This window comes from Salmo salar, chromosome 15 (genome assembly GCF_965601325.2).
Source record: "Salmo salar chromosome 15, fSalSal1, whole genome shotgun sequence".
In the NCBI taxonomy this organism is placed as follows: domain Eukaryota; kingdom Metazoa; phylum Chordata; class Actinopteri; order Salmoniformes; family Salmonidae; genus Salmo; species Salmo salar.
This window is the reverse complement of record NC_138305.1, coordinates 51,989,650-52,132,891: the sequence shown is the minus strand read 5'-3', so window position 1 is coordinate 52,132,891 and position 143,242 is coordinate 51,989,650. Positions and strand designations below refer to the sequence as shown.

At 43.4% G+C, this 143,242-nt stretch overlaps 3 protein-coding genes across 7 annotated transcripts; 2 read left to right on the top strand and 1 right to left on the bottom strand.

Moving 5' to 3' along the window:
* Positions 1 to 36,700: 36,700 nt before the first annotated feature.
* LOC106571676 (transcription initiation factor IIA subunit 1) lies at positions 36,701 to 48,298 on the top strand. 4 transcript variants are annotated; one of them, XM_014145012.3, is made up of 12 exons: positions 36,701 to 36,929; positions 38,714 to 38,815; positions 39,095 to 39,254; positions 39,813 to 39,851; positions 40,036 to 40,100; positions 40,787 to 40,862; positions 41,065 to 41,103; positions 41,355 to 41,488; positions 43,021 to 43,122; positions 43,386 to 43,646; positions 45,395 to 45,484; positions 45,723 to 48,298. In XM_014145012.3, the coding sequence occupies exons 1-12, from the start codon at positions 36,900 to 36,902 to the stop codon at positions 45,828 to 45,830; spliced, it is 1,206 nt and encodes a 401-aa protein (XP_014000487.1). In that variant the 5' UTR covers positions 36,701 to 36,899; the 3' UTR covers positions 45,831 to 48,298. The 4 variants fall into 4 exon arrangements, with proteins under 4 accessions (XP_014000487.1, XP_014000486.1, XP_014000489.1 ...); XM_014145011.3 differs by having other exon boundaries at positions 41,355 to 41,506; XM_014145014.3 differs by lacking the exon at positions 41,065 to 41,103.
* A 2,711-nt stretch (positions 48,299 to 51,009) lies between these two features.
* Positions 51,010 to 85,243, bottom strand: LOC100136382 (thyrotropin receptor). Its single transcript, XM_014145015.3, has 12 exons — positions 84,831 to 85,243; positions 75,010 to 75,081; positions 70,600 to 70,674; positions 68,329 to 68,403; positions 67,866 to 67,940; positions 63,225 to 63,302; positions 62,662 to 62,730; positions 60,987 to 61,064; positions 58,643 to 58,831; positions 53,643 to 53,985; positions 52,938 to 53,519; positions 51,010 to 52,746 (listed from the first exon to the last, which is right to left on the bottom strand). The coding sequence occupies exons 1-12, from the start codon at positions 85,022 to 85,024 to the stop codon at positions 52,117 to 52,119; spliced, it is 2,460 nt and encodes an 819-aa protein (XP_014000490.1). The 5' UTR covers positions 85,025 to 85,243; the 3' UTR covers positions 51,010 to 52,116.
* Positions 85,244 to 86,120: 877 nt separating this feature from the next.
* cep128 (centrosomal protein 128) lies at positions 86,121 to 132,514 on the top strand. Of its 2 annotated transcripts, none has more exons than XM_014145016.3 (25): positions 86,121 to 86,238; positions 86,634 to 86,811; positions 86,963 to 87,049; positions 87,225 to 87,351; positions 87,592 to 87,725; positions 87,977 to 88,068; positions 88,138 to 88,210; positions 88,463 to 88,582; positions 89,460 to 89,546; positions 90,263 to 90,337; positions 90,464 to 90,593; positions 101,031 to 101,173; positions 101,568 to 101,855; positions 102,675 to 102,989; positions 104,743 to 105,069; positions 106,673 to 106,837; positions 111,609 to 111,785; positions 118,594 to 118,653; positions 118,849 to 119,041; positions 123,253 to 123,302; positions 124,056 to 124,079; positions 128,519 to 128,596; positions 129,876 to 129,989; positions 130,943 to 131,051; positions 131,338 to 132,514. In XM_014145016.3, exons 2-25 carry the CDS (start codon positions 86,653 to 86,655, stop codon positions 131,466 to 131,468), a joined length of 3,258 nt encoding a protein of 1,085 aa, XP_014000491.3. In that variant the 5' UTR covers positions 86,121 to 86,238; positions 86,634 to 86,652; the 3' UTR covers positions 131,469 to 132,514. The 2 variants fall into 2 exon arrangements, with proteins under 2 accessions (XP_014000491.3, XP_014000492.3); XM_014145017.3 differs by having other exon boundaries at positions 86,122 to 86,238; positions 86,667 to 86,811.
* The last annotated feature ends 10,728 nt before the right edge of the window (positions 132,515 to 143,242 follow it).

Below are 143,242 nucleotides of genomic sequence, written 5' to 3'. Positions count from 1 at the left end.
AGCTTCTTTTCCTCAGGCAAAATGGGCCAAAAAAGAGATTTAACTGACTCTGAAAAGTCAAACATTTTAAAAAGTATTTCGGAGGAATGCAGCACTCTTGAAATTGCTAAGATATTAGGGCGTGATCACAGAACCATCAAACGTTTTGTTGCAAATAGTCAACAGGGTCGCAAGAATCGTGTTGAGAAAAAAAAGATGCAAATTAACTGCCAAAGTGTTGAGAAGAATGAAACGTGAAGCTACCAGGAACCCATTATCCTCCAGTGCTGTCATATTCCAGAACTGCAACCTACCTGGAGTGCCCAGAAGTACAAGGTGTTCAGTGCTCAGAGACATTGCCAAGGTCAGGAAGGCTGAAACCCGACCACCACTGAACAAGACACATAAGTTGAAACGTCAAGACTGGGCCAAGAAATATCTGAAGACAGATTTTTCAAAGGTTTTATGGACTGATGAGATGAGAGTGACTCTTGACGGACCAGATGGATGGGCCCGTGGCTGGATCAGTAACGGACATGGAGCTCCACTTCGACTCAGACGCCAGCAAGGTGGAGGTGGGGTACTGGTATGGGGTGGTATTATTAAAGATGAGCTAGTTGGACCTTTTCGGGTTGAAGATGGACTCAAACTCAACTCCCAAACCTATTGCCAGTTTTTAGAAGACACTTTCTTCAAGCAGCGGTACAGGAAAAAGTCTGCATCTTTCAAGAAGACCATGATTTTTATGCAGGACAATGCTCCATCGCATGCATCGAAGTACTCCACTGCGTGGCTAGCCAGTAAAGGCCTTAAAGATGAACGAATAATGACATGGCCCCCTTCCTCACCTGACCTAAACCCTATTGAGAACTTGTGGTCCCTTCTTAAACGGACGATTTATGGTGAAGGAAAACAGTACACTTCTCTGACCAGTGTCTGGGAGGCTGTGGTTGCTGCTGCACAAAACGTTGATGGTCAACAGATCAAGAAACTGACAGACTCCATGGATAGAAGGCTTATGACTGTTATTGAAAAGAAGGGTGGCTATATTGGTCACAGATTTGTTTTTGAAATGTCAGAAATGTTTATTTATACATTTTGAGTTGTTTGTTTATTATTCTCACTTTAACAGATGAAAATAAACAGGTGAGATGGGGAACTTTTTTGTTTTTCATTTAGTTGCATAATAATTCTGCACACTAATAGTTGCCCAATAATTGTGCACACATAGATATTCTCCAAAGAAAGCCAAAACCTCACTTTTACTTCCTTAAATATTCAGGTTTGAGGTTTATTAACATTTTGGATTGACTGAGAGCGCTGTAGTTGTTCAATAATAAAATGAATCCTCAAACATACAACTTGCCTAATAATTGTGCACACAATGTAGATCCTTTTTTACTAAGAGTGTAGGGCTGGGCACAGCAGGTGAATAAAAACAGATCCTGTGTTTTCAATGACTCTTCGATGTATTTGGAACAAAGAGTTCTCTGATATAACCTTGTCTGCCATTATACTATGATGCATTTTTGAACCATGGCAACACTCGGATCCCTGGTATGTGGTTGGTTGAAGAGGTCTACAGTATTAGGGTCAGTAACAGCAGGACCATTTCATATCTCCCCCCCCCCCTCCCCCTTCTCTCTCTGCTCTCTGTCTTCTTTTCCTAGTGGGTCCCAGACTACAGACTACAGTTTATGTAACAGAGGAAACAGATGTGGGGAGCATACAACTCCTCTCTTTCTCTCTGTCTTCCATTCAGTCTGTCTGTCTTTCATTCTCTCTCTCTCCCTCTCTCTCTCTCTCTCTCTGTGACGTTGACAGACTGAGTTGGCCTGGACTAGAGGTCTGCTGTGGGACCGATTTTCTTCATCCCGCTCCTGCTGCGTTTCATACCGCGCCCCCTCCTGCTGACTTCTTGTCTGACTCCAACCCACTCCCGCAAGAAATGGCCCCGAATCCGACTGCAGTCCCGCAATGTTATTTTAGGTGTATGTGACCCAGCTCGCTTTGCAGCCCAGGTCCCAGTAATTTTGAGACCACACATATAGGCGTAATTGATCTTGCACGCCTCAAGGTAGGCCACTGAACGTAAATCAGCAAGAATTAGGCTATTAGAGTTTGTGAATATTGCTAACAAACAGGTGCTTTAACACAAGAACACATACAAGAGAGAAAGACGACCGTTCGAAATAATCTGCGGGACAAAAAAATATTTTAATTCCAAAGTTGTCTGTCTGACCGCCCGCTCCTGACCGCAGCATGAAAAATGCTCTCAGCCTGGCCACAGGTCCCGTGGGAGGCCCTCGGGAATGTAGCTCTCTAGCCTACACCACTCTGTATACTCTTTACAATCAGTGTATTTCTGTCTTTTCACATATTTGTGCTCTCTGTTAATAGTGTCTATTAAGACATATGTTTCAAGGTTTAAGTTTTGTTCTAAACTGGGTGGTTTAAGCCCTGAATGCTGATTTGGCTGACAGCCATGATATATCAGACCGTAAACCATGGGTATGACAAAACATTTGTTGTTACTGCTCTAATTACATTGGTAACCAGTTTATAATAGCAATAAGGCACCTCTGGGGTTTGTTGTATATGACCAATATACCACGGCTAAGGGCTGTATCCAGGAACTCCAGGCAAGTGTTTAAATTGTGCAGTATTAGCAATAGTAAATAAGAGTGTGGTAGCAGCAGTTGTGATGTGTGTGTGTGTGTGTGTGTGTGTGTGTGTGTGTGTGTGTGTGTGTGTGTGTGTGTGTGTGTGTGTGTGTGTGTGTGTGTGTGTTTGTGTGCAGAGAGTCAGTGCAGATGGTCAGTCCAGTTCAAGTGTTCAGCAGTCTGATGGCTTGTAGATCGAAAATGTCTCTGAGTCTCTTGGGATCAGACGTCCTGCTCCGATACCATCTGCTCATCGGTGAGGGAGTAAACAGCTCGTGGCTGGAGTGTGTGGGGTCCTTGACGATGCTGTTGGCCTTCCTCTGGCACCGTTTCTAGTAGATATCCTAGATGGGTGGGAGCACGGACCCAGTGATGTACTGAGCCTTCTTCAACACCCGCTGGAGGGCCTTGTGCTTGTGGACGGCGTAATTGCCGTATCAGGCCGTGATGCGACTAGTCAGGATACTCTCGATGGTGCAGAAGTAGTATTTGGAGAGGTGCCGTGCCGTGTTTCCTAAGCCGCCTTAGGAAGTAGAGACGGTGTTGCACCATTTTGACAAGAGTGGTGGTGGTGTTGGTCCATGTCAAGTCATCGGTGATATCTGTGTAACCAGCTCAGATATTTTTTTGTTTCTTTCCCTAAGGGTTAAAGCTAGCATTGGGTTTCTATTTATCTGATCCTAGATCTGTTGTTAAGGGCAACTTCTACCTCCTGGAGCCATGTGACTTCAGGGTTTCCGGCAGCCTTCCCAGAACACTTTATAAACACAGATGGGCAGTGGCGTGGAACCAGGTTGGGTTGGGTCGTAGTGAAGGCACAGAACACATGCAGCTGGTTATTCTAGGAACATGGCTCTTTCCAAGACACCAAGAGAGGGAAAGAAAAACAGTGGTGACCAGCCAACCCAAATTGAAATAGCTTAGGCACTGTTGTTTTAGTTGAGCGACGTCAGAGAGAGATAAACACTCAATGTAAACTAGTGGGACTAGTCTCTGCTGGTAAACACAGCTATATATCCAGATATATCTCTCACTCATCCCAATTGCGATGGCTGGCACGAAGGGCATCACCAAAGAATCTCCACTTCTTTCTGTACTTGGCCATCTTCTCCACTGTGAACCATGTGGAGAATACTGAATAAATCCTGAATAAATCCTGAATAAATCCTGAATAAATGTGTCACCTAAATTCTAGCCATTCCCTGTTAACTCCAGGGTTATTTTCATACCTCAGTGCCTCTGGAGTACATGTAGCCATGCTAAGAACATACACTACATGGTCAAAAGGATGTGGACAGCCCTTCAAATTAGTGGATTTGGTTATTTCAGCCAGTTATTTCATTGCTGACAGGTGTATAAAATCGAGCACATGGCCATGCAATCTCCATAGAGAAACATTGGCAGTAGAATGGCCTTACTGAAGAGCTCGGTGACTTTCAACGTGGCACTGTCATCGGATGCCACCTTTCCAACAAGTCAGTTCGTCAAATTTATGCCCTGCTAGAGCTTCCCCGGGCCACTGTAAGTGCTGTTATTGTGAAGTGGAAACGTTTAGGAGCAACAACGGCTCAGCCGTGAAGTGGTAGGCCACACAAGCTCACAGAACGGAACCGCCGAGTGCTGAAGCACGTACAAATTGCCTGTCCTCGGTTGCAACACTCAATACCGAGTTCCAAACTGCCTCTGGAAGCAACGTCAGCACAAGAACTGTTCATCGGGAGCTTCATGAAATGGGTTTCCATGGCCAAGCAGCCGCACACAAGCTTAAGATCACCATGCAAAATTCCAAGCGTCAGCTGGAGTGGTGTAAAGCTTTCCGCCATTGGACTCTGGAGCAGTGGAAATGCGTTCTCTGAAGTGATGAATCACGCTTCACTATCTGGCAGTCTGATGGACGAATCTGGGTTTGGCGGATGCCAGGAGAACACTACCTGCCCCAATGCATAGTGCTAACTGTAAAGTTTGGTGGAGGAGGAATAATGGTCTGGGGCTGTTGTTCATGGTTCGGGCTAGGCCCCTTAGTTCCAGTGACAGGAAGTCTTAATGCTACAGCATACAATAACATTCTAGACGATTCTGTGCCACCAACTTTGTGGCAAAAGTTTGGGGAAGGCCCTTTCCTGTTTCAGCATGACAATGCCCCCGTGCACAAAGTGAGGTCCATACAAGAAATTGATTGTTGAGATCAGTGTGGAAGAACTTGACTGGCCTGCACAGAGCCCTGACCTCAACCCCGTTGAATACCTTTGGGATGAATTGGAATACCGACTGCGAGCCAGGCCTAATCGCCCAACATCAGTGCCCGACCTCACTAATGCTCTTGTGGCTGAATGGAAGCAAGTCCCCACAGCAATGTTACAACATCTAGTGGAAAACCTTCCCAGAAGAGTGGAGGCTGTTATAGCAGCAAAGGGAGGACCAACTCCATATTAATGCCCATGATTTTGGAATGAGATGTTTGACGAGCAGGTGTCCACATACTTTTGGCTATTTAGTGTAGCTGACACCAGTAACCAGGCCCTCCAGCCTCACTTGTCCTGGGTCTAAAGCCCTAATCCCCTGCTACAGTGGCTGACACACACCTGCAGGAGAAACAGGCCTGGTGTTGCATCCCAAGTTGCATCCTATTCCCTATATAGTGCACTACTTTTCGCCAGGGCCCATAGGTCTAGTGCACTATGTAGGGTATAGGGAATAGAGTGCCATTTGAGATGCTGATCTGGTGTTGTCTGGGTGAATGAGGATAAACCAGCTCCATTGAAGAAACCTCCAGTGGGGTTTAAAGAATGGCACCAATGCATTGGGAGAGGAGTTGGAGGGGATGAAGGGAGGAGAGGGAGAGGAGAGACAAGGGTGCAGCTGCCAAACACATTTTTTGGGGGGAGTTACTGCATACTGTAGGTTGGACCTCATTAGCATCAAAAAATAAATAACTCCCATTAACAAGACTTGGGGTCACTTTCTTTGCCAACAACACTCCACCACCACTACACCTCTCAGGTTAGACGTTACTCTGGGACCCATGGCAGGATGTGCTGTGGGATCAGTTTACCCTCCCCAAATACTAACCATAGCCATGAGTTTTTAAAAACAAGAAACTGATCCCAGATCAAATGTCTAGTGGTAACTTTGATCCTAATCTGCCAACACTGACATAGTTCAGCACCTCCTCTCCACCCCCTGCTGTTGCCTGTTGCCTAGGCGAGTTCTGCTCTCTGATTGGCCCATCGACCCGGGGGCTGTGGAGCTGTCTGCTGATTGGTGGTTGGGGGTGGTGATGTCAGCGGCTCAGCAGACAGCTCTACTGTGGGGAGCATCGATTTAACAGGCTGCCAGGCAGCGTGCTCACACACAAACACACACACATATACACACACACATGCAGTGGACTGGCGGGAGAGTGCGAGGGGGAAATTTGGGCCGGCAGGGTCACCTCTGCGGGGGTGAGATGTGAGTGATGCCATGGTGTGTGTGTGTGTGTGTGTGTGTGTGTGTGTGTGTGTGTGTGTGAGTATTCGTGTGTGCATGGTTGCGTGTACTATCATACTCTCCAGGGAAGGCATCTCTAGCTGTACTAGACCCACACCAGGGAGCTAGGCATGCTGGGTAATATCAGACACCACAGGGGAAGTGGCTGGACTGGGTACACACACATGCCTGTAAACATATGAGGCCTAAATATTACAGCCTAGCGCTTGTAATAAAGTCTCTCTACTCTGTCCTTCAACCAATGGACTGACACAAGCCAACACATACTGACTTGTTTACTTGTCATGTAAATATATATAGATACACAGCCTTCTTACATGACATATTTTAAAATACGGTGACAGCGGCAGTGTCAATTGTAGCTACAGCAGAAATGACCTGTATTAAGAAAGCCTTTGTACCTACCTCCTGTGAGTCCCTGTATCATGTAAAAACAGAAAAAGCCTCTGTGATGTGATTGATTATATTAGCTCAGTTGGTAGAGGATGGCGTTGACAACGGGTTCAATTCCCAGGACTACCCATATGGAAAAGGTACGCATGGATGACTAAGTCACTTTGAACTTTTGAACACACACACACACACACACGCGCGCACACACACACACACACACTCTTCGCGCTCTCGTCACTCCATTGTCTTTTACAGTTTATTTGGCAGGCATGATCAGAGTAGTGAAGTATGAAGTTGCATGGCGGGTGTGTGTGCGTGCCCGCCCGCGCGTGTGTGTATGTCTCTCCAACGGCACTGATGGGAAGTAGACGTCTTCATTAGGCGGGGGAAGTTCTAAAATAGAACAGCACAGCCCCTCTGGAATGGAAAACTCTCCTTCTGTCTTAACCAAGTGCTCTGTGGTGATGTTTCAGTTTGGAAAATGGAAATATCACTGCAATGTCTCACACACACACACACACACACACACACACACACACACACACACACACACACACACACACACACACATACACACACACACATACTATCACGGCAGAGAATATATGAAGACTAATATGCCTTTAAGACATATCTTCTGATAGAATGTAAATTTGTGTGATATGTATGAGTCCTGGGGTGATGTTGGAGAGGTACTGTATTTCCAGTTTTCCTAATGGATTCAGTCATGTTCTGTTTCAACGTGCTTCATCTGGTTGGGATCTGGTCTGCAGCACAACTCTGTACCAAAGTGAAGGAGAAGAGGGGAGAGAGAGAGGGAAAGAGAGAGAGAGAGGCAGAGGGAGGGAGGGAGAGAGAGGCAGAGGGAGGGAGAGAGAGAGAGAGAGGCAGAGGGGGGAGAGAGAGAGAGAGGGGGAGAAAGTAAGGAGAGAGGGAGAGAGCGACAGAGAGACTTTGCGAATAGAACTAGGGGCATTAAGTTGCTGACATATGGAGAGGGTTGTGGTGCTGGATGTTGACTGAGCTTGTGCGTTGGACCTGTTTGTTCTGCTCTGTGTCTCCGTGTTTGTTTGTGGTCTGGTGTGTCTGTGATGTAGGCTGGTTTTCCAGGGACAGTGGATACTGAGAGAGACAGCTGTCATGTAGCCATGGTTCAAATGGTCAATGTTCCTGTTTTCATGTTGTTAGTTAAATAATACTAACCATCCTCTTTCCTCTCTGCCTCTCTCTCTCTCTCTCTCCCTCTCGCTCGCTCTCTCCTTCCCTCTCCTTCCCTCTCTCAGAGTATAGGTAAAGGCTCGTTGTGGTCCATAGATCCAGAGTACCGAAACAACCTGATCCAGGCCTTGAAGAAAACGCCGTACCACCCCTACTCCCCAGGACTGGTTACCCCCTCCACCTCTCCCCCCACCTCTCCTCAGGCGTATCACAGGTAGCTACACACCTCTCACTTTCTCCCCCCCCCCCCCACACACACACACTCATCCCTTGTGTCCCTTATTCTCTCCCTCTCTTTTTGACCCCTTGCCACCCCAATTTGTCATTGACATTTCCCCTCCCAGTTTCCCTCGTTCCTTCCCTCCCTACCTCCTCACATCCCCCTCTTCTTATCTGCTTCTATAATTCCCTGTCCTCCCTTTTACAACTCTGTCCCTCTCCCTTACCTTCCTTTCCTCCTCTCTTCTCTCCATTCTCCCACCTCTCATTCCTCTCGTTTTCTCTCCTCTCTGGTCATCACAGCGGGTAGCTATGTCAGAGAAAACCACTATAAAGCTTTTGCAGTTTTTTCTCTCTTCTCTCTGGCCCTCCATCGGTCAGCCAGTCGGTGGGCAGGTTGGCTCGCAGAACCACTGGACTGTGTAAGACCGAATAATTGGCTCAGTGTAAAACGTAAAACTGTCATTTCTAACAATGAGGGATGGGGAGGTGGAACAAATTGGAGGCCAGTTTCCGGATGCTGGTAGAAAAGGGGAAAGATGTCAGTTTCTCCAATACGTTATACAGCATGAGAAAGAGGAATAAGGGGAATACATTTTCTATTGACAGAGACTTCACGCCCGGGGTCCCTAGCGGCACTTTGACTCAGTAGCCCACATGCGCGCGCACACGCACACAGAAGAACCCATGTGTGGAAACGGACAGGGCTATTGGAGAGGAGGCATGTTTGTCTGTGTCCTTCAGTGAGGGGCATTGTGATGGTATCAAAGTCAGGTCAGTGATTATGGTACAGAGAGCGTGCAGAGGGCTTTGTGGGTCCAGGATTATCTCAGTGGTGTATACAATGGGAGGGAGGGAGGTAGACAGATTCACATGTGTTTTCTTTGTCTACCTCCATTGTTGTGTCTCAGAGAGTTCCACCTTCCACTAATGACTTACTCTGCTCCTGAATGATTGTGCGTGGCATGCAGAACATTTAGAGGTTCCATGAGAGGGAGGATGGAAAGGAGGAGGAAGAGAGACAGAGTAGAGCATGCTGGGTATCAGGTCAGCTCCCTGGCGCATTCCTTCACACCCTATCGGCATCTGGATGGGGGAGGAGGGAAGAGAGGGGGGGAAGAGGCGAGTCTCGAGGGACTGGAGAGGGAGAGAGCGGGAGGAGGGCTGAACGACCGTCTGCCACGAGTTAGCCCCTCGCGAGACGATTAATGCACGGTTGCCTAGGCGACGGGAACGCCTCCATGGCAACACATGCGCTGAGACAGGTGCAGCCACACCACAAATCTATTTGTTGCCTGGCGGAAGAAGAAAAAAATTAGAAAGAGGGAGAGGGATAGAGGAGAAGAGAGGGAGAAAGAGGGAGAGAGAGAGGGATAGAGGAGCAGAGCGGGAGAAAGAGGGAGAGAGAGAGGGATAGAGGAGCAGAGAGAGAGAAAGAGGGAGAGAGGAGAAGAGAGGGAGAGAGGAGAAGAGGAAGAAAGAGGGAGTGTGAAGAAGAGAGGGAGAGTGTAAAATAGAGGGAGAGAGGGGAAGACAGAGACAGAGAGAAAGAGAGAGAGAGAGAGAGAGAGAGAGAGAGAGAGAGAGAGTGTGTAAAATAGAGGGGGAGACAGAGAGAGAGAGTGTAAAATAGAGAGAGAGAGTGTAAAATCGAGGGAGAGAGGGGGAGACAGATAGAGAGAGAGAGAGAATTGGGGAGAAAGAACAAAAGAGACAGGCAGTTAGCGCAAAAAAATATGTTATCGCCGTGGCAACGCTTAACTCTCCATGGCAACAGCAGGTGGCTCAGGGCTGTATTTTTTTGTTTGTGTTGTTTTTGTTACCTGCTTTAGTCCATCTCTGGTTAAAACATCAGAGGAGAGAGAAGAGAGAGAGAACGGGAGGAGAGGTTCTAGACCTCCAAATCCGCTCTTTCTTCCTGTCTTTAAGATGGGCTCAGGAACAATAGAAGAGCTAATATTACACCGTGACTTTACTCTCTCAGTGAGTGGTGTAATGAGAACAGCTCATCGCCCTCAGTAAAGTGGAGTATAGTGTCTCTCTGGGGCTAATAGAAAATAGTGTCTCTTTGCTCCTGAAGGGGTTTAGTTTGTTCAGTCTCTAATCTACTTTGTCTCTCTGTAGTCCTGGAGGAGTTTTTCAGTCTCACTGTGTCTCTTAATGGTCCTAAAAGGGTTTGTTCAGCCAGTCTAAGCCTGTAAAGTAGCTGCCCACAGCACCAGTGAGTCTTGGACAGTCCCAGCTGAAACCTTCCGTGATTTACAAAGTCAAGTCTGTGAGAGCTCACCAGACCACGCTCACTAATCTAGATCTGAAGACCACTGAACACTGTCTGCAAACCTTACGGCTCCTCTACAGACTTGAGAGACTTAGTCCTGTAAGGACCCTGGATAATACGGTACACAGAAAGAACAGAATTGAAGTCTTAGACTTGTGTGTGTACAAAATACTCCTCCTCGCCTTCCGTGTGTGTGTGTCTGTGTGTGTGTCTGTGTGTGTGTCTGTGTGTGTGTGTGTGTGTGTGTTAGTGTGTGTGTGTGTGTGTGTGTGTGTGTGTGTGTGTGTGTGTGTGTGTGTGTGTGTGTGTGTGCGTGTGCGTGTGCGTGTGTGTGTGTGTGTGTGTGAAGATGAACATGACCATTAGCTACTAGATACTCCGTTAGCAGAGTAATGACGGCAGGAGAGTGTGCTCGTGTGTGTGTGCACGTGTATCCGCACGCCTGCGTGTGTTTTTGTAAGTGTTATGTGCGGCTGTTTGTCGTGAGTGTGCTTTCTGTGTGTGTGTGTGTGTGTGTGTGTGTGTGTGTGGGGGGGGGGGGGGGAAGTCATGAGGAATCACCCCTGTGGACCACATCAGTGGGGCGGTAATTCTCTGTGGTAATCACAGGGGATAGAATAATGGCAATGCTGAGGCTCCCAGGAATATAATCACTGTCATCAGGATCACAGGCTTATGAGCTCAAATTCTTGCTTTCATTTCAGTTTGACTGCGTCTAAAATGGCACCCTATCCCCTCTCTAGGGCACTACTTTTGACCAGGGCCCTGGTAATAGGGCGCCACATGGGACGCACATTTTCTGTCGGTCTGGCGCAGCCTGGAGCAGAAACTTACATGATCAAATGATTGACCATCTTTCTCTCTCACTCTCTCTCTCTCTCTCTCTCTCTCTCTCTCACTTTCTTCTTTCTTTCTTTCTTTCTTTCTTTCTTTCTTCTCTTTCTTCTCTTTCTTTCTCTTTCTTCTTTCTTTCTTCTGTCTGTCTGTCTGTCTGTCTGTCTGTCTGTCTGTCTGTCTGTCTGTCTGTCTGTCTGTCCTGTCTGTCTGTCTGTCTGTCTGTCTGTCTGTCTGGGAAACATATGTTTACATTGCCAAAGCAAGTGAACTAGATAATAAACAAAAAAGTGAAATGAACAATAAAAATGTGCAGTAAACATTACACTCACAAAAGTTCCAAAAGAATAAGGACATGACAAATGTCATATTATGTGCAAGTAGTTGAAGTACAAAAGGGAAAATAAATAAACATAAATATAGGTTGTATTTACGATGGTGTTTGTTCTTCACTGGTTGTCCTTTTCTTGTTGCAACAGGTCACAAATTTTGCTGCTGTGATGGCACACTGTGGTATTTCACCCAATCGATATGGGTGTTTATCAAAATAGGGTTTTTTTCGAATTCTTTATGTATCTGTGTAATCTGAGGGAAATATGTGTCTCTAATATGGTCATGCACTTGGCAGGAGGATAGGAAGTGCAGCTCAGTTTCCACCTCATTTTGTGGGCAGTGTGCACATAGCCTGTCTTCTCTTGAGAGCCAGGTCTGCCTACGGCGGCCTTTCTCAATAGCAAGGCTATGCTCACTGAGTCTGTACATAGTCAAGGCTTTCCTTAAGTTTGGGTCAGTCACAGTGGTCAGGTATTCTGCCACTGTGTACACTCTGTTTAGGGCCAAATAGCATTCTAGTTTGCTCTGTTTTTTTGTATTTTTTTTTTCAATATGTCAAGTAATTATCTTTTTGTTTTCTCATGATTTGGTTGGGTCTAATTGTGTTGCTGTCCTGGGGCTCTGTGGGGTATTGTTTGTGTTTGTGAACAGAGCCCCAGGACTAGCTTGCTTAGGGGACTCTTCTCCAGGTTCATCTCTCTGTAGGTGATGGCTTTCTTAGGGAAGGTTTGGGAATCGCTTCCTTTTAGGTGGTTGTGGAATTTAACGGCTCTTTTCTGAATTTTGATAATCAGCAGGTATCAGTCTAATTCTGTTCTGCATGCATTATTTGGTCTTTTACGTTGTACACAGAGGATATTTTTGCAGAATTCTGCATGCAGTCTCAATTTGGTGTTTGTCCCATTTTGTGAATTCTTGGTAGGTGAGCGGACCCCAGACCTCACAACTATAAAGGGCAATGGGTTCTATAACTAATTCAAGTATTTTTAACTGATATGTCGAATTTTATGTTCCTTTTGATGGTATAAAAGGCCCTTCTTGCCTTGTCTCTCAGCTCATTCACAGCTTTGTGGAAGTTACCTGTGGCGCTGATGTTTAGGCCGAGGTATGTATAGTTTTTTGTGTGCGCTAGGGCACCAGTGTCTAGATGGAATTTGTATTTGTGGTCCTGGCACCTGGACCTTTTTTGGAACACCATTATTTTTGTCTTACTCAGATTTACTGTCAGGGCCCAGGTCTGACAGAATCTGTGCAGAAGATCTAGGTGCTGCTGTAGGCCCTCCTTGGTTGGGGACAGAAGCACCAGATCATCAGCAGACAGTAGACATTTGACTTCAGATTCTAGCAGGGTGAGACCGGGTGCTGCAGACTGTTTTAGTGCCCTCGCCAATTTGTTTATATATATATATGTTGAAGAGGGTGGGGCTTAAGCTGTGTCCCTGTCTCACCCCACGGCCCTGTGGAAAGAAATATGTGTTTTTTTGCCAATTTTAACTGCACACTTGTTGTTTGTGTACATGGATTTTATAATCTCTCTCTCTCTCACTCTCTCTATCCCTTCTCCCTCTCTCTCCTCTCTCTCTCTTCAGTCCTCCACTATGGCCAGGGAGTCCCTTCTTAAGAAAGAACGGAGGAGTTATCTTACAAGGTAGGCTACCTTTCTGCATCGCTGTGTCTTGTTTGTGTGTCTGTCTTAATCTCTCACTCTCTTTCTCCCTCTCTCTCTCTGCTCGGATGCCAACTCCTGAGTTCTGAATTATCTTTTAGAAGGCACCTTGAGAATACCAAGTGCTGCATCCTGACACTTGGTAACATTTCAGAGGATGCTTCTGTTTGACAGGGCGTGTTTGAAAGTTAAAAAAAAAACTCTGCTCTGATCTGAAGCTCGGGAAGGCATCATGTGATTTTTTTTCCACCTCCACTAGCTTTCCATAACCCTCTCTCACCCTCCCTCTCTCTCTCGTCACTTTTCCTCTCTCATCACTTTCACTCTCTCCCCTCACTTTCTCTCCCTCTCTCCTCTGACATCCTCCATCCCTGTCTCCCTCGCTCTCGCTCTCCCTCTTCCTCTCCCCATCTCTTTTCTCCCTGGTGGGCTGGCTGGCAGTTTAAATGGACATTCAATCCCAATCAGAGTGCACTCTGGGAGTGCGGTGGGCCAGCGGTGCTCTAAATGGGGGAAATGGATACATTAGGCGTCTGGGCCGTGTCCTCCATCCTCTCCATCGCCACTCCTTGGCTCTGATAATGGAGTAATGGTCAAGGAGCCGGCGTGGAAAGCATCTGAGGGGCCCGGCCTCCCTACAGACCTGCCTGTGACTGATGGGTCCGGTGGGAAGGAGAGAAGGAGAGAGGGAGGGGTAGAGAGGGGAGAGGGAGAGAAAAGGGGAGAGGGAGAACATTGATCATTACTCCATTGTCAAAAAGGTGGGATAGGTGGGTAGATAGTGGACAGAGAGAGTGAGGGAGAGAGGGAGGGAGAGAGGAATGGAGAGATAGAGGAAGGGAGGGAGGGAGGGAGAGAGAGGGGGAGAGAGCGAAGGGAATGGAGAGAGAGGGATGGAGAAACAGGGAGGGAGAGAGAGAGGAATGGAGGGAGAAAGAGGGAGGTGGGATGGAGAAAGAAAGAGAGAGGTAGTATACAGTAGGCTGGTGGAGAGTGGACAGATAGCCACTATTAATTCAATTCATTTCAAGAAGATTTATCGGCATGGAAAGTGTAAGAACGTACATTACTCTACTAGCTCACTATCCCAGTCCCACAGCCCACAGCCTTGGTCTACTCTAAGCTGTGCTGAGTTGAAACCCAGCGGAAACTGTCTACATGCCGATGCTGTATCTTCCACATGCTAGCCCTGGTTTCCACGACGCTAGCCCTGGTTTCCACGATGATAGCCCTGGTTTCCATGATGCTAGCCCTGGTTTCCATGATGCTAGCCTTGGTTTCCCCATGCTAGCCCTGGTTTCCCCATGCTAGCCCTGGTTTCCCCATGCTAGCCCTGGTTTCCATGATGCTAGCCCTGGTTTCCATGATGCTAGCCCTGGTTTCCCCATGCTAGCCCTGGTTTCCCCATGCTATCCCTGGTTTCCCCATGCTAGCCCTGGTTTCCCCATGCTAGCCCTGGTTTCCCCATGCTAGCCCTGGTTTCCCCATGCTAGCCCTGGTTTCCCCATGCTAGCCCTGGTTTCCCCATGCTAGCCCTGGTTTCCCCATGCTAGCCCTGAAACGGTTGCTTTCTCAAGGTCTGCTGGGAATGACCTTTAACCCTGAGCTCTGGACACTGCGTCTGAACCCTCCGGTTACAAGCTTGATGTAGTCATAGCGTGCTAGGAATATGGGGCCAAATACTCAACTTTTGACTACTTTAATACACATCTAGGTGAATATGTACCAATACGTTTGGTCCCCTAAAATGGGGGGACTACAGTATGTAGAAAAAGTGCTGCAATATCTAAACGGTTCACCCGATATGGATGATACACTCAAAAAGCTGACATTCTGCACTTTAACAACAACATAATGGACACTGTCCCGATACTTTAAGAGCTCACTGTATATATTCTCTCTCTCTCTCTCTCTCTCTGTACCGCCAGGGTGTAAAGACAACGTGAGCAGTGTTTTCTCCCAGCTTCTCAGCAGCATATGTCTCAGGCTTTATACCTGCAGAGACGGCATGCCTCCGAAGTTGGAAGACATGAGTCACCGCTATACATAGCATGGCTGCATGGGAGACTAAGCGGGGGAGAGAGAGAGAATGGGCAAGCAAGAGAGTGAGACAGGGACAGGGAAAGAAAGGGAAAGGAGAGAGAGAGGGAGCAAGAGAGAGAGAGAGAGAGCGAGAGAGAGAGAGAGAGAGAGAGAGAGAGAGAGAGAGAGAGAGAGAGAGAGACAACCAATGCTAATGGAATGGAGGAAAGGGGGACAGAAAGCAAGTAAGCAAGCAAATGAAAAGACCTACAGAAAGAGAGAAACATTTTGTATAAATGGATAGGAAAGATAGTGAAGCAGAGAGAGAGTCAGTGGACAAATCGAACAGAGAGTTGCCTGTGGATCCAGGCAGGGCCAGGGTTAGATTAGGCAGAGCTGGGCTAGGGCCAGGCCAGGGTTAGATTAGGCAGAGCTGGGCTAGGGCCAGGCCAGGGTTAGATTAGGCATAGCAGGGCCAGGCCAGGGTAGTGTGCAGTGTGTCTATGGGGTAAATGGGGTCATCTCTTAGCTGTGTGCTCTGCCTCTGAGGCTGTGTTGAACACAGAGAGGTATTTCCTGCCTCCTCCGCTGAAGCATGATCTACCGCTCTGTGGCATGTGGAATGGGAGCCGTCTCCACGGCAACGGAAAGCCCTCCCTGCCGCCGGAGCGAGAGAGAGACCCAAAAGGGGGAGGGAGAAAGCAGAGGGGGATGTTGACCCAGAAAGACCAAGCAGTAGCACACACATTGACACACACCAAGATATTCGTGTGCACACTTTCACTCACACACACGCACACACACACGCACACGCGCACACACGCGCACACACACGCACACAGCGAGTGATCAAGATTACAATGGAGATAGTGTGCAGGCAGGCAGGGACTTACTTATAAGGTTAACAGGAGCAGCCCTAAAGATATCAGGGTCAGCCCCACAACCAGAGTCAATAGGATTTACATGGATAATGGATACGGGCTAACAGTTAGGGGCTAATAGACAAAACCCTATAGGTACAGTACAACAGAGACACTCTTTTACGGTACATAATGTATGCATATTGCACATAGGCCTACTTATTCATAAAATGGCAGGTGACAGCTACTGTGATGATAGGGCCAAATGTGTGAGTTCACATGCTTTAAAAAAAAAAAGAAGTCTGTCGCAGACAAAAGCAAATGGTAGTCATCATTTCTGAAAAGCACACTGACCCCAGAGATCCAGAGAGAGATGTGGATGACAGCTGTTTTACTGAGCTGAACTGGGGCGTCTGTCGTGAGCCGAGCTGAGCAGCCAGCCTCGAATGACTGGAGCCCTGGCTCACACACTTCCTCTTTCCCTCTATCGTTCCCTCTGTATCTTTCTCTCCACCCCTCTTTATTTAAATACCTATCTCTGTCTCTCTCTCTCTGTTTTCTCTTTCTCTTCCTATTTTCCTCTCTCCCACTCCCCTCTCTCTCTCCCTTTCGCTCTCTCTCTTCCTCTCTCCCTCCATCGATCCTCTCACTAAAGAAAGCCAGTGCTGTGTAAGTTAGGCAGAACAGAACACAGTGTACTAGCCATGCTTCCCACGTGGTCGCGGTATACTGTACATAGAAACACACACACACAATATCCCCCATCCCCCGCCCTCTTGACAAGGTCAAGGTGTTGGATTAAATACGTTTAGTTTTTTACAACCAAATCTCTATTTTTTATGTAAATGGCATGTTGTAGACGGGTCCAGACACCTTTTTTTTTGTGATTCCAGTTTTTGAGAAACTTACCCCAAACGGCAAACTTCCTGAATAAACAAGAACAAAGGCTCCAAAAACACCCAAATACATCCTCTTAGAAACAACACAGTTCTCAGCACAGTGATGCAGGTCTGTTAGTGATGCATGTTTGAACACATAAAATTGTGTCATTCCGAACTTCATTATATTTATATTTCATTTTGATGCGACTCAAGCGATACCTCGTCGTCCATTCTGCAGGTAACCGCCATACAAAAAGAAACACTTGAGTATATGAGGGATACAAAGTGTATTGAAAGCATGGCTGCTTCCAAACAGGAAGTTCCAGACACTTGTAGAATCTATGCCAAGGTGCATTGAATCTGTTCTGGGTCGTGGTGGCCCAACGCCCAGTTAAGACACTATGTTGGTGTTTTGGTAGTTACCTGTAGCAGCAGGCTATACATCTAACAGAACAGCTGGGTAGGGGAAATGGCTCGAGTTGCGCAAAACGGTATGTAACATTGTGGATAACGTTCCGAATGACACAATTTCAAGTGTACAACATTTAAAAAGAAACGCATCACTATACTGAGAGCTTTGCTATTTCTAAAAGGACATATTTGGGTGTTTTTGGAGCCTTTGCTCATGTTTTTGCAGGGCCCCCATACTACACAATGAGGATGAGGAAGGGATTTGCTGTTTGGGGTAAGTTTCTCAGAAACGAGTGAAATCACAATAAAGGTGTCTGGAGCCATTTCCATCAAAAGTAGAGATTGGTTGTAAAAAATAAAACTTCTCCTTTAAGGTCACTACAATGCCTTATGATGCAGATATTATTTATTATTTTATTTCCCTGACGTCTCCTTGAGATCTTAACAATGAAACTGCTTTTTGTTGTACATGTGTTCTGTGTATATATATATATATATATATATTTTTTTTTTTTTTTGGCGTGGATTTGTTAGTATGTATCTCTATGTAAGTCCTTATGTCTGCTCCTCTCTCTGTAGTTCCTCAAGGCGTGATCCAAAATGGGGCCCGCATCAGGAGCCAGGGTCTATTTCCTGTCATCCGACCCCTACCCATATGCTCCGTGGGAAGCAGGACCACTGCGATAAGGTCAGTGAAACTGTCAATGATCATTCGGCTGGTTATGACGTAGAATTTTACCTGGATAATACACACACCTCGACACCAAACTGTATTTTTCCACCATTTACATAATCGCATGTTAATTTGTTTATTGTACTCAAAACTGGAACCTTCACACAAAGGTGTAATACAGTACCTCATGCTCCTATTGAGTTCAGACGCAGGATGGATCCTAAATGGCACCCTATTCTCTACATAGTGCACTACTACCCTATGGGCCCTGGTCAAAAGTAGGGCACTATGTAGGGAGGGAATAGGGTGCCATTTGGGAGTCATAGCCCAACCAGGTGTGTTTATACAGCCTTCACAATGGTTTATCCCTGTGAAGAGCCTCGTGATTCAGAGAAGATTTAGGAACAGGCCTGGACCTGCTCATCCATCATGGTAGCATGAGAGTATGACGGGACACACACACACACACACACACACACACACACACACACACACACACACACACACACACACACACACACACACCACACACACGCCATGTCATGAATTAAACATCCCCACAGGCAAGGCAGCAGCTCACATAAGGTATGCACTGAATATTTGATCATATAAAAGAGGGTATGTCCTTCCCATGAGATAGTAATATGCCAACAGACTGTCCTGCTAAAAGAAAACAACGTTTGATCCGAGGGAGGGTGTGGCGTGGGCTGACAGTGGGACTATTTTGGATTTATAGGATGGCGTGGTGCTCTGATCCGCTTTTATGGTATATCAAATGTACTATTGTGACGACACAGTAACTATACAAATATGTGTTTGAAAAATGTCAACCCAAATGTGACTACTTATCAAAGGTATGAGTTTACAAATGCGGTAGCCGTGTGTCTGATGATACTATGGTGCAGCCAAAAGCCTGGCGCACAGCGCTAGACATGCACTACAGTCTGTAGAAACAGTAGACAAGTGTGATGTATGTCAACAGTGACTGTAGCCTGTCCCCTTTGTGAACTGTATGGGCGCTGGTCAAAAGTAGTGCACTGTATAGGGAACAGGGTGCCATTTGGGACGCATCCTAAATGTAGTCTGTTCACATTAAGAGTAACTGTAGCCTTCTGATCTCCTGTGTGTCTCTCCAGGTCAGCTTTGGGGGACTACCTGACCCAAGGCAACATCGGCCACCCCTGTGACTCTCCCTCCCCCCCTCCCAGCGACGACCTCCAGGAGGACCACAACTACAGCACCGCCAAATCCCCCAGCATGCCGTGCTCTTCGCAGGGGCCCTCCACGTTAGACGACGACGATGACATCATCGCGGTGGAGGTCGGCGTTCACCGAGAGGTCAAATCGGAACCTCAAGAAGTCCCGCTGGACTCTGCCTCTGTCTCCTTCCTCTCCCAGCATGCCCGGCGACGGGGCCTGCCCTGGACGAAAAACCGCCTGCGGGCTCTGGGCGACACGCTGCCGCTGAAAAAGCGGCGTTCAGCAGCGGCAGCGGTGGAGAAGCCACCGTCGGAGAGCGATGACGAGGAGATGAAGGAGGCGGCGGGGTCGTTGCTTCACCTGGCGGGCGTCAGGGCGTGTCTCAACAACATCACTAACCGCGCCGCCAAGGCTGCTCAGAAGGAGAAGGAGCAGAAAGAGGCCCTAAGGAACTAACTAAGGCCTACACATCTGGTCTACACACCGACCGCCAAGACCTAGAAACTAATAGCTAAGACACACTGCAAAGACCAACGTCGAAAAGCAGCGGGTGGCCGCAGAGTGTTGCAGGGTGTGTTAGCCAACACTTGCTGGGTGGCGAAGAACAGTGGAGATTCAACATGTAGAATTGTCGGGAATGAACAGAAAACGACAGCAGATATTCTGGTCAGAGGCGATAGGATGGCCACCCGCTGCTTTTAACAGTTGGTTGTCCCGGTGTATTTTGTCTCTAATGCCTGATTCCCACTATAGGGCCGACCCTAACTGTGCTGGCTCGGATATATTCTTTTCAGATTTTGCTTTCCAGCATGGTTCCAGCAGCAATTATGGTGGATGCGTAACCAGGCCAGCCCAGTACAGCTCGGTTTGGCATCAGTAGTGTGAAAAGGGTATATGGCCAGGCCTGAGCGCAGAGAGACCTACAGTAGGACTACACACCAGGTCTACACACCGACCAACCAACCAACCACCAACAGGCCAAGAGATAACGTTATTAAGCATTAGTCTCAAGAGACACTACTCCATCTCTCTCTCTTTAACCTTTAACCTCTATCTCTCCTCCGGGGGCATTAGGAGAATCCTACTTATTTATGGCAATATCAAAAATCAGTTTTTACTATACGTTTCCTATATGTTTCAACACTAACTCTGATGGGTAATTGATTCTCACGTGTCTCTGTTGATGTTTTTATGTTGTGTAAAGGGGATGCAAGCCATAGAAAAACACATTTTTGTCACTAATTAGGGAAATACACGTTAAAAATAGAATCATTGAGGAGAATAGCTGAGCGTTTTGTGTCATCTGTAACTTGTCAGAAGTGTATCTGTGAATTTGTAGCAATCTTCCAGTAATGTAAGCCAGGAAGTTGAGCCAATGATACTAACAGATTGAAAACTGTTAAAAGTTGCTGCTCACACACACGTCATCCAACGCCCATGAGCACAAAATGTAAGACTGTGCCAAAGACGAGCGACCAGGTTGCTTCAATGTAGCCAATCTGACAGCTTACAAAGACAAACATAAAAGGCATAGCAACATCAGAAGATCTGAGGAGAAGAGATAGGAGAACACCGTAAATGTCTCAATAATTGTAAAATCCATTCTTAAAGAGTCATGCACTTATTTCTATTTATTACGGTGATTTCTATCACCAATAGTAAAAGCATCATTGAGAATGGGCATGATTCCTTTAAGATCACTCCTTAGTATTTAAGCATAGTTAGAACTATACTGTTAATATACTGTTCCATTTTTGGTGCCATGGTGATGACTTAGTGCTGGGTCAGAGGCAATATACTGTATCTCATCTATCTTGTTCTTGATTCTCAGCTGCATTTGAAATGTCCTCCTATTCCCTTTTTAGTACACTACTTTTGACCAAAATCTCATGGATCTGGCCAAAAGTAGTGTACTATGGGTTCATGGGCTCTTGACAAAAGGAGAGCACTATATTGGGAATAGGGTGCCATTTCAGACATACAGTAGCCTAGACGTCCCTGAAACTCTTCCAGTATTCCTCTTCCACAAACGTGAACGCCGGTTTAAATATAACCCATGCTACGACACCTGCCTATCATTTTTACAGACTCAGAAAACTATATACATAAACTGTGGATTCATTGTTGTTTCTTGCAATTCTGTTTGTATTGCTTCCCCTTCTTCCTCTACCCTCATAAAAGTATAAGCAATTTGTCCAGTCTGGACAACTCTGTAAAAAGGTTAGAAAATATTTTATTTTTCCTTTCTTAATTGAAGCAATTTGACCTGCAGGACTTTCTCAGTTATATTGCATGGGTGCTTGTAAATAAGATGCAAAAGTAAATCTTTTTTTATTCAAAGATCATGTAAGATAAACAATGTATTTAGCATGAAGCATGACTTATTTTCATATAAACTTAGATCCTAGAAGAGAAAACAAAGGTTTTGCCGCCAATTCTTATACACTCAATTTTATTTAATTTAATTTTGATTTAAAAAATGTTTATTGATATTGTATTTCTTCAGATGAGCGGGCTTTTAATGATATATCTTCTTCAGGGAGACATTTTATGGGGAAATCACTCTGCAATTATGAGGCCCTGCTACTCTGGGCTTTAAGTATAACAGACCTGGGTTCAAAAACTATTTGAAATTATTTCAAATAATTTAATATGTGCTTAATTGAGCTTGCCTGTTGCAATGCAACCAATAGTAAAGTCCCAAAAGTGCAAACCCCGCCCACCTGGCACCCCAGCCAGGCTAAAGCGAACTGTAAAATTATTTGAAAGGTTTCAAATAGTATTTGAACCCAGTCTGTTAGCTCTAAGGCTAGATGGATCAACTGAAAAGCCTCTAGTATGGCCTTCAGTCTTCTTCTGCCTCTTAAACAATAAATGTGTCAGTGTTCTAGTGTTATTCAGAATATATCAATAGTGTGTGAGTGTGTGTGTCCAACAACCATACACCCTTTAACATTGTGCCTGCCCTCCAGACTTAATTGTATTCCGATGTCTTTAACTGACATGTTTTCATATTGAACAGAACATATTTCTTTATTTCTGAAAGTGTTTTCTCTCGTTTTGTTCTGTAAATGTGTTACCATTGGGTCCTAGTTTTCTCCTCCCTGGCAGACACTTCCCTGTAAATGGACGGAGTATATGTACCTGTTTGACATGGAATTTAGAATTTGTCAGAATGTTCCACCGTTCAACTGGCTCCAACTGGTACAGCCAAACCTTTTGTTGAAAGTTACCATACCATGAACTGACTGAGGATTTATGTATATAGAGTGGAGTTACTGTACATGATGAACACGTTTCTGTACAAACAGCAGAGGTAATTATGGGTTAGAAAGAGGTTATGTGCAGACAGTAGGGAAAGGCAGAGTCAGAGAGAGACAGACTTTGTTTTGGGTTTATGGGAAAGACTGAGAGTGACTGACAGCTAGACTGGGAGTTAGACAAGCAAATGACAGCAGAGTTCCATTGTCATAGTATTCTATCAACTTTGATACGGAACACTGACTATTCTATTCAATTCAATGTGTTTCTTCTATCAATGTTGACATGAAATAGACTCACTCCCTGTATACCTCACTGCCATCTCCACTTCCTCTCTTGACACTAGAAAAGTGTTATTGTGTTACAGGTCAAGCCCTCTGTGTTATTTGCAGTAGGAAGTCAGTGAACTGGTGACTAATAGTAGAGTCTGCCGTGGCAAGTCAAGGAGAATGTGTTGCTTAAGTAACCACCATCTCCTCCAGTGACTCACATGGTGACTGTGTCCCAAATGGCACTACTTTTGACCAGAGCTAATAGGGCTCTGTTCAAAAGTTGTGCACTATATAGGGAATAGGATGCCATTTCGGACACTTCCAGTGACATACAGGGAAGGAAGGTGAAGTTATGAACATATAAGGGTCTGCTTGACAAATAGAACGATACTGGGAAATAGGACTGAGTAATTTAATGCATAGGGAAGAAAAATAAGAAACTCTATCACTGCCTGAAAAGCCCTCGAATGAGAAACAAATGTGCTTATTTTATTTGAACTAAAACCTGCCAAACTAAACCATGCTCAAAGTGTGCATCCCAAATGGCAACACATTCCCTATATAGTGCACTTTTCTTTCAAAAGTAGTGCATTATAAAGAGAATATGGTGCAATTCGGGAGTCACCCAAAGCCAGCCTGCCAGCCAGTCCGCCATTTTGTTTTCTATTAATTTTTTTTTCTTTTTTTGTGTTTGTTTACTCTGACAAGACGTTACAATACTGCCACGTTAATGACTATTTGAGAAGGGTCAGAAAGCCATAGAATAGAGATGTCAAACGCAAATGATTATGTTGCTCTATGAGAAGAATCGATGTAATGCAGAGTGCACCCAGCTTGGTTGGTTTTCCAATGAATGTTTGATTATTTCCTTGTTGTGCAATCACATTGCCAAAGAACGATTTCAAACAATTTCATCGATTTCATTCATGTAAATATCACGTTGTCCAATACCGTGGCAAAAAAAAAGTATAAATGTTGTTTTTTCTTTTCAATTTTTCTGAAACCTTCAATAATGTTTATGTGGTGTATTGTCTTCCAGTTGCAATGATTAAAGTTGACCTGAACTCAACTCCTTGAAAGAGACCATGAAATAATTACATTCAATTGAATTGAATTGGGTAAAAACATTACCACATTGTATTCCCAGAGGACAGCGCTTAAAAAGTATTAATTAAAGCACTTGGTCCTCGATAGTAAAAACAAGTAAAACATCTAATGGTTAAAAGACAAGACAAAGAATACAAAACAACAACATTACATTCATATTAGTGAAGAAAACGGTCACTATCCATTGCACCTCATCCCTAATCTTAAAAATAAAACCGAACCAACAGTAGCAATAAGCATGTAATATCCATGTTATTCACATCATCCCAAATCATCCCACACAGAGCAACTAAAAACGAAACATATTCTCTGTTTCAGAAAAGCAAGCAAATGCTTGAAAGCTCGGTTGAACCCTTCGCATAAGTAAATTGATCATTAGGTTATTGAGACCAGTGCCTGTGATTGGCTCTTTAGACTGGCCTCTGTTATTGACCTCAAATGTTCACATTAACAAGGCTCAGAACATAACAAGACCCTTTTCAACCTGTTATATAACTATTCATTCACTTCCTGTAATCATTAAAGTCCAATACTTTTGATTAAGTGTCAGCGGTGTGCCATCAGTGTTTTACTCCCAGTCAGGGATATAGTTCCTTCTTGTCACTCAGTCAATCTGATGGTTGCCATGATGGAGCCATGTGGCAGAGAAAGGAAGGCCATTCATAATTAAAGCCAAAGACTACAGGCTTAATCACCAGCCACTGCCTCCCCGTGCAGCACAGCGCAGCACAGCACAGCGCGCCACATATCCCTCCACCATGCGCTACAACTGCATGGAGCCAGTCTCTGTTGCTATGCAACTGCAGCAAAGAAAGTGCAAGTATATTCTGTACATCTTTAAGGGGCATCTTTCCACTGACCCAGTTGCCTGAGGCTCAAACAAATGTCTTAACACGCCATTATGTCAGTCTGCTATGTTTTAGTTCTCTTGGAAGTTGTCCTTCACCACTTTTACAAGGGCCGTTTTTGAAATGCCAGTTCATCTTCAAGACTTTGTCTGTGTAACGTGACATGTATGAGCAGTAAAAAATCCAAGAAATATCCACAAATATGAGGGCTCTTTACCCACTGAAACGGATGAAATAAATGACTACATGGTATTCAGGGGCCAGGCGTGTAGGAGAGGAGAATATGTGTGCTGTGTGAGGTGGGGTGAGTCAGACACAGAAGGTTCAATTCAAATCAAACTGTATTGTCACATCCGCTGATTACAACAGGTGTAGACTTTACATTGAAATGCTTACTTATGAGCCTTTTCCCAACAACGCAGAGTTAAAAAGTAAGAAAATGTCCAAATAAAAATAGAAAATAGTAACAGAATAAATACCAATAACGAGGCTATATAGAAGGAGTAGCGGTAAGGAGTCAGTGTGCAGGGGTACAAGGTAGTTGAGGTAATTACAGTGTGTACATGTAGGTAGGGTTAAAAGTGACTAGGCAATCAGGATAGATAATAAACAGAATAGCAGTAGCGTATGTGGAGTGTGAAAGTCAAATCAAATCAAATTGTATTTGTCACATGCACTGAATACAACAGATGTAGACCTTACAGTGAAATGCTTACTTACAAGCCCTTAACCAACAATGCGGTTTTCAGATAAATGCAAATAGTAGCTATTCAGGAGTCTTATGGCTTGGGGGTAGAAGCTGTTTTAGAAGCCTTTTGGACCTAGACTTGGTGCTCCGGTACCACTTGCCGTGCGGTAGCAGAGAGAACAGTCTATGGCTTGGAAAGGAAAGTGTGTGTATGTTTGTGTGTTTGTGGCGTCAATACGCATGTGTGGTTTGTGGGCCTATGTAATGTGTGTGTGTGTGTGTGTGTGTGTGTGTGTGTGTGTGTGTGTGTGTGTGTGTGTGTGTGTGTGTGTGTGTGTGTGTGTGTGTGTGTGTGTGTGTGTGTGTTGTGTGTGTGTGTGTGTGTGTGTGTTGGAGTGTCAGTGTAAGTAGTTGTGAGTGTGTGGGTATAGTCCAATGAGTGTGCATAGAGGCAGTGTAAGTGAGTAAGTGCAACAAAGGATCAATACTAATAGTCCGGGTGGCCATTTGAATAACTGTTCAGCAGTCTTATGGTTTGGGGTAGAAGCTGTTCAGGTGCCTTTTGGTCCCAGACGTGGCGCACCGGTAATGCTTGCCGTGCGTTTCCAGAGTGAACAGTCTATGGCTTGGGTGGCTGAGGTCTTTGACAATTTTCCGGCCTTCTGACACCGCCTGGTATAGAGGTCCTGGATGGTAGGGAGCTCGGCCCAAGCAATGTACTGGGCTGTCCGCACCACCCTCTGAAGGACAGGCTCGTGGTAATGGCTGGAACAGAATTGGTGGAATGGTATAAAATATGATGCCATTCCAATTGCTCCGTTCCAGCCATTATTATGAGCCGTCCTCTCTCAGCAGCCTCCTGTGGAGTCAGGGTGCAGTGTAAGTAATATAACTGCATTATGCTGCAAAAACTGCAACCAGAATAACACGTTGTTTTTACTGCGTCCAAAATACCACAGTTGACTGCAGTTACTGCACTTTTACTGCCGTTTTAAAACTGCTATCTTTTATTGTAAGAGTTCTGCTCTTCATGGTCCAGATCATCCAGATTTACTAAATGTCAATTGAGACAGGTTTCCATGGAGACTGTAGAAAGTAGAGTTAAGGCTCTTTGTTAGCCTGCATTTATTCCATGGCGTTATGCTTTTGGGGAATTTTCCCCCTAGAAGAGCAGGGTTATTGTTATATGCCAGGGGTGGGAAAACTACGCCCCGCAGGCCGGATCCGGCCTGCAAACCCCTTCAATCCGGCCCGTGGGAGGTTTGAGCCAGCCTGCGGCAGTTTTTGGGGGGAAATTATTACTTTGGGTTAATAAAACACTCCAGGTCACTCTTGAACGTCTACATAAAAAGTATGTAGAAATGATGAAGGACCTATATATTTTCAAATAACTTCCCGTTTTCTGGCCTGCAAATACATTTTGACGAATTAAATCTAATCTGTGCCGCCCTCCATTGAATTTCAAAATCCCAATGTGGCCCTTTACACAAAACATTTGTCCACCCCTGTTATAGGCTGTACAAAACAACGGATAAATCTTTCCTGAAGTGGACATAAATTTGCCATTTTGACATAAATTGCACATATTTTATGATAAAGTATCTTCCTTCTCATATTGCTTAAATTGATTGGGATGTGGGTCATTATAGGGATTGGAAACTGATCCTCTGTGTTTTGTTGTGGTGTGTGATCACTCTCTAGTGGTGTAATGGAGTTACTACATCCAGTGACCCCTGAATCTGTCACTCGACTCCACTTGGGCAGAGACGAAGAGCTGAAGCGATAAGGCTGACGATACTACACTGTAGTCAGATACCGATATCGATCAATGTGATATAATCATTTTCCAAAGCATCTGGTCTATTTCTTAACATGAATAAATGCGAACTCATGGCTGTCAAAGATTGTGTGACACCCTCGTATTCAGTGGCGACCCGTCATTCAGGGCAGGTGGGGCTCGTTTAGCTAAAAGAAAATGTGTTTCCCGTTTTGCATGTTATTTTGGCATTAATACGTGTCACATATCAGTTTGCAAACAATGTAAAAAAATAAATAAAAGATCATTGAGTTAATAAAGCCGGAAACAAACATGGTCTCTTTTTTGCTTTCTTGAGTAAGGCAGCTCCAAAATGCCACTGTTTCAGCCTAGCTCATTGCTTTCTGTGGTGGTGGGGTAGCCAGCGGAAAATACAGAGCGTAGGGGTTGGTAATGTTCTCTAGTTGCGCCGTGATTGGCTCAGTGTTCTGTCACTCATGGGGTCACTGCAAAATCTACGGCGAGAGCTCGAAGATTCAAACCCCTTGAGTGCTGCTATGGATTTACATTAGAAGTGCCCATCCAAGAAGGCGCAAGGTCATTGCCCACAGATAAAATTATGTCAAATCACGTTATATCTACCGTAGCTTTGATTGGACTGTCATATCATACTTTCAAAATCTTAGCTAGCAATATAGACAAGGAGTCATCATCATGAATCAAGTCGACAATCTACTGGCAAATACTTTTTAATCCTTGTCATATGAAGATAAATTATATATAAAACGTATCAGTGCTCATCGGCCATTGGACATAAACATTACACAAGTTGGAAATCACAAATTCAACAATGAGTGGTTTGGAAGGAATCAGTGGCAAACTGCAAGCATTGCAAAATAATCACTAGCCTGCTATTCAGTGGAGTGGGTTCGTGGTCCAAGTCTGGGTTTAAGGGCCTTTTTTCCAAGCTTAAAAGGATAAACATTCAACACCATGGACCAGAAAAGGTTGAATACATTGGCCATGCTGTCAATCCAACATGACTTCTGCTGCGTTCAAAACAACTGGAAACTTGTAACTGGGAAATCTCAGACTTCAGTGAGTTCAAGACTACTGGGAACTCTGAAGAAAAACAAGCTCCGACTGAGAAAATGTGTTTTGAATGGTCATCCAACTCGGAATTCCAAGTTGAGAAATCGGGCCTCTTCCTGAAGATCAATGACGTCATGATTCCCAGTTGTCTTGAAAGCACCATACATCCAAAGAATACCAGACTTTGATGACAAAGTTTGATGACAAAATTTACACACAAGAAGGACCGCTGTGCCACCTTCCTGTTCAAGTGAGCAAAGCACAACAAGGTGAGTCCAAAAATGTCTTGTATGCTGCTGTATAAATTATGCAATATGCCAGGAAGATATGTATACTGTAGCTAAAAAAGTTATACTATGTGTTTTTTTGTGTATAGCCCATGTGCCTCACCCTAATAATTTGGTCCCTTTCACCCTAATAACTTAGTGCACATGCAGCCTATAGCCTGTTTTAGAGAAATGTAGTCATCGAATATTGAGCTTTCATTGTCTACTTATATGCCCCCTTTATTTAACCTATGGCTTTGACTTGGTGTACAGGGAGAATACTGTAAGGACGGCCCATGTTCTGAATTCTGTCGATGTACATTTCAAAAGTGCTGAACAAATAGTTATATTGACTACGTCCATCCTAGCTCGCTCATTAATGTCTTAATTGAAATCACGGATTTCGCCCGTCGTCCCGATGCCATAGTTTGTACTTCTCAATTGTCAGTAGAAACCACATTTGTTTAAGCAAGTCAGCCATATCAGCTATGTTTTTTTAAAAGGCATTCAATTAGGCAGAATGAACTGTTTAGCTGCCAGACAAGGCTCCGCTGATAGCCAGGTGCAGCAGTGGAAAGGATTCACTCCATGGTGCTGAAAATAAAGCTCTGCTGTTGGGACAGCTTTATGTAGGCCTTAACAGTTTGTGGGCACCGTTTGTCACCATTATAGTGCAATTAATGTATTGTTTGGTGTTGTGTAGCGGCTTTGCTGGCATACATCTAAAAAATGTTCTTGTAGTTTTTGCTACTAAGATTTACATGCTAAGATCGCCACTGCTCGTACTATGGTATTCCAGTGAAATACCAAACTTTATTTTTTTATTTTAGAACATATTTAGGCATAACCATTACAAAGGATCAGAAGTCTAGTAGCTTCCTAAATTTTAACCCTGTTATTAAAAAAACCAGAATAAGCTAAATCAATGTCTACAGTGGGACATTGTAAGGAATAGTCATAATAAGCTCTAGACTAACATATGCTGCTTTATCTTTATATCTTGACTGTAAAATAAGAGATAGACCAGATGCTTTTCAACATTCTGTGGAGAAACCGTGCCCATTACATTAGGAAAACTGTAGTAATGAGTATGGTGGGCTTAATTTTCAGGACTTTTTTATAATAATGAATACAAAATATACATTTTCAATAATACTTTTAAGATCAATTGGATAAAACAATGCCTAAGAAGACCCACTTCTATGTGGAACTTATTCCTCATCATGTCTTATCTACTTTTGGTGGCCTTCATGTTGGTTTGCAATTATAATATTGACAAGGTTCCAGTGAGGTTTTCAGCAGGTTTTCTTGTCATTGTCCTTAATTTATAAGTATAATTTCTCCCCACACAGATATTATGTTATTAGAATTGGGACATATTGTGTAAAAATACATCTTTGTTTTTAGAATATTGGTTCCAAAATAATATCCTATTGGTGATCCAACTTGTAAATGCAGAGGGTCTTTTACTTCATTATGAGGAATTCTTATCACTTTACAAGATCCCTGTAACACATAATGATTGTGCAATTGTTTTTAATACCATTCCCTCAGGTGTTGATTTATTATTCAGGGACTTGTCAAGCAAAACCTGACCCTGACTTACCTTGTGTATTGGGAATAAAGTTTGGATGTTGCCTCACACATACCTACTTATTTAAAAACATTAAGGAAGTTTATTTTTTCATTATTCATTATCCTGCCAACCACAATATGAAGAAGTTTAAAAAAGATTATCTCAAATTGTACCTTTTGTAAGGACCACCCAGAAACAGTGTTACATCTTTTTAAGCATTGTATTCATGTAAACAATCTGTTCCAAGACATCATTAGATTTATAATTGATCATATTTATGAAGATTTTAACCTACTATGGAGAGATGTGGTGGTTGGATTCTTTACCTAAGATAGAAATGATTTTAAACAATTGTATGTTTTTACAGTAATTTCATTATTCTTCTGGCCAAATTTCATATTCACAAATGCAATTTTACAAACAAAACACCCATTTTTCTTACCTTACAAAAGGACATTTTACGATATTTGAAGACGTAACAATATTTTAAGACAATTAAATACTCTACTAACAAAAACGCTGTTAGAATAATAAATGTGTGTATATCCTTTAAGTGCTTTGTGTTATTATATAATTTTTTTGTGTGTGTTTCCTTTTTTTTTTAAATGCTCAGAAAACTTTAGGGGACAAATAAAACCAGCCGCGGGCCAAATTCAGCCACCAGTTGGGGAACCCTTCCCTAGCCCAACTGTCTTATACATACGTGTGTTCTCGTGTACCTTTTGTATTGATTTATTGTTGTTAATTTAAAAAAAAAAATAATAATAATATATATATATATATATATATAGTACATTTGGAAAGTATTCAGACCCCTTGACTTTTTCCACAGTTTGTTATGTCATAGTATTGCCCCAGCTAACACACCTGACTCCAATAATCACCTAATCATGATCTTAGTTTAGAATGCAATTTGATTAATCAGCTGTGTTTGCTAGGGATGTAGAAAAAGTGTGACACCAATCAGGCCCCTGAGGACTGGAGTTGCCCACCCCTGCGTTACAGCCTTATTCTAAAATGGATTAAATAAAATAATTCCCTCATAAATCTACACACAATACCCCATTATTACAAAGCAAAAAACAGAAATACCTTAATTATGTAAGTATTCAGACCCGTTGCTACGAGACTCGAAATTGAGCTTAGGTGCACCCTGTTTCCATTGATCATCCTAGAGATGTTTCTACAACTTGACTGGAGTCCACAAGTGGTAAAATAATGTTTTATTTTATTTAACTAGGCAAGTCAGTTAAGAACCAATTCATATTTACAATGACAACCTACACCGGCCAAACTCGGACGACGCTGTGCGCCGTCCTATGGGACTCCCAATCACGGCCAGTTGTGATACAGCCTGGATTCGAACCAGGGTGTTTGTAGTGACGCCTCTAGCACTGAGACGCAGTGCCTTAGACCAATGCGCCACTCGGGAGCCCGAGTGTCTCCCATGATTTGGAAAGGCACACACCTGTCTATATAAGGTACCACAGAGCAAAAACCAAGCCATCAGGTCAAAGGAATTGTCCGTAGAGCTCTGAGACAGGATTGTGTCGAGGCACAGATCTGGGGAAGGATACCAAAACATTTCTGCAGCATTAAAGTTTTACAAGAATACAGTGGCCTCCATCATTCTTAAATGAAGAAGTTTGGAACCACCAAGACTCTTCCTAGAGCTGGCCGTCCGGCCAAACTGAACAATCGGGGGAGAAGGGCCTTGGTCAGGGAGGTGACCAAGAACCCGATGGTCACACTGACAGAGCTCCAGAGTTCCTCTGTGGAGATGGGAGAACCTTCCAGAAGGACAACCATTTATGCAGCACTCCACCAATCAGGCCTTTATGGTAGTGGCCAGATGGAAGCCACTCCTCAGTAAAAGGCACAGCCTGCTTGGAGTTTACCAAAAGGCACCTAAAGTCCTCTGATCATGAGAAACAAGATTTTCTGGTCTGGTGAAACAAAGAATGAACTATTTGGCCTGAATGCCAAGCGTCACGTCTGGAAGAAACCTGGCACCATCCCTACGGTGAAGCATGGTGGTGGCAGCATCATGCTGTAGGGATGTTTTTCAGCGGCAGAGACTGGGAGACTAGTCAGGATCAAAGATTAACAGAGCAAAGTACAGAGAGATCCTTAATGAAAACCTGCTCCAGAGCGCTCAGGACCTCAGACTGGGGTGAAGGTTCACCTTCCAACAGGACAATGACCCTAAGCACACAGCCAAGACAACGTAGGAGTGGCTTCGGGACAAGTCTCTGAATGTCCTTGAGTGGCCCAGCCAGAGCCCGGACTTAAACCCGATCGAACATGTCTGGGGAGACCTGAAAACAGCTGTGCAGCGATGCTCCCCATCCAACCTGACAGAGCTTGAGAGAATCTGCAGAGAAGAATGGGAGAAACTCCCCCAATAGAGGTGTCCCAAGCTTGTAGCGTAATACCCAAGAAGACTTGAGGCTGTAATCGCTGCCAAATATGCTTCAACAAAGTACTGAGTAAAGGTCTGAATACTTATGTAAATGTGATATTTCCATTTCACAAACATTTTTTAAATCTGTTTTTGCTTTGTCATTATGGGATACTGTGTGTATATTGATATGGAAAAAACAATTTAATCCATTTTAGAATCAAATTGTAACGTAACAAAATGTGGAAAAAGTCAAGGGGTCTGAATACTTTCTGAATGCACTGAAAAAAATGTTCTTAAAAATACAGAAGAGGCAATAGGGATAACTAGGCACAAAATCTGTCTCCTCCATCATGTGGCGTTTTTTTGGTATTTTTTTACTGACCAAGCAAGTAGTTTTGTATAGAGGTCAATGTCATAAAAATGTATGGATTATTTGCTGCGTGTGGCTTATTTGATCGAATAGAAGTTTCGTAATGCTTATTTTCTTACAAGTGTACTGATATAAGTAGGACATGTGACATCCCGGCAACTTGGCGAAAAAATACTTTATATCGGAGTTGTGAATGTTGTTCACACGCACATCTACCCTCTCATTGGCTATGGTCCCACCTGATCTTGCCTCCTCCCGACTGCCTTCCATTTAAGAATACATTTATTTTCATTGTTAGAGTGGCCATTTGAGTATCTGGTCAATATCATGGATAATCTGTGATTTGGACCAATGGATGAGATACAGCACTGCAGGCAGATGCAACAAAGGCGGTTGCGGTGGATTGAGACGCAGCCCATGCAAAAAACATATCTCTAGCTTAAATTGAGAGATTTTGATAGGGATTTTTTAATTATGTAGATGTTATTGTGGGTGTAGTGAAATGCTTGTGTTTCTAGCTCCAACAGTGCAGTAATATCTAACAAGTAATAACTAACAATTTCACAACAATACATACAAATCTAAAGTAAAGAAATGGAAATAAGAATATATAAATATTTGGACGAGCAATGTCAGGGAGGCATAAACTAAGATACAGTAGAATAGGATAGAATACAGTATATACAGTTGAAGTCAGAAGTTTACATACACCTTAGCCAAATACATTTAAACTCAGTTTTTCACAATTCCTGACATTTATTCCTAGTTAAAATTCCCTGTCTTAGGTCAGTTAGGATAACCACTTGATTTTAAGAATGTGAAATGTCAGAATAATAGTAGAGAGAATGATTAATTTCAGCTTTTATTTCTTTCATCACATTCCCAGTGGGTCAGAGGTTTACATACACTCAATTAGTATTTGGTAGCATTGCCTTTAAATTGTTTAACTTGGGTCAAATGTTTTGGGTAGCCTTCCACAAGCTTCCCACAATAAGTTGGGTGAATTTCGGCCCATTCCTCCTGACTGACAGAGCTGGTGTAACTGAGTCAGGTATGTAGGCCTCCTTGCTCAAACGCGCTTTTTCAGTTCTGCCCTACAAATTTTCTATGGGATTGAGGTCAGGGCTTTGTGATGGCCACTCCAATACCTTGACTTTGTTGTCCTTAAGCCATTTTGCCACAACTTTGGAAGTATGCTTGGGGTCATTGTCCATTCTGAAGACCCATTTGCGACCAAGCTTTAACTTCCTGACTGATGTCTTGAGATGTTACTTCAAAATATCCACAATTTTCCTCCCTCATGATGCCATCTATTTTGCCAAGTGCACCAGTCCCTCTGCAGCAAAGCACCCCCACAACATGATGCTGCCACCACCATGCTTCACGGTTGGGATGGTGTTCTTCGGCTTGCAAGCAGCCCCCTTTTTCCTCCAAACATAACGATGGTCATTATGGCCAAACAGTTCTATTTTTGTTTCATCAGACTAGAGGACATTTCTCCAAAAAGTACGATCTTTGTCCCCATGTGCAGTTGCAAACCGTAGTCTGGCTTTTTTATTGCGATTTTGGAGCAGTGGCTTCTTCCTTGCTGAGCGACCTTTCAGCTCATGTCGATATAGGACTCGTTTTACTCTGGATATAGATACTTTTGTATCTGTTCCCTCCAGCATCTTCACAAGGTCCTTTGTTGTTGTTCTGGGATTGTTGCTCCCAATGATGAACCAGACTTGTGGAGGTCTACAATTTTTTTTCTGAGGTCTTGGCAGATTTCTTTTGATTTTCCCATGATGTCAAGCAAAGAGGCACTGAGCTTGAAGGTAGGCCTTGAAATACATCAACAGGTACACCTCCAATTGACTCAAATTATGTCAATTAGCCTATCAGAAGCTTCTAAAGCCATGACATCATTTTCTGGAATTTTCCAAGCTGTTTAAAGGCACAGTCAATTTAGTGTATGCAAACTTCTGATCCACTGGAATTGTGATACAGTGACTTATAAATTGAAATAATCTGTCTGTAAACAATTGTTGGAAAAATTACTGCAGAAAGTAGATGTTCTAACCGACTTGCAAAAACTATAGTTTGTTAACAAGAAATTTGTGGAGTGGTTGAAAATTGAGTTTTAATGACCCCAACCTAAATGTATGCAAACTTCCGACTTCAACTGTATCTAATCAATATATGTGTTTTTCTATTTTCCATTTATTTTTTATAAATGTTCGAATTTTTCTTCCACTTTGACTTTACAGAGTATTTTGTGTAGATCGTTGACAAAAAATGACAATTAAATCCCACTTTGTAACACAACAAAATGTGGAAAAAGTCAAGGGGTGTGAATACTTTCTTTAGGCACTGCAGGCCTATCTTGGTCCATTCTTAGCCTGTAATTTGTGTGGTATTAAAAAAGATTCTGCTTTGTAAAATTAAGTATGAAATGCATGAAATGTTTATAAAAAGCATTTTTCTTCAGACCTGCAAATACGATGATAGATTCATGCTTTTACTATAAAGGAGATCTTTCCACCGATACTCTTCTCTACGTGGTCTGTGAACCGATAACCTTCTGGCCCGCAGCCCTGTACACGATCAAAATTATTGCATTGCCATAATGCTTACAAGACGAAGAACACTTTCTAAAACATCATATCTAAGGCTCCGGTCTGTCCAAGAAGTGAGGGTAACGGTAAGGATGTTCTCTGCTATCCACTTTAAAATATATTTTGCTGAAGAGAGGGCCATCCCATTTTATCTCAGAGGTCAGATTTTTTCCATTTAACCCTTAATATCATTAACGTTCACTTCCTTATTATAACCAAAGATTGTGGATATACTGACAAGCTACATGTATCTTCGCCAGTGGAGGCTGCTGAGGGTAGGATGGCTCATAATAATGGCTGGAATGGTGGAATGGCATCAATCACGTGTTTGATGTTGTTGACACCATTCCAATTATTCTGCTCCAGCCATTACCACGAGCCCGTCCTCCCCAATTAAGATGCCACCAACCTCCTGTGCTCTTTGAGCTAACAATGGGAGTCGTTGTCCTCAACGCTGCACTGCGGGCTGTCGAGTTTATCTGTTCGTTGGATTGGTGGATACATCTCATTGTTGTAGTCCTTTTTTGAATATTCGATGAGGGTTGTTGACGTCAACCGCCTGTATTCAATGGAGGGAGACGCTATGCTACTAGCCTTAAGCAAAATTTGCATAGTCATCTCGAGACAACTCCGATATAAAGTATTTTTTCTTAACGTTGCACATGTCCTACTTTTATCAGTACACTCGTAACAACTTTATAAGCATTACGAATCTTCTATTCGATCAAATAAACATCACGTAGCATATAATCCATTCATTTTTTGTTGATCAAATTCGACACTCTCATTGACCTAGATACTAACACCCCAAACTTGCTTGTTGGGCGAAACAACGAAAAATATTTAGAAAAAGGAAGATTATCCAATCTATAAACATGATAGTTTCCACTGGCGGCACCATCCAATCTGCATTACAGACTACTGGTTCACTCTATGAGAAAAAACTATTTTCGCATAGCTCGTACATTTCTGTGCCTGCCTTGGAAATATGGCATTAGACAGTTTACCTTGTTTTGCAACGTCTGGTATATATATAAAAAAAAACAGATTGCATGAATGCATTGTGATGTTTATGTTTATTTACCAAACAAAACGTAGTAATACAAAAAAAACTAAAAAAACAGTAGTCAGCATCAAAGCTAATCAGAAACGATTGAAGCAAAGCTATTTGCTTTTTGTGAATACTTTCATTCACTCAATTCCCAATACACTACGTAAAAATACATTTCGAGGTACTGTTAAAACTGAATGTTTTTCTTCTGTACGATATTCCCGCGGACTCTCGCGGTAATGACCGGGTTGACCTGCCTTATGTCTCGCGCACTCGCAGCTCCAGCTCAGTATATAAAGGAGGACAACGGCGGGCGAAGAACGGCTGGGAAGGCACAGACCGGATTTGTAAATAAGACCGTTCAAATCTGTGTTTTATTTACAAAAGTTATGCCGGCTAATTTTAAGTATCGTACCCAGTTGTTTTAGATCGTTTTTCCTTTTTTTGCTCTCATTCCTCGCTTCATTTTCGTGTGGTTTTACACTACGCGTAATGGCGAGCTCGGCTAACTCGAATCCAGTGGTAAGGATCATTCTCAGAGGGTAGTTAGTGAGACAGAACTAGTTATGATGGCAAACTAACTGCCAAAAAATAATTTTGAGTGCAAAAACATTAAAATAAGTTACCTAGGGAGTATTTTTGGCGAACAATTTAGGTTTTCTCATGAATAAAAATGATAGCCATAAGTACAACAGCCATTTTAACCTCTTCGAAACCATAGCTAAATCATTTTCAGAATGCAGCTGGGGAATGACGTTTTTAACTTATCTTGGGCAAATGTTCTCAGATGCAGTGTTAACCTTTAGCCAAGTCTTTTAGTTTTAAGCTAAATAATTAAATATCAAGTTAGAAATGTGTTTTGAGCCTCGTCTAATTTGCAAGCTATGCCACCTAACTACAGTAACGTTAGCTAGTCAACATGCATCAACTATATTGATGCATTTTCAATGTGGACTGGAGAGCTACCTAAAAAATAATATAACGTAGTTAGCTATCAATAACGTTAGTTACTAGTTAGTACGGTACCTATCTACAGTATCTTCGAGTTTAGGAATTGTTCCTGGAGCCTAATGAAAACTAGCAGTTTGCCTTGATGTACAGTTGGAAGCACCTTCTCATCCAATGCATTTGTTTAATTCCTATTGTCGGAATTAAAACTGATTCAGGTGCTATGTATTGCTTGATAATTTCAAACAAGGTCGTACAGTGCCTCTGTCCACCATTACACGAACAAGGCTGCTCGCTAGCCGCCCCAAAACACGTAGCCCTCTATTCTCCACTATTTATTTGTCCGTCTCTAAAATCACATTTTAACCAGCTAAAGTCACACTATCTTCTAGCAACAACCCCATTTACGTCCAACATTGGAATATTAGTGACTGCGAGCGTGAGGCAATGTGTGCCTGACCCCGGCTCCGTAAAATGGCTTCCATGTCTCCTCTCTTGACGGTTGTGACCTTCCTCCTTTCCGCAGCTCGGTTTTATACAGCCATATTGGCTCTCTAATATAGACTGCCCGGGATGGGAAGGCGCTACTCAACCCTACGTCACCGTCTCTACATATAAACACCCGACTGAGCTTGAAATAGTGAGCAGACAGGCCAAGAGGCGGGGAGAGCGACGGTGACACCGGGGAAAATGACCTTTTGTCGGTGTTCACGCGACCGTTTGAGTTTGACGGTGTATGATTGAATGTTAAGCTATGTTGTGCACGGCCTATTGAGTTTACTTCTCGCCAGCTGATCGGTTTGTTTAGGTTGTTTACAGTTTGAGAAAATCCTAAAGGATTGATTGGTTGAGAAACGATTGCTGCGTTAACTTGTTTACGGTTTGAAAGCTCCCATATGCACTGCACATTTGTGGTCTAGTCTAGGGTTTCCAAACTATGTTCAATCGTATATTAATGACTTGATAACTTGATGATGAATTGTCCCAACTTGTCCAAGAATTTGTAACATTTTGGGGAATGCAATGAAAGTCTGCACACTTTCACTTTACAAATCATAATTTGGAATTGATTTTACATAGTTAAATTGTAAGAATGGCACTTTTTTTTTGCAATTCTATAGTTTCTAAATTCTGTTTAATTTTATGATTCTTATGGTATGCAGTTTATGAATGCCTGGCACTGATGTTCAAAGGCAGTCATGCCCCAAAATGACATTTTTCAAAACATGACATTTTGCATTATTTGTTGGCTGACATTCTTTACCAAGTTGCATTTGAGTACATTTCATTTATCACCATGTGGAATAACTATACTCTATATTAGAGCACTTCTAACAGTACTCTGAATGTTCTGTCAGCCTAAACTGTACAGGTCTGTGATTGAAGATGTTATCAACGAAGTCCGGGAGCTCTTCCTGGATGAGGGGGTGGACGAGCAGGTTCTCATGGAGCTCAAAACGGTACGGAACTCATCACTTCCTTTTTAGTCGCATTCCATTGTAGAATATTCTTCCTCTTTAGCAGATCTGTAGTAGATCCTGCTATTATGCAATATGAGACCTCTAAGCCTCAATCCCAAATGAATGGACCATCTAATTCTACCTTCCGTTTGTGGTCAGAGGATAAGCAAGTCTGAAGATCCCTCTGGAAAACATGAAGTTATATTAGTCTATAAGCTGATGGTCAACTTCTTACTTACCCCTCCATTTTTAAAGTTATCTTCCTCTCATCTTCCCTAGCTGTGGGAGAACAAGTTGATGCAGAGTAAGGCAGTGGAGGGCTTCCATACCGAGGAGCAGGCGGCCCTCCAGGCAGCAGCCCATCAGCAGGCCCAACAGGCCCAGCAGGCCACCCAGCAAGCCCAGGCACAGCAGGTCCTCCTGCCCCCGCAGCAGCAAGGTGAGTCCTCGGCCCTGACACATCACCCCTGCTGTCCTTGGTATGTTATGGGCTGGTTTCCCAAGACACAGATTAAGCCCAGTCCTAGAGTTAAAAAGCATGTTCAATGGAGATTCTCAATTGATAAGGCTTTTTAATCCAGGATTAGGTTGAATCTGTGTAGAGGAAATTAACCTGGCCTATAAGCCATTGCCCCATTTTACAGCCATGCCCAGCCTCTAACACCTCTAACCACCTTCTTTCTCACCACCTCCAGTGTATGAGCATATTTGGGGCATTGAAAAGTGCTATGTAAAACCCATGTAGATGGTTCTCTGACACAGCCCTTTAAAGCCAACCACCCACCTCAGACCTGCCCTGCCTGCCAGCCCTAACCACCATGTCTGGTCTTTTCACACTCGCAGTGTATGATATAAATTGCTATGAGTCCAGACACAACAGGTTCTCGTCTAAAGTGCCCAATTCAAAGTCCATTTCAAAGAACTACTTGAAATGACTATCTGCAAAGTATATGAAAACCACAAATGCATTGAAAAGAGAATCCATTCTCATTCACAGTGACGAGCTGGCAATCCACCCGGCCTACTGTCACAAGCGGTAATATAATCCCTTGATTATGATTATAATACAGTATTTATTGTTTACATACACACACACACACACACACACAGTTTGTTCCAAAGTGGCATTGGCAAGATGTTTCAAATTTTTTAGAAGTTTAATTACTGCGTGTGTAATCAATACTTTAATGAATACATGCATCTCCCCTGTCTCTCCACAGCACCCCAGCAGCAAGTCATTGTGCAGGATCCTAAGATTCTGCAGCACATGAGTGCAACGGGGATGGTGAGTGGAGTAGGGCGGTTGTCTGTAGATGGACTACACGTTTAGGACCGGTGACATAAGAGCTGGCGCTGAGCGTGACACTGACCAGGCCAGCTGGAGGACAGATGGAACAGAGGGATGAGGGGAGGAGAAGCGAGGCCACTCAGGAAATCGTTTAGTGAGAGCTACGGATTTCAGACTGGATTACTGAGCAGATAAACCGAGAAGAGTCTCACAACTCGTCTTCCCCCCCCCCCCCCCGGGGTATTTTCTGAGCTGAAGTTAGATCAGTCTTAGACTCTGGGATACTCTAGCTCTGTTTTTCAGATTGGATAGAAAGGTGTCTCCCTAGTTTTCTGACCTGTTTTTCGGACGGCCTGTTTTTTTCCCTCTCTAACCTTCCCCCATCAATTTGTTTTGTCTTCTGAACTCACGTGTCAGATTTAGATGCTGTAGTCTTTGTGCGATGCACAGATTTTACCGGTCTGCACAGAATATAGGATTATTATAGCAAAGTGATAGGTTACATTTTAAATGCTTCTCCAGGCGTTTTGAAGATCTGTTTATCTGTGCAGAGTCTTATCTTGAACAAGCACACACTCTAGCGCACCCTCTCTTTATTTTGTAAATATTTTCTGTGAATGATTAGGAGTAGCTCTTTGTCCTTGCCTGGATAGTAATGTGCGTTTTCTCTGTTTGTCCTGTAGAGTGCAGCAGCCACCGCAGCAACCCTGGCCTTACCCACAGGTGTCAGTCCCTACCATCAGCTTATCACCAGCCAAGGTAGAACATTAGCATCACACTAGCTCTAGTATTAATCATGTATTATAATACTGCATAGTGATTCATTGATTATTTGACAACTAAAAGTATATACACAGCCGTATTGTTGCAGAAAGATTACCTCACCAAATACCAATCTGTTTTTTTTTTTTTTTTTTTCTGCCCTGGATTTCTTATGTCCTTCCCGGGTGACGCACATCAGGCAATTTGTCCCAGAATTGTTATATTAAGACAGCGGATGGTGTGTACAACCTAGGAATAAGAAGCCTTTCTTTCTGACTTGTTAATATACTTGTTTCTCAACATTCAAACTGTTCTTGGTCTGGTCATGGTTTCGATAATATGGATCTTTGATTGAGTCTCACGAGGTTGAGTCTGGGTCTCGAGGGCTTTGGTCTTCATCGCTCGTTCCTCTCCTCTGTTCTCCAGTCAGATCCTGAACATACTCTTCATAGGTCTAATATCCTCCGCTCTCCTCCTCTCTGGCCCCAGGTCAGATCCTACAGTTTGTGCGTGCAGCCAACGGTGCTCAGTACATCATCCAGCCCCAGCAGCAGATGGTGCTACAACAGCAGGTCCTTCCTCAGATGCAGCCGGGTGGCGTGCAGGCTCCCGTAATACAGCAGGTACGCCCCATTACACAGGTAGGTCTGCTCGCCGTCCTCCAACATATACACTACATGACCAAAAGTATGTGGACACCTGCTTGTTGAACATCTAATTCCAAAATCATGGACATTAATATGGAGTTGGTCCTCCCTTTGCTGCTGTAACAGCTTCCTCTCTTCTGGGAAGGCTTTCCAATAGATGTTGGAACATTGCTGCGGGGACTTGTTTCCATTCAGCCACAAGCATTAGTGAGGTCGGGCACTGATGTTGGGCGATTAGGCCAGGCTCAGAGTCGGCGTTCCAATTCATCCCAAAGGTGTTCGATGGGTTTGAGGTCAGGGCTCTGTGCAGGCCAGTCAAGTTCTTCCACCTCGATCTCAACAAACCATTTCTGTATGGACCTCACTTTGTGCACGGGGGCATTGTCATGCTGAAACAGGAAAGGGCCTTCCTGAAACTTTTGCCAAGAAGTTGGAAGCACAGAATCGTCTAAAATGTAATTGTATACTGTAGCATTAAGATTCCCTTCACTGGAACTAAGGGGCCTAGGCAGAACCATGAAAAACAGCCCGAGACCATTATTCCTCCTCCACCAAACTTTACAGTTGGCACTATGGTAGAATTTGGACAGGTAGTGTTCTCCTGGCATCCGCCAAACCCAGATTCATCCGTCGGACTGCCAGATGGTGAAACGTGATTCATCACTCCAGAGAACGTGCTTCCACTGCTCCAGGGTCCAATGACGGCGAGCTTTGCACCACTTCAGCCGACACTTGGCATTGCGCATGGTGATCTTAAGCTTGTGCGGCTACTTGGCCATGGAAACCATTTCATGAAGCTCCCGACTAACAGTTTTGGTGCTGATGTTGCTTCCAGAGGCCGTTTGGAACACTGTAGTGAGTGATGCAACAGAGGACAGACGATTTGTACGTGCTTCAGCACTCGGCGGTCCTGCTCTGTGAGCTTGTGTGGCCTACTACTTCGCGGCTGAGACGTTGTTGCTCCTAGACGGTTCCACTTCACAATAACAGCACGTACAGTTGACTGGGGCAGCTCTAGCAAGGCAGACATTTGACGAACTGACATGTTGGAAAGGTGGCATTCTATGACGGTGCGACATTGAAAGTTACTGAGCGCTTCGGTACGGGTCATTCTACTGCCAATGCCTGACTATGGAGATTGCATGGCTGTGTGCTCGGTTTTATACGCATGTCAGCGACGGGTGTGGCTGAAATAGACATGGTGGTACCTCTGGTGGACGTGGTCCTCCTCGTGCAGATTGTCCACAGTTCAATTAAGAATATTTTGCGGCCACTTGCTCACTAACCAGTGCCAGAATACCTGGTCTTGTGTCAAAGCTGTGATAGATGGCATGAGTAGAGGAGGATAAAATGGCCGTTACCCTATGGGCCTTCTGTGAGGTCCTCAGATTTACAGAAGTGGCTTAAGATGGCTATGTTGTGCAAGCTGAGTGGTTTTGGAAGGTGACGTGTCCGTTACTAGTTCCTGGTGGTTCAGTGGGGTGTAATGTCATCTTGCTGCCCCCCAGGTGCTGGCTCCTCTCCAGGGAGGCCACCCGCAGCAGACTGGAGTCATCATCCAGCCTCAACAGATCGTCCTCACTGGGAACAAGGTCCAGCAGAACGCACAGGTCAGATATCAAACACTCACTAGTCACTACTGGCGCTCTAAAGAAACAAAAAGATGGTACACGTATTCCCCTGAAATGTTTTGTTTTTATAAAATATGCATTAGTATACCTACATTCAATGTATTTTTACACTCAGCTTTTGAGAATCTATAGATATGCATATGCAAGAGGGAATTATTTACCGTATTATACAAATGGTGATTCCTCTGCTGAACACCCCAGCTCTCACCACCCAATCCTTCTCAACCCATCCCTCTCTTCAGGTAATGCAGATGCCAGGCCAGCCCGGCCAGGTGCAGCAGATCCAACAGCAGGTCCAACAAGTACAACAGGTCCAGGGTGGCGCTGCGCCAGGGCCCCCGCAGCAGCAGCAGCAAGCCAAGCAGCAGCCTCCTATGATGCTGCAGGTTGACGGCGCGGGGGACACGTCCTCAGAGGATGAGGACGAGGAGGAGGAGGAGTATGATGAGGATGAGGATGAAGACAAGGATAAAGATGGAGGGGAGGACGGCCAGGTGGAGGAGGTGGGTAGTACTCTCAATGAGACCGAGAGAGATACAATGGTTCTAAACTTTTACCTTTAGAATGTTTGTATGACCTACTGACTAGGTGAGCAAAACTGTCTCTAACCAGTTCCAAAGCACTTTACCAGCACACTGTTGTACTCTCTAGATTTGGCTGTAGAGATTGACTGAAAGGATGGATATACAGTGCCTTTGGAAAGTGTTCAGACCCCTTGACTTTAGTTACTTTACAGCTTTATTTTAAAATTGGAGAGAAAATAATTCCCTCTTCTACACACAATATCCCATAATGACAAAGCAAAAACAGGTTTTTAGAAATGTTTGCTAATAAAAAATATATAAACACATTTACATAAGTATTCAGACCCTTTACTTTGTTGAAGCACCTCTGGCAGCGATCACTGCTTTGTCTTCTTGGGTGTGATGCTACAAACTTGGAACACCTGTATTTGGGGATTTCTCCGACTCTTTACTGCAGATCCTCACAAGCTCTGTCAGGTTGGATGTGGAGCGTTGCTGCACAGCTAGTTTCAGGTCTACCCAGAGATGTTCGATCTGGTTCAAGTCCAGGCTCTGGCTGGGCCACTAAAGGACATTCAGGGACTTGTCCCGGTGAACCTTCTCCCCAGTCTGAGGTCCTGAGTGCTCTGGAGCAGATTTTCTTCAAGGATCTCTCTGTACTTTGCTTCATTAATCTTTTCCTCAATCCTGACTAGTCTCCCAGTCCTTGCCGCTGAAAATATCCCCACAGCATGATGCTGCCACCACCATGATTCACCGTAGGATGGTGCCAGGTTTCCTCCAGACGTGACGCTTGGCATTCAGGCCAAAGTGTTAAATCTTTGTTTCATCAGACTAGAAAATCTTGTTTCTCATTGTCAGAGGCCTTTAAGTGCCTTTTGGCAAACTCCAAGACTGTCATGTGCCTCTTACTGATGAGTGGCTTCTGCCTGGCCACTCTACCATAAAGGCTTGATTTGGTGGAGTGCTGCAGAGATGGTTGTCCTTCTGGAAGGTTCTCCCATCGCCACAGGAACCCTGGAGCTCTGTCAGAGTGACCATCAGGTTCTTGGTCACCTCCCTGACCAAAGCCCTTCTCCCCCGATTGCTCAGTTTGGCTGGGTGGCCAGCTATAGGAATAGTCTTTATGTGGTTCCAAACTTCTTCCATTTTTAAGAATGATTGAGGCCACTGTGTTCTTGGGGACCTTCAATGCTGAAGAAATTGTTTGGTACCCTTCCCCAGATCTGTGCCTCGACACAAACCTGTCTTGGAGCTCTACAGACAATTCCTTCGATCTCATAACTTGGTTTTTACTCTGACGTGCGCTGTCAACTGTGGGACCTTATATAGACAGGTGTGTGCCTTTCCAAATCATGTCCAATCAATTGAATTTACCACAGGTGGATTCCAGTCAAGTTGTAGAAACATCTGAAGGATGATTCATGGAAACAGGATGCACCTGTGCTCAATTTTGAGTGTCATAGCAAAGAGTCTGAATACTTATGTAAATAAGGTATTTCAGTTTTTTGTTTATCAATTTGCAAACATTTCAAAACCTGTTTTCGCTTTGTCATTATGGGGTATTGTGTGTAGATTGAAGATTTTTGGTTTTCTTTAATCCATTTTATAAAAAGGCTGTAACGTAACAAAATGTGGAAAAAGTCCAGGGGCCTGAATACTTTGAATCTTTGAATGCACAGTATGTAGGTTATTAATCCCCCCCCCCCCCCCCCCCTCTCTTTCAGGAGCCTCTGAACAGTGAAGATGACGTGAGTGATGAGGAGGACCAAGAACTGTTTGACACAGAGAACGTGGTGGTGTGCCAGTACGACAAGGTAAGTCATCCACAGATGACTACAATACGAGGTATCCTGTATATGAGAATCCAGTGAGGAAACCCCAGACTTCCTGTGTATGTGACTGGTATCCCCGTTTTCTCCTAACGCCATCACTGACACTGTCCATTTGGTTTCCCTCCTCTCCTCACACACACACACATACACACACACACTGTATTGTGTGAAAGAGCGAGGCATCCCAGTCTGTTCCTACCTCATGCTTTTCTCTCCTCAGATCCACAGAAGTAAGAACAAATGGAAGTTCCACCTGAAGGATGGGATCATGAACCTGAATGGCCGAGACTACGTCTTCTCCAAAGCCATCGGGGACGCTGAGTGGTAAAACACACCACAAAAAAGGGTACATCCAAAATGGCACCCTATTACCAATTTTTTTAATTTTTTTTAATTTTTTTTTTGTTTTTTTGTAGTGCACTACTTTTGACCAGGGCCCATAGTCCTCTGGTCAAAATGAGTGCACTACATAGGGGAATAGGGTGCTGTTTGGAACGTAGGCAAAGCAACAAAACACCACAAAAGAACTCTGGAACTTTCTGTTGGAGAAAGAGGGAGACCTCAATAACTGAAGACCCAGGGAATCACTGGAGACATTTCAGCCCGAAGACCTGTGGTGGGTTGGTGGGGGAAGGAAAATATGACACCACCCAAAACTGTGAAATGCACATCTGAATGAATGGTATTTCAGTATCAATACCCAACAAGCCTGAGAACACTGTCCCTGCATCGTAGAACCCTCAGAAGAGGAGGGATCCTTTGCGCTTCTTTGTTTGAATGAATTCACCTTCAGTTTGAACTGACGGTCTTACTCACTTGCAGTTGTAGTGGACCAGATATAACCACCGACTTGACCCACCCTAAACACTTTATATGTTTGAATCGAGGTCAAATTTCAGTGAAAATGCCTAGCTATTGGACAGGGAAATCTGTCAATTCCAGTTGTGCCCAGTGATTGGCTAGGGAACTTGTCAGTCAATTGTAGTAGGTTTTTTTCCCCCCCTCAAAGTGACCCTGCACTACACAGTAAAGTTGACACCAGTGTATTGAGTTAAGATGGCTGTTTGCAAAAGCCGATGTTATTAGCTTCTTGTTGTAAATCTCCATTCCATGTCACTGATATGATATTCCTGCCACGTGTTCTCATGGTCCATACTAGAAGTTTCCTTCCGGGTATCCAGTTGTTACTAGTACCCACTGTGTTCGGCAGTGTAGCGCTCCCCTCCTGTAATCGTAACTTTGTATATTTTTATTGTTATGATGATCAACCCCACTAAAGGCAAAAGGACGGTAACGACTTAGTGATGTAAATTGAGTGAAGGGAACCCAGGGCACCTCCTATTCCCTATAGAATGCACTTTTGTGAGCCCTGGTCAAAAGTAGTGCTCTACAAAGGGAATAGGATGCCATAGGGGATTTCTTTAAATCCCCAGTCTGCTTCTTTTTCAAGCCCTCCTAAATCATCCTATCGTTGACTGACCCCGTGCAAAGACGGTTAATTAATCAGCCAATGAATGGATAGATACAATTATTGTACAAATGTCTTCAAACACTTAGTTTTCCTGTTTTGTGTATCTGGTCTTTTAATTCAGTGGTTAATCAGTGCAGCCAGCTGGAGCTTTGCATTGTCAGTGTCGATGTATCGTGAAGTCAGTCAAGTTTGGCCACAGCATGCCCAATATTGTGTGTGTGTGAGGTCTGTCCGAGTTCACTGCTTGTTGAAGATGGATTCATCAGTTAATGTTGTTGGAAGAATGGACACCCCACATCCCCTTTCTGATTTTACAGTACAAATAGATAACATTTTTGTGATTCATTTCTTTTGTCGATTTTTGTATTTATTCCTGAAAGCTCAGGCAGTGTTATATATATTTTTTGGGGGGGGTAAAAAGTAATCAAGAAGCCACACCAATATGTGCTCTTATGATGATACGAAGTGTTCCTTTTTTTTCTTTTAGTTGGTTGGACTAGGCTGCATGTGCTGTGGGCCATGTCTTGGCTGCTGTGTACAGCACTGTCTGTCTTGTGCTTTCATTTTAATCATGATGATTTTATAAAAGTCCTGTTCAAGCAGGTTTCAACTTCTGGGGGGCAAGGTGTGTGTTCTCTGCAGTTTATTTTAACAGTTCCCCATTGCAACAACAAAATCTCTGAAATAAATAAAGTATGTTTTCAGCTTTTTCTTAGTAGCTTTGATTCTGTTTGGGTTTTGTGTGTGTGTGTATACGTATGCCTGTGCAGTCATTCTCAGACACAATGGCCCGACTCATGACTAAAGTAGTCATTCTGTTGAGGAATGTATGCTGGAACATTTCAGAGTAGCTTCTAGTTCTGGAACTCTGCGCTTGGACAAGCAGTAGCATATGATATGAGCCACTCTTCTGCTCAAGTGGTTTTGACCATTTTTTTTCTATCAAATTATTTTAGCATTGTTCCTAATTCCACGTGTTCTAATTCCCTGATGTAATTTCGGATGTGCCTTTTTGGATTTTAGTTTGGCTTTTAGGTATTCACATATAATGATAATCATTTGGAGAGAGGATTTCTCTAGATAATGTACTTTGACTTATTTTATTCTTCATGTACCATGCTTTTCAACTGCTGTTCAAGAAAACGGTTTGTTTGAGATGTATCGTTTGTATTATCATTCATATAACTTTTATTTTATTTAAAATCAAATATCTTTGTAAATGATCATAACTTGGATGTGCTTTGAATACAACTAATTAGAGAAGGTAGTATTTTATTGAGTTTTTTGCCTTTTCTAAACATTTTATTAAAGTAATATCAAACTTGTTTGTGTATGGCTTTTTGTGTTTTTACTGGAATAGTATAATCGTTCATTGACAGATGAGTGGCAGAATTTAAGAATTTCTTACCTCAGAAAATAAAGAATTCGGGTGATGTAGCTTTGACACAAACTTTTTTTGTAACTGAGCATTCGATCAGCTATAAATCTACAGTCCTTTTCCACGGAGATGAAAATCTTTAGTTTCCACATTTGTGCGGGATAATCCAAATACTGTATGGCAGTGGGCCATGTTGTGTGGGTGTTTCTCGTGCCCTAATTCCAGACGGGCTGGTGTATGTCTTCGTGTGGGTACTTTTGAGATAAAAGGTATGGTGGAAGTGGGACTAGAGCCCAGTTACTCAGCCTAGTTTAAATGGATTGTGGTGGTTTTGCCTACTTTAGTTGAATTCTCTGGTTGTAGGTTGCTCTGGATAAGGGTGTGCTAAATGACTAAAATGTGATGTTGATTCTGCCTCTGATTGTAAATGGAGAGCTGAGTAATGGCCCATCCTAAATGCCACACGGAGTTGAAGTTAACTCCGATGGAGTGGATGAGGGATAGTGTACCCTACATACTCCAAAAGTAGTCTAGGCCTAGGCTACTCCTGAGTGAGCACTGGAGTAGAGAGCTGCTAGTTATACTGCCTAATCGTTTTTATGGATCCAGGTACGTCCAGTGTATCCTCTTGATTCCAAAATCCCAAGTCCGACAGGGAGAATATCCTGGGAGTAAGCTCGCTAGAGAGTATGATATTTGACCCAGGTCTACAGGCTTGATGGTGGACATCTGCAGTCCATCCAATTATCGTGATGGACTCTGGCTGTTATTAAAAGTGTTGGAACTTGTGATGTGGGACCTTGTGACGTGTCTCTTGTCGGCTGTGAGGTTCACTAGCATGAAATAATGGCAGGCAAGGCGGTCTGGAGACACTTGAAAAATCTGAAAGGGAGGAAGGAGTGTTTTCTTTCTCCTCCACTTCATCATTCTCTCATTTTCTCTCTGCGTAAGAGAGCAGAGCGTGGTGGAACGCTCTAGTAGTTCTATGAGAGGGTGACCCTTGACCTTTCAAGAACAGCACACTGACTACACCTACTGACCTGCAGAGACATGAGGAGGGACAAGTCAACAAGCTGAGTCACAGCATTAATATAAAAACAGCACGATCTCACACACCCAGACCAGTCCTAATATTTTTCGATATTAGAATCTGTGCCTTCTCTCTCTCGCTTTCTCTCTGTTTCTTCCCATCTCTCTCATTCACTCTCTCGCTTTTGATGAGTTCAGTTTCTTCCCACTATTTGTGTTGAGAAACTCAATATGGCAGCGTGGTTGCATGTCGTTCATCCAAAGCGCCCTGCCCTCCTGGTTATTTGGGGAGCGGCTGGGAGATGAGAGGTTTATTTGAAATAGCAGGAGAGGAATGGGCCAGGCCATGATAGGAACCAGGGCTAGAGTGAGAATGGAATGAAATTGGTTCAATTTAACACAAGTCAGTTTGTTTGACCCTGTCTGTAGACCATGACTGTCTTTTTTTTCTCTGTTTGATTCATATTTTATTCTAGTTTGTGCCATGGGAGGACATACTATAATAGTGTTATATCGTTATGTACTCTGGTGAACTCAATGAGATCTGTCTCACCCCTCAATCGATTTGTTTCAAGTTTTAATGTCATGCACAAGTACAGTGAATTGCCTTTCTTTCAACCTCTAAACTCAATGCTGTAATCAATAGAAATGTAATACTACAAATAAATGATGACTGTTTAAGTATTTAGAGTTTTTACTACTTCAATATAACACAGCCTGTTACATGCTCCTTGGTTGGTTTTATTATTCCCGTTTTCGTTGTATTTAATCCTTTTGATATTGAAGACTAGACTAAGACAACTTGTGTCAACCAGTAAAAAAATGTTTTTATACGAATTAGAAAAACGGAATATTTTTAATCTGTTGGATATCTGACAAAATCTAACAAAAGGCCAAGAACCTTTATTTAGCTGAACGGAAGAGTTGCATATCACTTTGGCCTGATGCAAAAGAGAAAATAAAACATAATAGGAAATGATCCCTTTTTCCAGGAAAGTTAATTCCCTAGCTGTCTGCATTTCTCTGAAAATGTCACAGTGCAGTTCAAACGCTATCCAGATGTCAAGCGGGCGGTCATTGGCAGAAAGCTGTTGCTATAGTGAGATATTGGAGCTATCTTGCTTTTTTTGTATGTTAGTGTTTTTCTTAGGTTTTTCTAGCAAGGCACGGTTTTATCCAGACCTGGGTTCAAATACATGTGTATTTGAGTATTTGGTATTGAAAATATTTTTCATCCCAAAACAAGTACTTTTATTAGAGTATTTGAATGGTTATTTATAAAAACCAAGTAGTCTACCAATTGTATTTGAGACTATTTTAAAATACCTGGGTTAAGTGCGAGGAATGTGTATTTGAGTATTTTCAAATATATTAAAATATTCAACTACTTGTCTTTTCAAGTATAAAATATATCTGAATACATACATTGGAATGTAATTGAAATATTTGAAATAGTATTTGAACCCAGGTCTGGTTGCATCTCTGATTGTCTGAAAAGTCACATATATCCTTTTAAGAATGGAAATATATTTCGGTTTCGGAGTTGGGATGCATTTCTGGAAATTCTTTACATGTTTATTTGGATCAGTTCAGTAGCAACATTAAATAGGACAACGAGAAGAAGGAAAATAAGTAGACAAATGTTTAATGCATCTCTGGAATGTAATATACATTTGGGGCAAAACCAAATCACTTTCGCTCTAGATACTTTTCAAAGAGAACGGTTCGGTAAAAACACTCATGTCTGGTTTTCACATTATGGCTCCTTCTATAGATTGATGCCATGTGACGATTAACACATTTTCTCACTTCCTTTATGTAGCTGGTTTGTTAATTAACATTTTTAAAAGGCACACTAAAAAGATGCAGTGTCACAAAGTTTTGCATTTTATGTCTTTGTACATGGATTACTCTTCTCATTTCTATACAGTATACACATTGTGGAACATTAAGGGATGCAGTATTTCCCTGTCTGAAGTTAGGTCTAGTTTCTAATCACCCTGGACCTGCAGGCTGATCTGTAATACAGTACCAGGGACAATATCCAGGAGTCTCTAAGGAATCTCTTCATTTCATAGGTCTGACGTTTGAGAAATCAAATATCATCTTGCAGACCTCTCTCAATGTCTTCATTTAGCTCTTAGTAGTGAATATGTTTGAGAGTCCCAGTTAGTGTACAAAAACATGTCCCTTTTTTTGTCTGGTATGTATGAATAATCATGGATTTAATGTTCACAAGAAAACAGGGTAGATTTATTTGCTAAATGTGATAAAACAATGATCGGGGAGATATTTTTTTTTTTGGGGGGGGGACCAGCTCCAGTTCATCTACAATTTAAACAAAAGTGTAAATCAACTTTGCTTTCAGATACAGTACAGCTGACATTTAGCAACAGTTTCAACACCCAATTAAATCTTTAGAATTAACAACGACCGAAATAGGATCATTTCCTAACGAAGTTTTGCTGCAATCAACCAGAATATCTCATATCTCACTGACACGTAATATTCCTTGACAGTCAGTATATTAATTGCAACAACAAAAATCACAGCAGAAATTATGAAAACAGTCAAACGTGCGAAAAGGTTCAGAGAAAATACTGGCTTGCTGTAAAATATCTCAACAGTTCAATCCACTTCCAGTTTTGATTTCACTGTGGCTCCTCTCCTCCCTCCAACCAAACCATCACTGGCACCATCACAGTACTCTTTGATCTCCCCAGGCTAGGTTTGAGTTCATGTGTCCAGGCTATGGTTCTCCTCCGGACTGGGTTGCTGGGAGGTGGGTTGGAGGTAGGTTTGACCAGACCCAGAACGATCCTGCAGGTGGATGGGTACCTCCTCTGGTCCTCCTGTTCCCTTCTCGTTTTTGTCTCTCTTCTTACCTCTTCGGCCCTGGTGACATACCCCACTGCTACCCTTCGAACTGACCGTCTGCCCTCTGAAGAGCTGTGCCCGGCGCTGGCACAGCCCCACCTTACTGAGCAGGATAAAGACATCCCCCCTGAAGGCCTTGGTGAAGATGGCGTACAGGAAGGGGTTGGCACAGGAGTTAAGAGGGTAGAAGAGCACCAGCAGGATCTTAGAGTTGGATACAGTGATGAGAGGCCGGTCCAGAACCGCCGACATGGCGTAGAAAGAGATGGGCGCCATACACAGGAAGTCCGTGAAGATAAGAACGGCCATGCGTTTGGCGATGTTGGTGTCTTTGGAGCCGGACCGGTAGTGCGGGTTGTGGACAGTGCAGTAGATCTTGATGTAACAGGCACAGATGACCAGAAATGCCAGGATGTTGAGGATAAGGACTGAGACAATGTACACCTGGGCCACGGTGGACTGGGTGTCCATGGGTAGGCAGATACTGACCTAATTAAATAAAGATAGAAAATAAATAATCCATCAATCAATCATAACAAAACCGATTAGCCAGCCCACTGCTATGGCTACTCTTGCAGGTCTACGGGGTCCTAGGCTTGCCATAGACTGGCTAATTGGTTTTGTAACACAATCAATCACTGAATCAATCAATTAATATTAAGAAATAGATAAATACTGACCTTCTGGTAACTACTAACCCCCACTAGGGGGAGCATCGCTAGGAGGAGGCAGAACAACCATCCAGCCAGCATCACAGCAGCTGCATGGGGCAGACGCAACTTCCTGTCCAGCCTCATGGCAAACGTTATCGCATACCATCTCTCTAGCGTGATCACCGTCAGCGTATACACCGACAGTTCGCTGGCAAACACGGTAAAGAACCCCGCTAACCCGCAGCCCGGCCCTGTCTGCCAGTCGATGGCGTGGTTGTAGTACTCTGCCCGGGTGTGAAGGTCCACAGAGGCGATGAGGAGGAGATATATCCCCATGCAGAGGTCAGCGAAGGCCAGGTGACACATGAGGAAGCGGGAGACGGAGAGCTTGTAGTGAGAGGTGAGGAGGACTAGAAGTGCCACCATGTTGCCTACAACAGCCAGTAGGGACACGAACCACACAGACACCCGCAGGAAGCTGAAGCCCATGATATCCTCGCACGGGTTGAACTCGTCCGGCGCAGGGGCGCAGGTCACCTCCTCGCCCTCCTCACAGACCACGTAGTCGTAGCGACTGTCGAAGTCCTGGCTGGTGTCTTCCTGGGGGTTCTGTAAGATAAGATCATCACAGAGACACTGAAATGTATCCTTTTCCTTTCCTTGATTTGTTATTTCCCCCACCCCCCCCGTCAGCACTGGCGACACTCTGGTTGCTGACCAGTCTCTCTTTACCTTCAGTGTCTCCCCGAAGCCCACGTCATCATCCGGCTGGCCCCCGAAGTAAGCGTGGTAGTGGAGGCTGCTTTGGAAGTCTCTCCGGGGATCTCCCTGGGTGTCTCTGAACACCCCATCTCTGAATCCCACCTCGCTGGGCTGCTGGTCAGCTGCATCCCCCATGGGACCCTCTTGGAGGGATGGGACTGTGAGGGGACCCACGGATCTCTTCTGGCGCCGGTCTGCTGCAGTGTCAGAGACTGGGTCTATTTGAAGCGATGGAACTCTGAGGGGACCTACTGATCTCTTTTGATGCTGGTCGTAGAAAGCTGTCAGGTTGCAGATGATGTACTCCAGGTATCTGCAATGTCAAAAGAGACTCATTGTAGAAAGTGTACTGCAGATCTATGAGTTTTTCTTTTGAGTTTCACTTTCTGCTTCTGTTTGTGCTTTAAGAATAACTGAAGGTGAAATCATTCGTTTGAGTCTGTAATGAACATTGCAAGTTGAACAAATGAAACTGCGAATGACTATAAGTTCAAGTTGAGTGCAAACAAATAAATACAAAATAATTCAGCTTGTCCTTTACTTCAAAATACCTCTTTATACACTCCTGGGTCCAGCTATCATATTATTTACATACCCAGTTAAAGAAGAAAAACTGATTCATGTTTTGAGAGGCTCATTAGTCTTGTTTAGACGTTGGTCTTCCTACAATAACAGTGTTGACTGACAGTAATTAAAGCCGCCTAATAAAAGGTTATAGGTAACCGCGTCAGAGTTGATTTAATCTCAGCCAACATCCACACTGAGGAATTACAGCTGTGCTATTCAACAGCCATTAATCATACTGGAACTGTACACAATACAGAGTAATACACACTACAGTAGACTTCCAGGGTTAGTAATGCACTATGATTTTATTTTCATTTACAAAACCATCAATGAAAGAGTTCACAGGTCTCTAGTTGTAACGGAGCCAAGCAGCAATTATTTACAAACTTCTAGACAAATAAATAAACGTTGGAAGGACCAGTCAGTCAAAGGGAAATATCATTGTGCTCTTGTTTATGTTTATTTTTGGGGCAACGTTGCAGATGGTATGGCTCAAGTCCCTAGTGAGACACCATGGTAGAATGGAGGAATGTATTGCGAGAGGAAATGGTAGAATGATGATTTATTGGGAAAGATGGGTTGATCTGTGGCTGTCTGAACGGTGGAATTGATGAGTGTTGGAATAATTCTACACACAAATGTACAGTAGAAATGTTTGAGGTCCTCCAATCAGGGGTGAAGATGGGATTGTTATATGTTTTGCGGTTTGGTTTCATGCTGTGAGTGGTGCTAGTGTTGATCCTGGTAGTTATGGGTGCGCTTGCTTCCATGCCCGTCCAGGTGTCGGGTGGGGCTTGGTTTTTCCAGCACTTGGAAAATCATTTTTGGCCGGGGGCATCTCGGGGCTGGTGGGGTCGAGCGCACCCACTGACCAGAGCACATACTGACCAGAGCACTCACTGACCAGAGCACATACTGACCAGAGCACATACTGACCAGAGCACTCACTGACCTGACCTGAGCACTCACTGACCAGAGCACTCACTGACCAGACCACTCACTGACCTGACCAGAGCACTCACTGACCAGACCAGAGCACTCACTGACCTGACCAGAGCACTCACTGACCAGACCAGAGCACTCACTGACCTGACCAGAGCACTCACTGACCTGACCAGAGCACTCACTGACCTGATCAGAGCACATACTGACCAGAGCACCTACTGTGGAGCGGAAATGTGTATTGTCTGTGTATTGTATTGTTGTGTTAAATAAAATATATATATATATATACACACATACATACATACATACATACATACATACATACATACATACATACATACATACATACATACATACATACATACATACATACATACATTCATTCTGTAAGTATTCAGACCCTTTCCCTTTTTCCACATTTTGTTATGTTACAGTACAGCCTTATTTAAAATGTATTAAATAAATAAAACTTCCTCTTCAATCTACACACAATACCCCATAATGACGAAGTGAAAACAGGTTTTTGCAAATGTATAAAAAATAAAAAACAGATATACCTTATTTAAATAAGTATACAGACCCTTTGCTATGAGACTCGAAATTTAGCTCAGGTGCATCCTGTTTCCATCGATCATCCTTGAGATGTTTGTGCAAATTCATTGAAGTTCACCTGTGGTAAATTAAAATGATTGGACATTTGGAAAAGGACACACTTGTCTGAATAAGGTCCCGCATTTGCAATGCATGTCAGAGCAAAAACCAAGCCATGAGGTCGAAGGAATTGTCCGTAGAGTGCATAGACAGGATTGTGTCGAGGCACAGCTCTATGGAAGGGTATCAAAACATTTCTGCAGCATTGAAGCTCCCCAAGAACACAGTGACCTCTATCATTCTTAAATGGAAAAAGTTTGGAACCACCAAGACTCTTCCTACAGCTGGCCACCAGGCCAAACTGAGCAATCGGGGGAGAAGGGCCTTGGTCAGGGAGGGGATGTTTTTCAGCGGCAGGGACTGGGAGACTAGTCAGGAGATGGATAAATGAATGGAGCAAAGTACAGAGAAATTCTTGATGGAAACCTGCTCCACAGCGTTCAGGAACTCAGACTGGGGTGAAGGTTCACCTTCCAACAGGACAACGACCCTAAGCACACAGCCAAGACAACACAGGAGTGGCTTCAGGACAAAGTCCTTGAGAGGCCAAGCCAGAGCCCGGACTTGAACCCGATCGAACATCTCTGGAGAAACCTGAAAATAGCTGTGCAGTGACACTGCCCATCCAACCTGACAGAGCTTGAGAGGATCTGTAGAGAAGAATGGCAGAAACTCCCCAAATACAGGTGTGCCAAGCTTGTAGTGTCATATCCAAGACTCGATGCTGTAATCGCTGCCAAAGATGCTTCAAGAAAGTAAAGGGTCTGAATACTTATGTAAATGTGATATTTCCATTTCCCTAAACATTTTGAAACCTGTTTTTGCTTTGTCATTATGGGGTATTGTGTATAGATTGATAAGGGGAAAACGATTTAATCCATATTAGAAAAAGGCTGCAACGTAACAAAATGTGGAAAAAAAATTAATAAAAATAAATATATATATATATATATATATGACTTTTTCCACATTTTGTTACGTTGCAGCCTTTTTATACATACTTATACATACATACACAGTTGAAGTCGGAAGTTTACATACACCTTAGCCAAATACATTTAAACTCAGTTTTTCACAATTCCTGACATTAAATCCTAGTAAAAATTCCCTGTCTTAGGTCAGTTTGGATCACCACTTTATTTTAAGAATGTGAAATGTCAGAATAATAGTAGAGAGAATGATTTATTTCAGCTTTTATTTCTTTCATCACATTCCCAGTGGGTCAGAAGTTTACATACACTCAATTAGTATTTGGTAGCATTGCCTTTAAATTGTTGGACTTGGGTCAAACCTTTCAGGAAGCCTTCCACAAGCTTCCCACAAAAAGTTGGGTGAATTTTGGCCCATTCCTCCTGACAGAGCTGGTGTAACTGAGTCAGGTTTGTAGGCTTCCTTGCTCGCACACGCTTTTTCAGTTCTGCCCACAAATTTTCTATCGGATTGAGGTCAGTGCATTGTGATGGCCACTCCAATACCTCGACTTTGTTAACCTTAAGCCATTTTGCCACAACTTTGGAAGTATGCTTGGGGTCATTGTCCATTCTGAAGATCCATTTGCGACCAAGCTTTAACTTCCTGACTGATGTCTTGAGATGTTGCTTCAAAATATCCACAATTTTCGTCCCTCATGATGCCATCTATTTTGCCAAGTGCACCAGTCCCTCCTGCAGCAAAGCACCCCCACAACATGATGCTGCCATGATGCTGGTATTCTTCGGCTTGCAAGCCTCCCCTTTTACTCCAAACATAACGATGGTCATTATGGCCAAACAGTTCTATTTTTGTTTCATCATACCAGAGGACATTTCTCCAAAAAGTACGATCTTTGTCCCCATGTGCAGTTGCAAACCGCAGTCTGGCTTTTTTTATGGCGGTTTTGGAGCAGTGCCTTCTTCCTTGCTGAGCGGTGTTTCAGGATATGTCGATATAGGACTCATTTTACTGTGGATATAGATACTTTTGTACCCGTTTCCTCCAGCATATTCACAAGGTCCTTTGCTGTTGTTCTGGGATTGATTTGCACTTTTCGCACCAAAGTAATTTCATCTCTAGGAGACAGAATGTGTCTCCTTCCTGAGCGGTATGACGGCTGTGTGGTCATATGGTGTTTATACTTGCGTACTATTGTTTGTTCAGATGAACGTGGTACCTTCAGGCGTTTGGAAATTGCTCTCAAGGATGAACCAGACTTATGGAGGTCTACAATTTTTTTTCTGAGGTCTTGGCTGATTTCTTTTGATTTTCAAACGTCAAGCAAAGAGGCACTGCGTTTGAAGGTAGGCCTTGAAATACATCCACAGGTACACCTCCAATTGACTCAAATTATGTCAATTAGCCTATCAGAAGCCTCTAAAGCCATGACATCATTTTCTTGAAATTTCCAAGCTGTTTAAAGGCACAGTCAACATAGTGTATGTAAACGTCTTACGCACTGGAATTGTGATACAGTGAATTATAAGTTAAATAATCTGTCTGTAAACAATTGTTGGAAAAATGACTTGTGTCATGCACAAAGTAGATGTCCTAACCGACTTGCCAAAACTATAGTTTGTTAACAAGAAAATTGTAGAGTGGTTGAAAAACGAGTTTTAATGACTCCAACCTAAGTGTATGTAAACCTCCGACTTCAACTGTATCTATAGTACACAATAAAAATAAACGTGTGATACAACAGCTCAACAACAACTCAACATCAACACACAGAAGATACAGCCTTTTCACATCTCCAGAATAACGTCATTGTCCACGCAATATGGAAATGGCTTCACAATGATTGACATAAAAAAAACATGAAAACATAATCTCACCCTCTCTTCTTCTTGAGGTTCTTGAAGCCGCAGCACAGGGAGGGGTAGGTGAGGTCTGCGGTAACCAGGTGTTTGAAGGTTTTGATTGGCGGGAGCTTCTTCAGGTTCCAGGCGTTGCGGGCCATCAGCTCCCTGAGAGATTCCAGGCCTGCTGTGGGGAGGGATGACACCCCCGTCAGGGACACGTCACTGGAAAAGGAAACACAGGGAATACATGTGACAGCTGGAGGTAATACAGGGCTCATAGGGGGTTCTTACAGAGTTCAGAACAGTGAATACGGGAGACAGTGGAGGTCATACTGGGCTCATAGAGGGTTCTTACAGAGTTCAGAACAGTGAATACGGGAGACAGCTGGAGGTTAAACAGGCGTCATACAGAGTTCATACAGCTTTGGGTCACATATGTCACCTTGGGGAACGTGCGTGTGTGTAGAAGTGCTGTAATGGTATTTGGAATCATAGGCCATGGCACGGGCCATAGACATTACTATCATTAAAGCCTAACAACAGATGAAGCCTAGTGAAGATATGGTTTTGTACTGTTTAGGACAGCAACACCTCCCCACTTTCTAGTTGTTATGATATGCACGGCTACCCGTTTTGCGCATTCTGGGATACACATTTTTGTCAAATGCCTATTTATTCCCCAATTGTTAGACTTGCGATCTTTCCGAAACGGAACGCAAAATACAACGCCTACATCTTGTTCCCGCAAAAGAGTATCCACCACTCTTCCATCGTCTTTATCTAATTAAACATTGTTTTTTATTGTCCACGTTGCCATGCCAAAGATTGAACCTCACTGGGACGTAAAGTCACAACTCAGTACAAGCTCACATCCAGTCCTTGGCGGCATCCCAAATGGCACCCTATTCCCTATATAGTGCACTACTTTGGACCGGTGCCCTCGTCAAAAGTAGTGCACTATACAGGGAATAGGGTGCCATTTGGGTATTCCATTTCTCCTTCAGCATCCTGTGTGATTGTATTATCAGCAAAGTGTAACCTACACTCCCCCTTCGAGGGGCCAAGCGGGGGACAAAACATTAACAAGATGTTTCCTCATCTAGTGTATCAGTGAAATGATCTGCTAAATGATTTAATAAGATAATAATAATAATAATAATATACAGAAACACAAGCCAAACAATGCATAAAATTAAATCACACTTTCTTTCTTTCTTTTCCAGAGGCAGCTGAGTATTTTTCTGTCACATTGGTTCTCTCTCTCTGGGGGAACATTGAGCAACACTGGATAATAATAGTGTGTGTTGAAGGCCTGCCGGCGGTCTGATTTTGTCATTGGGAGATGTTTAGGCCATGACCTCATGTGGATGACCTCACCACTCAGCCAGGACTAAGACATGTTCGAATACTTTAGAAATATGCATCCTTCCTTCCTTTTTCCCCTTGAGGTTAGCATAGAGATACGTGATTGAATGGGTATAAGCAAGTTAACAACCTTACTACTTTCACCAATCCAACCAATTCAGGTCAGTGATTACTTCAAGGAATGTAGGAAGGACGGCCGCATTTCTGAAGTACTGAACAAGGCTGGGGAACAGATTGACTTATTAAAAACGTATTAAAGAGGTTACAGCTTTAGGAGTACTACTTCAGAAAACAGATAACAGAGGTAAGGTTTCTGCATCAAACTCCCCAGAAAGGGAAGGGGATATTTCATTCCACTATGACTCCCAAAACAGAGAGGGGAAGGAAAAGTTGAAACGTTTCTATAACACTCACACACAATCTGTGTCTGATTTCCCAGTCAAAATCCCAGCTGTCGTTAAGCTATTTTCATGATTTCTGAACTGTGTTTCTCCCAGACATGTTTCTCACTCATTCTCCACTTTTATGGGAAAATAGAGAGGTACAAAGAGAAAGAAACTTAGCCAATGAATGAATTACGGAAGTTATGACTTGAACCCATTTGACTTTGTAAAAATGATTGTTTTCTAGTAATTATTTTAATATTTTCGATACTTAATCGTCTGATAATTTTGGACTCCAATATAAACTTTTTCTATAAAAGTTCCGAACCCGACTCATAAATCACATATCATTGCAAAACACACTTGATTAATATCACATTATTGGAACATACTGTATCTCTCTGTTTAATAAGACCAATAACTGACATTTAAGACGAACGTAGGAACATTGGATGCATTTGTACCATTCTTTCAAAGTAGTTTGAGCAACTATAACTTCAGAATAGGAACTGAACATGTTGGGCAGTGCAGTGAGAGGAATTTTTTTGTCCAGGGCTCACTTGAAAAAAAAAAGGATGCTCATCTCTATATGACTTTCCTGGTTAAATAAAGGATGAATAATTACGCACAGAAGCATTGGGCCACTAACAGTGCCAGCAAACGTTCTTTCATCCATCTTGGTCAGACGCTTGTTCCTATGGAGGTACCTGGAGAGAAAACACACACACACACACACACACACACAAAGAATGTAATCATCCTGATAGCTCGGAGACGTGCTACAATATTTTCACTATCCTCATCACACCACGTTCTACTGTTTATGTACCCCGCTTCCTGGAGTAACACTGACTTCGGACGACTCAGGTCTTATCCTGAGTGTTGTTTTAAATCAGCCATCCCACCATCGGAGAAGGTACTTCAGAAACACGCTGCACCTTTAAAATAGATATTGTAGAGTCCCTAAATCTAATTTTGATAATAAAACGTGTGTGGGAGAGTGTTTGTCTTGGTGTTACAGCTCTGGGATCAGCTCTCGCTCTGAGAAAACACACATACACACCGATACACACACTCCCGGATCACTTTTTTCTCTAAGCCCGCTCTGTGCGTGCCAACCCAAACAGCAGTGTGGTAAGACTGACTACAGTGACTGCCCATTGGTCTAATTACAACTCCACAAGGACCAGCTAGGGTTTTACTGGGGGTGAATGGTTAAATGGAGGGGTGGGGGGATGGGGTGGGGGTCAGAGCTATATTAATGTTTCATATCCTGATGGGAAAGCTAGAGAGAGGTGACAAAAAGGAGGGTGGCGGGGGGTGAAGTTTGGCGTTAAAGGGAAAACAGTAACAAAAGTAAGTAATGTAATGTTTACATGTCTTTATACAATATTGGGGTCGGAGTGGAGGATGGGTGCATCGGGACAGTGTAGTGACACAGAAAGTAATGATTGTTTTTTTACATTTCAATTTTAAACTTTATTCATCCAGGTTAGTTTCAGTAAGATGAAATCTAGATAAAAAAATATGACTTTTTGTTCCCTTATGGGGAAATACATGTGCTTTGGTGCAGACTTCCTGAAATCGTCTTCTTACAAAAATCAGGAGAACTAGGGCTTCCTAATCAAGGCTGGGGTTAACCTCTCTTTAAGCACGTCTGGGAGAACCAGTTCAGATGGAACCGTGATCCTACTGCTTGTGTAGCGTAATAGTGTAATTTTGAGTAAGGAAATATTAATGCCAGATGTAAAAAAAAAAAATTTATCCAGTCAAAATACTAAATAACTTAATTTTGGTGAAATGAAGGGGTCTGAAATGACTGATTGTTAAGCCAGAGTGAAAGATATCATAACTGTAACAACATAGAGAACCGTACCTCCAGTACTTCTCTATGAGAATACTCTTCCTCTAAGGCAGTCCAAAGCACTGTTACAATCCATTTATACAGTAATTGGTTCCAACAGCAAGAGGTCATCAACAATACAACATTACAAGAATCCTTGCTGCTTCAGTGCTTTGTCCTGCATGACTTTGGGTCAGCAGTGTTAAGCAGAGCGCTGCATGTGGCTACTAATACAGTATTTCATTTTCTATTCTATTATTTTCTATTCTATACCATTCTATTCCTTTCTATTCTATACCATTCTATTCTGTTATTTTCTATTCTATACCATTCTATTCTGTTATATTCTATTCTATACCATTCTATTCTGTTATATTCTATTCTATACCATTCTATTCTGTTATTTTCTATTCTATACCTTTCTATTATTTTGTGTTAATGATATAAGCAAAATAACTTACACAGCATCCAGTTTGGTCCCGTTGAAAGCATGATGTTGAATGTCGGTGAAACCATTACTGTACAACATCCTGTAAGAGAATAAACACATCAGAAAACATTCATAACAGTTAACATTTAGTGAAGTCAAACGTGTGTTATTTTATGCACCAACCCACTGACTAACTTTGAATCTGTCTGGTTGTACAGCTCCTATTAATCAGTAATGCCAATTCCAGCTGTTGAATAACATGTATATTTTTGTGCTGAGGATTTGCCTGTGTATGCAATTCAGTGACCAAAATCACTACAACATTTTCTGTAACATATTTCACTGCGTTATGTTCTCCCCAACAACATTTAACCACTTCGATCGATGTATTGGTTAGTTGTGTCCTGAATCAGTTTGTCAATGTGACCATGGCTTTGGCATCTAATGTAATGGTGTTTTCTCGCCGACAGACATTTGTGAGAACATCTCTGTGCTGGTCACAGCACTCTCAGACTGCAAGCAAGGGTAATGTAATGGCCCGTAGTCCACAGTGAAGACACCAGTGAAACTGTAGAGCTATGGCTGTGTACTCACACTGTCAGCACTTGGTTGGTAATACCGCGGAATGAGTTTGCTGGGACCTCAGATATGTAGGGATGATCAGCTATTTCACTGAGGAGATACAAGAGGAAATTAGGTGATGTTGCAAATACACTTCCGGTAAAAAGTTTTAGAACACCTACTCATACAAGGGTTTTTCTTTATTTTTACTATTTTCTACATTGTAGAATAATAGTGAAGATGTCAAAACTATTAAATAACATATATGGAATCATGTAGTAACCAAAAAAGTGTTAAACAAATCCAAATATATTTTTTATTTGAGATTCTTCAAATAGCCACCATTTGCCTTGACAGCTTTGCACACTCTTTGCATTCTCTCAACCAGCTTCACCTGGAATTATTTTCTGTTGTTTTGTTGGCTGCTTTTCCTTCACTCTGCGTTCCCACTCATCCCAAACCATCTCAATTTGGTTGAGGTTGGGGGATTGTGGAGGCCAGGTCATCTGATGCAGCACTCATCACTCTCCTTCTTGGTAATATAGCCCTTACACAGCCTGGAGATGTGTTGGGTCATTGTCCTGTTGAAAAATAAATGGTAGTCCCACTAAGCCCAAACTAGATTGGATGGCGAATTGCTGCAGAATGCTGTGGTAGCCATGCTGGTTAAGTATGCCTTCAATTCTAAGTAAATCACAGACAGTATCACCAGCAAAGCACCCCCACACCATAACACCTCCTCCTCCATGCTTTACAGTGGGAAATACACATGTGGAGATCATTGCATCTCACATAGACACGGCGGTTGTAACCAACATTTGGACTCCAGACCAAAGGATAAATTTCCACCGGTCTAATGTCCATTGCTTGTGTTTCTTGGCCAAAGCAAGGCACTTCTTATTATTGGTGTCCTTTGGTTATGTTTTCTTTGCAGCAATTCGACCATGAAGGCCTGATTCACACAGTCTCCTCTGAACAGTCGATGTTGGGATGTGTCTTTTACTTGAACTCTGTGAAGCATTTATTTGGGCTGCAATTTCTGAGACTGGTAACTCCAATGAAGTTATCCTCTGCAGCAGAGGGAACGCTGCGTCTTCCATTCCTGTGGCGGTCCTCATGAGAGCCAGTTTCATCATAGCGATTGATGTTTTTTTGCGACTGCACTTGAAGAAACTTTCAAAGAAATGTTGAATATTGGCTGACCATGTCTTAAAGTAATGATGGACTGTCGTTTCTCTTTGCTTATTTGAGCTGTTCTCGCCATAATATGGACTTGGTCTTTTACGAAATAGGGCTATCTTCTGTATACCCCCACACCTTGTCACAACACAACTGATTGGCTCAAATGCATTAAAAAGGAAAGAAATTCCACAAATTAACTTTTAAGAAGGCACACATGTTAATTGAAATGCATTCCAGGTGACTACCTCATAAAGCTGGTTGAGAGAATGCCAAGAGTGTGCAAAGCTGTCATCAAGGAAAGGGCGGCTATTTGAAGAATTTCAAATATATTTTGATTTGGGTAACAATTTTTTGGTTACTACAGGATTCCATATGTGCTATTTCATAGTTCTGATGTCTTCACTATTATTCTACAATGTAGAAAATAGTAAAAAATAAAGAAAAACCCTAGAATGAGTACGTGTTCTAAAACTTTTGACCGGTAGTGTATAGAAAACCTCGTCGGAGAGTAGAAAAAAGGAATGGAATGCCACAGAATGGAAAATAGCTAAGTACATCTCCTAGCACTATAGTAACCACTGGCATTAGACGACAGGCGAGACATAATGGATTGGAAAATCCTTACTATAAATAAGACAGCCCTTTAGAGAGGACAGGATGATGCTTCTACACTCCCCTACGTATGTGTTTTGACAGTATAGCTACATTCCTTAATTTGGCTCTATACCCCAGAATTTTGGATTTGAGGTCAAACGTTTTATATGAGGTGACAGTACATATTTTCACCTTTTATTTGAGGGTATTTTTATACTTATCTGTTTTACCATTTTGAAATGAAACCACTATGTATCTAGTTCCCCATTTGAAGGTGTCATGAGTATTTGGACAAATTCACTTCTAGTTTATTATATTTAGTCAAAAGTTTAGTATATGATCCCATATTCTTAGCACGCAACGACTACATCAAGCTTGTGACTCTACAAACTTGTTGGATGCATGTGTTTCGGATTAGGTTGTGCCCAATAGAAATGAATGGTAAATAATGTATTGTTTTATTTCGGAATCACTTTTATTGTAAATAAGAATATAATATTTCTAAATACTTCTACATTAATGTGGATGCTACCATGACTATGGATAATCATGAATGAATCGTGAATAATGATGAGTGATTAAGTTAAAGATGCAATTTTTATTTAACTGATCATGCCCCCATTTTTTGGGGTGGGGTATGATATTTATGCCACTGTAACTTATTCGCTCATCATTATTCACAATTCACTCATGATACATATGTGTTCAGAAACATATTATATTCTTATTTACCCACAATGTGACTCCAAAACGACACAATACAATATTTACCATTCATTTCTATTGGGCACAACATAATCTGAAACACAACCAAAACAAACTGCAAATGCATCCAACAAGTTTGTAGAGTCACAAACTTTTGAAAAAAATGTATACACTATAAGTGTATTTGTCCAAATACTTATAACACCTTCAAATCGGAGGACTACAGTCGTGGCCAAAAGTTTTGAGAATGACACAAATATTATTTTTCACAAAGTCTGCTGCCTCAGTTTGTATGATGGCAATTTGCATATACTCCAGAATGTTATGAAGAGTGATCAGGTGAATTGCAATTAATTGCAAAGTCCCTCTTTGCCATGCAAATGAACTGAATCCCCAAAAAAACATTTCCACTGCATTTCAGCCCTGCCACAAAAGGACCAGCTGACATCATGTCAGTGATTCTCTCATTAACACAGGTGTGAGTGTTGACGAGGACAAGGCTGCAGAACACTGTCATGCTGATTGAGTTCGAATAACAGACTGGAAGCTTCAAAAGGAGGGTGGTGCTTGGAATCATTGTTCTTCCTCTGTCTACCACGGTTACCTGCAAGGAAACACGTGCTGTCATCATTGCTTTGCACAAAAAGGGCTTCACAGGCAAGGATATTGCTGCCAGTAAGATTGCACCTAAATCAACCATTTATTGGATCATCAAGAACTTCAAAGAGAGCGGTTCAATTGTTGTGAAGAAGGCTTCAGGGCGCCCAAGAAAGTCCAGCAAGCGCCAGGACCGTCTCCTAAAGTTGATTCAGCTGCGGGATCGGGGCACCACCAGTACAGAGCTTGCTCAGGAATGGCAGCAGGCAGGTGTGAGTGCATCTGCACGCACAGTGAGGCAAAGACTTTTGGAGGATGGTCTGGTGTCAAGAAGGGCAACAAAGAAGCCACTTCTCTCCAGGAAAAACATCAGGGACAGACTGATATTCTGCAAAAGGTGCAGGGATTGAACTGCTGAGGACTGGCGTAAAGTCATTTTCTCTGATGAATCCCATTTCCGATTGTTTGGGGCATCCGGAAAAAAGCTTGTCCGGAGAAGACAAGGTGAGCGCTACCATCAGTCCTGTGTCATGCCAACAGTAAAGCATCCTGAGACCATTCATGTGTGGGGTTGCTTCTCAGCCAAGGGAGTGGGCTCACTCACAATTTTGCCTAAGAACACAGTCATGAATAAAGAATGGTACCAACACATCCTCCGAGAGCAACTTCTCCCAACCATCCAGGAACAGTTTGGTGACAAACAATGCCTTTTCCAGCATGATGGAGCACCTTGCCATTATGCAAAAGTGATAACTAAGTGGCTCGGGGAACAAAGCATCGATATTTTGGGTCCATGGCCAGGAAACTCCCCAGACCTTAATCCCATTGAGAACTTGTGGTCAATCCTCAAGAGGCGGGTGGACAAACAAAAACCCACAAATTCTGACAAACTCCAAGCATTGATTATGCAAGAATGGGCTGCCATCAGTCAGGATGTGGCCCAGAAGTTAATTGACAGCATGCCAGGGCGGATTGCAGAAGTCTTGAAAAAGAAGGGTCAACACTGCAAATATTGACTCTTTGCATCAACTTTATGTAATTGTCAATAAAAGCCTTTGACACTTATGAAATGCTTGTAATTATACTTCAGTATTCCATAGTAACATCTGACAAAAATATCTAGACACTGAGGCAGCAGACTTTGTGAAAATTAATATTTGTGTCATTCTCAAAACTTTTGGCCATGACTGTAGATACATAAAGTGCCTTCATTTCTAATTGATAAAACCGATATGTATGAAATTACCATCAAATAAAAAGGTGACATTCTGTACTGTCGCCTCAAATGCTATTTTGTACAGAGTATAGAGCTTAATTAAAAGTTTTAGCTTCACTGTCCAAATACATATGTAGAGGAGTGTGTGTGATGTCAGTCTCATAAAAGAGATTTAAACCTCAATCGACTTACGGATAAAAATGCCATTATTTTCCACATTTAATATGACAAATGAGTGAGGTATTGAATGGAATACTGGAATGTATGTAATTATTACTGAAATATGTAATGTTATGGTTGTAATACTTGTGAGACAGTACCTACTTGTAAGAGTATAGTGCTAACAAAGGTAGTGTGTATTATTATTGTAGTTTGCTTACAGTATAAAGTTCATATCATCTGAGTGGATGTTGGTGAGATCAGGAAAGATGGTGAGGCCAGTATTGAAAATACCCCTAGAAGGAACCAAGAGAGAGATGGTTAGATAGCTGGCAGGCGATGACCAAGCAGACTATCCCAATCAAAACCAAGAGAGAGATGGAAAGATAGCTGGCAGTGACCAAGCAGACTCCCTCACCAATCAAGCTACCACAGAGTATAAAATATAACATGACAGTGCCAGTACTGGCATATACAATAGGAACCTTTTTAAGTTGAATAGATTGGATATAATTGCTCAATTACAGCCAAAGCCAAATATTTGAAGACAAGTCTCATCTATTGTATCTTGTGTTAAAGTAAGGTTGTCAGTTTTTCACTTACATTAGCGTTTTCAAAGCCAAGATGGTTTTGATTTTGAAAAAAGACGCTTATAATACACGTATGATTTCTAAATGAGCTCACAGGTATTTCAGGTTTGGAAGGTTCTTAAATGCTTCTGGGTCGATGTATGACAGACTCTTTGCGTTCCGGATCTCTCTGAAATGGAAAACACAAATACACCGTAAAAAGTACAGTAAACATGATGATTTCCAGTTTGACATGTACTTCTGTGTATCCTAGGATTAAGTGCTCATACATTCTTTGCTTTGCTTAGTCGGTTGACATTCCTGTGTCACTGAATATACAGGACATGTTGTGGAGTATATAGGGTTGTATTCATCCCCACTAGTCCTTTACAGTTTCCTTTCATGTTCTCTAAAAGTCAAGTCCGTGCTTTAGGTTCACTGACACACACACACACACACACACACACACACACATCAAATCAAATCTTATTCGTCACATGCTTCGTAAAACAACAGGTGTAGACTAACAGTGAAACGTTTACTTACATTCACACACCCTAAGATCCCCCCCCCCCCCCCCCCCCCCACACACACACTGAGTGCTGACAGAAGAGGGCAAGGTGCATGTCTGTCTATCGGAAAGACCAGGAGGAAAATCTCCAAAGTCTCCACATACATCCAACTCTGGAAGTCAAGGTTCAATTAACGTTTCATTAGTGTGTTGACTCTGGTGCACCCATCGGCCATAGAGAGGGCCAAGGGGGCTCTCCTCTTTGCTTGTCTAACCCATGTGGTGTGGATGAAAGCTGGGGAATGTGTGAACCTAGCTCTCCTTCACACACCTAGGTAACCGCAATCAGCACCCTAGCCAACATGTTCTGACCACTGAGAGTCTGAGCCACTGTGTGTGTTTGTGTGCAGTGAACAGCTACCTTCCAACCTCCACCCCACCTCGTCCTACCTCCACCCCCCTCCATCCCTGCCTCTCAGTCCCTGAGTTGGTGTGTCTGTGTGCAGTGAACTGCTACCCTCCACCCTTCTACCCCATCCCACTCTCCACCTTCTACATCCCTCCCTCTCAGACCTCAGCTCCTTGGCTCCCCGAACCGCCCTTGCCACCCTCCACCTCCTCTTGGTCCGGCCTTTGTGTCTGACCCATGGAGGAAACAGGAGAGCGATGCCATTATTATGTGATGTGGCACAACCACTGGACCAATCAGGTCTGAACAGACCCCGGTGATCCAATAGAAATAATGGGCTATGAACTCTTCTTAGTGTAGGAGAAACTCTCTTGGTCTCTACACTTTGAGCTTATCACAGAGCGTGAGCCAGGACAGGGATTGGCCAAATATAGAGCCTGTCACAGTGGGGACTGTGCTGATGGACATCAATGGAATACGAGATAAGGGAAAAGTCAGTGTTCTGTACTATTGTGATGAAGCAGCTTGATTAGTCTTAACGCAAAGCAAATAAATGATCTCATCCCATGCAACTTAGAGGTCAGACCTTAGAAAGAACATACATCAGACGCAGATATAGAGACGACTAAGGCCATCACGCGAACCAACTTGCTGTTTATGAGACGCCTCTACAGCAGCTCAGGCATGGGTAGGAAAACCACATTGACTGTTGGCTTTCCCTCTCTCCTAACATCTCCAGTTGCACGCTGTTACGTCTGTCTGTTTAGACCCAGACCTAGCGATGATGGACAGGAGACAGATACTCTACGTATCAATTATTCTCTCCAACGTCATTATGTCAGAAGGCACTTCGCTAAAGTGCTGCCCCAGAGTAACATGGGACGGCAAAGCCACGCTCTTCAGATGTTATGAAATGTTGTCGTCAACCGTAACTGTTATGGAAACGCTGTTGGGTAACAGTTCTAGAATATCTGTTGATCGTGTATGCATATGCTGGCGCTCGCAATGGTTTGCGGCATGGAAGGGGAGAACACTATTTACGATCCTGAAAATAAGGCAAATTCGTCTAACTTCTTGACCATAATGTGTTTAATAAGAGTCATTATTAGAAAAAAACACTCCTATGTATTTGGACAGTGAAGCAAAACATTTTGTGAAGTTCCAGCATTTTGGATTTGAGATCAAATGTTTCATATGAGGAGACAGTACAGAATGTCACCTTTTATTTGAGGGTATTTTCATGACTTCTTCAAATGGGGGGAATAGATCTATAAAGTGCTTTTGTTTCTAAACATTAAAACAGATTTGTATGAAAATACCGTCAAATTAAAAGGTGACATTATGTACTGTCGCCTCATATGAAACATTCTAGCTCAAATCTAAAATGCTGGAGTATAGAGACAAATTATTTTTTATCTTCACTGTTCAAATACATATGGAGGGGAGTGTACATATCCTCTACTCACATGTGGGTGATTTTCTTTAGATTGTAGAAGGAATGCCTCTTAAGTCCTGCCAGTGTTACGTCCACTGATATGTATCTGAAAGGAACAAACAATCATACTTTGATATAGGGATTTTCAACATACAGAAAGACATAGGGTATTTTTAATACAATTAAAGTTCAATTTTACACTCTTTCCTCCACATTCCTTACACATATGGTTTTACTGTGTAACATTTGATCAAATACAATTAAAAGGTATTGCGCAAACATACCAATTATTATACAACATGTGATTTACTGTCATCTACACTCCTTTCCGTATTTATTTGGACAGTGAAGATCAACTTTGTATACTCCGGCATTTTGGATTTGAGATCAAATGAGGCGACAGTACAGAATGTCACCTTTCAATTGTGGCTATTTTCATACATATCGGTTGTACTGTTTAGAAATGAAATCACTTTATGCATCTTGTCCCCCCTTTTGAAGATGTTTTTTTCATAAGTATTTGGATAAATTCACTTATGTGCATATTCCTAGCACGCAACAACTACAGTGCATTCGGAAAGTATTCAGACCCCTTGACCTTTTCCACATTTTGTTATGTTTGTTTTGTTATGCCTTATTATAAAATGGATTACATATTTTTTTCTCTCATCAATCTACAGACAATACCCCATCAATTTTAGCAAATTTATATACAACCCCCCCGTAAATATCACATTTAAATAAGTATTCAGACAATTTACTCAGGCCTCAAGTCTTCTTGGGTATGACGCTACAAGCTTATCACACCTGTATTTGGGGAGTTTCTGCCATTCTTCTCTGCAGATCCACTCAAGCTCTGTAAGGTTGGATAGGGAGCGTCACTGCACAGCTGTTTTCAGGTCTCTCCAGAGATGTTTGATCGAGTTCAAGTCCAGGCTCTGGCTGGGCCACTCAAGGACATTCAGAGACTTGTCCCAAAGCCACTCCTGCATTGTCTTAGCTGTGTGCTTAGGGTCGTTGCCCTGTTGGAAGGTGAACCTTTGCCCCAGTCTAAGGTCTTGAGTGCTCTGGAGCAGGTTTTCATCAAGGTTCTCCCTGTACCTTGCTCCATTCATCTTTCCCTCGATCCTGACTAGTCTCCCTGTGCCTGCCGCTGAAAAACATCCCCACAGCATGATGCTGCCACCACCATGCTTCACTGTAGGGACGGTGACAGGTTTCCTCCAGATCTGACGCTTGGAATTCAGACCAAAGTGTTCAATCTTGGTTTAATCAGACCAGAGAATCTTGTTTCTCATGGTCTGAGAGTCCTTTAGGTGCCTTTTGGCAAACTCCAAGCGTGATATCATGTGCCTTTCACTGAGGAGTGGCTTCCGTCTGGCCACTCTACTGTACCATAAAGGCTTGATTGGTGGAGTTCTGCAGAGATGGTTGTCCTTCTGGAAGGTTCTCCCATCTCCACAGAGGAACTCTGGAGCTCTGTCAGAGTGACCATCGGGTTCTTGGTCACCTCCCTGTTCAGTTTGGGCAGGTGGCCAGCTCTAGGAAGAGTATTGGTAATTACAAACTTCTTCCATTTAAGAATGATGGAGGTCACTGTGTTCTTGGGGACCTTCAAAGCTGCAGAAATGTTTTGGTACCCTTCCCCAGATCTGTGCCTCGACACAATCCTGTCTCGGATCTCTACGGACAATTCCTTCAACTTCATGGCTTGGTTTTTGCTCTGACATGCACTGTCAACTGTGGGACCTTATATAGACAGGTGTGTGCCTTTCCAAATCATGTCCAATCAACTGAATTTCCCACAGGTAGACTCTAATCAAGTTGTAAAAACATCTCAAGGATGATCAATGGAAACAGGATGGACCTGAGCTCAATTTCACGTCTCATAGCAAAGAGTCTGAATACTTATGTAAATAAGGTATTTCTGTTTTTATTTTTTTAAATAAAATGTACACATTTAAAAAGTAAACTGTTTTCACTTTGTCATTATGGGGTATTGAGAGTAGATTGATGAAGAAAAAATATAATTTAATCTATTTAAGAATAAGGCTGTAACGTAACAAAATGTGGAAAAAGGCAAGGGATCTGAATACTCTCCGAAGGCACTGTACATCAAGCTTGTGACTCTACAAACTTGATGGATGCATTTGCAGTTTGTTTTGTTTGTGCTTTGGATTACGTTGTGCCCAATAGGAACTGAATGGTGAATAATCTAGTGTCATCTTGGAGTAACTTCTATTGTAAATAAGAAAATAATGTTTCTGAACACTTCTACATTAATGTGGATGTTACCATGATTATGGATAATCATGAATGAATTGTGAATAATGATGAGTGAGAAATTTACAGAGGAACAAACATCATATTGCCAAATCAAATTCTAACATCTCACCATTACCAGTAAAAGGAGAGGCTAGCATTTTTGTGGGGGTATGATCTTTGCTCTTGTTGCGATTCATTCATGATTATCCATAATCATGGTAGCATCCACATTACTGTAAAGTGTTCAGAAACATTATTTTCTTATTTACAATAAAAGTTACTCCAAGATGACACAAGATTATTCACCATTCAGTTCCTAATTGGGCAAAACAATCTGAAACACAACCAAAACAATCTGCAAATGCATCCACCAAGTGTGTAGAGTCACAAGTTTGATGTAGTCATTGCGTGCTAAGGATAATGGGACCAAATACTAAACTTTTTACTACACTATAAGTGAATTTCTCCAAATTCTTTTGTCCAAAAATCTTCAAAATGGGGGGGGGGGGGGGGGGACGGACGACGACGACGACGCTAAAAAAGATACATATGAAAATACCCTCAAATAAAAAGGTGAGATTCTGTACTGTAAGCCTCAATTGAAACATTCAAAATGCTGGAGTATAGAGCCCAATGTAAAAATATGTTAGCTTCACTGTCCAAATAAATACGGAGGGGCGTGTACCTGAACCACTAAGAGAAGTAAAGCTACTAGACTAATGATCCTCAATCCAAAGCCAAGTTTTAGCCTCAGTCCTATAGTCTTAACCACCCACCTCTAACCAATGCCTCGAAATCCATGGGTAATTTAACAGGTATGTATGCACCCTACATATCCATTACCCAGTCATCAGTACCACTGCTTTCATTTGTTATTACTGAATAACTGTGTAGTTAGTGTGTAGTCTAATGGCATATAAAACAGACTGAGATTATGAATCTATATCAGAAATGGAATGAGTCTCTTCATCGTGAGAAAGCAGGGTTAGTATTTAAAGTGCAGTGCACTAGACTAGAATTGCTCCTGATTGCTAATAAATACTATTTACATGCTGCTAAATTAAGGGGGTTAAACAAGTACTTCCAGTCTAAACTGTCTAGACTATAGGTTAAAAAGAGTCTCTATTCCAGTATTCTGTGGCAGGTTGAAGCTTATTGTCATGGGTCTTGTCCCGGAGGCAGAACTGGGCAGCTGCAAGGTCAAAATTGTCTATGTAGTAAAAATGTATGATTAATATATATATATATATATATATATATATTTAAAACTTTTTGATCTTCATTTAAGGTTAGGCATTAGGGTTAGCAGTGTGGTTAAGGTTAGGTTTAAAATCAGATTTGATGACTTTCTGGCTGTGCCAGCTAGCGACCACTCTGCAGAGCTACCCCCAGAACAAGATTGATGACAAAAACCGCTAACCTGCTATTCTGTTGGGCGATATAGAGGTGTGCTGGATGAGGCTGGGGAAAACATCTCCTTTTGCTCTTCTTTCCTCATGTAGGACTTGGACACAGCCACCGGCCTCAGGCTGGGATCAAGGCCTAGCTCGTGTATATTTTCAGAGAAGTTGTCTAAAAAGAACTCAATTTCAAATTTTCGCATTGCTTTCAACATTTTGGCTTGGTGATACCCTTTTCCACCTTCTACTACTGGGTTTATATTTTACCACATCATCTAACCCGTTCCCTGAACGAGGCACCAATCCGTACAGCGACTCCACCGGAATACCTTGCCGATGCCTGGGCCCTTGCGGTGGGAATGCTGACGTTCCTATTCTAGGAACGCATTAGCTCTTCCAACTGTGATTAGCAGACAGCGGTGATACTAAACAGAGAACAGATCATCTGCACGAGGGGAGGAGAGGACAGAGAGAGAGAGAGATATTTGGGGGGGGGGAAGAGAGAGAGAGAGTGAGGGGAGAAAGAGAGAGAGAGAGGAAGCAGAGAGCGAGACGAGGCTTGGAAAAGGCTTGGATCTCTGATCCCAATTTTTTGGATCAGAGGGAGGATAATAGACAGGTGGATGATGTGGAGTCGGGATATTAAGAATTGAAATATAGCTTTGTGGCTTAACGAGCTGAGAATTTGTGATGATGATCAGAGAGATAGAGAGGGACAAGGAAGGGAATAATGGTGAAAAGAGACTGTGTGATTGTGCTGATGGTGATTCACTCACATCCTTGAGATGTTGACCAGGTTGGAGAAGACATCTCCTGGCACTGATGTCAGACGCGTCTCCAGAAGCCATCTGGAAGAGACATAGAGGAGTACTGATCAACGTAAAGTTTACAGATCCATGTAAAATTGACAGATCTAACACAATCTTACACTCAAATCGTGCAAATACGTACAAAAAGTATTTCAGCAGATTTTGTTCATTTTTGTGTTGCTTAATTCGTGTGAAAACACACGTGTTTTGGTGCGACTTAACTCATAGGAAAAGACACAAATATTTGTGCAACCTTATTCATAGGAAAATACATTTTGTGTGGGCAAACTTCAGAACAATCTTTTCAAAGTTATTGGTGCAATGCATTTTGGGCAATGGTGTTCTACACTGCCTTTGTTGTTGTTAATCAACCAGGTTGACACTGAAATGAATGCCAATGCTGTGTTCTATGCTTATTTTCACTTAATACTTTGAGATACTGGTGCCATGTCGTATTTTATGAGGGTTGCCATATTGGAGTAAAAAAACAGTATTTGTCTTTTTTTTGTGTTATTGATGGAGGTTTTTGATTGGGGATACATTTTCATGATGGGAAATTAGTTAATCAATAAACATGGGTAAACAGCAAAAAAAAATCTGTTTGGTTTAAATTCCCCTGGTGCAACTGCATGCTATGTGCAAATATAACGAGTCTGGACAATGGTCAATTAAGCCATATCAATGCAGTTAAACAGGTTCATGTAAAATAATGAATAATGTTGGCGGCTTACACTTATGGCACTTCCTAGGCCATTTCATGTTTATTACGTTCGTGTCAATCACTTAGAGTAGGCTATTGCAACAAGACATATGCCAGCATTGTAGGGCTACTGCCTCTGCCCAGAGGAATACTAGGCTTTCTGGGCAATGGCCGTTAGAGCTCACTTTGCCACAGATGAGCCCTGGTTAGAGTCCCTGTTGCAGCTTTCACTTTCTTCTACTACATTGTTGGCAGCGTTCAGATCACGTCCAGCTTACGTCTAGTTATGTGATCTAGTGGTGGGAAGTGTTCTGTGTTTCAACATTGTGTTGGGTTATTCTTACCAGTGTGGACCCAAAACAATACACATTCTACACATTTACAAACTACCTGTTTAAAGTGTTATTACAACCACGGTGTTCTGTTGTTACTGAACCATATACATCTAATAACCTGACAGTGATCCACATCATATGGGTAGACAAATAATGTAAGTGTGTTATGCAGCAAAACAGAATGAGTAAAAATTACAAAAGAAATCAAGCAAAAATGTACAATTATTTAACCATTTTATTTATTACTGAAACATGCAAACTTCAAACATGTCACCAGTTAAAGATAATGAATACATACAAAAGTCAAGAGTTGGCTATAACATGAGTACAGACAAGGCGAGTGTGTTTATACAGTATGTGTGTAAGTGTTTGTTTGCGTATATATTATGGTGTGTATTATAATTTCCCATCCTAAAAATGTATCCCCATCTGGTATACACTTAGTATCAAAATGTACTGCAAGATTTGTTTTAAACCATTTTAAATTGTATTTCTATGTTTCAAGTATAGCTAGAATGTCTGAACAGTGACATGATCATCCTGAAAGAATTTAATTCAAATTTGTGGAATTGTTGGGGATAATATTGAATTGGGAAATTAATCATTGGAATTTACCTAACATTGGAATTGAGAGCAATTGAATTATCTCTGAATTTAAAGACTGACCTGGAATTTGAATTGAATTAAATGGAATTTACAGGGAGAGGGAATTGAATTTGTGGAATTAACCCCAACCCTGTCCTTGTGCTTGTTCAGTCAGTCTGCAGGATCTATAGGCATGCCCTGAAAACACTCATCATACACTTTGTATCCTGTAAACTGGGCGTGCAGCAGAGAAGACAACAATTGAAATTGATCAAGCAGACCATAATGCAAGAGTGCTGAAGACATGGATTAATCTTGGAGTTAAAAAGTAGACCCAACAGTGAAAAGAGAGAGAGAGACATGGATTGGAGACGAAGAACGGGGGCAAGTGAGGGTACAAGCTCGGGATCACTCCAAAGCCTGTCGATCGCTTTGATTTCAGAATTGTCGGTATTACACATTTGTTATAGAATCAAACAAGATCCTTAACTTACAGCGAAGTCGGCCTCGGCTAACACGGGTCGGCACCAGACCAACATTGGTAGATAGACTGTATGTTTCTGGTTACTAGATTCTCTCTCCATGCAATGCAGGGCTGGATGAAAGGGTTCTTTGAAGTGTATGGTGTAAACCCTGTCATAGGAACATGAGGGGAAAACAAAAATGTTGGGTCTGAGTATGTAGGAGTGGACCTGGACCTAACCCGTCAGCTCTCAGCCAAACCAAACAACGTCTGGCCCTGCTTACACCTACGACCTGGTGGCTGGGGGGGAAACACACTGGGTTATAATGGTTTATTACTAAAAAGTGGTTTATTAGTGGTTTATGAATATCATTCCATAAAAACATTTTGTTGTTGTTGCTGCGGTAGTTAATCGCAGCGGCAGTAGCTGAGCTAGCTATCGGACCTAAGTTTTGTTTCAACCTGTAGCGCCATAGTGCGCTACAAATCTGAAGGCAATGTTCCCATGTCTGCCTTCATAGGAAACGCTGCATATGTCGGCTCAATCGGAAAGGACCTTTAAAAATGTCAATCGTGCTACAGTGTGGATCTTCAGCACCACGGATTAAATCGAGCCCCTAGTATCAGTTGAATGTCAAGCCTGGAGAAGAAACACTACTTAAATGCTCTTCACTAGGATAAATCGTTCGCTCAGTAGACCATTTCCCCAAAAATAATTTCAGCCAACGAAAATGGAGATCCTCTTTAGACTTCTGACTCAGATGGTAATGGAGCCGTATACTCCATAGACCTACTTCAATGTGCCTAAGCGTCTGCTCGGAACACCTGCACTTCTCTGCTAAGCATGTGTGACATTGATCTAACTTTTTCTTTACCCTTCTCTACTCCCATTTACTATTTTCACACCAATCTTTACCAATTTGGAAAGATTGTATCGAGACGAGGACGGTGGGACAAGGGGGCGGGGAGGTTGGCACGCCAGAACAATTTGGTGAAACAATGGACTAATTCAGTGCCGAGAGCTGGCGGCTAGTCAGGGGGTTGGTCAGTGGTAGCGTAGAGCACGGCAGCTCTTTGACAAAGTCAAACAAACAGAGATACACAGAGCAGACTCCCATCACAATGTGTTGAGCCATTTCACTGGATACCTACTACTACTACTACTACTACTACTACTACTACTACTACACACACGCCATAATAAAATCAACCCAGTGTTACACTAGGGCCACAGAGGGCAGACAATCAGCATCCTACAGGCTTTAGGGGAAAATGACTCCCTCAATTTGTCATTCAACAGAGGAAAACCCCTCGTAATTTATAATGTTGTCAGAACAGAGAGGGGCTGACAACATGGCTGGGGTTGTTTACTACTAGATCTCTCTCTCTCAAGTAGAATGATGGAGCAATACTGGGCTTATTTATGGCCTTAATGATTGGCCTTAATGATTTAGTAAGTGACAGCGTAACAGTGTACAAACTGTACTCACTAATCGTGCCAAGTGTAGGCCAGTGGAGGCCCCTTAGAGGAGGAACGGGAGGAACATCCTCCTCAGTGAATTTCATAAAAATAGACATTGTAAAACATTTAAGTTATCCTTTTTTAGATAAAACTACACTAAATATATTCACATCTCCAAATAATTTATTAAAACACACTGTTATTGCAATGAAGGTGTACAGTAGCCTCAACAGCACTCTGTAGGGTAGCACCATGGTGTAGCCAGAGAACAGCTAGCTTCCTCCCTCCACTGGGTACATTGACTTCAAAACAAAACCTAGGAGGCTCATGATTCTCATCCCCTTCCATAGACCTACGCAGTAATTATGACAACTTCCGGAGGACGTCCTCCAACCTATCAGAGCTCTTGCAGCATGAACTGACATGTTGTCCACCCAATCAAAGGATCAGAGAATAAATCTAGTACTGAAAGCATAAGCCGCAGCTAGCTAGCACTGTAGTGCTCAAAACGTGGTGAGTATTTGTTTCAAAGAGAGAGAAAAACAATTTCTTCAAAGATTAAGGAGAAGCAAAAGAGTAATTGAATTAGCTAGCAAATGCAGCTAGCAAGTTTAGCCTACTCAAACAGAGGGATGCAATGTTAGCTAGCTGGCTATGAATATCCAACACAACACTGGAACTCTTCCAAGTCAAGGTAAGCTTTTGGTTTTACTAATTTATTGCCACCGGGGTTTGCCGGTGTAACTGCTAAACTGCGTACTAACTATACACTAACGTTACTGCATGATTGTAGCGGGTTTACTAACTTGTTAGTTCTATTAGCTATGTTGACTATGATGTTACTTTCGCTAATATGGGGACAACGATGTAGGCTGTGTGTAGCGGTTAAGATATGGCTTCGCTTGGAAAGGTTTTTTCGCCTGTTCACATACAGGTAATGTGTTGTGCACTGAAGTCCACAAATGAAGGGAGAAGGTGAGAAGGGGAGAGCGCATAGATGCGAGAAGGAATACAACGTGGCTGCTATGAAAGTGAAGTGAGTTCACGTGTGATCAGGGGGGTATTCATTCCGCCGATTCTGTTGAAAAATGCTTCTTAAAACAGAAGCAAATGGAACGAAACAGGGATAAACATACAGTACCTGAATTTGTCCCGTAGAAACTCGTTTGCAACTGTGTGACTAATGATTACATCCTAGATCAGGTAGATGCAGGCAAGAGTGTACAAGGCGGTATTGAATGTGTCACTGTCTGTCACCTCAAATGTTTCTCGACCTGTGTGCACCTACATTGTAAACCTTCATTCATAGGCTAGGTTGTAGCAACCTCATGGTGGGTATAGGGAAAATTTCAGTATCATATAGTAGCCTAAACCTATCGATGTTACTTTGAACTTGAATGGAATATGAATGACAGTCATCCAATATGCTATAGGTGTCACGACTTCCGCTGAAGTCGGCCCCTCTCCTTGTTCGAGCGGTGTTCGGCGGTCGACGTCACCGACCTTCTAGTCATCACTGATCCATTTTTCATTTTCCATTGGTTTTGTCTTGTCTTCCTTCACACCTGGTTCCAATCCCATCAATTACATGTTGTGTATTTAACCCTCCGGTTCCCGTCATGTCCTTGTCGGAGATTGTTTAATTGTATGTTTGTGCTAGTATGTGTTGTTGCGCGACGGGTTTTGTACCCATTTTATTATTATTATTGTATTTGTTTGGTTTTGGAGTTGTTATGAGTTCTTATTAAACGACTCCGTTTGCACCAAGTTCCTTCTCCTGCACCTGACTTCTCTGCCACCAACACGCACCCATTACAATAAGATAAATAAATCCATGCTCATGAGAAGAATAAAAAAATTGCCCTCCCTCATCTTAAAACGGCACTGACCGCCATTGGTGTAGGCCTAGGCTAAACCTTCAATCTGTACTCTACCACTATCACTGTCTTCAAGTGTTCTATCAAGTGTTAGGTTATGCAGTGCCTGGGCTCAGTGTTTTTCCTCTTCTGTTCGTTGTTCTGTAACTGCATTTTGAGCAGAAAGTAATGAAAAGACTATGAATATTGCTTTTGTGACTGTTTGTTTTCTTAAACCTTAATTAACAGATTATCAAATTAAAATAGTTCACAGTTTGAAGTCATTAATTCATTCTAACAGTTCAGTGTTTAGAATTATTAGTCATGGTAATTTCCTATAATTAATCATACTTCTATACTTCAATTTTTTCCCAACCCTTTAGACCCACAGTGACTACTTTAAAAATCATTTGGGAATCGATTCTTAAGAGCTAAATTAGTCAATCTCACCCCTAATTACAATCTATGTGGGATTTATAGACAACGGATACCTGGATCTAAATAAAATTGTCATTCTAGAATGAATCCAAGAATTCCAGTGTTAGGAGACTGAAGAGAGTTATTGTGGGTTTTTCCCCTCTCTTGAAAAAAATGTGTTCTCCCTAATTATTCTCAAATGGCACTCTCTCTCTCTGGGTGTTTGAGAAATGTGCTGTGAAAAGTAAATATTGTATTTGAGTGCATCGAGCAGGCCCAGCGTCTGGTGTGGGAGAGCTAGCAGTCACGCTACACAGACTGTTAAAGAGTGTCTCTGCTTTCCTTTCCACCGTACCTCTACCTCTTATCTAACTCTTCAACGCATGGACAAGACCTGCAAAAATACCCCCCCGCCCCCCCCCCCCACACACACACACACACACACACACACAACCTGAATAGAATACTCCGTCTTACCCCTGTGACACACACACGTGCACTCACAAAGATACAGTACACACTTTTTATTAGCGTGCACTACAAAAAACAATTAGCAATGTGCTGATAAGTCAACCTCTCGTCAGTAACCAGCAGTACTACAGAGAGACTTCTGTACTTTAATTATTTACACAGTTACAACACTGTATATAGACATAATATGACATTTGAAATGGCTCTATTCTTTTGGAATGTTATGTTTACTGTTCATTATCTAGTTCACTTGCTTTGGCAATGTAAATATGTTTCCCATGTCAATAAAGCCGCTTAAATTGAAATTGAGAGAGAGAGAGACACACCTAGCCACGGTGTTAACACAAAAGAGACAGGGGCCTAGTCCCAGCAGCACTAACACAACGGGTTCAGCTCCAACAATGTGCCCCTGTCAGTGTGTACAGTACAACATCTTCATGTCTAAACTATCAGAACATCCCTGTCTTACACGCAGGTTGCCAAATGGCTATTTTGGGCTGGGCTTTTTTGGACTATTTTGGGAGATATTTTTTTGTCTTTTGTTTCCTGGAGGGCATTGAGCAAACTATGCGAGGGTGAAGAATGCAGTGGTGTCGCGGGGGCGTCTGAATTGGGGCACTGATTAGAGCATAATTTCATGTGATGGGTGTCCTTGGTAGACCATGAGATGGCGGCTGGGTGAGGAGGGGGACGGTTGAAGAATGGGTAACAGAGGAATGTTTTCTGAGCATACCAGTAAAACAAACTGGAGCAGAATGTAGATTATCACACGTATTGTTTAACCTAAACCTGCACAGCCAGAGGAGGGCTGTAGGCTCACCATGCCCCACAAACCCTTGCCCTGCCTTCCCTGATGCCTCCCTATGTCTGGGGGCTGACACACCAGATGCCCCAGTCACCAGAAGGATAAGAAAGAGTAAAGAATTAAATGGTCGCTTTTGCACAAAAGCCCACCAAAGATCTCTCCCTCCGCTTTGTGACATCTGATACTCATGAGTGCGTCTCCAGACAACGGTGCTTTACAAATAAAGTTATCATGACGATCATTATCCTGTGAAGTGGACATGGCCTTTTTGTCTGCCCTGCTGTTCTCACTCAAGACAGGACCAGAGCTGTGTCCGAAATGTCACCCTTTTCCCTATATAGTGCACTACTGTTGGCCAGAGCCCTATGGTCAAAAGTAGTGTACTTTAGGGAATAGGGTCCCATTTAAGCTGCAACCCAAAGATCACCAAATCCTGACTCTTTACCCAGAGTCCCTAGCAAAGCCTACAGAGCCTGGATAGTCTTTCAGTGTCACAGCGTTTAGGATGTGTTTGCTCTGACATGTGCAGATAAAGGAATAATATGTTAAGGATTTAGGGGCAGAATAGGCCTAGACTTTAATAGAGATATTAATATCAAAGCCAATATCCTCTCTTCTCTCTGCAGCCAATACACAATGACAAACCCGAGCACTAAAAAGTTATTGAAATGTTTAGGAAAAACTGATCTCTTTTTATAACGCTGATTCAGAGAAACTGATTTGTTCACTTGTTTAATCAATTATGATTTTGTCCTTGCACATGTTGAATTGTGTTTGAATATATAGTTATACCAATAACAAAAAAACTGCATAATGTCTTTCAATACATGTCTTTGTTTCAATAACATTTTTTACTGGTCATTTCTTTACCTTTCCTGTTCTCATAAGCACATATGTAGGCATATTTCCCTTTACTGCAAGTGAGGACAGACACATTGCAGATATGACCCAAACACCCTCAAAGCTCCATGGACAGGCTGTCTGATAAACTGGTTCTATGTTCTCTCAGACAAGATTCGTTATGGTATGAACTCATTAAAGAGAAATGTTTGCCTTGCATCGCTGAGTGTGCCAAGGATTCTGTTTTATAAAACTGTAAATGTTTACTGACTAAAATCTATCTCTTGAAAATAATAGCCAATTAAGTAATTTAGACGATCTAGTGTTTGATCATCTCTGTGCCAATATACACTACATGTACAAAAGTATGTGAACACCTGCTCATCGAACATCTTATTCCAAAATCATGGGCATTAATATGGAATTGGTCCCCCCTTTGCTGCAATAACAGCCTCCACTCTTCTGGGAAGGCTTTCCACTAGATGTTGGAACATTGCTGTGGGGACTTGCTTCCATTCAGCCACAAGAGCATTAGTGAGGTCGGGCAGTCGGCGTCGGCTTTCCAATTCATCCCAAAGGTGTTCGATGAGGTTGAGGTCAGGGCTCTGTGCAGGCCAGTCAAGTTCTTCCACACCAATCTCGATTAACCATTTCTGTACGGAACTCGCTTTGTGCACAGTGGCATTGTGCAGGTAGCCTAGTGTTAGAGCATTGGGCCAGTAACTGAAAGGTTGCTAGATCGAATCCCCGAGCTGACAAGGTAAAAATCTGTCGTTCTGCCCCTAAACAAGGCAGTTAAGCCACTGTTCCTAGGCCGTCATTGTAAATAAGAATTTGTTTTTAACTGACTTGCCTAGTTAAATAGAAAAAGGTTAAATAAAAAAAATATATATATTGTCATGCTGAAACAGGAAAGGGCCTTCCCCAAACTGTTGCCACAAAGTTGGAAGAACAGAATTGTCTAAAATTACATTGTATGCTGTAGCATTAAGATTTCCCTTCACTGGAACTAAGGGGCCTAGCTTGAACCATGAAAAACAGCCCCAGACCATTGTTCCTCCTCCACCAAACTTTACAGTTGGCACTATAATAGTGTTCTCCTTGCATCCGCCAAACCCAGATTTGTCCATTGTACTGCCAGATGGTGAAGCGTTATTCATCACTCCAGAGAACGCGTTTCCACTGCTCCAGAGTCCAATGGCTTTACACCACTCCAGCCAACGCTTGGCATTGCATATGGTGATGTTAGGCTGCTCGGCCATGGAGCTACCAAAGCTACCGACAAACAGTTATTGTGCTGACGTTGCTTCCAGATGCAGTTTGGAACTCGGTAGTGATTGTTGCGACCGAGGACAGACGATTTGTACACACTCGGCGGTCCCGTTCTGTGAGCTTGTGTGGCCTACCACTCCACGCTTCAGAGCCGTTGTTGCTCCTAGAAGTTTCCATTTCACAATAACAGCACTTACAGTTGACCAGGGCAGCTTTAGCAGGGCAGACATTTGACGAACTGACTTGTTAGCATCCTATGACAGTGCCACATTGAAAGTCACGGAGCTCTTCAGTAAGGCCATTTTACTGCCAATGTATGTCTATGGAGATTGCATGTCTGTGTGCGCAATTTTATACACCTGTCAGCAACGGGTGTGGCTAAAATTGCCAAATCCACTAATTCGAAAGTGTGTCCACATACTTTTGGCCATTTTGGGTATTTTTTTCTGAAGTTTAATTTCTGAATACATCTCAAAATCATAGTTTTATCTTCAACCCTGTATATTTTTTAACTTTTTCACACACACAGCTCAATATCACTGAGACATCAAAGCTAATAAGCCTATACAAACAGATACTTACATTGTCTCTGTGCTTGTAGGAAATGTGGGAATGACATCAATGTCAAAGCAAGAGATAGTGTAAGTCTTCCACTCTGAGCATTCGCAAACAGTGGGGCAGGAGTCGGTGTCCCCCAAGGTGTTGATCGGTAACGTGACGAGGGTAAACAGCGCACATGTTATCACCTGCAAGCGGTGTCGGTCGTTTTCAGTCATCTCTTTAAAAAAATATATAAAAAGTAATTTGAAAGCACTTCAGGCACTGACGAAAACCTTCTCACCTGAAGCCCACTGCAAACTGAAGTTTAAGCACGTTACTTTGTTTGTCATAAATTTCAACACATGAACTCGACTCGTCCCAGTTCAATTATACTGACAGTTTTCTTATTGGCCACTGACTCTCGGTGTCGTGTGAGAGAGCGGTGAGAGGAGACGCTTGGGGATACTCTCTCTGAGGTGTGGATTTAGTCTTGCTTCTTATGGAGTGGGTCTACAGAAGACTTCTGAGACACTCTTGTGTTAAGTAGGGGAATTTAATATATTGGATTTTCTTTACCTCATGGTCCGTTGGCTATGTTATAAAGTATTTAGGCTATCCTTCCTAGAAATGCAATTTCATATCATCAAGCATCTAAATAACCTAAAAACACCACATTAAAATCATGATGTGTTTTAATGTTCAGTATATTCTTAGCCTACTCATTAATTGAGCTGCTAACCTATTATAATTATTAATTGTCAATAAGTTATAATCATTATAATTTTCAAATCAAATGTTATTTGTCACACGCGCCGAATACAACAGGTGTAGGTAGACCTTACAGTGAAATGCTTACATACAAGCCCTAACCAACAATGCAGTTAAAAAAATAAATAAATAAATAAATAGCTACTAAAAATAAGAATGAGAAATAAAAGTAACAAATAATTTAAGAGCCGCAGTAAAATTACAATAGCGGGGCTATATGCAGGGTGTACCGGTTCAGAGTCAATGTGCGGGGGCACGAATTAGTCGAGGCTATAGATAACAGGCTATAGATAACAGGCATAGGCTAGCCTACATAAAATAAACAAACAAAGTCTAATCTTCTTATCTTTCTTATCTTCTTACTTATATCAGTAGCATCCTACTAACTAGACGGGTTGCGCTGTAATCTGAAAGGCGGTCGCAGTGGCGCAATATGCATCTCCCCAGAACAAGTTTCGGACAATGTAGTTCTCAAGAATGTGATTCACACATAATTCCGTCACCGAGGTAACTTTTAAAACTACAACTCCCGACGTAATTTGAAACTGTTCTACTCTTGTTGTCTTCCTGTTCTTGGCGGCCAGTTCAAGTTGCCATAGCAGAGAGAAACTGGCTTGTCCCTCTTCAGTTGTCACTTGCTAAAGTGACTTGTTAACGGTTTCTTTGTAGCTAATTCATGCTGGTAAGTGTGGCTAATATGTTGAGAGTGTGTTTAGTTGAGTTAGCTAGCTACCGATGGTTCCAGATAAAACCTGTTTTTAAAAAATGGCTTAGCTAGTCTGGTTTAGCTAGCTAAACTAGCCATAGTTAGCCCAGTTATATTAACGTTAGCTAGCCAGTTTTCTATCTGATTTACTAACAGTCATCAGGTTGGCTAGCTAGCTTCCAAACTCATAGCTAGTTATACAAAAATGTACAGCTAACTGAGTTTGAATAGAAAACAAGAGCTGTCATAAAGAAGAGATGCAACTAGCTAACGTTATATTTTCCAGTTTGCTAGCTAGCTAATCTGATTAGTTAAATTGCTAATCAGCGATTAGTAATATCAGCAGTAAAGTTTTTAAAAACATTTTAAAGGCTACCCCTGACCAAAACAATGGAATCCTCCAGCGAGTCAGACACCTTCGACCGGACGAGGGGGCTGAGGTCTCGGCGGCGGAATGCCAGCTCTAGACCGCGACGGGACAGTCACAGAACAGGTCCTGATGCTCCAGCCATTTCAGAAAAAATTAACACCTTGGCGAGTACTTTACAGGTAGGCTAGTCTCCTTTCTCTTCCCTGCTAATGACAGTCAAGAACTGTGCATGCAGGTTGAAACCAATCAAAACCTTTCCAATATTTAGCATACGAATTGTCACTCCGAAAACCATTACAGCCAGCACTAATGGCTATTTTCTCATTCCAGGACACTAATAGGAATTTGAACAAAGTGGACCGGATGCTGGGGCAATACAGAGAGCACACAGATGACCAGGCGGAAGCTATGGCAACAGTAAGTAAAACATCATCAAAAATGTACTGTCTGCAACTGTTTAGTTTAAATTGCCCACGTCTCATTTTATGCATGAAGGTTGTGTGCTGTAAAACTCAGTCAACGCATTGTCAGAAGTTCTCTAGTACATCTGTCTCTCCATCTCCCCCTTCTTTTCCTCCCTCCCCCTCTCTAGTTGAGGGATAATCTGGAGGAGTCTATCGCTCAGCTGCAGAACCAGAGGCTGCATAGTTCCTCAGGGGTCCGGAGTGCCTCAGCCTCCACCCTGCACACCAGCGACCTGGAAGCTGGCTATGGCTCAGGTGATATATGCTATGTATGATGTCTAGATGTGAGACCTATGCTGCTGTGTCTCAATTGGCCAACACTAAGTAAAACAATAACTGACAGACAGATAGTCAAGGTCAAAACACCAGGGGGCAGGTGGAATTAATTTAGAAACGTGACTTATTATAACTGTTTTATTTTGAAAAAATAATTATGTGCAGTTATACAGTTATAAAATAGTTATATAGCCCACAGTTTATTGTGTACGTTTGTAGAGGGCCAGCGCTTCTACCCCACGTCTCCCTTGAAGGACTATGGGAGATCTGAGTCGGCCGGAGAAGGAGGAGCGAGAAGGAGGTCTAGATCAGCTACAGTCCGCTTCAGAGACTCCAGCCTGCCAGACGGGGATGTAAGTCCTGAGACCACCTTATCTGTCAAAGCTCTGCATCTTCAGTATCGCCACTTCAACGCTCACCGTTGTAATGCAGTTAGAGACCAGAACCAGCAGAGGGCGCATTGTATTGTTTTTGTGCCCTAAAGGTTTCTCAGTAACAGTTGAATCTGTTAGTATCAGCCTATGACAGTGCTATAACAGTATTATGCAGCCCTTGTGGACGTTTTAAGTAGTGCAAGTGTTCTCTTTTTCCTCTTCCTGCTTAGGTCCACGTCCTGCACCAGTCATTCAGAGACCTGCGCAGTGACCAGCTGAGATTGGGGGACGACATGGACAGAGAAATCCTCAGGAGGAACAGGTAGAGGCCCTGTATTGTCCAAAATGTACCATTCATTAATTCATTAATTCCTGTTTCCCTGTTTCTAAGGTCTGACATTGACACCAGACGAGCCTTGGAGAATCTGTCCGAGCACCTGACGACTTCACAGAGACAGGACTCGGTCAGTTAGGAACATAACAGTAACATAACAGTATGAAAAAGCATGAAAATGTAGGCACTCACTACTGTAAGTCGCTCTGGATAAGAGCATCTGCTAAATGACTAAAATATGCATGTAATAGCATCACTGTAAATACATGAATTCACATTAAATACATAACTGTAAAAACGTTTACTCCAACGTTAGGTGCTCCACTCTAGAGGTGATCTTAGAACGCTTAGTGCTGTAACCTACAGTGACTTTCTCCCCCAGGTGTCGTCTCGTGTGGAGAAGCGTCTGCAGGAGATTGAGAGGGAGATGCGTTCGGAGCGACAGAGCGTGTCAGACAGACGACCAGAACAGCGGTTTATCATGTCTGATGAACTGCAGGAGGTGGCACACCTTGACTTCTACCCTTCCCTAATATAACCCACATTCATCTCGCACCATCCACCCCTCTCATCCAAACCATTCTAGCTGTCCTTCCATCCCTGCAATTAGCCTTTTCCATGTCAGTGGTGGTGTTGTTTTCAAATGAAGACCAGTTCTGAAAGTTACAGGTGGGGGGCAGTGTTTAGCTATCTATCAGCTCTAATCCTCCCCTCTTCCCCTCAGAGAAGCAGTGATAAGAGAGGTGGCTAAGTCATTTGCATCTCTTTCCACTGCAGAGAGCTTCTTCTTCTAATGAGAAGCCGGCTGCCCCAGGCTAGGGGAAAATAATGTATTTGTTCCCAAGTTAAGGGTAAATAAACAAGAGGAGAGGAAATGAAGAGGAAAATCATCTCTTTTGCTGAAGAGAGACTGGGCAAGGGAGAGGTCTGCCTGGGTAGTTGTATTATAAGGCTACACTCCAGTGGGCCTACTCTACTCTACTGCCATGTTGTGAATGAATGGATAGGATGAGTCAATTGGTGGATGGTGCCTTAAGGGGCTGTAATACATCACTAAGCCTTTACAAAACACCACAGAAACAGGAGTGTGTGGGATGGGATGCTAAGCTCTATTAGAAACCCAACACATTGTCTCTTTGAGAGGAGATGGAAGCTAGCTAGTCATCGACTGTAACACCATTACTCGTGTTTCTCCTCCTGACTGTTCGGTTATCGACTAGCCTAAAGGCTATTCTTTGCCTTTTTCGATTCCCTACTTGCCTAAAGGCTAAAAGCCACGTTAGCTAATTTAGTTTGAATGTGATACTACACACTAAATGCATAGTGCTGTGGTGTGTACATGTAGGTATCATTCATTACTCTATGGTTTCCTTCTCAAGGCTCTGAGGCTGCGAGAGGCTCGGGACCTGGAAACTGAGGAGGCCGTCAAGAACAAACTACTGAGATCAGAGAGCGAGAAGACCAAGGTGTGTGTGTGTGCGTGTGTGTGTGTTGGAGGTGCTGATTTTGGAAGTGGGTTGCTCATTTGATTGTTACATGGAGCAGGCCTTTTCTGACAAGCTCCTTAAATACCAGCCCCTCGTATCACGCTTGGACAGCCTGGGATAGCAATGCAAGTTGGTGGCATTGATATTTGGCAGTCTGGGTCACGTACATAGGCTTACAGTATGTGGCCTTCAGATTGCAGGCCTGCCTAAGAGTAGAACAAAACAACCGACTAGGTACTGCTCTGTTTCAGCCGTTAAACTACTGTTCCTAGGCCTTCATTGTAAATAAGAATTTGTTCTTAACTGACTTGCCTAGTTAAATAAAGGTCAAAAAATGTTATGAGCAGCCTAGCTGTGCGAAGGTGCTTTTTGTTTCCTTAATTGTCCTTGCATCAATGAGCTTAGACATGTTTGAATCCTTCATGATGTAATGTGATTTGTGGATTCAAATAAAGTATTTAAAATGTGACTGTGTGCAAATAATATTTTAGCCATGTATTCTGTTACCCACTTTCTGCCTTGTCGCAGAATGCAGATGATATTCTATATGAGCTGAAGTACTTCCTGGTTGTATAATGAAAGGGATCTCCTGAATGTGTCTGTCCAGGTCATGTGTAGGGCCAGGATTTTTTTTCCTGACCGTGTGACCTGACCAGCTAAAACTCTTGGCACTAATCATGTGATCTGTCCTCCAGATGGAGGCGGAACTGGAGAGGGCCAGGAGACAGCTGGACCAATCAGAAGGAGGCAGGGGCGCTCTTCAACAACAGGTACTCGAGTAGCTCTTCTTAAAGGTGTGTGTGTGTGTGTGTGTGTGTGTGTAGGGGTGGGCGCTACGGTGTTAATCAAATTCATATTCTCTGTGTGGGTAAACTCCTCCATGTGTGTGTTCCCAGGTAGAGGAGATGCGTGTGCAGCTGCTGAGGACAGAGAAGGAACGTATGGATCTGCAGAGGGAGATCTCCCAGCTCACTACCCAGCCCAGAGCCACTCGCATGGACAGGGAGGAGAGAGGAGCAGGACTAGGTACTGACTGCTGGAGAAGAGGCTGGAGCTCTTATGAGTTAAGGGTTTTTCACTGGAGGTTGTTGGCTGATGGAGGAGAGTGAATGCCTGGGCTTAGGTACTGACTGAAGGTTACTTACGTAACCACGGCTGTGTGAGCTATATGGATCACCAATATATTGGTATCACTCTGCGGTGGAGGAATACATCCGAGGTGAGGATTTACAGATTTACTCCCGTGTACACCTGTGTCACGGCTGGGGTCCGCCCCTATTTATAGACCCCATGGTCACGACACACGTTCTCTAAATCATTTTTGAAGCGCCTCTAGCACCGTAGAGGATTGGAGTGATCCATATAGCTCACATAACCGTGGTAACACATGTAACCTTCGTTATGTTTCACTATATTGGATCTTTCCAATATATTGGTATACCCGTACCAGATTTAGTCGGTGCTAGAAGGACCTGGCCAGCCAGCGGCGAAGTCCCAGCGCGGGACCGAGACACGGGCCGTCAATGTGGAAGGGGGGTCCCGGCACAGTCCCCGGAAGGAGGCGACGCCGAGGACCGCTGAACCAACCGCAGAGGAAGGTACCACGTTTACCCGATAGTACCTAGCAAAGTTGCAAGAGGAAGCCCAGCTGGTCGCAGCACAGATATCAGCGAGGGGCACTCCTCTCAGTAGAGCCCAGGACACAGCCACACCTCGTGTTGAATGTGTCACCACAGATCCCAGCACTGGCCTGCCAGCCAGATGGTATGCTGTCGTAGTCTTGTCCACCATCCAATGAGAGAGCCTCTGCTTTGATAACCCAGCCCCCAGGACTCTCTCACCATAGCAGACAAAGAGCTGCTCTGTTGTTCTCTCTGACCGTGTCCGCTCCACATAGGCAGCCAGTGCCCGCACAGGGCACAGTATGCCGGAGGGAGGCCCAGACTCCCCCGCCACTGCCGGGGGGGTCATAAGCAGACAGGATATACTCCTCCCACCAGGGTCCAGCCGGTAGCACTCAGAACTTACTGAAAGAGCATGGAGCTCACCCACCCTCTTCATGGATGTAATCACTACTAGAGGTCGACCAATTATGATTTTTCAACGTCGATACCGATTATTGGAGGACCAGAAAAGGCCGCTGCCGATTAATCGGCCGATATATATATATATATATATATATATATATATATATATATATATATATATATATATATATATATATATATATAAAAAAATATATATATATATTTTTTTTTTTTTACATGATTTTAATTTATTTTTATATATTATTTGTAATAATGATAATTACACAATACTGAATGAACAATGAACATTTTTATTTTAACTTAATTTAATACATCAATAAAATCAATTTAGTCTCAAATAAATAATGAAACATGTTCAATTTGGTTTAAATAATGCAAAAACAGTGTTGGAGAAGAAAGTAAAAGTGCAATATGTGCCATGTAAAAAAGCTAACGTTGAAGTTCCTTGCTCAGAACATGAGAACATATGAAAGCTGGTGGTTCCTTTTAGCATAAGTCTTCAATATTCCCAGGTAAGAAGTTTTAGGTTGTAGTTATTATAGAACTATTTATCTCTATACGATTTGTATTTCATATACCTTTGACTATTGGATGTTCTAATAGGAACTTTAGTATTGCCAGCCTAATCTCGGGAGTTGATAGGCTTGAAGTCATAAACAGCATGAGCTGCTGGCCGTCGCAGTAAAGTGCTGTTTGAATGAATGCTTACGAGCCTGCTGCTGCTTACCACCGCTCAGTCAGACTGCTCTATGAAATCATAGACTTAATTATAATATAATAACACACAGAAATACGAGCCTTAGGTCATTAATATGGTCAAATCCGGAAACTATCATTTAGAAAACAAAACGTTTATTCTTTCAGTGAAATATGGAACCGTTCCGTGTTTTATCTAACGGGTGGCATCCATAAGTCTAAATATTGCAGTTACATTGCACAACCTTCAATGTTATGTCATAATTATGTAAAATTCTGGTAATTAGTTCGCAACGAGCCAGGCGGCCCAAACTGTTTAATATACCCCGACTCTGCGTGCAATGAACGGAAGAGAAGTGACACAATTTCCCTAGTTTAATATTGCCTGCTAACATGAATTTCTTTTAAATAAATATGCAGGTTTAAAAAAAATATACTTCTGTGTATTGATTTTTAGAAAGGCATTGATGTTTATGGTTAGCTACATTCGTTCAACAATTGTGCTTTTTTCGCAAATGTGCTTTTGTTAAATCATCCCCCGTTTGGCGAAGTTGGCTGTCTTTGTTAGGGAGAAATAGTCTTCACACAGTTCGCAACGAGCCAGGCGGCACAAACTGCTGCATATACCCTGACTCTGTTGCACAGAATGCAAGAGAAGTGACACAATTTCCCTAGTTAAAAGAAATTCATGTTAGCAGGCAATATTAACTATGTGCAGGTTTAAAAATATATACTTGTGTATTGATTTTAAGGAAGGCGTTGACGTTTATGGTTAGGTACACATTGGTGCAACGACAGTGATTTTTTCGCAAATGTGCTTGTTAAATCACCCATTTGGCGAAGTAGGCTGTGATTCAATGATAAATTAACAGGCACCGCATCGATTATATGCAACGCAGGACAAGCTAGATAAACTAGTAATATCATCAACCATGTGTAGTTAACTAGTGATTATGTTAAGATTGATTGTTTTTTATAAGATACGTTTAATGCTAGCTAGCAACTTACCTTGGCTCCTTGCTGCATGTCTCTGTCGTGGCACAAATCAGCCAATCGTCCAGGTAATTGAGGATCAACAATCCTCAGGACGCGAGAGGTGCCAGGACAGCGTCCATGCACTTTGTGAAAGTGCGGGGTGCCAAGTAGAGGCCGAAGGGAAGAACCATGAATTCGTAAGCCATCCCTTCGGAAGCGAATCAGAGGTACTGCCAATGAGCTGGGTGAACAGGAACATGGAAGTACGCATCCCTCAGGTCCAGTGTCACAAACCACTGGTCCCTGGACACGGCCTGCAACACGCGGGCTGGGGACAGCATGTGGAATCTCAGTACCTTCAAGTACATTACATTACATTTAAGTCATTTAGCAGACGCTCTTATCCAGAGCGACTTACAAATTGGTGCATTCACCTTATAATATCCAGTGGAACAACCACTACAATAGTGCATCTAAATCTTTTAAGGGGGGGTTAGAAGGATTACTTTATCCTATCCCAGGTATTCCTTAAAGAGGTGGGGTTTCAGGTGTCTCCGGAAGGTGGTGATTGACTCCGCTGTCCTGGCGTCGTGAGGGAGCTTGTTCCACCATTGGGGTGCCAGAGCAGCGAACAGTTTTGACTGGGCTGAGCGGGAACTGTGCTTCCTCAGAGGTAGGGAGGCGAGCAGGCCAGAGGTGGATGAACGCAGTGCCCTTGTTTGGGTGTAGGGCCTGATCAGAGCCTGAAGGTACGGAGGTGCCGTTCCCCTCACAGCTCCGTAGGCAAGCACCATGGTCTTGTAGCGGATGCGAGCTTCGACTGGAAGCCAGTGGAGAGAGCGGAGGAGCGGGGTGACGTGAGAGAACTTGGGAAGGTTGAACACCAGACGGGCTGCGGCGTTCTGGATGAGTTGTAGGGGTTTAATGGCACATGCAGGGAGCCCAGCCAACAGCGAGTTGCAGTAATCCAGACGGGAGATGACAAGTGCCTGGATTAGGACCTGCGCCGCTTCCTGTGTGAGGCAGGGTCGTACTCTGCGAATGTTGTAGAGCATGAACCTACAGGATCGGGTCACCGCCTTGATGTTAGTGGAGAACGACAGGGTGTTGTCCAGGGTCACGCCGAGGCTCTTAGCACTCTGGGAGGAGGACACAAGGGAGTTGTCAACCGTGATGGCGAGATCATGGAACGGGCAGTCCTTCCCCGGGAGGAAGAGCAGCTCCGTCTTGCCGAGGTTCAGCTTGAGGTGGTGATCCGTCATCCACACTGATATGTCTGCCAGACATGCAGAGATGCGATTCGCCACCTGGTTGTCAGAAGGGGGAAAGGAGAAGATTAATTGTGTGTCATCTGCATAGCAATGATATGAGAGACCATGTGAGGATATTACAGAGCCAAGTGACTTGGTGTATAGCGAGAATAGGAGTGGGCCTAGAACAGAGCCCTGGGGGACACCAGTGGTGAAAGCACGTGGTGCGGAGACAGATTCTCGCCACGCCACCTGGTAGGAGCGACCTGTCAGGTAGGACGCAATCCAAGCGTGGGCCGCGCCGGAGATGCCCAGCTCGGAGAGGGTGGAGAGGAGGATCTGATGGTTCACGGTATCAAAGGCAGCAGATAGGTCTAGAAGGATGAGAGCAGAGGAGAGAGAGTTAGCTTTAGCAGTGCGGAGAGCCTCCGTGACACAGAGAAGAGCAGTCTCAGTTGAATGCCCAGTCTTGAAACCTGACTGATTAGGATCAAGAAGGTCATTCTGAGAGAGATAGCAAGAGAGCTGGCCAAGGACGGCACGTTCAAGAGTTTTGGAGAGAAAGGAAAGAAGGGATACTGGTCTGTAGTTGTTGACATCGGAGGGATCGAGTGTAGGTTTTTTCAGAAGGGGTGCAACTCTCGCTCTCTTGAAGACGGAAGGGACGTAGCCAGCGGTCAAGGATGAGTTGATGAGCGAGGTGAGGTAGGGGAGAAGGTCTCCGGAAATGGTCTGGAGAAGAGAGGAGGGGATAGGGTCAAGTGGCTTCCTAGGGTTAGATAGGGTCAAAGAGCTTCCTAGGGTTAGAGGCAGATGCTTGGAGTTTAGAGTGGTAGAAAGTGGCTTTAGCAGCAGAGACAGAAGAGGAAAATGTAGAGAGGAGGGAGTGAAAGGATGCCAGGTCCGCAGGGAGGCGAGTTTTCCTCCATTTCCGCTCGGCTGCCCGGAGCCCATTGAGGTTGTACCCATTGAGGTTGTGGAGGTCCAGAATCGGTCGAAACCCTCAGTCTCTTTTTGGGACCACAAAATAAGTGGAGTAGAACCCACCTAGTCGTTCTGATGTCCCGATCCTGAGGATAGCACCCTTGTTTCGGAGTGAAGAGATCTCCAGCCGCAGGGTTTTCTTCAGGGGGTCGGCCACTGTGGTGACATGAAGGCCCCTGAAGGACGGGGGCCGGCACCAGAATTGGAGTCGGTACCCCTTGTGCATTGTCGACAACACCCAGGGGGATTCCACACCCTCTTCCCACTTTTCCCTTTGAGACCGGGAGAAGTGGCCAGGGAAGGGTGTATGAGGGGTCCCCCAGGCACGTCCCTATGGCGGTGACGGTTGACAGGTTGTTGCTCCACCGGACGCTGTTCCCCTCCACGCTGTCGTCCCTCAGCACAGGGTGATGGGGCAGGAGAGGGACTCCACCGTCGTTCAGGTGCAGGTGGGTGGTGGCGGCCTATTTGCCTTGGACCCGGGGCCTGAGGAGGCGGCATGAACCGTCTCAGGGTCTCCCGGTCCCTACGAACCTTATCGGTCTGCTCCAGAATGTCATCAACCCCTGGGCCAAACATCAGCCCTGGGGTGATGGGGAGAGTGGCAAATGTGCTCTGGAAAGCTGACGGGATTGGGCCAGCCAGAGATGGCGCCGGGAGGTAACCACCTGCGCCATGGCCCGTCCGTTGGCGTGGGCCACATCCCCCGGGAGCAGGAAAGCAGGCAAGACACCTCCATCACTTCCCAGAGGGGCTCCTCTGTGCCCTCCTGCAGCCGGGGCAACAGAGTCTGCAGGTAGGTCTGCAGCAGCATGGCCAAGAGAGCAGAGGGACCCATATGTGGCTTTCAGATCCGCATCAAAGACTCTGGGGGGTCCCGTCTTCAGTCACGGGTTCCGCCCTATAATCTCCCGGTCCGGGAGGACTATGGCAGCTATCATGGTGTCCATGGTCGGGTACTCCCGGAGGCCGAGTGACTCTGCGCCCGCAACATAACTCCATGGTCCAGTCTCTGCTGTGAGTCAGAAGCGCCCCCCCTGGCAGAGGCCCAGCTCTCCTGCAAGGCCTCGTGGAACTCAGCAGAGATGGGGACAGATGGAGAGTCATCACTGTCCACCAGTTTGATGTCCAGTGCATTGGCTACCCGAGTGAGTAGGCCCCTCATAGCCTCTCGAGCCGCTGGGGGTGATAAAGCCCCGCTGGTGGCTTCTGATGGCCTGTCAGCCTGGTAGCCCCGCTCACGGTGGTGAACAGTGCCAGTATTGTCCCCCAGGAATAGCCTATCACTAGCCAACAGGGATCAGCTGTCATCGCCATCGAAGCTATCAACCTCCTGACACAGGGCATGCACCCTATGTTCAAGGTGGTCCCAGCGGTCTGACTCCTGCTCCTGTCCAGGACTGGCAAGCAGATGGGCTCTGCCTTCGGTGGCTCTGGCCATGCGTCCTGGGAGGGGTACTGGGCCCAGTAGAGGGACTAACAGCTCGCTGGTGCACTACTCCTGAGGGAGGGAGCTCGTTCTCATCCTGAGCCCGAGCCTGGCTGACCTACTCGCGCATGGCCTCCAATCGCACCAGGCGCAGGCGTTCTGAGAACACCACACAAATCAGGCATCGAGTAGGGCACTCCACCACCCTCTCCGTGTGGCACAACCCCAGGCAGTGCATACACGAGGTATGCGGATCCCCAGGGGGGATGCCACCATCACACCTGTCACAAATGGAAGCCTTAAGCTCAGCCAAGCCGACAAGGCCACGGAGCAAGGGTCTGACGCCCTGGGAGAGCTTATGTCATGACCCGCCTGGAGGAATAGGAACCTGGTGAGGAATACATTACCCAGTACCTCTGCAAAAAAACAGGGAAGACCCCGGTTGGAAAAACAGGCAGACAAAAAAACAGCAACCAGGTAATGGATTTGATTTGATATTTGTTTTTTTGTTTTTAGGCCAACTGCAATATTACCTAGCAGTAAAAACAGCACCATATGATGGAGTAACTCTGTTAAGGAACTCCGAAGTTAATGTCTCAAAGTAGTGGAAAGCCCACCACGATACTCTTACACTCTGCAGGGGAAAGAACAAGAAAAAAAACCCTGCAGGGTAATTAGCAGAGAACCCTACGGTGCAGGGAGCAGCATGTTAAAACAATTCACAACACACACATAGAACAAGCCAGTCGGCAAGTTGTGTAAGGTAAATTACAGTTTGAGGCAGTAAGAGCCACCATACTAATGGATGCACACAAAGTCCTGGTGTAACTCTAACGAACACAAGTACGACAAACCACAGGCAGAAGATACAGCTCAACCACACACAGCAAGTGGAGCACTCAAGGTGGAGGGGCTGGCCATGTGGTCAGCTGCTCCAGGCTGCAAACAGCCAGTGAGTATACCTCCATGCAAGATATTACACTTACCAGTGACTTACCAAGCTAACTTCAGAAAGTTTGTACCTCAAACCATACGACGTCCGCCGAGAAAATGAAAGAACGTGTGTCGCGGCCATGGGGTCTATATATAGGAGCGTACGTACCCCAGCCGTGACACAGGTGTACACGGGCACAGGTGTACACGGGAGTGAATCTGTAAATCCTCACCTCGGATGTATGCCTCCGCCAAGGAGTGATACCAATATATTGGAGTGATCCAATATAGTGAAACATAACTACTGCTGGCCCACAGGAATGTGTTTTTTTCAGAAATTGTGGAGGCTGCATCCTGTCTGAAACTAAATGAAGGCTGTTTTGATATAGTGTGTGTGTTATCTGACATGTAGAGCATTGTACACTACCGTTAAAAAGTTTTAGAACACCTTCTCATTCAAGGGTTTTTCTTTATTTTTACTATTTTCTACATTGTAGAATAATAGTGAAGACATCAAAACTCTGAAATAACACATATGGAATCATGTAGTAACCCAAAAAGTTTTAAACGAATCAAAATATATTTTATATTTGAGATTCTTCAAACAGCCACTTTTGCCTTGATGAAAGCTTTGCACACTCTTGGCATTCTCTCAACCAGCTTCACCTGGAATGCTTTTCCAACAGTCTTGAAGGAGTTCCCACATATGCTGAGCACTTGTTGCCTGCTTTTCCCTCACTTTGCAGTCCAAATCATCTCAATTGGGTTGAGGTTGGAGAATTGTGGCGGCCAGGTCATCTGATGCAGCACTCCATCACTCTCTTTCTTAGTAAAATAGCCGTTACACAGGCTGGATGTGTGTTGGGTCATTGTCCTGTTGAGAAACAAATGATAGTCCCACTAAGCCCAAACCAAATGGGATGGTGTATCACTACACAATGCTGTGGTAGTCATGCTGGTTAAGTGTGCCTTGAATTCTAAATAAATCACTGACAGTGTCACCAGCAAAGCACCCCCACACCATAACACCTCCTCCTCCATGCTTTACAGTGGGAAATACACATGCGGAGATCATCCGTTCACTCACACCGTGTCTCACAAAGACAGGGCGGTTGGAACCAAAAATCTTCAATTTGGACTCCAGACCAAAGGACAAATTTCCACCGGTCTAATGTCCATTGCTCATGTTTTTTGGCCCAAGCAAGTCTCTTCTTATTATTGGTGTCCTTTTAGTATTGTTTTTTTTGCAGCAGTAGTAACACTGGGTGTTCCTTACCTGTAACGGTCCTGATGAGAGCCAGTTTCATCAGCGCTTGATGGTTTTTGCGACTGCACTTGAAGAAACTTTCAAAGTTCTTGAAATGTTCCATTTTGACTAACCTTCATGTCTTAAAGTAATGATGGACTGTCGTTTCCCTTTGCTTATTTGAGCTGTTCTTGCCATAATTGGTCTCAACCCCACCCTGTGCAATTGGGTCCTGGGCCGCCCCCAGGTGGTGAAGGTAGGAAACATCATCTCCACTTCGCTGATCCTCAACACTGGGGCCCCACAAGGGTGCGTGCTCAGCCCCCTCCTGTACTCCCTGTTCACCCACGACTGCGTGGCCATGCACTCCTCCAACTCAATCATCAAGTTTGCAGACAACACAACAGTAGTGGGCTTGATTACCAACAACGACGAGACAGTCTACAGGGAGGAGGTGAGAGCACTCTGATTGTGGTGTCAGGAAAACAACCTCACTCAACGTCAACAAAACAAAGGAGATGATGGTGGACTTCAGGAAACAGCAGAGGGAGCACCCCCCTATCCACAACGAAGGGACAGCAGTGGAGAAGGTGGAAAGTTTTAAGTTCCTCGGCATACAAATCACAGACAAACTGAAATGGTCCAACCACACAGACAGTGTGGTGAAGAAGGCGCAACAGCATCTCAGCACTTCAGGAGGCTGAAGAAATTTGGCTTGTCACCCAAAACCCTGACAAACCTTTATAGATGCACAATCGAGAGCATCCTGTCGGGCTGTATCACAGCCTGGTACGGCAACTGCACCGCCCTCAACCGCAAGGCTCTCCAGAGTTTGGTGCGGTCTGCACAACGCATCACAGGGGTAAACTACCTGCCCTCCATGACACCTACAGCACCTGATGTCACAGGAAGGCCAAAAAGATCATCAAGGACATCAACTACCTGAGCCACTGCCTGTTCACACCGCTACCATCCAGACGGCGAGGTCAGTACAGGTGCATCAAAGCTGGGACCGAGAGATTGAAAACAGCTTCTATCTCAAGGCCATCAGACTGCTAAACAGCAATCACTAACTCAGAGAGGCTGCTGCCTACATTGAGACCCAATCACTGGCCACTTCAATAAATGGATCACTAGTCACTTTATACAATGCCACTCTAAATAATGACACTTTAATAATGTTTACATATCTTATATTACTCATATCACATGTGTATATACTGTATTTTGTACCATCTATTGCACCTTGCCTATGCCGATGGGCCATCTCTCATCCATATATTTCTATGTACATATTCTCATTCACCCCTTTTAGATTTGTGTGTATTAGGTAGTTGTTGGAGAATTGTTAGATTACTTGTTAGATATTACTGCACTGTCGGAACTAGAAGCACAAGCATTTTGATACACATGGTTAGCAGATGTTAATGCGAGTGTATGTGACAAATAAAATTTGATTTGATATTTACCAAATATGACTATCTTCTGTATACCCCCCCTACCTTGTCACAACACAACTGATTGGCTCAAATGCATTCAGAAGGAAAGAAATTCCACAAATTAACTTTTAAGAAGGTACACCCGTTAATTGAAATGCATTTCAATGCACCTTATGAAGCTGGTTGAGAGAATGCCAAGAGTCTGCAAAGTTGTCATCAAGGCAAACGGTGGCTATTTGAAAAATCTCAAATATAAAATATATTTAGATTTGTTTAACACTTTTTTTGGTTACTACATGGTTCCATATGTGTTATTTCATAGTTTTGATGGCTTCACTATTATTCTACAATGTAGAAAATAGTAAAAATAAAGAAAAACCCTTGAATGAGAAGGTGTTCTAAAACTTTTGACCGTTAGTGTACGTGTTGTCTGACTTCGATGTGTTGTTGTTGTTACATTTAGACCGGTCGTCGGAGCTGGAGAGAGAGGTGCAGGAGCTGAGAGCCCAGCTGAGCAGGACATCTGTCCTCAGTGAGGTGGACGATCTCAGGAGGACTCTGGAGCGCAAAGACCGAGAGAGAACACAGCTCTGCAACCAGGTCGAGGTACGTGTGTATGTGCGTGCGCGTCGATATGTAGGTGTGTGTTATGCATGTCTGCCTGAGTGAGGTTGAATCAGATTGTCTTTATGCCACAGCTTCTGTTTGCTGCAAACACTCTCTTGATCTGGTTAAATGTGCCAAGTAAGACAACAGTCAGAGTAGAACATCAGTCGTCTAGCTAGCTAACAGTCATTTTTCCGCCTCATAGAGCTGAGATCTGTCAGTTCACTGAGTGGAAATATCAAACGCTCCCTACTAAGCACAAAGATATAAACCACTTTGTAGTGGAAATATTTTTGACTTAATAAAGGTATAGAGGATATATTTACACCGTTTTTTTTTGTCTGCACTATCTTCACTGAATTTCTCTCTCTTCTTCACCGTCTTCCTACCCCAGGTGTTGTCGTCAGACCTGGCAAGGCGCGAGCAGCAACAGTTGAGGATGCTGGAGCAGTTGAAGGAGATCCAAGGCCGTTCGGAGGCGTGTGCTGCCGAGAGGGCCCGGGCCCTGCTCAGGGCTGAGGAGGCTGAGGCACGGCTCCAGGACAGCTCCACGAGGAGGGAGGAGCTGAAGACCAGAGCCCAGGAGGCAGTCAGACAGTGGAGGGCCAAGTGTAAGAGGATGGAGAGGGACATGGAGGAACTGAGGGGACAGGCCCAGCTGGACACGGAGAAAGCCAAACAGGTCTGTATTGAGACTGGGAGGTGACGGTGCATTGAAAGAGATGCATCGAGGTTGGTTTTGTGGATGACACTGTTGCTGATTAGAAGAGTGATCAAGTGCACTCCTCTGTTACTCTTGGTAAAGCTTTCTAATAGCCAAAGAGCAGCTGTCAAAGTGTTTTTCGGACTCATACTGGCCTTATGAGGCTGAAGAAGACAAGGCTCATTTACAGGGGATTGGAAGCGTGAACTGCTAGATCTACTGAGGCTGCTGGTATGGCTGGCTGGCCTTAGCTAAGTGATTAGCTGTAGTCAGTCAGCCAGGCATTATTAGTGGGAATGTCACCGCTCTGTTTCTTTCTGCGCTATGAGTCACCTCAAAACTCTCTCCCCAGCAGCAGCTGACTTGCTGACTGACTCACACCTGGCTCGCTCGCTACGTGACAAGAATGAATACCCTGAATCATTTCTCATCTTAATAAATTAGGAGGCAGAGAATGAAGTGCTCAATTAACTGATTAGGAGTGGAGCTCTGAGCTGGGAGAAAGCCTTGCAGACAGTCTCTCAGACAGCAGATTAGACAGTGGGGTGATTTGTAAGAGTTGGATCAGAGACAAAAAGGCGAACCAATCTTTCTTAAACAGACCAGGGCTAGGCCTATAGCCTTAATACAAATCTGAGCTGAGCGACAGCTTTTCACTATCTACGTTGAAGCTGGTGTTTGCACTTTAAATGCATTGTCCTCTTCACTTCTCCCCCTTCGTTTGTCTTACTCTCATCCCTCTCTTCTTTTCCCCTCTCCTCCTTTTTCACCCCTCTCATCCCTCTCCTCTCCCCCCAGGCGTGTAAGGAGAGAGAGCTGTCCCAGGCCCAGCTGAAAGCCTTCTCCCAGCAAACTGAAGGGGTGCGCAGGGAGCTAGCGGAGGTGCTGGGGCGTCTGGCTCAGAGCGAGGAAGAGGTGCTCCGTAAAGACGTGGAGCTGTCGGAGACGCGGGCACGTCACCTGGGCCTAGAGCAGGAAGTGAGGGAGGCCTCCATAGCCCTGGAGGAGGAGGCCCAGCGGCAGTCTGTCCTGCAGGTTAGGCTGAGAGAGGAGAACCAGAGTCTGGAGGAGAGGGCTGAGTCCATGGCCCGACGCAGCCAGAGAGACCAGGAGGTAGGCTATTTCATAGCAGAGTCTGAAAGGGCATCCTATTCCCTAATATACAGTTGAAGTCGGAAGTTTACATACACCTTAACCAAATACATTTAAACTCAGTTTTTCACAATTCCTGACATTTAATCCCAGTAAATATTCCCTGTTTTAGGTCAGTTAGGATCACCACTTTATTTTAAGAATGTGAAATGTCAGAATAATAATAGAGAGAATTATTTATTTCAGCTTCTATTTCTTTCATCACATTCCAAGTGGGTCAGTAGTTTACGTACACTCAATTAGTATTTGGTAGCATTGCCTTTAAATTGTTTAACTTGGGTCAAACGTTTCGGGTAGCCTTCCACAAGCTTCCCACAATAAGTTGGGTGAATTTTGACCCATTTCTCCTGACAGAGCTGGTGTAACTGAGTCAGGTTTGTAGGCCTCCTTGCTCGCACATGCTTTTTCAGTTCCGCCCACACATTTTCTATGGGATTGAGGTCAGGGCTTTGTGATGGCCACTCCAATACCTTGACTTTGTTTTCCTTAAGCCATTTTTTCACAACTTTGGAAGTATGCTTTGGGTCATTGTCCATTTGGAAGACCCATTTGCGACCAAGCTTTAATTTCCTGACTGATGTCTTGAGATGTTGCTTCAATATATCCACAATTGTCCTCCCTCATGATGCCATCTATTTTGTGAAGTGCACCAGTCCCTCTTGCAGCAAAGCAGGAGTGACAACATGATGCTGCCACCCCTGTGCTTCACGGTTGGGATGGTGTTCTTCGGCTTGCAAGCGTCCCCCTTTTTCCTCCAAATATAATGATGGTCATTATGGCCAAACAGTTATATTTTTGTTTCATCAGACCATAGGACATTTCTCCAAAAAGTATGATCTTTGTACCCATGTGTAGTTGCTAACCGTAGTCTGGCTTTTTTATGGCAGTTTTGGAGCAGTGGCTTCTTCCTTGCTGAATGGCTTTTCAGGTTTTGTCGATATAGGACTCGTTTTACTGTGGATAAAGATACTTTTGTACCCGTTTCCTCCAGCATCTTCACAAGGTCCTTTGCTGTTGTTCTGGGATTGATTTGCACTTTTCGCACCAAAGTACGTTCATCTCTAGGAGACAGAACGCGTCTCCTTCCTGAGCGGTATGACGGCTGCGTAGTCCCATGGTGTTTATACTTGTGTACTATTGTTTGTACAGATGAACGTGGTACCTTCAGGCGTTTGGAAATTGCTCTCAAGGATGAACTAGACTTGTGGAGGTCTACAATTGTATTTTCTGATGTCTGATTTCTTTTGATTTTCCCATGATGTCAAGCAAAGAGGCACTGAGGAAGGTAGGCCTTGAAGTACACCTCCAATTGACTCAAATTATGTCAATTAGCCTATCAGAAGCCTCTAAAGCCATGACATCATTTTCTGGAATTTTCCAAGCTGTTTTGAAGGCACAGTCAAGTGTATGTAAACTTCTGACCCACTGGAATTGTGATACAGTGAATTATAAGTGAAATAATCTGTCTGTAAACAATTGTTGGAAAAATTACTTGTGTCATGCACAAAGTAGATGTCCTAACCGACTTGCCAAAACTATAGTTTGTTAACAAGACATTTGTGGAGTGGTTGAAAAACGAGTATTAATGACTCCAACCTAAGTGTATGTAAACTTCCGACTTCAACTGTATTGAACTGCTTTTGCCCAGGGCCTAAACATTAAAACTTTGGGCTTTAAAATTATAAATGAACTAAGCATAAAGTGACTTTCTAAGGAGTTACATAGCCTCCAGGCAGCCATGAAGGAGTTAACCACCGCCCGTGCCCAGCTCACCACCCGTCTAGCTGATGAGGCGGCGTTCAGGACGGAGCTCCAGAGGAGTGGGGCGGAGGGGGCAGCGCGGCTGGCCGCAGCCCAGGAGCAGAGGGCTTCCCTGGGGCAGCAGCTGGAGCTGGAGAGGGAGGTACACCAGAGGGAGCTGGCCAGTCTCAGAGCCACTGTGCAGAATGGCAGGGCCAAGCAGGATAGAGACATACAGGAGACACTACGACTCTGTATGAAGGAGAGGAATGAGATGGAGCATCACCTCAAGGAGATCAAGGTAGGTACTGGTTCGTGTAAGGCGCGTTCAAACTGCACCTTAGTCCGGGGCTAGGTGATCTTAGCCCGGGGCTAGGTGATTTTAGCCCGGGGCTCGGTGATTTTAACCCGGGGCTAAGTGAGTGTTCACACTTGCAAATTGTAAAGTGGGCTAGCACCAACCTTAGCCCAGGGCTAGCTGGCCCTGCTCCGGAGCAGAGTTGGCACCGACTTTCCAGGGTTAGCCCCAGAAACACGTTGCCAAAATAGCCAGTGTGAAACGGGGTCAAGAACAACGCCTAGAATGCTTTTACTGTTCAATCACAAAAGCAGCACATTCACTTAATTGACATGTGCTCGTGATGCCTGCACGTTATTTTGATAAGTAAACTCATATCGTTTTAATCCTTCCAACTGACGCTACAAACTGCTGGAACGGCAGCAAACGCTCCATTTTCCTCCGTTGTCATAGCTTTTCTATTGACATTTAATTGCATGTTACCATGATGATAATAATATTGTCGCATGATTCCGCCTGGATCATGCACAGCATTCTCTGTACGGGGCGAGATCAAATTTCAAAAGGGAGCAAGGTTTATTCAAACCATCACTGTTAGAAATCAAATGCTAGGCCAATGTCTGTTAGCCCAGGGCTTTGGAATACAAGTGTGAATCCTTGTATCCGGTCTAACCCGGGGCTAAAAACAATGAAGTGTGAGAAGGCTTGTAGAGTAGTCCTCACAGTTCGTGTATCGTATATTCTCCACTGCTTGTTATTAGCTTTATAATAGCTGTGGATATTTTATCCCCTTGTAATTAATATTAATTAATTCATATTAATTAATTACAGGGGCTAAAATCTGTCGTTCTGCCACTGAACAAAGCAGTTAACCCACTGTTCCTAGGCCGTCATTGAAAATAAGAATTTGTTTTTAACTGACTTGCCTAGTTAAATAAAGGTAAAATAAATATTACTCCCTTGTAATTAACCTTGGTGGAACAACGTCAAGGTAACCCATTATTATCTGGCATCGGTCCCGATGAAGTGGAAGTGGGAATTTCTCAGGAAAATGTTCAGCTCCGTTTTTCTTTAATGTGATTTCAATTTCCTCCTCTTTGCCTATCCATGCAGTCCCAGAACTCACACGCCCAGTGCTTTGAGCCAGGGTGAATCTAGGACAGTAGGTTCCTACAGGCTAGAGGTGGATAGGAAGGCCTGAATATTTACACTCTGCTTCCTCCTTCCCTTTAGTGTGACTAGCTCATCAAGGCAGCTAGGCAAATAGGGGCTTGGACCCTCCTGAAATCCACACACAAACCTGAGTAGAAGCTGTTCAGGGTCCTGTTGGTTCCAGACTTGGTTCCCTCGGTACCACTTGCCATGCGGTGGCAGTCTTTTCCTTCCTTCCTTCCTTCCTTCCTTCCTTCCTTCCTTCTCTGAGCTCATGTTCACAATCCTCCATCTTCCTTCCTCGCTTCTTAAAAACACTGGAAGAAAACCTCCAAGGTTGCTCCCTTCAGACCTTCTCCTGTGTTTTTTAAAAGGTTGGCTAGGGTTTCCAATTTTAACCCATTTTATTTATGAATACATTTTTTGTAACTCGTTTTGCGCATCCTCCCTGCAGGCGGATGCCGCGTCGGACAAGGAGCTGGTGAGGGTTCTGCGTGTGAAGCTGGACAGGATGAAGACTGAGTGTGACCGGATGACAGAGGACCTGAGCGAAGGAGAGGAGCAGCGCTCACACCTCCGCAGGAAATACCAGCTACTTAAGCAGGAACTGGATGACAAGGTGAGCCTAAAATCTCCAATCCAAAATTACATCTAGAATCGCCTTCCTATTTCGCAACAAAGCATCCTTCACTCATGCTGCCAAACATACCCTCGTAAAACTGACTATCCTACCGATCCTTGACTTCGGCGATGTCACTTACAAAACAGCCTCCAACACTCTACTCAGCAAATTGGATGTAGTCTATCACAGTGCCGTCCGTTTTGTCACCAATGCCCCATATTTGTCGCCAAACCCACTGGCTCCAGGTCATCTATAAGTCTTTGCTAGGTAAAGCCCAGCCTTATCTCAGCTCACTAGTCACAATAGCAGCACCCACCCGTAGCACGCGCTCCAGCAGGTATATTTCACTGGTCATCCCCAAAGCCAACTCCTCCTTTGGCCGCCTTTCCTTCCAGTTCTCTGCTGCCAATGACTGGAACGAATTGCAAAAATAACTGAAGCTGGAGACTCATATCTCCCTCACCAACTTTAAGCATCAGCTGTCAGAGCAGCTTACCGATCATTGCACCTGTACACAGCCCATCTGTAAATATCCTCATCCAACTACCTTATATTGTTATTTATTTCCTCCTTTGCACCCCAGTATCTGTACTTGCACATTCATCTTCTGCACATCTATCACTCCAATGTTTAATTGCTAAATGGTAATTATTTTGCAACTATGGCCTATTTATTGCCTTACCTCCCTAATCTTACTACATTTGCACACACTGTATATATAATTTCTTATTGTGTTATTGACTGTACGTTTGTTTATTCCATGTGTAACTCTGTGTTGTTTGTGTCGCACTGCTTTGCTTTATCTTGGCCAGGTTGCAGTTGTAAATGAGAACTTGTTCTCAACTAGCCTTCCTGGTTAAATAAAGGTGAAAAAAATGTAAATAAATGATCCACACGTCCACACACAGCCTCCCTCTCCCCTGGCCCCCTGGCCGGTTAGTTTACATTGACATATTGATTATTATTATTATTTGTTCCGGAACTCCAATTTGAGCAGCAGCAGCTGAAAAATGAGCTCCTACAAATATTGAAATTTACATGGATTTTAGAGTGAAGTACATCGGAAAAAAGCTAAAGAAAACTGCAAGACTGAATAGGAGAAAAAACAAGCAACAAACAAAGAAGATAGGCTTTTGAAAAATAACTATTTTTCATAAAATTGTAGTTATCTTAGCTAGCTGAATTGTTTACCAGTTGCTAAGCAGTTGCTAGGGACTCTTTTGGAAGAAGCTAGCTAGCTAACGAAGAACAACAAAGAATATCTAGTTAACAGAAGAAAAGAAAGAGAAAATCAGGACAGAAGAAAAAGGATATCAAAGTGAAACAGTTGTCTAAAGACACAGGAGACAATAATACAAGAAACAACACTTCTGTAGCTTGTCAACTATGTGTCTGTCTATCCCTGTTCTCTCCTCTCTGCACAGGCCATACAAACGCTTCACACCGCGTGGCCGCTGCCACTCCAACCTGGTGGTCCCAGCGCGCACGACCCACGTGGAGTTCCAGGTCTCCGGCAGCCTCTGGAACTGCCGGTCTGCAGCCAACAAGGCTGAGTTCATCTCAGAGTTCATCTCTATGCTACCCTCCAGTCCCTAGACTTCCTGGCGCTGACGGAAACATGGATTACCACAGATAACACTGCTACTCCTACTGCTCTCTCTTCGTCTGCCCACGTGTTCTCGCATACCCCTAGAGCATCGAGCCAGCGGGGTGGTGGCACTGGAATCCTCATCTCTCCCAAGTGGACATTCTCTCTTTCTCCCCTGACCCATCTGTCTATCTCCTCATTTGAATTCCATGCTGTCACAGTTACCAGCCCTTTCAAGCTTAACATCCTTATCATTTATCGCCCTCCAGGTTCCCTTGGAGAGTTCATCAATGAGCTTGACTCCTTGATAAGTTCCTTTCCTGAGGATGGCTCACCTCTCACAGTTCTGGGTGACTTTAACCTCCCCACGTCTACCTTTGACTCATTCCTCTCTGCCTCCTTCTTTCCACTCCTCTCCTCTTTTGACCTCACCCTCTCACCTTCCCCCCCTACTCACAAGGCAGGCAATACGCTTGACCTCATCTTTACTAGATGCTGTTCTTCCACTAATCTCATTGCAACTCCCCTCCAAATCTCCGACCACTACCTTGTATCCTTTTCCCTCTTGCTCTCATCCAACACTTCTCACTCTGCCCCTACTCGGATGGTATTGCGCCGTCCCAACCTTCGCTCTCTCTCTCCCGCTACTCTCTCCTCTTCCATCCTATCATCTCTTCCCTCTGCTCAAACCTTCTCCAACCTATCTCCTGATTCTGCCTCCTCAACCCTCCTCTCCTCCCTTTCTGCATCCTTTGATTTTCTCTGTCCCCTATCCTCCAGGCCGGCTCGGTCCTCCCCTCCTGCTCCGTGGCTCGACGACTCACTACGAGCTCACAGAACAGGGCTCCGGGCAGCCGAGCGGAAATGGAGGAAAACTCGCCTCCCTGCGGACCTGGCATCCTTTCACTCACTCCTCTCTACATTCTCCTCTTCTGTCTCTGCTGCTAAAGCCACTTTCTACCACTCTAAATTCCAAGCATCTGCCTCTAACCCTAGGAAGCTCTTTGCTACCTTCTCCTCCCTCCTGAATCCTCCTCCCCCTCCCCCCCCCTCCTCCCTCTCTGCGGATGACTTCGTCAACCATTTTGAAAAGAAGGTTGACGATATCCGATCCTCGTTTGCTAAGTCAAACGACACCGCTGGTCCTGCTCACACTGCCCTACCCTGTGCTTTGACCTCTTTCTCCCCTCTCTCTCCAGATGAAATCTCGCGTCTTGTGACGGCCGGCCGCCCAACAACCTGCCCACTTGACCCTATCCCCTCCTCTCTTCTCCAGACCATTTCCGGAGACCTTCTCCCCTTCCTCACCTCGCTCATCAACTCATCCTTGACCGCTGGCTACGTCCCTTCTGTCTTCAAGAGAGCGAGAGTTGCACCCCTTCTGAAAAAACCTACACTCGATCCCTCCGATGTCAACAACTACAGACCAGTATCCCTTCTTTCTTTTCTCTCCAAAACTCTTGAACGTGCCGTCCTTGGCCAGCTCTCCTGCTATCTCTCTCAGAATGACCTTCTTGATCCTAATCAGTCAGGTTTCAAGACTGGGCATTCAACTGAGACTGCTCTTCTCTGTGTCACGGAGGCTCTCTGCACTGCTAAAGCTAACTCTCTCTCCTCTGCTCTCATACTTCTAGACCTATCTGCTGCCTTTGATACTGTGAACCATCAGATCCTCCTCTCCACCCTCTCCGAGTTGGGCATCTCCGGCGCGGCCCACGCTTGGATTGCGTCCTACCTGACAGGTCGCTCCTACCAGGTGGCGTGGCGAGAATCTGTCTCCGCACCATGCGCTCTCACCACTGGTGTCCCCCAGGGCTCTGTTCTAGGCCCTCTCCTATTCTCGCTATACACCAAGTCACTTGGCTCTGTCATATCCTCACATGGTCTCTCCTATCATTGCTATGCAGACGACACACAATTAATCTTCTCCTTTCCCCCTTCTGATAACCAGGCGGCGAATCGCATCTCTGCATGTCTGTCAGACATATCAGTGTGGATGACGGATCACCAGCTCAAGCTGAACCTCGGCAAGACGGAGCTGCTCTTCCTCCCGGGGAAGGACTGCCCGTTCCATGATCTCGCCATCACGGTTGACAACTCCCTTGTGTCCTCCTCCCAGAGTGCTAAGAACCTTGGCGTGATCCTGGACAACACCCTGTCGTTCTCCACTAACATCAAGGCGGTGACCCGATCCTGTAGGTTCATGCTCTACAACATTCGCAGAGTACGACCCTGCCTCACACAGGAAGCGGCGCAGGTCCTAATCCAGGCACTTGTCATCTCCCGTCTGGATTACTGCAACTCGCTGTTGGCTGGGCTCCCTGCCTGTGCCATTAAACCCCTACAACTCATCCAGAACGCCGCAGCCCGTCTGGTGTTCAACCTTCCCAAGTTCTCTCACGTCACCCCGCTCCTCCGCTCTCTCCACTGGCTTCCAGTTGAAGCTCGCATCCGCTACAAGACCATGGTGATTGCCTACGGAGCTGTGAAGGGAACGGCACCTCCATACCTTCAGGCTCTGATCAGGCCCTACACCCAAACAAGGGCACTGCGTTCATCCACCACTGGCCTGCTGGCCCCCCTACCTCTGAGGAAGCACAGTTCCCGCTCAGCCCAGTCAAAACTGTTCGCTGCTCTGGCACCCCAATGGTGGAACAAGCTCCCTCACGACACCAGGACAGCGGAGTCAATCACCACCTTCCGGAGACACCTGAAACCCCACCTCTTTAAGGAATACCTAGGATAGGATAAAGTAATCCTTCTAACCCCCCCCCCCCCCCCCCCCCCTAAAATATTTAGATGCACTATTGTAAAGTGGTTGTTCCACTGGATATCATAAGGTGAATGCACCATTTTGTAAGTCGCTCTGGATAAGAGCGTCTGCTAAATGACTTAAATGTAAATGTAAAATGTAATTATGTATTGATTAATGTATCTCCGTAGAGACCCAGAGAGTATTGACTCTGTATGGGGAGGTGGAGCTGACACTATAACGTGGAGAGAGAGGTCCGATGTTCAAGGTTGTCTCTGCCCAGCCTGTCCATCCGTCCGACATTTTTTTTTCTTCTAGGGTCTCTTCTGTTGTGATGTTAGAAATGGAAGCAAGAACAAGTCGTAATAACCAGAGTTGTACACTTGAATCACCTCTCTCTCTCTCTCTCTCCTTCTTCCTTCCTCCAGGTGAAGTGCATGGTTCAGGGAGAGGAGCGGAGGCGTGGGTCAGAGGAGGCTGTAGCGACACTAGAAGACAGACTGTCTCGTCTGGACACTGAACAGGAGTCCATCCTCAGTTCTGTAGCAGAGGAGATCGACGCTGCCTGCAGAGCACTGTTCAAGGACTCCCAGGACAAACTCAAAGTAAACACACACCATCAACTATTCCCGATAGGCACACACTCATACACACCTGTACCTATTCCGTACTCACACCCCTACACACCCTAACGTGTTCCATACACACGTACTATTGTCTACTCATCCTTTGTTATTCCGAACACACACATTCAGATTATTCTTTATTCAATACATGCACTCCTACACACCCTTGCCTATTCCTCACACACACCCTTACCTATTCCACACACACTTTAACACACCCTTGCCTATTCCTCACACACACCCTTACCTATTCCCCACACACTTTAACACAGCCTTACCTATTCCACACACGCTTTAACACACCTTTACCTATTCCTCACACACACTTTAACACACCCTTACCTATTCCCCACACACTTTAACACACCCCTACCTCTTCCCCACACACTTTAACACACCCTTACCTATTCCCCACACACTTTAACACACCCTTACCTATTCCCCACACACTTTAACACACCCTTACCTATTCCACACACACTTTAACACACCCATACATATTCCTCACACACATACCTATTCCTCACACACCCATACCTATTCCTCACACACACTTTAACACACCCTTACCTATTCCTCACACACACATATACCTATTCCTCACACACTTTAACACACCCATACATATTCCTCACACACATACCTATTCCTCACACACCCTTACCTATTCCTCACACACACTTTAACACACCCATACCTATTCCTCACACACACTTTAACACACCCTTACCTATTCCTCACACACACTTTAACACACCCTTACCTATTCCTCACACACACCCATACCTATTCCTCACACACACTTTAACACACCCATACCTATTCCTCACACACCTATACCTATTCCTCACACACACTTTAACACACCCTTACCTATTCCTCACACACACCCATACCTATTCCTCACACACACTTCAACACACCCATCACAAAAGCGGCACATTCACTTTATTGACATATGCTCGTGATGCCTGCACGTTATTTTGATAAGGAAACTCATACCATTTAATCCTTCCAACTAACACTACAAAGTCTACAGCTGGAACGGCAGCAAACGCTCCATTTTCCTCCGTTGTCAAATCAAATCACATTTTGTCACTTGTGCCGAATACAACAGGTGTAGACCTTACAGTGAAATGCTTACTTACAAGCCCTTAACCAACAATGCAGTTTTAAGAACAATACTTCCAAAAAATAAGAAATAAAAGTAACAAATAAATAAAGAGCAGCAGTAAAATAACAATAGCGAGGCTATATACAGTGGGTACCGGTACAGAGTCAATGTGCGGGGCACCGGTGTCGAGGTAATATGTACATGTAGGTAGAGTTATTATAGTGACTATGCATAGATAATAACAGAGAGTAGCAGCAGTGTAAAAGAGGGGGGGGGGCGCAATGCAAATAGTCTGGGTAGCCATTTGATTAGGTGTTCAGGAGTCTTATGGCTTGGGGATAGAAGCTGTTTAGAAGCCTCTTGGACCTAGACTTGGCGCTCTGGTACTGCTTGCCGTGCGGTAGCAGAGAGAACAGTCTATGACTAGGGTGGCTGGAGTCTTCGACAATTTTTGGGCCTTCCTCTGACACTGCCTGGTATAAAGATCCAGGATGGCAGGAAGCTTGGCCCCAGTGATGTACTGGGACGTACGCACTACCCTCTGTAGTACTTGCGGTCGGAGGCCGAGCAGTTTCCATACCAGGCAGTGATGCAACCAGTCAGGATGCTCTCGATGGTGCAGCTGTAGAACCTTTTGAGGATCTGAGGACCCATGCCAAATCTTTTCAGTCTCCAGAAGGGGAATAGGTTTTGTCGTGCCCTCTTCACGACTGTCTTGGTGTGATTGGACCTGGGACGGCAGGTAGCCTAGTGGTTAGAGCGTTGGGCCAGTAACCAAAAGGTTGCTGGATTGAATCCTTGAGCTGACAAGGTAAAAAAATCTGTCGTTCTGCCCCTGAACAAGGCAGTTAACACACTGTTCCCCGGTAGGCCGTCATGGTAAATAAGAATTTGTTCTTCACTGACTTGCCTAGTTAAATAAAGGTTAAAATAAATAAATAAATGTTAGTTTGTTGGTGATGTGGACGCCAAGGAACTTGAAGCTCTCAACCTGCTCCACCACAGCCCCGTCAATGAGAATGGGGGTGTGGAGGGGGCTGAGCACGCACCCCTGAGGGGCCCCCGTGTTGAGGATCAGCGTGGCGGATGTGTTGTTACCTACCCTTACCACCTGGAGTTGGCTTGTCAGGAAGTCCAGGATCCAGTTGCAGAGGGAGGTGTTTAGTCCCAGAGTCCTTAGCTTAGTGATGATCTTTGAAGGCACTATGGTGTTGAACGCTGAGCTGTAGTCAATGAATAGCATTCTCACATAGTTGTTCCTTTTGTCCAGGTGGGAAAGGGCAGTGTGGAGTGCAATAGAGATTGCATCTCTGGATGTGTTTGGGCGGTATGCAAATTGGAGTGGGTCTAGCGTTTCTGGGATAATGGTGTTGATGTGAGCCATGACCAGCCTTTCAAAGCAGGTGTCATTTACGCAGGTGACCTTGGTGTTCTTCGGCACAGGGACTATGGTGGTCTGCTTTAAACATGTTGGTATTACAGACTCAGACAGGGAGATGTTGAAAATGTCAGTGAAGACACTTGCCAGTTGGTCAGCGCATGCTCTGAGTACACGTCCTGGTAATCCGTCTGGCCCTGCGGCCTTGTGAATGTTGACCTGTTTAAAGGTCTTACTCACATCGGCTGTGGAGAGCGTGATCACACAGTCGTCCGGAACAGCTGATACTCTCATGAATGTTTCAGTGTTATTTGCCTTGAAGCGAGCATAGAAGTAATCTAGCTCGTCTGGTAGGCTTGTGTCATGGCTTTTCTATTGACATTTAATTGCATGTTACCATGCCTATTGCATGTAACACCCTGATCTATTCCTCACACACTTTAACACACCCTCACCTATCCCTCACGCACTTTAACACACCCATACCTATTCCTCACACACCCTCACACACTAACACACCCTCACCTATTCCACACACACTTTAACACACCCTCACCTATTCCACACACACTTTAACACACCCTCACCTATTCCTCACACACTAACACACCCTCACCTATTCCACACACACTTTAACACACCCTCACCTATTCCTCACACACTAACACACCCTCACCTATTCCACACACACTTTAACACACCCTCACCTATTCCACACACATTTTAACACACCCTCACCTATTCCTCACACACTTTAACCTAAACCTGTAGCGGTGTTGTTAGAGAGGTGTAAAGATAAAGGTTTTTGTTGGGTCGACAGGCAGGTATTTACACTGCCGATGTGAATAGTGTAGGAGAGAGAGAGAGTACTGCTACACACATCAACAGAAGAGACTGCTTAGTGTAGCCTGTTTGCCAGACAGCCAGTGGATAAGACACACCATATATACACAAGTCACAGCACAGGGGTAACCTAACCAATAATACCTCATACAGTAATAATGATTAGTGACTCAGAGGTCTATCTACATTAGATGATTTGCAATAATCTGTATTCATTCACAGAGTGAAGAGTGAGTTGGTAACATGTGTGTTTATTTGTTTGTAGTCCAAAACACAAAAGGCCTGTAAATGTCCCAGTCTCTTAGGACAATACAAAATATTCCCACAAACCCTGTACTGTTCCCTCTCCGCTGAGTTTAACGAACCCAGTTAGCCCTCTTTGCTCCAGCATATAGATTTTCCAATATGCACCGAGGCGAGTCGGCCTAATACAATGTTCATCTGTAATTTGTCATGTTATAAAGGAGTCAAACTGTGTCAAGGATTGGGCTAATGAGGGGGATCATTAAAGTTAAAGGTTAGAGAGAAACAAGCGGCATTAAGCTGCCTTTCATTAACTATTGCATAACTATAACACCTCCTTCATGCTACCCCTCTCCTCCTCCTTCCTATTTTCCCTTCCGTCTAACCCTCCTCATCTTCTTCATCCTTATCTTCTTCTTCCTCCTCCCTCTCTTCCTTGTCATCCTCCCCCTACTCTCTACTCCCCCTCTTCTCTCTCTTCCTGGATAAGTTTTGAACAAACAGCTGTTTATGTAGGCAGTATGCATCTCACACCCTGCTCCGACATGACTGCTCTGCTGCCTGTTCCGTCTTTCTTTCATTTCACCTGGGTGCTGTCTGTCAAACAGAGCTTTTTACTCCTCCTATAATATATCCTGCTCTTTCACACTGTTTTATCAGCCTCCCAACATTACACACTGGGCTTTTGATCGCTAAAGGGTACAGGGAGAGAAAGGGGCAGGTTGCTACCTCTGTACATGATCACACACTTTCACACAGTTGTAGACGCACGTACGCACATGCAGGAAAGCAAGCACACACACACACGTACACATTGTCTGTTATGCCCAACTCTGTCTGCCACTGCTGACCCACGCAGAGACACAGGCTGTGTTGACAGCAGAAGGGTATGTCAGGGGAGCGGATGTTTTTTTTTTATGTGACAGTCAGAGAATGTTGTCTGTCTCTCCCCACTGTGTGTGTGATGTTGCTGGAAATGGCCATTTATAGCTCCCACTCACCGTTCTGAGGAGGTAGGAGCAGTTTAGGGCTGTGGGATTTCTACACATACAAATCTTGATGGGTTCCAAACTTCTAGACCTAACTAGAGGTCGACCGATTATGATTTTTCAACGCCAATACCGATTATTGGAGGACCAAAAAAAGCCGATACCCATTAATCAGCCGATTCTTTTTATTATTATTTTTTACTTTTTTTAACTTTTTTAATTTTTTGTAATAATGACAATTACAACAATACTGAATGAACACTTATTTTAACTTAATATAATACATCAATAAAATCAATTTAGCCTCAAATAAATAATGAAACATGTTCAATTTGGTTGAAATAATGCAAAAACAAAGTGTTGGAGAAGAAAGTAAAAGTGCAATATGTGCCATGTAAGAAAGCTAACGTTTAAGTTCCTTGCTCAGAACATGAGAACATATGAAAGCTGGTGGTTCCTTCTAACATGAGTCTTCAATATTCCCAGGTAAGAAGTTTTAGGTTGTAGTTATTAGAAGAATTATAGGACTATTTTTCTCTATACGATTTGTATTTCATATACCTTTGAATATTGGATGTTCTTATAGGCACTTTAGTATTGCCAGTCTAACAGTATAGCTTCCGTCCCTCTCCTCGCTCCTACCTGGGCTCGAACCAGGAACACATCGACAACAGCCACCCTCGAAGCAGCGTTACCCATGTAGAGCAAGGGAAACAACTACTCCAAGTCTCAGAGCGAGTGACGTTTGAAAAGCTATTAGCGTGCACCCGGCTAACTAGCTAGACCTTTCATATCGGTTACACCAGCCTAATCTTGGGAGTTGATAGGCTTGAAGTCATAAACAGTGCAATGCATTGCGAAGAGCTGCTGGCAAAACACACGAAAGTGCTATTTTAAATGAATGCTTACGAGCCTGCTGCTGCCTACCATCGCTCAGTCAGACTGCTCTATCAAATCATAGACTTAATTATAACATAATAACACACAGAAATACGAGCCTTAGGTCATTAATATGGTCGAATCCGGAAACTATCATTTAGAAAACAAAACGTTTATTCTTTCAGTGAAATACGGAACTGTTACGTATTTGATCTAACGGGTGGCATCCATAAGTCTAAATGTTCCTGTTACATTGCACAACCTTCAATGTTATGTCATAATTAAGTAAAATTCTGGCAAATTAGTTCGCAACGAGCCAGGCGGCCCAAACTGTTTAATATACCCCGACTCTGCGTGCAATGAACGGAAGAGAAGTGACAATTTCACCTGGTTAATATTGCCTGCTAACCTGGATTTATTTTAGCTAAATATGCAGGTTTAAAAATATATACTTCTGTGTATTGATTTTAAGAAAGGCATTGATGTTTATGGTTACGTACAGTTGTGCAACGATTGTGCTTTTTTCGCAAATGCGCTTTTGTTAAATCATCCCCCGTTTGGCGAAGTCAGCTGTCTTTGTTAGGAAGAAATAGTCTTCACAGTTCGCAACGAGCCAGGCGGCCCAAACTGCTGCATATACCCTGACTCTGTTGCAGAGGTGACACATTTTCCCTAGTTAAAAGAAATTCATGTTAGCAGGCAATATTAACTAAAGATGCAGGTTTAAAAATATATACTTGTGTATTGATTTTAAGAAAGGTATTGATGTTTATGGTTAGGTACAAGTTGGATCAACGACAGACCTTTTTCGCGAATGCGCACCACATCGATTATATGCAACGCAGGACAGGCTAGATAAACTAGTAATATCATCAACCATGTGTAGTTAACTAGTGATTATGATTGATTGATTGATTGATTGTTTTTATAAGATAAGTTTAATGCTAGCTAGCAACCTACCTTGGCTTCTTACTGCATTCGCGTAACAGGCAGGCTCCTCGTGGAGTGCAATGTAAAGCAGGTGGTTAGAGCATTGGACTAGTTTAACCGTAAGGTTGCATCCCCAAGCTGACAAGTAAAAATCTGTCGTTCTGCCTCTGAACAAGGCAGTTAACCCACCGTTCCTAGGCCGTCATTGAAAATAAGAATGTGTTCTTAACAGACTTGCCTAGTTAAACAATATTTATATAAAAAACATTTTTTTTTTTTTTTTTTATCGGCAAATCGGTGGCCAAAAATACCGATTACCGATTGTTATGAAAACTTGAAATCGGCCCTAATTAATCGGCCATTCCGATTAATCGGTCGAACTCTAGACCTAACCGTCTTTGTTATTTCTAGGCCATATCCCTCAATCCTGGACTCCAGAAAGACCCTCATCGCTGGTTGGCTGAGACCAAGGTACACTACATTATCCATCTTTTACGGAGATACTTTAAAAGCATTGACCCACCTGTCGCTATTGGGAGAAACTGACAGTTCATCAGGTTTTTTTGGGTGTGAATGTTAGAGACTGAGAAACAACATGCATGTGTGACATTGTGGGTATGACTGCATATGACTGCATTATGAAAGGAGGCTGTGTGTGTGTTCCAGACCAAGCTGCGTTGGCTGTGTGAGGAGGTGTCTGTCCGTGAGGCCAGAGAGAGAAAGCTGCGTCGGCAGGTCCAACAGGACAGAGAACAGCTGAAAGGACTGAGACAGAGCAGAGACTCTGAAAGACAGGCCCTGCTACAGAGACTGGACCAGCAGGAGAAACTACTGCACTCCATCAGCACAGAGAAGAAAGGTAGGGCTGGATCCGATTGATTGATTCATTCATTCATTCATTGAGGGCCAACTTCTAAATCTCCCGTACATCAGTTTAAGAGCTGCAATATGGGCTCATTCAGGCTTTTTCTGTTCCATCTAGACGGTTGCTAATGAATTGTCCGACATGTAGCTAGCCTCATTATGGTTGTGTTTCTATCTGCTCAAGTGTCCTTGTTTTTGTCTGTAGTTCTTAATTTGTGTTCATTTCTGCAAATGCACTTGGTTTGTTCCTCTCATTTCTTCCTCCCACACATTCACATCCAGACAGGGAAGTTCTTCTCTCTCCCAGTTTCTAAACTAAACTCTTGATAATGAGTTAGAGAAGGTGGACCCAGCAGAGCAGGTTTCATCACAACAACCAGGGGAACCTCCATCTAATTCTTAGCTCCCTCTTTCCTCTGTTTTACACAGACTGACAGACGTACAGACAAAGACCTAATCAACCAGTCTCTCTCATTCAGACGTGCTGTGCTGCTCTGGCTGGAACAGCGTGGCATTGTGTAGTAATGGGGGGGTCGATACAGTTACAAATCGCTATGTTATTTTGGACAATATTATATCGATACTTCAATATTTGTTTTGCTAGGTTGCGTTAACTAGTGCTAATCAACTGTACCTGCGCAAAAACTCTGGTAATTTTCATCGTACAGCTACTTTGTTCTCCATCTTCTATTTAAATAGGTAGATAGTCTAGCGGTTAAGAGCGTTGGGCCAGTAACCGAAAGGTCGCTGGTTCGAATCCCTGAGCCGACTAGAGCCCAGTTTCCACTGGCACTTAAAATTAGGGCCAAATTTGAGCTGACTCGGGTGTAATTCTGAAAATCGAGCTGGTTCAAGGGAACCCAGGGCCAGCGCAGCCCAGTTTCACAACTAGCTTGATTAGAATTCTGGTTGGTGACGCCGTTACTATGCAACCACCAGCTGATCACTGCTGGGTGCTAGCAGGTTTACATTACATTACATTTAAGTCATTTAGCAGACGCTCTTATCCAGAGCGACTTACAAAATGGTGCATTCACCTTATGATATCCAGTGGAACAACCACTTTACAATAGTGCATCTAAATCTTTTAAGGGGGGGGGGGGGTTAGAAGGATTACTTTATCCTATCCTAGGTATTCCTTAAAAAGGTGGGGTTTCAGGTGTCTCCGGAAGGTGGTGATTGACTCCCCTGTCCTGGCGTCGTGAGGGAGCTTGTTCCACCATTGGGGTGCCAGAGCAGCGAACAGTTTTGACTGGGCTGAGCGGGAACTGTGCTTCCTCAGAGGTAGGGGGGCCAGCAGGCCAGTGGTGGATGAACGCAGTGCTCTTGTTTGGGTGTAGGGCCTGATCAGAGCCTGAAGGTATGGAGGTGCCGTTCCCTTCACAGCTCCGTAGGCAATCACCATGGTCTTGTAGCGGATGCGAGCTTCAACTGGAAGCCAGTGGAGAGAGCGGAGGAGCGGGGTGACGTGAGAGAACTTGGGAAGGTTGAACACCAGACGGGCTGCGGCGTTCTGGATGAGTTGTAGGGGTTTAATGGCACAGGCAGGGAGCCCAGCCAACAGCGAGTTGCAGTAATCCAGACGGGAGATGACAAGTGCCCGGATTAGGACCTGCGCCGCTTCCTGTGTGAGGCAGGGTCGTACTCTGCGAATGTTGTAGAGCATGAACCTACAGGATCGGGTACAGTTTAGCTAGCTCGTCTGGGCTTGTGGCTGTTAGCAAGCACATGGACAAGCAGTACTGCAGTAGTCAAACATAACACGAATTACCACCATAGTTAGATCCTTGATTCATTTTTGTGCTACACAATAAACTTTTATGTATGAGAACAGTCAGCCCTCTAATGGTAGCTACCTAACGTCAGAGTTGAAACAAGCTCGCTAGCTAACGTGAGCTAGCAGGAATTATAGCTGGCCAGGTCGTATTGAAAGCTAGCTAGCTAGCTACATCATATCGAACCTGTCTTCTAGTTCGCTTGGTTAGCTAGCTAACTAATAAGCAATGCCATGGCAAGCAAGGTAGTAATTAAGTTAGCTAGCCTTTTATGCGACGACGTTAACCGTTTAGCTAGCTAGCTAATGTTAGCAAGCTAAATACGTGGCTCTGAGTCTGGCTGGCAATGGCTGGAGTTTGGGTTAACGTTAATTACAGCATGGTGAGGGTGAATTACATTCATCAACATCTTGCTAGCTAGCTAGCAACATTAGCGAAGCCAGCTACACAGTCACATATTGGCTACCTAGCAACATGACATCATTTCACATTTCTTAAGGCAGTGGAAACGCAAATTGAGCTAGCCCACCAAGCTGACTTTCTAGTGCCAATGGAAACTGGGTTTGGGTGAAAATTCTGTCGATGTGCCCTTGAGCAAGGCACTTAACCCCAATTGCTCCTGTAAGCCACTCTTGATAAGAGCATCTGCTAAATGCCAAAAATGTAAATAGTGAGCCAACATGTTTTCAGCATTTTTATTTCTCTGAGTAATCAAAACTAATTTTCTCATGCTCTCTTGTCTGCTGCAGCAGACATATAGTGAGCAATATGTTTGGAATATCAAATCACAATAACATCGCTGTATCGATTAGCAATAGATATAGAATGGTGAGAATCACAATATATATTGAATCGGCACCTAAGTATCGTGATAATATCGTGTCCCTGGCCATTATCAGCCCTTACATTGTGGATCCTAGACACCATAGTAATTTGTATTTTTTTATTTATTTTTATTTAACTTTTATTTAACTAGGCAAGTCAGTTAAGAACAAATTCTTATTTACAATGATGCTGTCTAACCCCCAACTCTGCCTTCCCCTTGGGAAAGAGGCTGGTAGCTGTATATCTTTGGCGCGATTTGGTACAAAACAGAAGAAAACTAAATTGGGCCATCTGGAAATGTTCTCTCTCATTAGGAACGAACAGCAACACATCTTAGATGTATTTGTTCTATCTAGATATACGGTTCACTGGGTGCACTCCTCATGTCTTTGATCATCGTAACTTACTTCAGAAGTTTTCAGAGTTTTTGGTTGCTGACAGTTGCTGCCAGTGTACTTTCCTCTTACTTTTCAATTGGTTAAGTTCAGGTCAGCCAACTTAAAGGCCCAGTGCAGTCAAAAACTACATTTCCTGTGCTTTATATATATTTACACACTGAGGTTGGAATAATACTGTGGAATTGTGAACATTATGATAATGCCCTTTTAGTGTAAGAGCTGTTTAAAAATACTTTGAAATTAGTTAATAGACCGATAAGAGTTCCAAACTTCTCTGCCAATAGCGGCTAGTTTTCAGTTTTCCCTTCCCCACTCAGACCACTCCCAGACAGTCCTAGTCTTGTTTCAGAAATTGGTCTTTGCTAAGAAGATTTTTTTGTTTGTTTTCAATTAAAATGTTAAATAACAATCACAGTTGATATTGAGATAAAAACGGCTGCCTTGGAACTTTTGCCTTCTTTCTTAAACACTACGGTGGTACTTTTCAGAGGAAGTTTTTCTCTTGCGTACGGTCTAACTTTTAACACCTCCCTATTTACTAAAACACAGTCTGTGGTAGATAGCTGTTGGATTACAGCTCTTGCCTCAGTAACTGACTTCCACACATTCAGATTAAACGGAGAGGGACTGAGTGAGCGAGAGAAGGCAGTTTGGCGGTCTGTGACGTTCTCTCTCACGTCATGTGGCCCGTCGTCTTTACACCCGTTTAGACTGCCAGAGTCTCGCCGGTGCCATCTGGAGATTGGCAAGTGGCTCAGTGGCTGCTTGGGTATTCCTGAGGTGGCGGCATGGGGTTCCGGCTGGGTGGGCACGTGGTGGAGTGTGTGTGAGTGTGAGTGACAGAGGTGGGCAGGGACAGAGGGACGAGGGTAGAAAGCAGTCATCCAATGCCTAGTGATTGAATATTGAATGTGTGAGCTGGGAGCAGCCTCCTCTCCCAGCCCAGCCAGCCTGCTCAGCACTCAGTTCAACAAGACAGCAGACAGCAGGGAGTGGGAGACCAATGAGCAGCAATCACAGCAATCTATTTGATTTGACCAAGTTTAGGGAGGTGTTGAGACTGACAGCAAGGTTGTTCAGAATAGGAAAAGTTTCATAGCCACTGATAGCATGGCTAGTCAAGGTGTTAAGGCTGTGGGTCCCAAATGCCTCTGTCTATGTGAATATTATATTAGATGGTAATTATTAATGTGCTTGTCTCATTAAAGAACTCCTGGAGAAGACTCGAAGGAAGGAAAATGAGATGAGAAGTCTTCAGGTGAGCCAGACACCCATGTTGGCCTTGCTCTTCTGTCTGAACAATGCAGCCTGCTGTCCAGGGCCCCAACACACAGACTCACCCTCAGACAGAGTACCCTGTTATAGTACTACCTCCTCTCTCTCCTCTATTAAACATTACTACACACCATCCCCAATCCAGCTATAACGTCCTAAACCCCATGGCAGTCCTGTCCAGTCACACAGTCTGTTTTCCATTTTCTCCTCAAAGTGGTGTGTGTGTGTGTGTGTGTGTGTGTGTGTGTGTGGTCTGTGTCTGTGTGTGTGTGTGTGTACTGGGGCCCATCTGTGTCTGTACGTGTGTGCACCTGCTATAATTAATCAGTCCCCTCGGACCCAGCCAGGCCTTTAATTAAGAAGAATGAGGAGTCGAGTTCAACCGCACACTGCTGCCACCCAACAGCCAGCGCAGTCACAGGACGGGGGAGGAGGGGGAGAGAGGGAGGGAATCTAGCAGGTGTGGGGATGGATGAGTGACAGGCCTATAAGACGCATCGCATCACTTATGCATCATTAGAGAACCAACATCACTCAGGAGCCAGATGAAAGGGAGGAGAGAGAGGAGCGTGTTCTCCACAGCTTCTTCTGTTCCGTCCCCTGTTGCTTGTTTATTGGCAATACACACGCCGTGCTGACTCACTGTTTAGTGGTTTAAGCTTTGACACGCTTTCAGTCACTCATACACGTCTTTTGGTCATTAAACAATAAGTAACTGTGGTTCTTGTCTTCACAGGATCGTATCTTGGATCTGGAGATGGTAAGATTTGATTGTTTATACACTACATGACCAAAAGTATGTGGAGAGCTGCTCGTCGAACATCTCATTCCAAAATCATGGGCATTAATATGGAGTTGGTCCCCCCTTTGCTGCTATAACAGCCTCCACTCTTCTGGGAAGGCTTGCCACTAGATGTTGGAACATTGCTGTGGGGACTTGCTTCCATTCAGCCACAGGCATTATTGAGGTCGGGCACTGATGTTGGATGATTAGGCCTGGATCGTAGTCGGCTTTCCAAGTCATCCCAAAGGGGTTGAGGTCAGGGCTCTGTGCAGGCCAGTTAAATTCTTCCACACCGATCTCGACAAACCATTTCTGTAGGGACCTTTCTTTATGCATGGGGCATTGTCATGCTGAAACAGGAAAGGACCTTTCCCAAACTTTTGCCAAGAAGTTGGAAGCACAGAATCGTCTAAAATGTCATAGTATGCTGTAGCGTTAAGATTTCCCTTCACTAGAACTAAGGGGCCTAGGCAGAACCATGAAAAACAGCCCGAGACCATTATTCCTCCTCCACCAAACTTTACAGTTGGCACTATGCATTGGGGCAGGTAGCATTCTCCTGGCATCCGCCAAAGCAGATTTGTCCGTTGGACTGCCAGATGGTGTTGCGCGATTCTTCACTCCACAGAATGCATTTCCACTGCTCCAGAGTCCAATAGCGGCGAGTTTACACCACTCCAGCCGACGCTTGGCATTGCGCATGGTGATCTTGGGCCTGTGTGCTGCTGTTCGGCCATGGAAACCCATTTTTTGAAGCTGACTTTGCTTCCAGAGGCAGTTTGGAACTCTGTAGTGAGTGTTGCACTACGCTTCAGCACCCGGTGGTCCCGTTCTGCGAACTTGTGTGGCCTACCACTTCGCAGCTGAGCCGTTGTTGCTCCTAGACTTTTCCACTTCACAATATCACCACTTACAGTTGACTGGGGTAGCTCTAGCAGGGCAGAAATTTGACGAACTGACTTGTTGGAAAGGTGGCATCCTATGACGGTGCCACGTTGAAAGTCACTGAGCTCTTCAGTAAGGCCATTCTACTGGGCGTGTTTCCTTTAACATAGCCAACAAAACGTATTAACAGATATATGGCTTCCCTCTTGATAGCTTGATGGACTCAACCTAGAGAAGGTTTGTTTGTAAACTCTGACTCCTAACTTGAAGATGGTAAATTGTTAGTGATTGTTTTTATAAAAGTGCTGAGCATCATTCAATCACCATAAAGCTAACATGATCAGGTATATGTAAGGATCATTAGACACTGATTAGGGTCCACTGACTCAACAACAAACATTGCCCCCAGGCAGGAGAATGTAAACACCCCACTCAAACATCCTTTATCACCCGCTCCATGTCACGTCAACCCAAACCGACAGACACATTCGTTAGGGATATCGACAGGCCGTATTGACCTAAGAGTATTTATGGGCTGTGAAGCTATGAAGCGATCTGTGTTCTCTCTCTATCCATCACAATTATGTGTCGCGGCCGGCGGCCTCGACTTCAATTAGCTTTAATAAAAACCCTGCGAAGCCCATCCATTCAGATAATTCCTGCTTACTGCTACAACACTGTGGCACAGGGTATCGACCTGTGTGTGTATGTACAGTGCATTCAGAAAGTATTCAGACCCCTTTTCCACATTTTGTTACGTTTTAGCGTTATTCTAAAACTGATTAAATAACAATTGATCTTCATCGATCTGCACACAATACCCCATAATGACAAACAGAAAACAGGTTTTTAGATTTTTTTTTGCAAATTTATTATAAACAGAAATACCTTATTTACATAAGTATTCAGACCCTTTGCTATGAGACTCGAAATTGAGCTCAGGTGCATACTTTTTCGATTGATCATCCTTGAGATGTTTCTACAACTTGATTGGAGTCCACCTGTAATAAATTCAATTAATGATTTGGAAAGGCACACACCTGTCTACATAAGGTCCCACAATTGACAGTGCATGTTAGAGCTAAACCCTAATGAGAAGAATGGGAGAAACTCCCCAAATACAGGTATGCCAAGCTTGTAGCGCCATACCCAAGACGACTCCAGGCTTCAATCACTGCTAAAGGTGCTTTAGCAAAGTACTGAGTAAAGGGTCTGAATACTTATGTAAATGTAATATTTCAGTAAAAAACAATGATACATTTGCAGAAATTTCTCAACTAGTTTTTGCTTTGTCATTGCGGGGTATTGTGTGTAGATTGATGAGGGGGAAAAAACGATTTAATCAATTTAGACTAGGACTGTAACGTAACAAAATGTGGAAAAAGTCATGGGGTCTGAATAGTTTCCGAAAGCACTGTACAGTATGTGTGCGCATGCAGGCAGCTGATTCATCAGGCAGTGAGCGGGGTTTCACGTTTACATTACTACAGCGGCGATCAGCGGAGCAGTCTGTGTAAGGTTCTCCAACAGCCCCGGCTCTTTAATGTCTCAGAAAACGCACGGGCCGAGTCCCAAATGGCACCCTACTCTCTACATAGTACACTACTTGTCAAAAGTAGTGCACTATGGAGGGGATAGTGTGTCATTTGGGACGAAGCCGCCATCTGAATAGAATGGAATACAATACAGGCCTGTCTGTCTAATATGATGTGGCAATAATAATACAACCCCAGATGACAATTGCTTTTTGTTTTGTCTTCGTATAACGGATTGTCAGTGGGGCTACTTCAATTGTCATCTTGCAAATGCTGTCTTTCTGTAGACATATGCCTTCAAAGTACTTATTGACTTATTCCACATTTTGTTGTGTTACAGCCTGAATTTAAAATGGATTCATTACATAAAAGAATTCACCCATCTACACACAAATACCAAATAATGACAATATGAAAACATGTTTTTGGAACGAATTGATGGAAAATGAAATGCGTAAGTATTCACACCCCTGAGTCAGACTTTGTAGAAGCACCTTTGGCAGCGATTACAGCTGTGAGTCTTTCTGGGTAAGTCTCTTAAGAGCTTTCCACACCTGGATTGTGCAACATTTGCCCATTTATTATTTTCAAGATTCTGCAAGCTCTGTCCAAATTGGTTGTTGATCATTGCTAGACAACCATTTTCAGGTCTTACCATAGATTTATATTATTAGATTTAAGTCAAAACTGCCACTCAGGAACATTCATTGTCTTCTTGGTAAGCAACTCCAGTATAGATTTGGCCTTGTGTTTTAAGTTATTGTCATGTGTCTGGTGGAAAGCAGACTGAACCAGGTTTTCCTCTAGGATTTTGCCTGTGCTTATCCCCATTCTGTTTATTTTTATCTTTAAAAACTCCCCAGTCCTTAACGATGACAAGCATACCCATAAAATGATGCAGCCACCACAATTTTTGAAAATATGGAGAGTCGTACTCATTAATGTGTTGTATTGGATTTGCCCCAAACATAACACTTTGTATTCAGGATAAAAAGTTAATTGCTTTGCCACATTTTTTTGCAGTATTATTTTAGTGCCTTGTTACAAACATGATGCATGTTTTGTAATGTTTTTATTCGGTCACAGGCTTCCTTTTCACTCTGTCATTTAGGTTAGTATTGTGGAGTAACTACAATGTTGTTGATCCATCCTCAGTTTTCTCCTGTCACAACCATTCAACTATAACTGTTTTAAAGTCACCATTGGCCTCATGGTGAAAACCTTGAGCAGTTTCCTTCATCTGGCAACTGAGTTAGGGAGGATGCCTGTATCTTTGTAGTGACTGGGCGTATTGATACACCATACTCCAAGGGATATTCAATATCTGCAGTTTCTTTTTACCCATCTACCAGTAGGTCCCCTTTGCGAGGCAATGGAAAACCTCCCTGGTCTTTGTATGTGTGGGGTACAGAGATGAGGTAGTCATTCAAAAATCATGTTGAACACTATTATTGCACACAGAGTGAGTCCATGCAACTTATTATGTGACTTGTCAAGCACATTTTTACTCCTGAACTTATTTAGGCTTGCCATAACAAAGGGGTGGAATGCTTATTGACTCAAGACATTTCAGCTTTTCATTTTTAATTAATTTGTAAAAATGTCCCAAAAACATAATTCCACTTTGACATTATGGGATATTATGTGTAGGCCAGTGACAAAAAAATTGCAATTTAATCAATGTTAAATGCAGGCTGTAACACAACAAAATGTGGAAAAAGTCAAGGGGTGTGAATCCTTTCTGAATCCACTGTGCATGTGCTGTGTCAAATAAATACCAGCACACTGCACTTTCCTAGTATCACTAGGTCATTTAAGCCCACTTATAGCAGCCTACTGCCGTTGTCAGAGCTTTTTTAGTACATTGTGTGACAGTACAATAAAGCCTTTTGAATTGGCATGAATAGTAGCTGGATTCAGCACCTTGCTGTGTTGTATTGTGAGTAAACCTAATGTGCAGTATATTAACCTCCTTGTATTCCTTTATCTATTCAGAGCACCAGGCTGGCGGTGGATCACCTGGAGTCAGTCCCTGAGAAGCTGTGTCTGCTGGACAACTTCAAAGACCTGGAGGTGAGGCTCACTGGGGAGACCTGGGATGTACCAAATATATGGGTTGTTCCACGACATTAGGGCCTTTTTGCATCCCTTTTAATATTTTAAGTAGAACTTGTGCACAAATATAGCATTTTAAAAGCTTGTTATATTAAATGAAGTGCCCTTTAATATAGACCATATGGAAAATTCCATAAATCTGATATGTAAAAAAGACTTGCTAAAATGACAAAATTCAGCATTTTGACATGTCCCTCTGTTTATCCTCTGTGACTTCTAGGAAGATTTTAACTAACAAAACCCCAACATTTCTCCCAATTTTCCACCATCATTGTAAAGCCCTAATTATTTTGTTGCTTTGACAGACATTTCTGAAGATTATTATTTATTTGTGATTTATTTTAAGGTAATTAAATAATCAGGATTTTGAAGCCCTTTATCTACTTACCCAGATTCAGATGAACTTGTGGATACCATTTTCCTTCATACTGGACACAGAGATGGTGTCCATGAGTTCATCTGACTCTAGGGAAGTAGATAACGGGCTTCATTGCCAAAATCCCGAAGTATCTCTTCAAGGTCAACCCTATTACGTGAACTGAACTCTCGTTTTAATATGGTGAAACTATTCCTTTTGAAGTATTTTTTTCCTCCAAAAGAGACATTGAACACCTCATAGTGAAATCATAGTGTAAAAGCAGGTGAACTGGTTCTATTCTCTTTGGCCGTTTTCTCATGTTTTGTGGTGGGAAACTGAGCGGGTTGAGCATAACACGTCAACCCTGTTACCCATAGATAGACACGCTAGAAATGTTTTAACAATTAACGTTTTTTTTTAAAGCTTACATTCAATTGCCCCTCCCTGTTGCACACAACAAGCTTCCATGGCTGATTTTAAAATGTAGTCATCAGCCCTGTTACGGTCAACCCTATTACTTTCTGTAGGACTTATTCGGCACTTATTATAGTCATTATTTTATTTCACCTCTTGAGATGGGGAAAAAAGTGTTTTTTGTTTATGACAGAATGTTAAAATGAGGTGAAATAACTTTTTCACCAAGTTAGACTACTCAAACGGCATCTAATTGGTGGAACGACCCATATGTCTAGAAGGGAGACCTGTGGCCTGGGTCTTTCTATGTGTTTGATCTCTTCTGAATCTTAATGACACCAACTTAGGTGTCTATCTAACCTGATCCTAGATCTGTGCAACTTCAACTCCAAACCGGTTTTGTGATGAGTTCCATTTTATGGCTGGTTTGTGTGGCGAGTGACTATTTCCATGTTGTTTATATAGGAGTCTCAGCGGCAGAAGGAGTTGGTGGAACAACGTTACATTAAATACAAAGAGATCGTTGGAGTCCTGCAGCACCAGCTGGATGAGTCCAAACGACAGATACAGGAGTACAGGGTACTTGACTACATTACCCATAGTGCACTCTATGTATATGCTACATCAAATATCAGCTTTATGATACCTAGAAGCCCAAAACGAGACTTTGCCACTCTGCAATTTCAATACTTGGCCTGTTCAAAGAGTACTTTGTACTCTTACTCCCAGAGCCATCCAGCCTATGACACCTTCTGAGTGCACTGGTGTATCGTTTGTCCACAACTGGCATTTGCATTTAATATGAAGATTCCAAGGCAATGTTGGCAAACTCAACTGACAGAGTGAGACGGAGGGTAGTAACTTCCAATCAGTCCTAATGATCATATTTATCTTCTCACGCGGCCAACAGAGAAACATCATTGCATTGTTGACAGCAGATTGCCATCAGTGTGTCTATTCTGCCCGCACAGCAGCCACACACACACACACACACACACACACACACACACACACACACAGCAGCCACATCGAAGCCACTTCTTAAAGTGCATTAATCTGCCAGACGACTCTGCTGCGACGCCAAACGACTCCCGTGTTGATCCATAAGTGCTGATTGCATTAGTGCCTAATAGTACGGCACCCACCAGGAGTTCATTTAAAGAAAGTAGAATAAAGAAAAGTCTTCATCTACTTAGCTTTCACTTTGCAGTTAGAGGCAATCTGTTTCAGTACAGAATGCTGATAGAGTCCGTTCTCATTTAACGCTGGTCCTGGGGACCCACAGGATAAGCACAGACCGGAGATTTTTCTGCAGCCCAGCATTTTAACACCTGATCAGCTAATCAAAAGCTCGAAGACGAGTTGCTTAGTTTAACCTGTCGTGCTAGTGCTGGACTGGAACAAAACCCTGGTCGCCCTGTTGGCTCACCCAGGACAAAGACTGAAAGAGCACTGCTCGGAATACATTTCACATAAGGTTGGATGTTATGCCAGTTTGCAGTGTGTGTACTCAAGACTGTACCCTCTTCCAGGATGACAGGTTGGATGCTACAACGCAGAGCATTCGATTGACTGCTCTCTCCTCCTCCATAAGAGGCCCTAGCGCTCTCCTCACCAGCTCCATGCTCACTGACACCACATGTGAGTACACAGCCGCAATGTTCACCTCTCGTCTCCTCTCGAAGAGTGCAATGATTGTGATGTGTGGTTGTTTTACCTACTTCAGTCGACTGCGCTGATTGTAAGCGCGTCTGCTAAATCACTCATATGTCTCATACCCTAATGTAAAGAAACTCTGTGAAGAAGCATTGCATTAAAAGACCCTAGAACATGTTCCTTTTTTTTTTCTAACAAAAAATGTAAAACATGACTCTTAATAGGTTGTGCTTAGTGTTGTAACTCCTCCCTTTCTCCCTGTGGTGCTTAGCTCCACACAAACGCCTGGTCTCTCCAGACTGCACCCTGGACTATAGCCTTTCTCTGCACCGCCGAGCCTCTCCTGCTGTCAACGGTGCCCACTCTCACTCCGTCTCCGACCACCTCAACAGTAACACATAGTGCCCACCATCAGGGATTCACACTGGTTACATACATGTATTCATCAACAAGCTTTTCATTATAGAGTTGGATAGAGGGCTCACACAGAAGTATGTTTTAACACGGGCACAGAGGCGATAATAGCAAAGATAGTGGTGGGCCCTCTTTTTAACTCTATGCCTTACTTGACAGTACAACCGACACCCAGCTCTATGCAGTACCCTGGTTGCAAAGCATCACCACAACAGTCTTCCGTGAATACCTCAACCAAAAACAGCCAACCCTTCCAAGCGACGTAACTAGCAGCCAACCTAGAAAACAGCTAGCATGAAGCCAAGCATACATACTAAGTGCGATTGTGATAAGTAAAGCAGGGTTAAACCTAGTGGAAGGTTCATTGCACATAGCTTGGGGTATCTTATAAGAGAACCACCAAATTTAGCACTGTGAAAGACGATTGTAGCTTTTTTTTTAATGAAGATTTTTCATTGAATGTTACTTGGTGCAAAGAAAGCAGGCAGAGCTTAAAGAACCCATGAAGTTTGACTGAAAATAGATTGAAGAACCAGTGATAAAGCCAAGGTAGGTCAACATTCCAACATGTCATACTGACGTTACGTTTGTATACATATTTCAACACTCAAACACTTATCTGAAAAACACTGTTTTAAGCCCCAATGTTTACCTTTTTGTGACAGTTTTTGTACTCTGGTGTTATCATGCCAATGTGTTTTATCTGAACAGATTAGATGTGATGATTATATTTATGCTGACAATCTGTGAAAGTTGTGCTGCCTTTCTAACTTCATGTAGCCTATGCATTAACAATATATTATTGTTTTCAACAGACTTGACAAGTCACAATGACTTTGTTTTTATATTGGAGTGTTTTTACCACTACCGTAATTAAAAAAAAAAAAAAAAAGTACTTTTATGCAGTTGTGGAAAGAAGTTTTATTTGTAAAGAAGAAGAAAAATGCCAATAAGCACAATATATGTATATTTTTATGAAATGTAGAAAAGAATATATGCAATAAACAAATCTCCACAGATCTGTAAGGATCATTTCCCCTGAGCCCTGGTCTCATCCATTTCAAAATGAAGTGTTGTTTCCTTAGGCTCCTAAGTCTCTATGGTATGTCAATCGCTGTTGCCTTGGTCCATCTGTTGAGAAAATGACTCGTAGCATGGGCTTATGTTTGTAGGTTTATATGGCCACTCCAGCCTTATTTCAGCTTCAATTTACATTTACCAAATGCATCTGTACTTCAGAAGAGCCGATACATATCTGCTGTTCAGTGAAAACAAGTCGCTAGAAAGTTCCGTGTCTTTTCAATTTCGAGTTATTGTATTAATGTCCTATGTTCTGCACATAAGATTTCACACCTCGGACCACATGTAGCTATGCTGTCTCTTTCCCACAGGGACTTGCGTAGAAGCCTCATCCTCAACCTTTCAAAGCTGAATACTGTACTTTCATATTGCTGTCTCTGTAAACTGCACTGATGAATAACTTTGTTGATCGAAACTTCTCTACAGTGCCGTCGGAAAGTATTCAGACCCCTTGACTTTTTCAACATTTTGTTACGTAACAGCCTTATTTTAAGATTTAATCAATAGTTTTTTTTCCTCATCAATCTACACACAATACCCCATAATGACAAAGCAAAAACAGGTTTTTAGAAATGTGTGCAAATTTATTACAAATAAAAAACTGAAATATCACATTTACATACAATACCAGTCAAAAGTTTGGACACACCTACTCATTCAAGGGTTTTTCTTTATTTTTACTCTTTCTACATTGTAGAATAATAGTGAAGACATCAAAAGTATAAAATAACACATGGAATCATGTAGTGACCAAAAAAGTGTTAAACAAATCAAATTCTATTTTATATTTGAGATTCTTCAAAGTAGCCACCCTTTGCTTTGATGACAGCTATGCACACTCTTGGCATTCTCTCAACCAGCTTCACCTGGAATGCTTTTCCAACAGTCTTGAAGGAGTTCCAACATATGCTGAGCACTTGGCTGCTTTTCCTTCACTCCAACTCATCCCAGTTGAGGTCAGGTGATTGTAGAGGCCAGGTCATCTGATGCAGCACTTTCCTTCTTGGTCAAATAGCTGTTACACAGCCTGGAGGTGTGTTGGGTCATTGACCTGTTGAAAAACAAATTATAGTCCCACTAAGCGCAAACCAGATTGGATGGCGTATCACTGCAGAATGCTGTAGTAGCCGTGCTGGTTAAGTGTGCCTTGAATTCTAAATAAATCACTGACAGTCTCACCAGCAAAGCACCCCCACACCATCACCCCTCCTCCATGCTTCAGGGTGGGAACCACACATGTGGAGATCATCCGTTCACCTACTCTGCATCTCACAAAGACAGCGGTTGGAACCAAAAATATCACATTTGGACTCATCAGACTAAAGGACATATTTCCACCGGTCTGAGGTCCTGAGCTCTCTAGAGGTTTCATCAAGGATATCTCTGTACTTTGTGCTGTTCATCTTTCCCTCTCCTGACTAGTCTCCCAGTCCCTGCCACTGAAAAACATCCCCACAGAATGATGCTGCCACCACCATGCTTCACCATAGGGATGGTGCCAGTTTTCCTCCAGACGTAACGCTTGGCATTCAGGCCAAAGAGTTTAATCTTGGTTTCATCAGACCAGAGAATCTTGTTTCTCATGGTCATAGTCCTTTCGGTGCCTTTTGTCAAACTCCAAGCAGGCTGTCATGTGCCTTTTACTGAGGAGTGGCTTCCGTCGGGCCACTCAACTATAAAGGCCTGATTGGTGGAGTGCTGCAGAGATAGTTCTGGAAGGTTATCCCATCTACACAGAGGAACTCTGGAGCTCTGTCAGAATGACCATCGGGTTCTTGGTCACCTCCCTGAACAAGGCCCTTCTCGCCCAATTACTCAGTTTTGCTGGGCGGCCAGCTCTAGGAAGAGACTTGGTGGTTCAGAACTTCTTCCATTTAAGAATGATGGAGGCCACTGTGTTTTTGGGGACCTTCAATGCTGCAGACATTTTGTGGTACCCTTCCCCAGATCTGTGCCTCGACACAACCCTGACTCGGAACTACAGACAATTTCTTCGACCTAATGGTTTGGTTTTTGCTCTGCACTGTCAACTGTGGGACCGTATATAGACAGGTGTGCCTTTCCAAATCATGTCCAATCAATGTTTTTTATTTGTAATACATTTGCACAAATTTATAAAAACCTGTTTTCGCTTTGTCATTATTGGGTATTGGCTATTGTGTATAGATTGAGGATTTTTTATTTAATCCATTTTAGGAAAAAGCTGTAACAAAGAAATGAAGAAAAAGTCAAGGGGTCTGAATATGTTCTGAATGCACTGTAAATGGACTGAACTGCTATATAATTCATATTCATGTTTTAAATTGAACGACAGGCCTTGGCTATGAATATTCTGAGGCTTTAGGTCTATAACCTACAGTTAAAAGAATTTGGAAGTCTTCTGTTACCGTTGAGTGGTGACGATTCACTGACTTCTAGTGTATTGGTCTTTTCTGAAGCTCTTACAAACCCTTTCAAAAGTACTTTCCTCTCAATTACATGGACTGTCAGCTTTTAGGTCTTAGTTTTTAGTTTTTTTAGGTCTTAGGCCAAGTACATTGAATCCTCCTGTGAAAAAATTACTGTACAGGAGAGAGCTCTTTTGGAAGATTCTAAAACATTTGATCTATCATGGGGTTGTTTTGTAAAGTTATTATCTGTAATCATCATTTTTGTATTGATTTTATTTTCAGTACAGAGCTAACTGAATATTCCTCCACATAACACCAAACTGAGGAATGAATTAAACATATTCCCCTTTATGATATTCTACACAGCTAACAGTTCTAGGGAGATTGTTTTTTTTTAATGCTACTCTAACGTTTGAGTGTCCAGTTTTCCTTAGATTAGTTTCTATATATAGGCAGGTTTCCATGGACCCAGGTTTATTTAACAAAAGCAATATCGTAAAAAAAAATCATTGGGACGTGTAATGGAAATGGCAGATACAGTGTCTTCAGAAAGTATTCATAACCAATGATTTATTCCACATTTTGTGTTACAGCCTGAATTTAAAATGTATACAGTTGAAGTCAGAAGTTTACATACACTTAGGTTGGAGTCATTCGAAATTGTTTTTCAACCACTCCACAAATTTCTTGTTAACAAACTATAGTTTTGGCAAGTCGGTTAGGACATCTACTTTGTGCATAACACAAGTCATTTTTCCAACAATTGTTTACAGACAGACTATTTAACTGTATCACAATTCCAGTGGGTCAGAAGTTTACACACACAAAGTTGACACAGGTACACCTTTAAACAGCTTGGAAAATTCCAGAAAATTATATGGCTTTAGAAGCTTCTGATAGACTAATTGACATCATTTGAGTCAATTGGAGGTATACCTGTGGATGTATTTCGAGGCCTACATTCAAACTCAGTGCTTCTTTGCTTGACATCATGGGAAAATCTAAAGAAATCAGCCAAGACATTAGAAAAAGAATTGTAGACCTCCACAAGTCGGGTTCATCCTTGGGAGCAATTTCCAAACGCCTGAAGGTACCACGTTCATCTGTACAAACAATAGTACGCAAGTATAAACACCATGGGACCACGCAGCTGTCATTCCGCTCAGGAAGGAGACTTGTTCTGTCTCCTAGAGATGAATGTACTTTGGTGTGAAAAGTGCAAATCAATCCCAGAACAGCAGCAAAGGACCTTGTGAAGATGCTGGAGGAAACAGGTACAAAAGTATCTATATCCACAATAAAACGAGTCCTATATCGACATAACCTGAAAGGCCGCTCAGCAAGGAAGAAGCAACTGCTCCAAAACTGCCATAAAAAAGCCAGACTACGTTGAGCATCATTATGTTTGGAGGGAAAAGGGGGAGGCTTGCAAGCCGAAGAACACCATCCCAACCATGAAGCACTGGGGTGGTAGCATCATGTTGTGGGGGTGCTTTGCTGCAGGAGAGACTGGTGCACTTCACAAAATAGATGGCTTCATGAGGAAGGACAATTATGTGGCTATATTGAAGCAACATCTCAAGACATCAGTCAGGAAGTTAAAGCTTGGTCACAAATGGACAATGACCCCAAGCATACTTCCAAAGTTGTGAAAAAATTGCTTAAGGACAACAAAGTCAAGGTATTGGAGTGGCCATCACAAAGCCCTGACCTCAATCCCATAGAACATTTGTGGGCAGAACTGAAAAAGTGTGTGCGAGCAAGGAGGCCTACAAACCTGAGTCAGTTACACCAGCTCTGTCAGGCCAAAATTCACCCAACTTATTGTGGGAAGCTTGTGGAAGGCTACCTGAAATGTTTGACCCAAGTTAAACAATTTAAGGCAATGCTACAAAATACTAATTGAGTGTATGTAAACTTCTGACCCACTGGGAATGTGATGAAAGAAATAAAAGCTGAAATAAATCTTTCTCTCTACTATTATTCTGACATTTCACATTTTTTAAATAAAGTGGTGATCCTAACTGACCTAAGACAGGGAATGTTTACCAGGATTAAATGTCAGGAATTGTGAAAAACTGAGTTTAAATGTATTTGGCTAAGGTGTATGTAATCTTCCGACTTCAACTGTAAATAAATACAAAATTCACCCATCTACACACAATACCCCATAATGACGAAGTGAAAACAAGTTTTTAGATTTTTTTTTGTGTAGTGAAAGTGAAATACAGAACTAACTAATTTACATAGGTATTCACACCTCTTTGCTTTTGACACTCCAAATTGAGCTCGGGTGCCTCCAATTTCCTTTGATCACCCTTGAGATGTCACTACAACTTGATTGGAGTCCACCTGTGGCCAATTAAATTGTTTTGACATGATTTAGAAAGAAACACACCTGTCTATATAAGGTCCCACAGTTAATGTGCACAGTGCAGAAACTACACCATGAAGTCCTGTCGATCTCTGAGATAGAATTGTGACGAGGCATATATGTGGGGAAGGGTATAAAACAATTTCTAGAGTGTTTCCAAGAGCACAGTGGTCTCCATCATTGGTAAATGGAACAAATATGAAACTATCCAGACTCTATCTAGAGCTGGCCATCCCATCAAACTGAGCAACCAGTCAAGAAGGATCTTAGTCAGGGAGGTGACCAAGAACCCAATGACCACTGACAAAACTACAGAGTTCCTTGCCTGAGATGGGAGAACCTGCCAGAAGGACAACAGTCTCTACAGCACTTCACCAATCTGGGCTTTATGGGGGAGTGGCCAGACGGATGGCACTCCTGAGAAAAAGGCACACGTGAAAGACTGAGCTCATAAGGCAAAAGATTCTGTGGTCTGATGAGACAAAAATTTAAAACTTTGGCGAAGCTCATCACCTGTCAGTCTGTAACACAACAACATGTGGAATAAGTCAAGGGTTATGAATACTTTCTGAAGGAACTGTACAGGATTACTGTTCTAAATGTCAACATTTTTATCTGTTCGGCTGGGGTGGATTTTCCTTATGTCTAACTTCCTCTTGCAACAAACGATGATAAACAGTTTTTCAAATAAATGATGATTGCTGAATAATTTTGAAGGTATGCGGGGCATGTGATGTTATTATGCAACTATACACTCTATTCCACATTTAATTCTAAATACCTACAGCTTGAAAATTATTTTGTTCAACTATAAAAATGTTTATTTGCAGGACAAGGATTAGGATTAGCCAGTTATTGCATTCTATCAATGCTGGGTTTCGAGGCTACCTGAGACATGACACAGATAGGTGGGAGGGTATACAGACTGTCGCCAATTTATTCATGCGAAATTTGCCTAAATGGGTAATGGAAACACTTCACTGCTACATTTCTATTTTACACTGTAGGTGTTTTGGTAGGTGTGACGTCATTACGTCCAGCTGTTTTTATTGACACATGATAGTTCATTGGAAACGCACCCTAACAGGAAAATGTATTTTATTTTTATTATACCTTTTTCGTGATATCCAATTGGTAGTTACAGTCTTGTCCCATCGCTGCATCTCCGCTATGGACTCGGCAGAGGCGAAGGTCGATAGCCGTGCGTACTCCGAAACACGACCTGCCAAGCCGCACTACTTCTTGTCACTCTGCTCACTTAACCCGGAAGCCAGCCACACTAATTTGTCGGATGAAACACTGTCCAGCTGGCAACCGGTCACAGCTTGCAGGCGTCCGGGCCGCCACAAGGAGTCACTAGAGCGCGATGGGATAAGGCTTAACCCTCCCCTAACCCGGACGACGCTGGGCCAATTGTGCGCTGCCTCATGGGACTCCCGGTCATGGCCAGCTGTGACACAACCTGCAATGCTGTGCATTCGACCGCTGCGCCACTCGGGACGCCCCCAACAGGCAAATGTTGCATCTATTTTCTATGCAAACTTTATAAACATCAACAACAACAAATCACTGGACAAGTTAATTGAAACATACAGTGCCTTCAGAAAGTATTCATACCCCTTGACTTATTCCACATTTTCTTGTGTTACAGCCTGAATTCAAAATGTATATTACAAACATTTTAATAATTCACCCATCTACACACTACCTCTGAATGACAAAGTGAAAACATGTTTATACAGAAATATCTCTTTTATATACCTATTCACACCCCTGAGTCAATACACATTAGAATCCCCTTTCACAGTGATTACAGCTGTGAGTCTCTCTGGGTAAGTCTCTTAAGAGCTTTGCACACCTGGATTGTACAATATTCTTCAAGCTCTGTCAAGTTGGTTGTTGATCAATGCTAGACCATAGATTTTCAAGCCAATATAAGTCAGCACTGTAACTAGACCACTCAGGAACAATCACTGTCTTTTTGGTAAACAACTTGGCATTGTGTTGTAGATTATTGTCCTGCTGAAAGGTGAAATTGTCTCCCAGTGTCAGATGGAAAGCAGACTAAACCAGGTTTTCCTCTAGGATTTTGCCTGTTCTTAGATCTATTCTGTTTCTTTTTATCCCCCCAAAACTCCCCAGTTCCTTACTGATGAAAAGCATACCCATAACATGATGCAGCCACCACCATTCCTGAAAATATGAAGAGTGGTACTCATTGATGTGTTGTGTTGGATTTGCCCCAAACAATGCTTTGTATTCAGGACATAAGGTTTTTGGCAATATTACTTTGGTGCCTTGTTGCAACCAAGATGCATGTTTTGGAATATTGTTATTCTGTACAGGTGTCCTTGTTTTCACTCTGTCAATTAGGTTATCATTGTGGAGTAACTACAATGTTGTTGATCCATCCTCAGTTTTCTCCTATCCCAGCCATTAAACTCTGTAACTGTTTAAAAGTCACCATTGGCCTCATGGTGAAATCCCTGAGCTGCTTCCTTCCTCTCCGGCAACTGAGTTAGGAAGGATGCCTGTATCATTGTAGTGACTGGGAGTATTGATACACCATCCAAAGTGTAACTAATAATTTCACCATGCTCAAAGGGATAAGTCAATTTCTGCTTTAACCTTTTTTTACCCATCTACCAGTAGGTGCCCTTTGGAAAACCTCCCTGGAGATTGTGGTTGAATCTGCGTTTGAAATTCACTGCTCGACCGAGGGACTTAACAAATAGTTTTATGTGTGAGTTACAGAGATGAGGTTGTCATAATTCTTCTTTTTTTTAAACACTATTATGTGACTTGATAACCAAATGTTTACTCCTGAATGTATTTAGTCTTGGCATAACAAAGGGGTTGAATACTTATTGACTCAAGATGTTTCAGCTTTTCATTTGTAATTCATTTGTAAAAAAATTCTAAAAACAGAATTCCGCTATGACATTACTGGCTATTGTGTGTAGGCCAGTGCCACAAAATCTCAATGTAATCCATTTAAATTTCAGGCTGTAAAAAAACCTTCTTAGCACGTTTTGGCGTTAGAGTTAGGAGAACATTCCCTTGATTTCAGACAGAACATATCCAGAACATTACCCTGTTCTCAGAATATACAATATTACTGTTTTATGGGTCGTTGCAAGAACATTCATGTCTCGTTTCCGTGGGTTTGGAGAATATTCCATCAACGTCGCACCGAACATACACAGAACATGGTTGCCATGTTCTAGACACGCTTCATGAGAACGTTGCAAGAACATTCATGTGTCCAGTTTTCTGAGGGTTAAACATAAAATCAACAAGGCTATATATACTTAGTTGAAAACCTTGAAAACAAACTTAAAAATACAAATTTAGCTAAATATCATGTGGCTGTCCATGATACTGATTTCTCTCTGTGTGTGTGTGTGTGTGTGTGTGTGCGTGCGTGCTCAAGTAAAAACAAAAAATGTTGACTTGCCCTACTACTTGTAGACCAGTTGAACGCCAATGCCATCCTCCTCTCCTTCATGTTGGCAAAACGGTCCTTGGCTCTGTCATACAGTACGCTTTTAGTTTTTGTTGTCAAAGGCTACCAAGCTAAAATGCGTGCTAGCCTAGCTTCCTTGCATGGGCAACAATGAACCAGCTAAGTTAGCTAGCTAGTTAGCGTGAGCCTACTAGGCTACATCTAGGCTACATATTGAACTTCAATCATCTCAGGCCAGTGGCACAATATATTAACTTATGGTTGGATCAAAATTGCCGTCATAATCATTGGCCTGTACAAAGAATTAAGTCAAAACCAGAAGTCCAAATCCCCATCTTCATCCATGGCTTAGGGAAGGGTCGATATAGAAAGCTACTACTCCAGGACGTCAACACAAGCAGACCAGAAACAGACAGGTTTTTCTGACAATGATGCTGCTTTGCTTAGTATGTGATTTGATTAGTCTGAAGCCAAATGCAAACTTGCCTCGCTTGGGGGGTGTTATGCTGTGCCAGGACGAGGCACAGTTGAGACCAGCTCAAAGCTGATTGGCTAATTATTTTATAATTGTTTTTATCAAGGGAGGCCAAACGCTTCCTGGCATCAATCAACCAAATGCTACTGCGACAACATGTCATACTCTTTTGTTCCAGACAGCATCAGATACATGGGCTACACATACTGAGACAGAGCGGTGCTGTTTTCCTCACTCTGAGGATTTCTCCGGTGAGATTCAGCCACTTGCAAATTGATGGAAAATTATGAAATCACAGAGAGATGAAATAAATATTATTATTGTTATCATTTTTGGGGGGCAAATATTTGACGAAGCCTGGCTTCCCTTGGCATCCATGAATACACAGCACTAACTCTTACAGTCTTAACAACAGTTACAATTCACCTATCTGATCGAATTAATGAGTTTTCATTGAAAGATGGGAATCTGTAGGATTTCCCCTTGAGCACGAGTTATGACTAGATTTCCACTACCTCATCAATCAGTATTTATTCATTCTATATAGCTCAGCATCTCAAAGAGAACTCCACCATCTTTTTAAATCTGTACCACTTATACAATGTAGAACAAATGTGTCATTTGAATTAGATCAGATCGGTGTGTTGTAACTGTTGCCAAATAATGACATTAACATAGAACATTAACACATTGCTTAGAAGGTGAGAGTAGAGAGACTCCCCTAGCAGGTCTCAAGCCCAGGCCACCAGCACCAGTGATAAACACCCTAACCACTATAAGGGATATCTCTAGGGCATGTACTTATTGGGCCGGTATAGTTTTTTACATTTTTATTAAACCTTTATTTAACTAGGCAAGTCAGTTAAGAACAAATTCTTATTTACAATGACGGCCTACCCCCAGCCAAACCCTCTCGTAACCCAGACGACGCTGGGCCAATTGTGCGCCGCCCTATGGGACTCCCGATCACGTCCGGTTGTGATAGTTAGGCCCTGTCCAGAATAAACCCTAACCACTCCTCCCTAGGCACTTTTGTAGATGAAACAACTTGATAGGTGAATGCACTTTGAAGTAAATGTCAGTTAAAAGGGCTCTCAAGAGAAAACAATTTTCTAGATCATAGTGATTCAGGAGTATCATTGATACAGGTTACTATGCCCCACCAACATTAGACAACTATACAGAAAGCCCTTAAATTGCTGAAATAAGTCAATACAAATAAAATGATGAGAATAGTCTGATTAAACGATACCTGACACAGACATGGTGGTGTAGTGGGAAGATAGTAATACCGTGAACCAAGAGGTTGTGAGTTCAAACCCCAGGGAAGGCATGGACAATGTAATAATGTGTGTCAAATATGTACGTTAAAAACCCCCATGTGTGTGCCACCTTGCCAATAAACAAAGAGCTATGAATGGATCAGTTGTTCACCAATCAGGGCCTTGATTTGCTTGGCAACAGTAAAAAGGTGTAATGAAAAGTGACTAGAATATGAACATATATTCTAAAAACATGGCAACTGTGTTCTGAGTGATGTTGATGGAATATTCTCAGAAAACCAGACACATGAATGTTGCATTGAAACGTGTCTAGAACATTCATTTCTTATCTTAGAACATGGCAACCATGTACTGTGTATATTTGAGGGGACGTTGATGGAATACTCTCCCAACCGACAGAAAACTGGACACATGTTCTTGCAATGTTCCTATGAAACAAGTCTAGGACATTAATATCTTAAATTCTGAGAACATGGTAACCACATTTTGTAGTTCTATTTTACGATAAGGGAATAGTCTCATGGAAACATTCCTTGCACATCATAGGAACATTGCTATGAAAACATGACCTAATGAGGGAATGTTTTCTAAAGTTGTGGGAATGTTGGTTGTTAGCTAGGTATATACTACAGCCTATGGTAGAGTACTGGGGAGTCCCACACATGACTTCCAAATTGACAGGGAAACTGGTACA

What these genes read in the sequence shown, in the direction of transcription:
- LOC106571676 (XM_014145011.3), top strand. Translation starts at nt 36,900, where the DNA reads ATGGCGAGCTCGGCTAACTCGAATCCAGTG. An exon ending in TTCTCATGGAGCTCAAAACG is followed by an intron (nt 38,816 to 39,094) that starts GTACGGAACTCA and finishes CATCTTCCCTAG; the next exon opens with CTGTGGGAGAACAAGTTGAT. An exon ending in AGGACGGCCAGGTGGAGGAG is followed by an intron (nt 43,647 to 45,394) that starts GTGGGTAGTACT and finishes CCTCTCTTTCAG; the next exon opens with GAGCCTCTGAACAGTGAAGA.
- cep128 (XM_014145016.3), top strand. Translation starts at nt 86,653, where the DNA reads ATGGAATCCTCCAGCGAGTCAGACACCTTCGACCGGACGAGGGGGCTG. An exon ending in GCAGCCAGAGAGACCAGGAG is followed by an intron (nt 102,990 to 104,742) that starts GTAGGCTATTTC and finishes TGACTTTCTAAG; the next exon opens with GAGTTACATAGCCTCCAGGC. An exon ending in ACTCCCAGGACAAACTCAAA is followed by an intron (nt 111,786 to 118,593) that starts GTAAACACACAC and finishes TGTTATTTCTAG; the next exon opens with GCCATATCCCTCAATCCTGG.
- LOC100136382 (XM_014145015.3), bottom strand. Translation starts at nt 85,024, where the DNA reads ATGACTGAAAACGACCGACACCGCTTGCAGGTGATAACATGTGCGCTG. An exon ending in CCTACAAGCACAGAGACAAT is followed by an intron (nt 75,082 to 84,830) that starts GTAAGTATCTGT and finishes TGTCTCTTCCAG; the next exon opens with ATGGCTTCTGGAGACGCGTC. An exon ending in GGGTTAGTAGTTACCAGAAG is followed by an intron (nt 52,747 to 52,937) that starts GTCAGTATTTAT and finishes TTATTTAATTAG; the next exon opens with GTCAGTATCTGCCTACCCAT.